This window comes from Haliotis rufescens, unplaced genomic scaffold (assembly GCF_023055435.1).
Source record: "Haliotis rufescens isolate VD_foot unplaced genomic scaffold, xgHalRufe1.0.p SCAF_7, whole genome shotgun sequence".
Classification (NCBI taxonomy): domain Eukaryota; kingdom Metazoa; phylum Mollusca; class Gastropoda; order Lepetellida; family Haliotidae; genus Haliotis; species Haliotis rufescens.
In genome coordinates, this window is record NW_025964361.1 from 48,666,794 (window position 1) to 48,810,972 (window position 144,179).

At 40.4% G+C, this 144,179-nt stretch overlaps 9 protein-coding genes across 19 annotated transcripts in view; 4 read left to right on the forward strand and 5 right to left on the reverse strand.

The window, feature by feature from the left end:
• LOC124110455 (gastrula zinc finger protein XlCGF57.1-like) overlaps positions 1-79 on the reverse strand; it is a 5,148-nt gene extending 5,069 nt beyond the window's left edge. Inside the window, exon 1 of the mRNA XM_046469832.2 lies at positions 1-79. This exon is cut by the window's left edge and continues 61 nt beyond it. The gene's annotated coding sequence lies outside the window, so the exon portion shown is untranslated.
• Positions 80-6,723: 6,644 nt separating this feature from the next.
• Positions 6,724-8,624, reverse strand: LOC125376224 (putative zinc finger protein 286B). The gene is made up of 3 exons (XM_048388186.1): positions 8,018-8,624; positions 7,006-7,252; positions 6,724-6,760 (listed from the first exon to the last, which is right to left on the reverse strand). The coding sequence occupies exons 1-3, from the start codon at positions 8,622-8,624 to the stop codon at positions 6,724-6,726; spliced, it is 891 nt and encodes a 296-aa protein (XP_048244143.1).
• A 10,117-nt stretch (positions 8,625-18,741) lies between these two features.
• LOC124110488 (zinc finger protein 883-like) lies at positions 18,742-24,729 on the reverse strand. Its single transcript, XM_048387832.1, has 2 exons — positions 24,597-24,729; positions 18,742-21,281 (listed from the first exon to the last, which is right to left on the reverse strand). Exon 2 carries the CDS (start codon positions 21,244-21,246, stop codon positions 19,042-19,044), a length of 2,205 nt encoding a protein of 734 aa, XP_048243789.1. The 5' UTR covers positions 21,247-21,281; positions 24,597-24,729; the 3' UTR covers positions 18,742-19,041.
• Positions 24,730-24,928: 199 nt separating this feature from the next.
• Positions 24,929-44,216, forward strand: LOC124110454 (zinc finger protein 721-like). Its single transcript, XM_048388187.1, has 4 exons — positions 24,929-25,048; positions 26,079-28,130; positions 42,220-44,051; positions 44,206-44,216. The coding sequence occupies exons 1-4, from the start codon at positions 24,936-24,938 to the stop codon at positions 44,214-44,216; spliced, it is 4,008 nt and encodes a 1,335-aa protein (XP_048244144.1). The 5' UTR covers positions 24,929-24,935.
• A 5,523-nt stretch (positions 44,217-49,739) lies between these two features.
• On the forward strand, positions 49,740-55,753 carry LOC124110489 (zinc finger protein 436-like). 8 transcript variants are annotated; one of them, XM_048387827.1, is made up of 4 exons: positions 49,740-49,952; positions 51,513-51,682; positions 53,009-54,009; positions 54,082-55,753. In XM_048387827.1, exons 2-4 carry the CDS (start codon positions 51,675-51,677, stop codon positions 55,209-55,211), a joined length of 2,139 nt encoding a protein of 712 aa, XP_048243784.1. In that variant the 5' UTR covers positions 49,740-49,952; positions 51,513-51,674; the 3' UTR covers positions 55,212-55,753. The 8 variants fall into 8 exon arrangements, with proteins under 8 accessions (XP_048243784.1, XP_048243787.1, XP_048243781.1 ...); XM_048387830.1 differs by having other exon boundaries at positions 53,009-53,865; XM_048387828.1 differs by having other exon boundaries at positions 49,741-49,952; positions 53,009-53,361; positions 53,506-55,753.
• Positions 55,754-56,964: 1,211 nt separating this feature from the next.
• LOC124110458 (tumor suppressor candidate 3-like) lies at positions 56,965-70,473 on the reverse strand. The gene is made up of 11 exons (XM_046469836.2): positions 70,362-70,473; positions 69,621-69,790; positions 67,586-67,703; positions 67,246-67,328; positions 64,057-64,114; positions 63,469-63,609; positions 62,984-63,073; positions 60,192-60,255; positions 59,546-59,620; positions 58,641-58,731; positions 56,965-57,803 (listed from the first exon to the last, which is right to left on the reverse strand). Exons 1-11 carry the CDS (start codon positions 70,443-70,445, stop codon positions 57,788-57,790), a joined length of 990 nt encoding a protein of 329 aa, XP_046325792.1. The 5' UTR covers positions 70,446-70,473; the 3' UTR covers positions 56,965-57,787.
• A 2,612-nt stretch (positions 70,474-73,085) lies between these two features.
• Positions 73,086-93,785, forward strand: LOC124110460 (zeta-sarcoglycan-like). The gene is made up of 7 exons (XM_046469838.2): positions 73,086-73,243; positions 80,757-80,933; positions 83,236-83,425; positions 85,067-85,186; positions 87,041-87,107; positions 88,544-88,667; positions 91,027-93,785. Exons 2-7 carry the CDS (start codon positions 80,763-80,765, stop codon positions 91,204-91,206), a joined length of 852 nt encoding a protein of 283 aa, XP_046325794.1. The 5' UTR covers positions 73,086-73,243; positions 80,757-80,762; the 3' UTR covers positions 91,207-93,785.
• Positions 93,786-101,048: 7,263 nt separating this feature from the next.
• LOC124110453 (kelch-like protein 8) lies at positions 101,049-129,407 on the reverse strand. 4 transcript variants are annotated; one of them, XM_046469827.2, is made up of 9 exons: positions 129,258-129,407; positions 110,261-111,423; positions 109,949-110,092; positions 108,682-108,793; positions 107,952-108,120; positions 107,254-107,413; positions 105,040-105,241; positions 104,167-104,282; positions 101,049-102,206 (listed from the first exon to the last, which is right to left on the reverse strand). In XM_046469827.2, the coding sequence occupies exons 1-9, from the start codon at positions 129,281-129,283 to the stop codon at positions 102,193-102,195; spliced, it is 2,106 nt and encodes a 701-aa protein (XP_046325783.1). In that variant the 5' UTR covers positions 129,284-129,407; the 3' UTR covers positions 101,049-102,192. The 4 variants fall into 4 exon arrangements, with proteins under 4 accessions (XP_046325783.1, XP_046325781.1, XP_046325784.1 ...); XM_046469825.2 differs by lacking the exon at positions 129,258-129,407 and adding an exon at positions 122,690-123,006; XM_046469828.2 differs by lacking the exon at positions 129,258-129,407 and adding an exon at positions 114,540-114,608.
• Positions 129,408-129,455: 48 nt separating this feature from the next.
• Positions 129,456-144,179, forward strand: part of LOC124110461 (F-box/LRR-repeat protein 7-like) — a 21,373-nt gene continuing 6,649 nt past the window's right edge. The window contains exons 1-5 of the mRNA XM_046469839.2: positions 129,456-129,588; positions 133,258-134,787; positions 136,584-136,755; positions 137,937-138,100; positions 143,282-143,368. Coding sequence (XP_046325795.1) covers positions 129,587-129,588; positions 133,258-134,787; positions 136,584-136,755; positions 137,937-138,100; positions 143,282-143,368 — 1,955 coding nt within the window. The 5' untranslated portion in view covers positions 129,456-129,586. The remainder of the gene's footprint in view (positions 129,589-133,257; positions 134,788-136,583; positions 136,756-137,936; positions 138,101-143,281; positions 143,369-144,179) is intronic.

Below are 144,179 nucleotides of genomic sequence, written 5' to 3' on the forward strand. Positions count from 1 at the left end.
AGATTTCATTCGCGGGCAGAATTGAACGAGTCACCTGATTGGCTGAAAATTAGCAGTGAAACAAAGCGCGAAATTTGATTTAAAGAAATAAACGACGAGTGGGAGTTGTTTATCGTACATTAAAACATTGGAGGGAGAATAAACCAAGATGGACGCAGCCTTGAGTGTTTTATCCTCCCTGCAGTGTTTCACTGTACGATAAACAACGATCACGAGTCGTTTATTTCTTATGAGATATCAACATTATTTGGGATGATGATGATGATGATGATGATGAAACCTATGATTGTGGGTTCGAATCCCGGTTCGCCCCGATTATGTTTCTAGGTTTGTAAGCACCATACCCGTGCTCGTGGGTTTCACCGAAGTTGTAAACGTCTGAGACCTGCATCACTTCGGGCTTTCCTCCCACATTAAGCTGACACGCCGCGATATAACAGGAATACTGTTAAAAGCGGCGTAAACCAAACCCACTCACTCACTTAAATATTGATGACTCCCTCAATCCGACCTCGGCAATGTAGAACAAGTCCATTTTATGCACAGGTGGACATTTCCCGCATAGAGAGGCAACAGATAATTTCGTCACAGTTTAATATTTAAAGTAAATATATTTTCCATTTTGCAATATACTTGTAATCTAATAGCACAGAAATCCGTTACGGGATAGTAAATAATACAGTAAATCATATTATAGACAATATATACCCCAATGTTTATACCAGAGGTAATCTAATTGCACAGAAACTCGTTACGGACTAGTAAATTATAGAGTAAATTATATTGTTAGCATATATACCCCTATATCTGTATGAGAGGTATTCTTATTGCACAGAAAGTCGTTACGGAATAGTAAATTATAGAGTAAATTATATTGTTAACATATATACCCCTATATCTGTATGAGAGGTAATCTTATTGCACAGAAACTCGTTACGGACTAGTAAATTATAGAGTAAATTATATTGTTAACATATATACCCCTATATCTGTATGAGAGGTAATCTTATTGCACAGAAACTCGTTATGGGCTACTAAATTATAGAGTAAATTATATTATCAACAATATACCATTATATTTATATGAGAGGCATTTTGAAAAAAAGGGGCCTGGTTTTAAAAGTAACATTTAAATTAAGCCTCACATTTTCATTACGTAAAATACACCATTACAGGGCCATATACTCATCAAAAAAAGAAACGCAAGAGTGATTTTAGTTGTATAATTTATATACAATTAAATCATCAACAGATGGTAATCGATTGTTCAAAATTGTCACACATCATTGTCATTGACCCAGGTTCCGTATAGCACGCATGCACGGAACAGTTAATTTTCAAGATGAAAGTCACCCGTTCTCAATATCTTGTATGACAACCATTAGAGTCCAAAACTGACTGGCATCGTCGTTCCATAGATGCAACCAGCTCCCGAATTGCGGCCTGGGGAATGTTCCCGTTAGTGTTCGATTAGGTTTAAATCTGGAGACCTGAAGGGCCATAGCAGGACCTGGATTTTGTAATTCCTGAAAGAGGCTGTTGTCAGAGGCCAGGCGTTGTCTTGTTGGAAAATCACGTTCGCTTCTTGCTTAATGGGCCATACTCAGTTACCTTGACACCAATAACGTTGCAGCCGACGACGCGGGTCCGTCAGAATGACCCCTCGAACTGGTCGTCTAGCGCTAATACCTTCTGCGCGTAAACGGTTCCTCACTGTCTGGGCTGATATCCTGCCCAATCCCGGTATTGCTGTAGTTGTAGGGGAGGGAGAGGTGGCTATTTCGAACGGATCGTGGAAGGACACGTGTTGTCCTGTGTGTCTGATAACGGTTCCACTGTCTTGTAACGGTGCATAGTTCTACGTTGAAAAACCTGTCAACAGCTGAAGATGATTCTCTTGTTTGCAGTCTGCCCATGACGTTGTTGGGTTGGGCTACTGTCAGTCGTGGCATGTTTTCGTGGTTTACTTGCTGTAAGTTTGTGATCCTTTGCAAATGAAAACCCAACAAGGGATGTTGCACGTGCATGTCATGTTGGTGTGTTTCGGCGCCAGGCTCTCATGTACTTGTGTTTTCCATCTTTTCACCAAATTTCTGCAGTAGCTCATTCTTTCCACACAAATCAGTCCCAATCCATGCAGAAATTACCAATATCATTTTTGGTATTAATTTTGTTTGGATGTCGGCAACGCTGTCAGATATTTACAATTTTACTACTATGGCGTTTCTTTTGCGTATATGAACATCATAGGCCATCCCCAATCCCAACATCTGCTGTTGTAATAATAGCAATGTAAACATATCTATATTTCTACCAATGGCCGTTATTGTGATTTTACAATAAATCAATGTTCAGTTTCAAACTGAAATCTACTTACGCTCGCCTTTCGTGACATTTTTCCATTTGGCGAAATAAAATTTTGGTACGTAAGGTACATTAATCGAATAGTAGGCGACTTGTACATGTGCAGAAATAGGTTGTCTATCCATGTACGGTCAGATGTGTTTGACAACAAGCTTTTCATAAACAAAGTGGGGGCACGGGTGGCCCAGTCGTCTAAGGCGCCGCGATTCGCTGTGCAGAGTTGCGTCCCTTGGGCACGCCAGTAACCTATGATTGTGGGTTCGAATCCTGGATCGCCCTGATTATGTTTCTAGGTTTGTCAGCACCATACCAGTGCTCGTGGATTTCACCGAAGTGGTAAACGCCTGATACCTGCATCGCTTCGGGCTTTCCTCCCACATTAAGCTGGCACTCCGTGATATAACTTGAATAATGTTAAAACAGGCGTAAAAACAAACCCACTCACTCACTCACAAGCAAATTAACCTGGATGTAAATAAAACCGCTTAGAGTGACTATACTTACATACAAAGGCCCTGATGGCCTAGTGGTTAAAGTGTTCACTCAAGTGTTCAAATACGCGGGTCGATTTCCCATATGGTACAATGCATGAAGCCCATTTCTGGTGTCCCCTGCCGTGATATAGCTATGAGCAGGGCAAAACAATACTCTCTCGCTCACCTACATACATAGAGTGTATATATTTATTTGATGACCAATAAGGTGTACTCCTTGAGGCAGGCGCAGCCTACCCTGGTTCCCGGATCATCCGTGTGTTGGCTAGGAGAGTATCAGCCAAGGGTCACTGAAGTCACAGAGTAATTGGTCTCTCTGTCAGACTCCGAACTGTCTCCATCAGCATCCACGTTGTTTGTTTGTTTGTTGTTTAACGCCACACTCAGCAATATTTCAGCTATATGACAGGGGCCTGTAAATAATCGAGTCTGGACCAGATAAGCCAGTGATTGACATCATGAGCATCGATCTACCGCAATTGGGATCGATGACATGAATCAACCAAGTCAGCGAGCCTGACCACCAAATCCTGTTAGTCGCCCGAGAATGATCAAAGTGTGAGTGTGGTTTTACACCTGTCGTAAGCACCATTCTGGCAATCTGATCACAACAGGCGACACTTGAAATGGGTCTCACACATTGTACAAATGCGGGAGTCGAAGGCGACCTACAGCGTGACTTGTGAAGCCTTGAACCATAAGGCTCAAATTCTCTTCTCTCATGTGTCAAGGCTAGCACCCAATATCCACTTATCACTATAAAAGGCCTGTAGGTATGGAAGAGTTCAAAGGAGTTTCAGCAGAACGCGTGGTAAACACAGCAGGTCACTCTTTGTTTGTTTGATGTTTTAGGAGAGGATCAGCCAAGGGTCATTGAAGTCCACAGCAATTGGTCTATCTGTCTATCAGGGGCACGGGTGTCCCAGTCGTCTAAGGCGCCGCGATTCGCTGTGCAGAGTTGCGTCCCTTGGGCACGCCAGAAACCTATGATTGTGGGTTCGAATCCCGGTTCGCCCCGATTATGTTTCTAGGTTTGTCGGCACCATACCCGTGTTCGTGGGTTTCACCGAAGTGGTAAACGTCTGAGACCTGCATCACTTCGGGCTTTCCTCCCACATTAAGCTGACACGCCGTGACGAACTGGAATACTGTTAAAAGCGGCGTTAAACCAAACTCACTCACTCACTCACTCACTATCTGTCTATCAGACTCTGAACTGTCTTCTTCAGCATCCATGTTGTTTGTTTCTTTCTTTGCTTGTTGTTTAATGCCGCACTCAGCAACATTCCAGCTATATGACAGTGGTCTGTAAATAATCAAGTCTGGAACAGACAGTCCAGTGAATGACATCATGAGCATCGATCAAAGCAACTAGGATTGATGACATGCACAACCAAGTCAGCGCGCCTGACAACTACACCTACTAATCCAAAAGTTCATGGTCATCCCAGGTGGTGATGAAATCAGGGGTCATTATATGATGTGACACACCTTCATAGACTAACGCTTAGTCTCTAATATATGATTTTCATAGAAACAAACAAGCACATTTAACTGAAAAGGAGCCCCAATGAGATGGAGCCTGTGGCAAATCTAGACTTGCTTAATGTATAGCTATATCACTACAGCAAGCTGGTAAGGGATGGGCAGAGAGGAAAAAATATGGTTCGGGGACTGTGAGACAGACTAATGCCTCCAGTACAACAGTACGTTGGGTAAAACTCTGTGTATATACATATATAACTCGTCTGTCATCAGTTGATAGAGTTTGTTTATTAGGGTCTCATCCATCACATCCATGACATAAAGTACAGTGGAATTGGGATTATGAGGGACCTTTATTGTAACACATCCTTATACAATACGTAGTCAGTCATCCATACACTCATCCAAAAAGAAACATTAATATCCACACATCTATGCATGCCCACATGCCTTACACAACATATATATATCCCATACACTACAAACATGCACACACTACACATACATATACAAACTCCCATACACTTCATAAAATACACACACACTACACATACACATACCACCCTTACTACATACACACACACCCTAGATGTACATCTACCCACTATACTACACACCTATACCTGCATGCATACAACACAGCCATACCTGCATGCATACAACACGCCCATACCTGAATGCATACAACACACCCATACCTGCATGCATACAACACACCCATACCTGCATGCATACAACACACCCATACCTGCATGCATACAACACAACCATACCTGCATGCATACAACACACCCATACCTGCATGCATACAACACAACCATACCTGCATGCATACAACACACCCATACCTGCATGCATACAACACACCCATACCTGCATGCATACAACACAACCATACCTGCATGCATACAACACAACCATACCTGCATGCATACTACATACCCATACCTGCATGCATACAACACAACCATACCTGCATGCATACAACACACCCATACCTGCATGCATACAACACACCCATACCTGCATGCATACAACACAACCATACCTGCATACATACAACACACCCATACCTGCATGCATACAACACAACCATACCTGCATGCATACAACACACCCATACCTGCATGCATACAACACACCCATACCTGCATGCATACAACACACCCATACCTGCATGCATACAACACACCCATACCTGCATGCATACTACACAACCATACCTGCATGCATACAACACAACCATACCTGCATGCATACTACACACCCATACCTGCATGCATACAACACACCCATACCTGCATGCATACAACACACCCATACCTGCATACATACAACACACCCATACCTGCATGCATACAACACAACCATACCTGCATACAACACACCCATACCTGCATACAACACACCCATACCTGCATGCATACAACACACCCATACCTGCATGCATACAACACACCCATACCTGCATGCATACAACACACCCATACCTGCATGCATACAACACACCCATACCTGCATGCATACAACACAGCCATACCTGCATGCATACAAACCACCCATACCTGCATGCATACAACACACCCATACCTGCATGCATACAACACACCCATACCTGCATGCATACAACACACCCATACCTGCATGCATACAACACACCCATTCCTGCATACTACACACCCATACCTGCATACTACACACCCATACCTGCATGCATACAACACAACCATACCTGCATGCATACAACACACCCATTCCTGCATGCATACAACACACCCATACCTGCATGCATACAACACACCCATTCCTGCATACTACACACCCATACCTGCATACTACACACCCATACCTGCATGCATACTACACACCCATACCTGCATGCATACAACACACCCATTCCTGCATGCATACAACACACCCATACCTGCATGCATACAACACAACCATACCTGCATGCATACAACACAACCATACCTGCATGCATACAACACAACCATACCTGCATGCATACAACACGCCCATACCTGCATGCATACAACACAGCCATACCTGCAGGCATACAACACAACCATACCTGCATGCATACAACACACCCATACCTGCATGCATACAACACACCCATTCCTGCATGCATACAACACACCCATACCTGCATGCATACAACACACCCATACCTGCATGCATACAACACAACCATACCTGCATGCATACAACACAACCATACCTGCATGCATACAACACGCCCATACCTGCATGCATACAACACACCCATACCTGCATTGTCTCTCGGACCCAAAGGCCCATGCATGGCTCAAAGGATTAACTGATAATATGTTGATTGATTTATCATTTATCAGTTCTAACATGTCTAATGAATACATTAGAAAATGTTCTCACACTCATCATGCTCATCACACCTGTGACATTTTAAGCCACTGAATTCAATCAATTCATTCCACTATGAATCCTCATATGTGACTTCAGGCCACCAGACTGTGCAAATCCTTTCCCACATTCAACACACTGATAAGGTTTCACTCCACTGTGAATCATCATGTGTTTCTGAAGGCTACCCGACTGTGCAAATCCTTTCCCACATGCATCACACTGATAAGGCTTGATTCCACTGTGAATCCTCATGTGTGACAGCAGGCGATCTGACCGAGTAAATCCTTTCCCACATTCAACACAGTGATAAGGTTTGATTCCACTGTGAATTGTCATGTGTTCCTGCAGGTTACTTGAGTGTGCAAATCCTTTCCCACATGCATCACACTGATAAGGCTTGATTCCATTGTGAATCCTCATGTGTGACTTCAGGCCATCTGACTGTTTAAATCCTTTCCCACATTCATTACACTGATAAGGTTTGACTCCGCTGTGAATCTTCATGTGTCTCTGCAGGCGATCTGACCGTGTAAATCCTTTCCCACATTCAACACACTGATAAGGCTTGACTCCACTGTGAATCCTCATGTGTTTCTGCCGAGTACCTGATAGAGCAAATCCTTTACCACATTCAACACACTGATAAGGTTTGACTCCAATGTGAATCCTCATGTGTGTCTGAAGGTCACCTGACCGTCTAAATCCTTTCCCACATTCACCACATTGATAAGGCTTCACTTCACAGTGAATCCTCATGTGTTTCTGCAGGTTACTTGAGTGTGTAAATACTTTCCTACATTCAAAACACTGATAAGGCTTGACTCCACTGTGACTTATCGTGTGTGACTTCAGGTCATGTGACCGTGTAAATTCTTTCCCACATTCAACACACTGATAAGGCTTGACTCCACTGTGAATCCTCATGTGTTTCTGCAGGTTACTTGACTGAGTAAACATTTTCCCACATGCATCACACTGATAAGGCTTGACTCCACTGTGAATCCTCATGTGTTTCTGCAGAGTACCCGATAGTGCAAATCCTTTCCCACATTCAACACACTGATGAGGTTTGACTCCACTGTGAATTCGCATGTGTTCCTGCAGGTTACTTGAGTGTGTAAATTCTTTCCCACATTCACCGCACTGATAAGGCTTGACTCCACTGTGAATCCTCATGTGTGTCTGTAGAGTATGTGATAGTGTAAATGTTTTCTCACACACACTACACTTATCATGCTTATATGACTGCTTTGCTGAACCACTATCTTTGTGTTTCTTGAAATAACCTGTCTCCACCAATTCTCTCTCACAGTCGTTGAATACACCTGTGTCAGTGACAGATTCTTTCTTGAGATCACCTGTTTCCAGCAATTCCCTCTCACAGTCAGTGAAAACACATGTTTCAGTGACAGGTTCTCTCTTGAGATCACCTGTTTCCAGCAATTCTCTCTCGCAGTTCATGATTACATCTGTGTCAGTGACAGGTGCTTTCTGGAGATCACCTGTTTCCAGCAATTCTCTCTCGCAGTTCATGATTACATCTGTGTCAGTGACAGGTGCTTTGTGGAGATCACCTGTTTCCAGCAGTTCTCTCTCGCAGTTCATGATTACATCTGTGTCAGTGACAGGTGCTTTGTGGAGATCACCTGTTTCCAGCAATTCTCTCTCGCAGTTCATGATTACACCTGTGTCAGTGACAGGTTCTTTCTGGAGATCACCTGTTTCCAGCAATTCTCTCTCGCAGTTCATGATTACACCTGTGTCAGTGACAGGTTCTTTCTGGAGATAACCTGTTTCCAGCAATTCTCTCTCGCAGTTCATGATTACACCTGTGTCAGTGACAGGTTCTTTCTGGAGATCACCTGTTTCCAGCAATTCTCTCTCGCAGTTCATGATTACACCTGTGTCAGTAACAGAGGAAGGATTCTGTGGTTGGTTTCATGTTTCCATTAATTACCTTGTGAATGTTAAGGTGTTCACTGAAAACATAACAGAGTTGTCACTTCCTTCATCATGTTAATGCATTTCCTTAAGATGTTTCTACCAGAAAATCAATAACCAGGGCTGGGACCACACACTATCTGATAATATGATTTGTATCATGATAAAATACCTGAAACTGTAAAAGTTCTCCCAACAGTCAACACACAGATGATATCATAGCACAGTGATTTTTCATATCCAGTAGGTATCATGCTAGTTTTTAAGGGCAATGGTTTTTGCATGATCCTTCGGAATGGAAAAAAATTGCTGAAACAAAGATGATGATAATGACATTTCATTAATTTGGTTGTTCAGTTCTGTGTATACGATTTCATGATAACAATGTGCCACCACGACCACTTGAGTTAACTCATTTTTTTAAAGTCCTAATGTTACTTGTATATTGAAGAAGGCTGTTTCTTCAATTGTAATATCTTAATTCAGTTATAAAGGATTTTAAGTAAATTTCTTATCCATTTCAATCTTAGATAAAGGATACCAGCTCACAGACTACTGAAGCTTTTGCTCACAAGCACAACAAGTCACTAATGTTCCCATTTCTTTCTGACTATGCACCCATTCCTTCTGACTTGTATATGTTTAAACAAAGATAAAACTTCAAGCAGTAAACTTTAGTGTATGCATGACCACGTGTATCTAAATAGAAAATACATTTTGAGAGGGCAAACTTTTCCCAATCGGACAGTTTGTACCTATCTTTCGAGACCTACAGCGGGTACCCGGTAGGGTCGGTACCCGGGTAGTTAATTTGAACTCGTCCCAGCCCTACCTATAGCGCTACTGGTGTTATCAATGGGGAAAAGGCCAAGGGAGTTTTGTAACCACCCATTCTAACGTCTTTCTACATTAATACATCAACTGTTGATAAAGTGTCCGTCATGTTTCTTGACATGGTGGCGCAACAGGAACTCGTTATTGGTCATTAATAAAAATATATACGATTATGTAAGAAGAGAACGTCACTGGCCATCTTGTCGGTTTTGTTTGACTTCCAGGTCGGTTTGTTAATGAAAAGCTTATTGTCAAACACACGTCTGACAGTAGATCGATAGACATCATATTTGTACACATGTACAAGTCATCTTAATTCGATTATTGTCACTTACTCACCAAATTATCGAAATCACATTTCCCAAATATGGAAAAACCTTACCAAAGGCGAGCGGAAGTAGATTTCATTCGCGTGCAGAATTGAATGAGTCGCCTAAATGGCTGAAAATACGCAGTTGGCTCACCAAACATAATAGCGCGAAATTTGAAGACTGATGTTGTGGGTACTTCTGAAAAAGATATTTTGACAGCAGAAACTACATAATTATAACAGATAATTTCTACACAGTTCTAATATGCTATGTAAACATAGTTTTCATTTGGCAATATACTTGTAATCTAACAGAAACTCGTTATGGGCAAGGTAAAGTAACAACAATTAATATATGCCCCAAACAATTCGATAATAGGCCCATATTAATACATTTGTATATACTGAACCGTAAAAGAAACGTCACCCCAAGTAACATTGTATGAAAAGTTGTCATTTAAATATCTGGGTAATTTTTGTCAAAGTTTCTAAAATTTAACATTACCTTGTCTGGAAAAATGAAATTTGATGATAAAAAAACAAAGCAGATGACAATAAAACCGGTCCACATGAGGACCATATACAGGCTCCAGCAACGGTACCAGACCAGACCACCAACACTATAGATGACCGACCACGTAGTGGAAGAACTGGGGTCACCCTTCGACGTCAGGATCGTCAGATTGTGCGACAGCATCTTCAAGATCGCTTTGTTACTGCTGCGGAAACTGCTCGACAGACCAAGGGGACACACCAGCGACACATTAGTGCGGACACCGTGCGTCGACGATTGACGAGCAAACACCTCCACCGTCACAGGCTACACCGAGGACCCATTCTGACACCGCGTCATCGCCGGGACCGTCTTCAGTGGGCAACACAGCACCAGCATTGGCACCACCAGCAGTGGAGAAGAGTCCTCTTCTCAGACGAGAGCCGTTACTGTATCTCAACGACAGATGGCAGAAAGAGAGAGTCTGACAACGCCGTGGGGAACGTTATTCGGATGCTTGTGTTGTTGAGAGAGACTCGTGGGGTGGTCCCAGCATCATGGTGTGGGGTGGAATTGGTTTTGCACAGAGGGTCGGCCCTGTGGTCTTCCAGAACATCGGTCAAGGGAGTGGCAATAGTGTCACAGCAGCTCGGTACATTGATCAAGTCTTGAGACCACACGCCATACCTCATTTGGCACGTCGCCGCAACCACAAGTATCAGCATGATAACGCACGAGCCCACACTGCTAGAGCAACAAGAGACTTCCTCCAGCAGAATGGCATCAGAACCATGCAGTGGCCTACCGTCAGTCCTGATTTAAATTGAGCTCCTGTGGGACGAGATTCAAAGACGGCTGATTGACGTCCGACCAAGGCCGACAACTGCAGCTGAACTGCGCCAGGCGTTCCTCAGAGGGTGGGCTCAAGTCGCCTCATCCATTTCATGTATCGACGTTGCACGGCAGTCATCAATGCACATTGCGGACACACGTGATACTCACTTGTATTGCCATTTTCTCAGAGACAAGTGTTGTGTTTCACTTTAAGGATATTTGACACTTTTATTTTAACCTTGATGATCAGTTTTTTCACGTTTCATCTTTTTAATGTCTCAGTATGTTTACAGTGTTTGGACAACTAAGGTTTCTCATATATCTACCCATGGTGACGTTTCTTTTGCGGTTCAGCAATATATTGTCTGAGCTTGGCCACATAAGTTTTCTGATTAAAAATGAATAAAGAATTGGTTTAAGTCACGCATTATATTCATTATTAAGGCCACAGTAATCAATTTGTGAAGAGGTGAAGGTGAGGTGAAATGGGGTTTAACGTCGCGTCCAAGATTATTGCACTTATATAGCGACGTGCATGCACGTGTGTGTATGTGTATGGCTGCTTGTACTAGTCCGGACTGATGCCGATTTATAGTGTTTGCTCACTGAGATACCATGCCGCAGTTTAACATGAATACCCAACTCAGACACAGTATACTGACTCCGAGCCGACCAGTCCTTGTTTTAGCCCCTTAATGCCGAGCGCCAGACAGGGTAACAACAAGTACCATCTTTTAACGTCTTTTGGATCGAACCCCGGACCTCCCGCTCTCCGATCGGACGCTCTACCATTAGACCACGGAGGCGGTCACAATTTGTGAAGAATAAGGACATGAACGATAACTATAGTAAAGGCGATTCGATACAGCGTGTCATTCAAAGTTATGTATTCAACTTAATTATTTGGACAATTCAAGTATACAACAAAAGTTCCTGTGACACCAATATGTAAGTGTATTTTTCAAACAAGTAAAGTTTGGTTTTCAAAATTGTAGTACATGTATGGAATCACAAAAACGCCACTGCTACAGAAAAGCATGCATTCCATGCAAAAGTTGACTTTTATGTAAGCCCCATGCATTTTACTACCCAAGAATGGGTATAAAACATGTACGTTAACGGGATTCCATATGCATTGTTTAGCATCGTGCTGACAACAACTACTCAGAAAAACAACAAAATTACGCAATTATTCAACATTACGAAATGCCACGCCTGTCCGAAAATGGGCGTCTGCGAGCCATTGGTATGCTTGAAGCAGGATCGAGTCAACGTGATGTTGCAAGACAATTTAACGTCCACAGAAATACCATTTGGTGTTTATGGCAACGTTGGCAACAGACGAATGCAGTCAGAGACAATCCTCGGAGTGGCAGGCCACGCGTAACCAATAATCGACAAGACAACTGGATTCGAACAACACACCCACGAAATCGATTCCAGCCAGCAACAGTTACTGCAAAAAGCATCCCTGGCCTTCGACGAATATCTTCACAAACCGTACGTCGTCGCCTAAGATGTGCGGGGATTGTCGCCAAAAGACCCACCAGACGTCCCATTTTGACAGGAAACCACCACCAAGCACGTCTACAGTGGGGCAGACAGCGTCAGTATGGCAAATGAAACCATTTGAACACTTACAGGAGTCTTTTATCTGTTGCAAACCGAAATAGTTTCAGATTTGGTAAAAAACATAACTTTGCATTAAATCTTATTCAATGTCACAGGAACTTTTGTTGTTTAGTATATTTTGGAAAACAGTGGTACGGTTTTAAATTTAACATTAAATTATCCTCACCTTTACATAACGTAAAGTACACCATTATAGCATAATACGAACATACTACGCACACCACAATCCCAGCATCTGCCGTTATAACAGAAATATGAACTGATCTATATTTCTACCGATGACGGTTGTTGTGGTTTTGCAATAAATCATTGTTCATATTTAGCCTAACTTAAGCCAATTGACGATTATTTTAGATATTGGTAAGAATTAGTTAATTTGTAATTGATAAGACATTTAACTATACCTTTCTCAAAAGCAAAAGATAAGAAAACAAGCGTGAAATACGCACATCCCCCGCCAATATGACATGTCGGGTGTGTGCAATGCATTAGCTTCTGTGAACTATGTTCACTGGGCCTTTTTGTAAATAAATATAGTACGTTTTTCAAAATCTGCTCCGGAAACGAGGACTACCTCCATTTTCAGTCTAAATCAAAGTCGTTGCCATGGAAACTCGAAAAATAACTTTTTAAAAAAATCCCAAACTATCCAAAGGAACCAGTTCACCACTAGACCTATCAATGTGCAAAATATGGTGAAGAAAAATGGTACGGTTTTCAAGATCTGCTCCGGAAACGAGGACTACCGCCATTTTCAGTCTAAATTAAAGTCGTTGCCATGGAAACTAAAAAAATATTGTTTTTAAAAATGCCAAACTATCAAAAGGCACCAGTTTACCACTAGATCTATCTATGTGCCAAGTTTGGTGAAGAAATATGGTACGGTTTTGAAGATCTGCTCCGGAAACGAGGACTACCGCCATTTTCAGTCTAAATTAAAGTCGTTGCCATGGAAACTAAAAAAATATTGTTTTTAAAAATGCCAAACTATCAAAAGGCACCAGTTCACCACTAGACCTATCTATGTGCCAAGTATGACGAAGAAATATGGTACGGTTTTCAAGATCTGCTCCGGAAACGAGGACTACTGCCATTTTCAGTCTAAATCAAAGTTGTTCCCATGGAAACTCGAAAAATAACTTTTTTAAAAATGCCAAACTATCAAAAGGCACCAGTTTACCACTAGATCTATCTATGTGCCAAGTTTGGTGAAGAAATATGGTACGGTTTTTAAGATCTGCTCCGGAAACGAGGACTACCGCCATTTTCAGTCTAAATCAAAGTCGTTGCCATAGAAACTCAAAAAATAACTTTTTTTAAAAATCCCAAACTATCAAAAGGCACCAGTTCACCACTAGACCTATCTATGTGCCAAGTATGGTGAAGAAATATGGTACGGTTTTCAAGATCTGCTCCGGAAACGAAATGTGACGGACGGACGGACGGAAGGATGGCCGGACGGAAGGACGGCACCCATTCCTATATCCCCCTTCCACTTCGTGGCTGGGGATAATAAGTCACTAGCATGTTTGTTGGTTTTTTAACTTCTAAATAAAACAAAACTGCAGGATAATAGAAGTTAATATACAATGTTGGCCAAATATCTGGAATCTGGATTCTATGTAACGGCCAAACTGTCTATGTGGTTACGCCCGGATTATTGTTTGGTTTGCCATGTTCCGCTAATTACCTCCGGGGAGGCGACTCTTCAGGAGACTGGATATGGGCCATGTGTGTTACCATCTTCCCGAGGCAAGGGAGTTAACTGACCATAAACGTCCAGTTTCAACCCATGCCGAAAAGGTTGGAATTTCGTGGCTCGATCGTAGTGCCACCAATGGCTATTATGAGCTATGCCCTTTCCATGTCCTTTCAACTGACCAGTCCGATTCCAAAGTGCACCAAGAATTTTAGCAACTTGATTAAAAACATGAAAAGATTTGGAAAATATCAGTCGACACACGTCCTGTAAATCCTGCAATCGATCGAAATCTGAAGTTTACAAACAGGATGGCGATTTCGTTTCGCGTTTTTGATTGGGCTATGCATAGACTCGTTAGTCCAATCAAAAAGTAACTTCATAATTCCAGCCCAGTTCGGCAAGGGTGGAAACTGAACTTTTATAGTCAGTTAATTCCCTTGCCTTGGGAAGATGGGTCTCTACCGAAATAATATTAAGTTCAAAAGAAACTTTCAAGGTAACAAACAATGAGAACTTCTACGGCTCAAATTAACTTCTTTTGCTAGATTATTTATCTGTGTTGGATTGTATTGGACCGCTTTTGTATGTGTTTTCTTTTCAGTCACTCGTCCTAACTGTTCTGTTGGAGTCTTGTCAATGATAGTGTCAAAAAAAAAGAAAAAAAGAAATTAAAACAAAAAAAACAGGACGTATTGATTTTCTTTATCTGAGAAGAATGTGAAGCGTATACTCAGAAACAACCACCATCGGTGGTACATGAGCTTATAAAACCTATTGTTCTCTTGTGGGTTAAAATCGAATAAACAGAGATGTCATAATATCCCCGGGATTTTATTACAACTTCCGTTTATATTGATTGTAACATATGAATGCTTCCCGCTGGACATTTATTTTGCATTTGAACACGATGTAAATCACTGGGCTAAGGATGCGGTGATGAATCACAATACTTTAAGAATGTACCCGTACGCCAGCAACATATATTTTCACGGAAAGTTTGAAAAAATATAATGTTGATAAATATGGTTTTAAGTTACCCTTTTTCGGTTTATTAGCTAGATAGAACACTTACCCCCCGGTTTTTAATGAGATTTAAAACCCTCATCCTCGGAATAAAACATAGGGGCTTACGCCCCTCGGTTTTATAAAAAAAAAAGATCCGTGTTTTAAATCTTATAAAACCTTCTGACGTGTTTTAACCTACACATATATTAGAACACATTTCATATACATAACATACAAGACTGCTTATACATCAGTTATGTCATATTATATACCGATGGAAATGAATAAATGAACGCTTAGTTAAAGTGACTGAGTGAGTATGGTTTTACGCCGCTTTTAGCAATATTCCAGCAATATCACGGCGGGGGACACCAGAAATGGGCTTCACACATTGTACCCATGTCGGGATTCGAACCCTGGTCTTCGGCGTGACGAGCGAACGCTTTAACCACTAGGCTACCCGACCGCCCGCTTAGTTAAAGACACAGTAATAGGATATGCTGTTATGGGTTCCCAGCCTTGTCTTCCACATCGAATTGGAAACAATGCGGACAAACACATCTCAACATTTATTCTGACGTGTTGTATACGCGCTATTTCAAAGGTACCGACAGTAAAGCACCCCAACACACATATATATACTACATGTCTGTTTACAGAGGAAATTTCATTAAGTGCTTTGACGAAATATATTTTGAAATTAGGTAAAAATCTGCCCTCCATTTTTGTAGAAATTGACCTGAGATGATCTTCAGCAACCCAGGCTTACCGTAAAAGATGACTGTGCTTGTCGTAAGGGGCGACTAACGGGGTCGGGGCTCCTCCACTGACTTGATGCATATCATCGTATCCAAATTACTCGGATCGATGCTCATCACTGGATTGTCTGGTCCAGACTCGGTCAGTTAGACCACGGTAATAATTATAGCTGGACTATTGCTGAGTGCGGCGTTCAACGAACAGAACAGAACTTAAGTAGGTATTTGTTCGACATTTGAGGATGTCCAGATTGTTGAGCATGAAATATGTTTGCTGGGATGTGAGCAGGATGTGTCCAGAGTACATGTCAGAGGTTAGTAATACAATGTAGATCAAATCTCTTCCAGTAGAGCTCCCTCATTGTTTCATCTCAACAAATTACTATGATCCTGACGAGTGTACCAATCTCTTGTGAAAACATGAATAAACTTTTATCCTAATGAGGAAACCTTTCAATGTTTTTATTGTGACAAAATACTTGAGTTTGTAATCTTAAATTCCTGTGAGGCTCTTTTGACTTTTATTTGTGGCCGATTTTATGATGAGTTGTGGCCGTTTTTACTCTTTTTATTCCTGTGGCCCTTTTGACTTAACCTTTTGAGGCAGTTCTAACATGAGGCCGTTTTGACCTGCTCTCATACATGTGGGGTTAACCCTAACACAACCAGCCGAACCCTAAAGCTACAAATGTAAGAGGCAGGAGAGATCTGGAAAGCGAAAACCACAACCAGCAGCCTGGGTCAGTACTGGAGACATACTCTGGAACATCCAACGGGAGGCTAATGACTTATCTGTACAGGTAGTCCTGGTCCTGGTGACATACCCTGGAGTGAGTAAGTGAGTATGGTTTTACGCCGCTTTTAGCAATATTCCAGGAATATCACGGCGGGGGACACCAGAAATGGGCTTCACACATTGTACCAATGTCGGGAATCGAACCCGGGTCTTTGGCGTGACAGGCGAACGCTTTAACCACTAGGCTACCCAACCGCCCCAACATACCCTGGAACATCCATGGGGAGGCTAATGACTTACCTGTAAGGATAGTCCTGGTACTGGTGACATACCCTGGAACATCCATGGGGAGGCTAATGACTTACCTGTACAGGTAGCCCTGGTACTGGTGACATACCCTGGAACATCCATGGCGAGGGACCACCTCCGTGGTCTACTGGTAGAGCGCTCCGCCCGGAGAGCGGAAGGTCCGGGGTTAGATCCCCGGACGCGTCATACCAAAAGACGTTAAAAGATGGTACTTGTTGTTACCCTGTCTGGCGCTCGGCATTAAGGGGCTAAAACAAGGACTGGTCACTCGGGGACAGTATACTGTGTCTGAGTGGGGTATTCATGTTATACTGCGGCATGGTATCTCAGTGAGCTAGCACTATAAATCGGCATCAGTCCAGACTAGTACAAGCAGCCACACACACACACACACACACACACACACACACACGTGCATGCACGTCGCTATATAAGTGCAATAATCTTGGACGCGACGTTAAACCCAATTTCACCTCACCTCCATGGCGAGGCTAATGACTTACCTATACAGGTAGCCCTGGTACTGGTGACATACCCTGGAACATGCATGGGGAGGCTATTGACCTACCTGTGCAGGTAGTCCTGGTACTGGTGACATACCCTGGAACATCCATGCGGAGGCTAATGACTTACCTGTACAGGTAGTCCTGGTACTAGGGACAAACCCTGGAACATCCATGCGGAGGCTATTGACCTACCTGTGCAGGTAGTCCTGGTACTGGTGACATACCCTGGAACATCCATCGGGAGGCAAATGACTTACCTGTACAGGTATCCCAGGTACTGATGACAAACCCTGGAACACCCCACTCACAACACAGTATAATGACTTCCACAGACCAGTCCTTGTTTTAGCCACTTGATTCATAGTGCCAGGCAGGGTAACAACAAGTACCATCTTTTAACGTCTGTTGGTATGAGGCGTCTGGGATCGAACCCTGAAATTCAGCTCTCTCTCTATCACTAAACCACTAATGACTTGCCTGTACGGGTAAGCCCTGGTACTTGGATCAGAAGAGGCTGAAGAATATTGCAACACATCCTAGACCAACCAGGGCCAAGACTACAACAAGAGAAGAGTCATCAGGAGATGACATCAGCCCCCAGTCTGGTGCAATTCGGAAATAGAGTTTGGCTACTTACACCCCACTTCAATATCCCAAAACATCAAAAGGCACCAGTTCACCACTTGACTGGTCAGTATAGCATGTTTCAACATGAATATTCAATGGTTTAGGAGTTCTGCTCCGGAAACAGAAAATGGACAAACCTGGAGGATAAAAATCAACAAAACTCATCAACACAAAGAGTCATAAACATGATAAACAGGAGACAAGTAATTGGTGGCAATAATCAAGTCTGCCGGTGAATAATATATTTTGTTATTTATCACTTGAATCAGCACTATTCCAGCTGTATGATGGCTGCCTGTAAATAATCAAGTCTGGACCAGACAATCAAGTTATTGATTTTATTAGCAACCATCCACACAGAAGGTGGATGATGACAGGTTTTCAACCAAGTCAGCGAGTCTGACAATCCGTCACTTGTTACGACTAGCATATCTAGGATCCTGTGGGTGCGACCAGCAAAGTTTACTGGGGGCCTATTACAACCAGAATCCCCTGGGTGCGACCAGCATAGTCGTCAAAAGTCCATGCATGGATTAAAGGAATAACTTGTAATATGTCATTTATCAGTTCTAATGAACACATTAGAGAGTTACACCTATGACATTTCAATACATTAAGTTAAATCAATTCATTCCACAGTGAATCCTTGTGTGTTTGTGAAGGTTACTTGACTGTGAAAATTCTTTCCCACATGCACCACACTGATAAGGCTTCACTCCACTGTGAATCCTCATGTGTTTCTGAAGATCACCTAATAGTGTAAATGTTTTCTCACACACATCACACTTATAAGGCTTGACTCCAGTGTGAGTCCTCATGTGTCTCTGCACATCACATGACCGTGTAAATGCTTTCCCACATTCAAGACACTTATAAGGCTTGACGCCTGTGTGAGTCCTCATGTGTTTCTGCAGGCCTCCTGACTGTGTAAATGCTTTCCCACATTCACCACACTGAAAAGGCTTGACTCCAGTGTGAATCCTCATGTGTGTCTGTAGGTTGGCTGACATAGTAAATGCTTTCTCACATTCACCACACTGATAAGGCTTCAATCCACTGTGAATCCTCATGTGTGTCTGCAGGTTAGCTGATAGTGTAAATGCTTTCCCACATTCAACACACTTATAAGGCTTGACTCCACTGTGAGTCTTCATGTGTGACTGCAGATCACTTGACTGTCTAAATGCTTTCTCACATTCACCACACTGATAAGGTTTGATTCCACTGTGAATCCTCATGTGTTTCTGCAGGTTAGCTGATAGTGTAAATCCTTTCCCACATTCAACACATTGATAAGGATCGACTCCAGTGTGAATCCTGACATGTGTCTCCAAGTCACCTGACTGTTTAAATCCTTTCCCACATTCACCACACTGATAAGGCTTGACTCCACTGTGAGTCATCATGTGTGACTGCAGGTCACCTGACCGTCTAAATGCTTTCCCACATTCACCACACTGATAAGGCTTGACTCCAGTGTGTATCATCTTGTGTGTCTTAAGTTCACTTGAACGTGTAAATCCTTTCCCACATTCAACACACTTATAAGGCTTGACTCCAGTGTGTGTCCTCGTGTGTGACCTCAGATCACTTGACCGTCTGAATGCTTTCCCACATTCAACACACTTATAAGCTTTGACTTCACTGTGAATGCTCATGTGTGACTGCAGGTCACCTGACCGTCTAAATCCGTTCCCACATTCAACACACTGATAAGGTTTGATTCCACTGTGAATCCTCATGTGCAAGTTCAGGTGATGTGACCGTGAAAATTCTTTCCCACATTGAACACAGCGATAAGGCCTGATTCCACTGTGAATCATCATGTGTGACTTCAGGTGATGTGACCGTGTAAATTCTTTCCCACATTGAACACACGGATAAGGCTTGACTCCACTGTGAATCCTCATGTGTTTCTGCAGGTTATGTGAGTGTTTAAATACTTTCCCACATTCACCACACTGAAAAGGCTTGGCTGCACTGTGAATCCTCATGTGTGTCTGCAGACTACCTGACTGTGTAAATGTTTTCTCGCACACACTACACTTATGAGACCGCTTTGTTGGACCACCACAATCTTTGTGTTTCCTGAAATCACCTGTTTTCAGCAATTCCCTTTCAGAGTTAGTGATTACACATGTTTTAGTAACAGGTTCTTTCTGGAGATCTGATTCCACCAATTCTCTCTCGTTGTCCATGACTACACCTGTGTCAGTGACAGGTTCATTCTGGAGATCTTTTTCCACCAATGCCCCCTCACAGTCGGTGATTCCACCTGTGTCAGTGACAGGTTCTTTCTCGAGATCACCTGTTTCCACCAATGCTCCCTCACAGTCAGTGTTTCCACCTGTGTCAGTGACAGGTTCTTTCTCGAGATCACCTGTTTCCACCAATGCTCCCTCACAGTCAGTGTTTACACATGTTTCAGTAACAGGTTCTTTCTTGAGATCACCTGTTTCCAACAATTCTTTTTCAAAGTCAGTGTTTACACCTGTGTCAGTGACAGGTTCTTTTTTGAGATCACCTGTTTCCACCAATTCTCTCTCACAGTCGATGATTACACCTGTGTCAGTGACAGGTTCTTTCTTGAGATGACCTGTTTCCATCAATTCTCTCTCATAGCCAGTGGTTTCACCTGTGTCAGTGACAAGTTCTTCTTTGAGATCACCTGTTTCCACCAATTCTCTCTCATAGTCAGTAGTTTCACCTGTGTCAGCAACAGGTTCTTTCTTGAGATCGCCCCTTTCCAGCAATTCTCTCTCACAGTCCGTGATTACACATGTGTCAGTGACAGAACCAGGATTCTGTGGTTGGCTTTGTACTTCCATTATTACCCGGTAACTGGAGGATGTTATGGTGTTCACTGAAAACAAAAAGGAGTGGTCACTTTCTTCATCATGTTATGCATTTCCTAAAGATGTTTCCACAAGAACAATACCAACAAGAGAGAAGTAAACAGGAGTCACTAATATCCCAGACTTATTTAAACTCCAACATATTTTTAAGTTCAAAACATGAAAAAATCATATTTTTGTCAATAAATACACATATCAAAAGTAAACTTTGCACTGCACCTCTTCTATTGGTATTCAAACTGTTCCCTAAATTTGAAAATAATCCATGAAGTAGTTTTCAAGTTATCAATTATAGGCAACACAATGTTTTAATGGAGAAAACCTATAAAAAAATTTAAAACAAAAACAAATAATGAAATCAGACTTCACCCTGCACCTCTCCTATTGTATTTGTATTAGTGTATAGAACAGTTTTCACCAAATTTGAAAAGATTTTATGTGGTAGTTATCAAGTTATAGGTTACACCAAACAATTTCCTCGGAAGGATGGGCTGAAGGAAGGACAGAATTCCTTGGTTTAACCATATACCCTGTCCTTCATCATAAAGTACCCGGTACCTATTACAGTAAATGTTTTCCCAACGTTCAACACACAGATAATATCATAGCACTGTTATTTTCTAAATCCAGTAGGTAACATGCCAGAGGTGTGATGTGTAATAATCTTTTCAATAACCTCACACTGAAGTGTCTTTAGCATTTTCAGTTGATTAAAAGCTGTACCATGACTAATCAGTCTACTGCTCATATTATAAGGACAATGGCTATTTCATTTTGCTATGGGGTTTAACATAACGTCCAAGATTATTGCACTTATATAGCGATGTGTGGTGTGTGTATGTATGTGCTATTCGAGTTCATAGCACTACCCACTGAAGTACCATGCTGCAGTACATGAAAACCACACTCCGATGCAATATACTGACACTGAGCCAACCAGTGCTTGTTTACGCCAATTAAAGCCGAGCACCCAGCAGGGTAACATTTACAATCTTTTAACATCTTTAGATATGACGCTGTCGGGGATTTGCTCTACCACTAGACCACAGAGGTCTGATGAAGTAGTTCATGTCAAATTGGGTACATTTAGGCAAATTTACACTAATTTTAACAGTGTAGACGAAGCTCAGTCGGTAAGTTCACTTCAGACAGATTCTCACAAAAACTGGTCGCTTGTCTTGGAGACGTGTCACCTTCGGCAGAGATCCTCCTCACAAGAAGTGGTGGTACTCTAAAGGTTCTCCCTTGACAGTGCAAGTGCAGAACAAATAGCTCTCTCTTTCGCAGAATCCTCACAATCAGCTGACCAGTGGACATAAGTCTTGCAAACTTCTTTTTTTAAGGGGCACTGATCTGAAGCAATTCCCCGGAACTGATTGTTGCCTTTGTATTGTTTTTCACCTTGAGTACCCGGATGATATAGCAGAAATCTAGACTAGTTCGCGACCTGTGCTGCGCAATTCGTAAGCGCATTTGTCACTTTTATTGATATTATAAGGGGGTATGGTCACATTGATCAACAAAATGAAATACAGTTTTGGAAATAATAAGGAAATGTAGATATCTTTGTGGGTAGCATCGGTAAGTTTGGATAAGTCACTTGCTTGGTAATTGTGCGATTTTCGTTTACACTATTTTGACTTGCAACACAAAGTAAATATTTCACCTGAGCATTGCTTATTTTATTGTGTTTATATTCTTACATTCAAAATGAGCAAACTTTTCACTCAGGAAATTTATTATATGCCAATATAGTCAGTTATTTCACAAATTGACTGAAAAATATGTCCATCTGTATTATTATGGTAACCAATACCAAGCATGTTTATGTTTAATATCATCACTCAGAGACTGAAAATATTAGGATTAAAGTATATTTCTATATTATTTGGCTTCTAATCCCAGCATCATTAATCTATTGTGATGTTTTTAAGCCCTTTGACCGTCTTAATCATTTTAGTCAATCTGTTAAATAAATGGACAGATTTTTCAGACAAAATGACTGAACTATTCAGACATTTTATAAATTGCCTGAGAGAATCATACTTATAGAAGCTTACAAAGGAAAAGACTTGTGAAAACAACATCTATAGCACATCGAAGAACTTCCCAAGCAAGGCGTAGAGGAACAAGAATAAATCTGTTCAATGCTACAGCAAATGAAGGAAAACAAAATGCAGACATAATAATTACAACCTACCAAATTTATATGTATAATTTTAGGCAGCTTCCTTGTTTGAGGAATGTATCTTAAATATCCAAATAAAGGAACAATATCCCACACATATACAGCTGTACAAGAAACTTATTCCATGTAACGTGTCTCTGTACCAATCAAATATTTTAAAATAATATATATCGTTTGGGGATATTATAATCCGTGTTCATTTCTCAACTGATCATTTAGTTTGTTTCAGGTGTTTCACTTAGGTGTCAAATCTTAAAGGTCAGCTGAGAAAGCCCATGTGACAACTATTTTCATAATGTCATAACGGTTCTTAAATAAAATCCCTTGAGTTAGATAACAATGACCAAACCATCAACGTATTATTGGTCAACCCTTTGAACAAAGTATGTTGTTTTTACATGGGCACTTCACACCCTGATATGAGTGTATTCCCTTTGATTTAGTAAACCTGAAGAAATTAATTAACATGTGTCCTTTGTCAAAATCTTTATAGCTCATGGGTAACCAATCAGTGTTCAAAAATGTGTAAAACATTTTGCCTCCAAGTTTATTTACGCAGTCTTTACAGATGGTAGCACATTCTCTTGTCACGCTCAGTTGCAGTAGCGAGCACATCGACTCACGGCAGCTAGTGAGCATCAGACAGCCGAGAAGAAGCAAGAGATTAGTACCCCTTTAAACAGTCCATCTGATTCTTCTTAATGTCTTGTGCATGAATACAATCCTTTTGATGTCATTGTTATTTTCCGTTTTTCTGTCAGGTATCCATGAACACTCAAATGCCATATTAAGTCTGTTGATCTATGAAGTCCATACAATAACACAACCTGAACCTTCAGACGTACACTGTCTACTGCTGTCGAGGTCGACCTGAAGACGTCTAGCGTCTAGCTGTCCACGTCTAGCGAACGCTAAGGTAAAACGTCAAAGGATGTGGTTTTCCTTATCATTACTTATATTGTTGAATACCGTAGTTCATAGTCACATATTACACATGTTCAAAGTTGAAGCCGCGCTGGTGGCTTGATTGACTACTGAACAATTCAGAAAATACTCATAAACAAACTAGCCTAATATTTTTCAGGCAAATATGCTTTCAGATTTTATATCATTACTTTTATTGTTGAATAGTTACCGTTTTATAACCTCCACGGTCCTCTGGCTCTGCTCACAACAGCAGTCACAAAGTCTTGCACATGGTCTTACAAACATGAACTCAGACTGACAACTCTTTTCAGCTAACGCCAAGCTCCATTCCAGCGCGTGACACCTTCTAAACTGGGTCCACTGTCGTTTAGCGCGATTTTCACCAGTTTAGATAGACAGGTACCCAGTCTAGGCCCCGTCTCACAAGCTTGGCGCAAGTGGACGACACGCGAGGGAGCCGGGAACCAGCTTTGTATATATTAAAGACGGGGCCCAGCTTATCAATGTGAGGAGCTTAGGAAGGGACAGCAGCGCCATCAAGCGATAAATGTGGTTGTCACGCGCTGTGAAGGAGCTTGGAAATGACTCCATCAACAATGGCGACATCCATATGTATCAGCTGTTTATGTTATTTACTTTAGAAAGGCACAAGAACGGATGGTTAGAAAAATGTCTTGGCATTTGCTGTATGTCTACTTGACGAGATTAACGCCCACAGTTAGTTTTAGTGAAGGAAAACATTATTTAAACTGTCGAGACGCGGAAATCGTCGCATTGGCGAAATGTAAACATTTGACACATACCCCATTTTCAACAGCGATATGTTCGTTAATATTTTGTGAAACTCGCTACTTTCTCGAAATAGTATGCATTATGCATAGAATTGAACGACCACATTAATGACATACCCTTAGCGTCTTTAATGTAGCATCTTTGATGACGCAAACATCGCCGATTATGCCTCATTTTCTCCTTATTTAGCCCGGGTGCAGGCTAAAACGGCACCTCAGCAAAACGTCACCGATTTATAAGGAATATAGTTGGAGTAGAGGCTAATTTCTAATGTAAACTTGTTTTAACTTCTCTCACTTATTGGTTTTTGCAAGTTACCGCGTAAGTTTAATATCATTTATTTGACCAAGGTAAAAAAAAAAAGTGGGGCCGTTATCGCCAGGCAATATGAACCGTTTTTGCTTGAGTCGAGGTGACGTTTTCGCCATTTAGCCCCAACATGTTTACAGTGTTGTAATAAGCGTTTCAATTTCACTACTAAAATAGCCATTACGAACATGCGTCTACAGAGACCTTTTCCTTTCTAACCTGCTCTGACATATGGTCAAGAAGTATCTATGTGATTTGACTTTGTAATGCTCGCGAGATACGTATCGTATCGTAACCTATATTTGTGATATGCATCATGACCTTGGTGTATCGTTTCACCCCAACTTCAGTGGGAGGTTATTGTAAAGATAATTACACATCACACATCTGGCATGATAAATCCTGGATATGGAAAATCATTGTGCTATGATATAATCAGTGTGTTGAATGTGGGGAAAACATTTACAGTATTAGGTATTTTATCATGATACATATCATGTTATCAAACTGTGGATGGTCCCAGCCCTACTTGATCTTGTGAAAACATCTATAAAGAAATGCATTAATATGATGAAGTTTATGTTTTCAGTGAACACCATAACATCAACAAGGTAATAATGGAAGTACAGAGCCAACCACAGAATCCTGGCTCTGTCACAGTAACATGTGTTATCATGGACTGCAAGAGAGAATTGCTGGAAACAGGTGATCTCAAGACAGAACCTGTCACTGACACAGGTGTAATCGTGGACTGCAAGAGAGAGTTGCTGGAAACAGGTGATCTCAAAGAAGAACCTGTTACTGAAACATGTGGATTCACTGACTGTGAGAGGGCATTGATGGAAACAGGTGATCTCAAGACAGAACCTGTCACTGACACAGGTGTAATCGTGAACTGCGAGAGGGAATTGCTGGAAACAGGTGATATCAAGAAAGAACCTGTCACTGACACAGGTGGAATCACTGACTGCGAAAGAGCATTGATTGAAACAGGTGATTTCAAGAAAGAACCCGTCACTGACACAGGTGGAATCACTGACGGTGAGAGAGCATTGATGGAAACAGGTGATATCAAGAAAGAACCCGTCACTGACACAGGTGAAAACCTGGACTGTGAGAGAGAATTGCTGGAAACAGGTGATCCCAAGAAAGAACGTGTTACTGATATAGGTGGAATCACTAACTGTGAGAGAGAATTGCTGGAAACAGGTGATCTCAAGAAAGAACGTGTTACTGATACAGGTGGAATTACTGACTGTGAGAGGGAATTGTTGGAAACAGGTGATCCCAAGAACCATTCTATTACTGATATAGGGGGAGACACTCACTGTGAGAGAGAGTTGATGGAATCAGGTAATCTCAAGAAAGAACCTGTTACTGATACAGGTGGAATCACTGACTGTGAGAGGGAATTGTTGGAAACAGGAGATCCCAAGAACCATTCAATTTCTGATATAGGGGGAGAAACTCACTGTGAGAGAGAATTGCCGGAAAGAGGTGATCTCAAGACAGATCGCAGTTGTCCAGCAAAGCAGTCTCACAAGTGTAGTGTGTGTGAGAAAACATTTAATAAAGCAGGTACTCTGCAGACACACATGAGGATTCACGGTGGAGTCAAGCCTTATAAGTGTGGTGAATGTGGGAAAGCATTTACGCTTTCAACTAACCTGCATAAACACATGAAGATTCACAGTGGAATCAGGCCGTATCAGTGTGTTGAATGTGGGAAAGGATTTAAACGTTCAGGAGACCTGCAGAAACATACTAGGATTCACAGTGGAATCAAGCCTTATCAGTGTGTTGAATGTGGGAAAGGATTTGCACAGTCTGGTGTCTTGCAGACACACATGAGGATTCACAGTGAAGTGAAGCCTTATCAGTGTGCTGAATGTGGGAAAGGATTTAAACAGTCAAGTGGCTTGCAAGCACACATGAGGATTCACAGTGGATTGAAGCCTTATCAGTGTGCTGAATGTGGGAAAGCATTTATACACTCAAATAGCCTTAAGTCACACATGAGGATTCACAGTGGAGTCAAGCCTTATCAGTGTGTTGAATGTGGGAAAGGATTTAAGCGGTCAGGTGATCTGCAGAAACACACAAGGATTCACAGTGGACTCAAGCCTTATCAGTGTGTTGAATGTGGGAAAGGATTCACACAATCAGGTGATCTTCAGACACACATGCGGATTCACAGTGGAGTCAAGCCTTATCAGTGTGTTGAATGTGGAAAAGGATTTAAACAGTCAAGTGGCCTGCACTCACACATAAGGATTCACAGTGGAGTCAAGCCTTATCAGTGTGTTGAATGTGGGAAAGCATTTATACATTCAAATAGCCTTAAGTCTCACATGAGAATTCACAGTGGAGCCAAGCCTTATCAGTGTGGTGAATGTGGGAAAGGATTTAAACGGACGAGTGATCTGCAGAAACACACTAGGATTCACAGTGGACTCAAGCCTTATCAGTGTGTTGAATGTGAGAAAGGATTTACGCAGTCAAATAGCCTAAAGTCACACATGCGTATTCACAGTGGAGTCAAGCGTTATCAATGTGGTGAATGTGGAAAAGGGTTTACACAATCTGTTCACCTGCAGTCACATATGAGGATTCACAGTACAGAGCTCAATCTAGCTACATAAAAGATGCACCAGTGCAACCTATTATTGAAAATCAATTTGTGTCTAACTAACCCTTACTTTTCCACACAACAACGATCTTTGAACACAGTGAATACTTCTAAGCCTTATGGACCATACTCCATCATTAATCCCTGGGTTATGTGTAATTTGTCATCCCTTCTTGGGCTTGACATCATCAAACTGTGGGTACTTATGTGCACATCTTATTATGTTTTACAGCAATATTTATGTAAAATCAGGAAAATCATCAGAGACATGAGATGTACTTACTCAGTTTATGCATCTGTTTCATCTTTGATAAATATATTGGGCAAGAGTGCAATACCAAATGTGGTGCAACTAGGTTTTCATGTCAGCATGCACCTGGTGCAAATAAAAATTAAATTTGTAACTTATCCTGCATTATTCCTTAAAGCTCTGCACGCTAACGTCGAACCCATTCGACAGAGGTGTCCATCCCCGTGCATCTGATGTCGAACCCATTCGACAGGCGAATAGCATAACAACACCCCAAAATAAAACTCGCCATATCTATTTACCGAGAAGGCTTTGCGTAACATTTAAATTACGTATGACATGCATAAATGCTCAGCTTGCTCAATATCAAATGTTCAGTCATTTATTTACCTCAAAAAGAAAATATCGCGAGTTTAAAATGTTTCGGCCAAACTTCTCGGCACACAACTACCAGAAACGGCCATTGTTGACTTTTGGCACTTCACGTTGAGCGGCATGCAGTCCGATATTTTCTTTATAATTTCATCATTTTTCCTATTCGATCATAATTTTTTGTTTGCTGACGAAAGGAAAACACCCATGTTCCTTTATTTCTAAAAATTAGCAACTTTCGGTGTAACTAATTGTAAACAAAAACAATCTGAATCGTAACATCATCGATTGGATGGAACTTGTACGATCATGGCAACGGCGGTAAACAAACAACTCCACATGCATAGTTATCCCGTTAGACTATTACAATCATTTTGTTACATCTAACTTAATTTTCTAGAATTATTGACACGTATGTATAAATCTTTGTAAAAAGAATTTCATTTTTAAAGAGTTTGCAAATGATTTCGTTTGATAAACTTTCCGACACATTGACAAGCCGACAAACGTCAGTGATACGTTTGGGCGTGGCCTAACTCGAGATTTGTTGAGTTGAACAAAGTCAACACACACTGCGAAAAATGACAAATATTGAATGAAACGCAAAATCTGAACTGATATACATTCTAGGTAAACCATTCAATAGCAAAATAATGCATTTTACGAGAAATAATCAAAATACTTGCAATTTTAGCTATCATTTCTGAAACCGGAAGCACGTACCGCATGTGACACATGGAAGCAAAATACTCAAAAGTTGGTAAGCTATCATAAAGAAATTCCGAAATAGATTCAAATTCAAAAGAAAATACATAATTTACTATTTATTGATATGGAGAGCAATCTTCACTCCTATTTGTTTCATATTTCTTCGTGATTGTCGCCATCAAATGTGTAAGTCTAAATCCGAAACCGTAATGGATTTCACGCTCGATGATTTTAATTTTAAAATATTTTCTAAAAACGAACGCAACGGAGAGCGATACAACGTATTGATATGCCATAATAATAACATAATATTGTTATTGGTCTAACATTACAAAAAGAACAATTTAAATATTAAAGATGTTGTTGAAAACTTTCTGAGAACCTCCCGTCCTCTGAACCGATAACATTTTGGTACACAACGAGGTGTAAATATATATAGATTCTAGGCTCCTATTTATATATATATATATGTGATTTTGTACCCAAAACAAATTAAATTGTACCCAAAATACTTTGTGCATTTGTACCTAAGAAAATAAGACAATAATCTATAATTATATTTATGTTTTCATGTAGATGAACAGAACACATAATAAAATATTTCATCAAGTTCCAAATATGATTATGACTGTGATCCTTGAAATTGATTGTTTAGTTTTGAGAGAAAATTGACGTCTTGTCACAGAAGGAGAGGCCAGTTATTTTGGTTAAAGTAAGAATGAATTGTTTTGATAGGAAAGTGATATTATGTTAAGTTTAAGACACCAAATTAATGTATATCTTTGAAATAATTCTAGGTAGATCTACAAAATCACATACCCATTTGGGTAACAAATTACTAGAAATTTTGGGTACAAAAGTCACCACTGTACATTTCAACTGATTTTCGTGAATCAATGGGATAAAATTTTTTCGTATGAATGATTCCTTTTCTCATTTTTTTAAGACAAGAATTTGTTTTACATAACAAAACAGGCAGATCTACACGGATCACATTTAGTCCTAAAAAGGTGAAAAATATGGACACCTCAGAAATGAGGGCTTATAAGGTTATAATTCTACCTAACTAGTCACATGGTTTGACTTAGATCTAGGTCTATCTAAGAAAAGTCCTTATGAAAATCTTTTTTAATTTTTTTTATGACACTGACATTTCTGGCACTTAGACAAAGAGTATTCAAGGAAAGACAGATATGTTTTGAATGAAAATATGACTTTCCTTTATAATTCTTTTTTCATGATGACAGGGGAACTTTTATACACACCAGCTGAGGAAGTTGTGATACTGTGATTGCATACAAAGAAAAAACAGGTTGGAAGCAGTACCTGTATGTATAAAATAGACCACATAAGGTGAACAAAAGTAATGGATTGGCTGACTGGAAAAAATACATCTGGCAAGGGTAAACATGTACACAGGCATGTTTCTTTTCATTCCAACCAGAAGACTGAGATAGCATTTTCTAAGAAACCTATGGCAAACTTACCAGCTCATGTGCCACCATGGTTCTTGTGATTAAACAAACAAAAATGTCATGTACTGTTACAAGTACTGTTACTGTAATTAAATTAAATTAATTCCTATTAAATTATATTTCAGAATTGTTTTATTTGGAAACAAACCACATAATGCACAAGATTAATGTCCATATGAGTTTAGTATGTATATGTTAAGGATCTGATTTATTCATTATTCATGGAATACTAAAATTAAAATGATGACATCAGAGAGTTACTTATTCACATAGTTGATTTTCAGAGTGCAAGATAATAATTGTTGTATAAATATGTTTAAACTAAAGATAATAATTGAAGTTTGATCAGTTACACTGTGCTGATGCACTGTCCCCACACACCATCATTGTGGGAAAAATAACTATTAAATATAACTTAAAATTTTAAAACCTGTAAACAGCTGTAAATAATTAAACAATTACAAATCTATCATCAATGCGCAATCATGGTGGTCTTCATATTTTTGGAATAAATTTAGAAATCCTTCGTGAAACTGTTCTAAAATCATGCTAGAATCTATGAATGTATTCCCGAAAGGAAAACTATCCTAAATGTAATGTGGAACTAACACCGAAAATATGTACGTAGCATTTTATTGCTTATATATACCCTATCATATTCGGCAACGCGGGGATGTAATTTTGAAACAAGTTTTGTCAAGCCCATTTTCGCGCACCTGTTGTTGAGGGTGATCTTGCTGATCGACGATATCCATAGACGTATTGCGTGGGATACACTTGTTGTAGTGAAACTTATCAGCATGTACATCGCAGAAATATGAATCATGTCCCATTTATATTCACAACATTGAATGGTGATTTTTTAAATATCAACAGAAGTTCAAATAAAAGATACCGAGAAACTTGCATGTGGCATGTTGATTTATCGTCTACCGTTTCCGGGTCACGGGAGCATGCAAGGTCAAACGGATTAACTAATACGCGAATTATATCGTCAAAGTCACATTTTTATTTCATGTTAGTGGTGATTACTGATACTGTGTATCGACTTATATTTTTGCTGTATGTGATAGGCGAACTATTTCAAAATTTACTGTAATTGTTTTGTTTCGAAAGCTTATCAGCAGACTACCCCTGTCTGTGACATCACATCCGGTGACCTTTGCACTTATTGAAATAGTGCTGTCAGAATTCACGATCTTTATTTTCATTTTTCTCTCGTCATATTTATTGGAATATGACGAATAAAACATTCTTCGATTGAGAAGATCGTCAACTTTCGTTAAGTTATATTTATAAAGGCAATGTAAACTTTGTTGATATTAAAATAGCAATAAGTTATGCGGAGGTCGGGCGAAGCGCGCCATGTTTGATTTTAGGACGTCTGCTAGCATCATGACACGGGTTGTTTATTTTTGTATATCGTAAATATTCAACCAAAACGCTTGAAATTAGGATTAGTGAATATTTATAAGTCATTAATTGTTTCCTGCAAATTTTATAACATGACACGTCAGATTTACCCGAATATTCGTATTTCTGCAACCGACATGATGACCTCGAAAATTAAGTTATTTTTCTGTTTAACGTTTAGATAATAAATTCACTGAAATGGTTCATAATTTACCATCGCGCTGATATGTGCCGATTATAAAACCCGAATTTTTACTCAATTAAAATTAAGATATCGGAGATATGATTATTGAAATCAATTTGCAAAAATGTTACGATATTAAAAGGTTCCTAGCATGAAATGCAAACCACCTTCAATAACGCAATTCAGGTAAGTTCAAGAAAATTTACAAATTTTGTGTTCGTTTTGGTTTAAACTTTGGTATAATTGAAAACACCAGGATATTTTTATATAGAATTGTGTAGTTTTCTATCAGGAATAAATGTGCAAAATATTTCTTCAATTGGCCATTGTTTAATGAGGCACCGACTGTTTGAAATCACCCACCCTCTTTAGAGCGCCTTATGCTAAAATTAATCCAGCAGGCAGGGGTAAGAAGTGTGAAAATAATTCAGCAGGCTAAAGGTTAATGCATATACTGCTCTCTTTTGACAGAAGACCCTTGAAGATCCAGGGTATAATAGGTCTTCACTAACAGCTCCAGTTTTCCAGAGCCGGTTTTACTCGCGGTAATAGTAGGGCTGGGACGGGTAACTCGGGTACCCGGGTCCGGCGGGTACTGAGTAGGTCCCGGGTACCCACAGGACTACCCGGACCCGTAGTTAGTCACGTGATATATTGTCTAATAACTAAAATTATCTGGAACTCTATGGTTACACTACAAGTCATTGATGTTCGCTTTTCCTTCTGACCATGAACCCATTCCACCCGATATGGTAGTGTATGCATGACCAGATTGTTAATTCATGTATCTAAATACGTTTTGCAAGGGCTATGCTAAAAAAGTTACCAAACGGACATTTTGAGAGATCTAATAGGGGGCGGGTACCCGGGTAGTAAATTTGGACTCGTCCCAGCCCTAGGTAATAGTATAGAAAGCTCCGCAAATAAGCTATCAAGGTGAGCTGCCTGCTTAAATACAGCCAGCTAAATAGGAAATTCATGTGAACAATTATTCAAAAGCCAACAATGCCTATCTGAGGATTCTAAACATTGTTAAAGTACCCTTGTGTCTACCAACTTAATGTACATTAAGTGTGTTGTGTTGAAACTAAAGACTCCATTCTCAAGGCGTTCCAATGTGTCATATCATGGAAAAGTGTGTAGCTTTGCTTGGAGTGAGTGAGTTTGATTTTATGACACTGTTAGCAATATTCCAGCAATATCATGGCAGGGGACACCAGAAATGGGCTTCACACATTGTACCCATGTCGGGAATCGAACCCTGGTCTTCGGCGTGACGAGCAAACGCTTTAACCACTAGGCTACCCGACTGCCCCAGCTTTGCTTGGAACTGAGCATCAAATATGCCATGCAAAGCACCTTCAGGATACAGCCAATGGCTGTACTATATGACAAACACACCTTCAGGGTTACTGGAACATCATGTGCATTGAACAGTCTGATACAACTCAAAAAGTTTTTAGATTGGATTGGATACAAGGACAAATTAAGTGGCCAGGTGCCAAGAGAGTGGGGTTGACACAAAACCTCTCAACAAATAGAATCAAGAAAATGAGTTGCTGAATGAAATGTTTGTGTAAACTACATTCCTGAATAATTGTCAAGTTTTCTTTTGGGGACGTAAGAAAGTAACATTGTTTTGTTGATGTGTCAAGGTACACAATCTTAATACATTTAATAGGCTATTCTCAAATGGCTGTGAAGTTCTGGTGCTGAGGGTAGGCCAAAATGTCGTGGCTAGAACTCAAGCTGCCATATTGTTTTCACTATGATACTTCCAACTTTTGATTGGGATATTCAAATTATTCAGTGAGAAATTAATTTCTAATGATTTGAATACATGTAAATAGAATTAAATATATCTGTAAAATTGAGTAGTAAGAGTCCTAATTCCCTCTCAACAGCAAGCTTGATCACAGTCATGGTTGGCAGTTTCAATAACACATTGATCAATGCATCCAGTGCAGTTTAACCTGTGATTTGGTCTAAAGATCATTAAAACAAGGTTGTGCATCTCCATAAATTTATTCCACATATGCACAAATAGGTTAATAATGACATAACACAAGAAAATGTACGAAATAATTTTATAATTGAAAAGCCACATTATATGACTATAAATACCAAAAAGATACATGCACATTTGCCTTGGTTGGTTGGTTTGTTGTGTTAGGCCGCACTCAGCAATATTCCAGTTATTTGACGGCGGTCTGTTAATAATCGAATCTGGACCAGACAATCTAGTGATTGATATGAGCATCGATCCACGCAATTGGAATCGATGACATGCAATCTCACATCACCTCTCAGGCTGACACTGTTGATGTATTCCCACATCTCCAGCTTGAAGGCAACATCAGACGGCCTTGACGTCACTTGAACAGGAAGCTGAAATCAAAGAAATTATGGTGAGAAATATGCCAATTTACTCATTCACATGACCAGTAAAACAAACAGTAGGAAACAAAGGTTATACATACAGCTTCCCAACGTCATCAGAACCACTGTCAGTTGATTTTATTAGGCCAAGTTTGTTGGTCATCAACAAACAGAATTGTAGACGTTTGAAAATCAGACACTCGGATGACAGCTTGCATAATTAGTTTGTTGTTTAACGCCACACTCATCAAAATACCAGCTATATGATGGCAGCCTGTAAATAATCAAGTCTGGACCAGACATTCCAGTGATTAATATTGTGAGGAACGATCCAGGTCGTCGGGGTACGATGACACACCACCAACCATGTCACCGAGTCTGACTAGCCGATCCTTTTGCTAGCCTCTAAGACCAGCTAGGTTGACGAGGGACTATTCTAAGCCGATATCCACACGGGTGCCTAAATGGCTTGCATGTATATTCAAACAGACCTGTCAACAGATCAAAAGTAACATACACAGGTGTCCCACAAGTTGTATCCAGTTTAATTCCAAATTACGAGGTTTGGCAATCTGGAATGCAGGACTGATCTACTGATCTGTAGTGAAGGTCCTGAACACTGACGGAATATGCAACCTACTAACGAGCTTGTCAAGGTAAGTTTATGCAGCGATAGAAACTAACATTTTAGTCCACTAGCCTTTATTTTGATAACATATAGCGAAACCCTTAAAAATGGCAAAAATCTACTAGTCCTTATGATACCTTAAGTAATGGGCAGTTTGACAAGGACTACAGGACAAGTGCCAATTGCTGACCCTGGTTTATGCCTAGTCAACAATATTCAGTGATAGGCCATAACACAAATAAATCTGGGGCAGGAAATTCAGGGGTGAGCTGCGTGATCAACGCCATCGGGCAGGTGACACATTGTAGCCACCAGGTTACTCAGTTACTGTAACATACATAAAGAAGGGGGACAATGACAAGTATTCAACCAAGTCAGCTGACAACCCAATCCTTAAGTAGCTCGTTACGACCAGCATATCTCGGATCCCCTGGGTGCGACCTGCATAGTTTACTGGGGACCTATTGTAACCAGAGTCCCCTGGGTGCGACCAGCATAGTTTACTGCCATTCCAACCGTAATTCCCTGGGTGCGACCAGCATAGTTTACTGCTATTCCAACCGTAATTCCCAGGGTGCGACCAGCATAGTTTACTGCTATTCCAACCGTAATTCCCAGGGTGCAACCAGCATAGTTTACTGCCATTCCAACCGTAATTCCCTGGGTGCGACCAGCATAGTTTACTGCTATTCCAACCGTAATTCCCAGGGTGCGACCAGCATAGTTTACTGCTATTCCAACAGTAATTCCCAGGGTGCGACCAGCATAGTTTACTGCTATTCCAACCGTAATTCCAGGGTGCGACCAGCATAGTTTACTGCTATTCCAACAGTAATTCCCAGGGTGCGACCAGCATAGTTTACTGCACAGGGCCACGGATAGCCATACTATACTGACTGTACTGATTACATTAAAAAAAAAGAGCTCTTTTTAATGTAATCAGTACAGTCAGTATAGTATGGCTATCCGTGGCCCTGTGGTTTACTGCTATTCCAACCGTAATTCCCAGGGTGCAACCAGCATAGTTTACTGCTATTCCAACCGTAATTCCCTGGGTACGACCAGCATAGTTTACTGCTATTCCAACCGTAATTCCCTGGGTGCGACCAGCATAGTTTACTGCCATTCCAACCGTAATTCCCTGGGTGCGACCAGCATAGTTTACTGCTATTCCAACAGTAATTCCGAGGGTGCGACCAGCATAGTTTACTGCTATTCCAACCGTAATTCCCTGGGTGCGACCAGCATAGTTTACTGCTATTCCAACCGTAATTCCCAGGGTGCGACCAGCATAGTTTACTGCTATTCCAACAGTAATTCCCAGGGTGCGACCAGCATAGTTTACTGCTATTCCAACCGTAATTCCAGGGTGCGACCAGCATAGTTTACTGCTATTCCAACAGTAATTCCCAGGGTGTGACCAGCATAGTTTACTGCCATTCCAACCGTAATTCCCAGGGTGTGACCCGCATAGTTTACTGCTATTCCAACCGCAATTCCCTGGGTGCGACCAGCATAGTTTACTGCTATTCCAACCGTAATTCCCTGGGTGCGACCAGCATAGTTTACTGCTATTCCAAACGTAATTCCCGTAAAACCGTAGTTCATGTGTGACTGCAGGTCACCTGAACATCTAAATGCTTTCCTACATTCACCATACTGACAAGGCTTGACTCCACTGTGTATCACTTTGTGTGTCTGAACTTCACTTGACCGTCTAAATGTTTTCCCACATTTAACACACTTATAAGGCTTGACTCCACTGTGACTATTCATTTCGGCCCATTCTTCATCACTCGGTATCTTGTAGATTACGGAATGGGGCAAGTGTGCCAAATGGCATCGGGATCACTCGTAAGTGTCCGTAGACTAAACGCACGAGACGCTCATTCGTCACCACTCGCCCCTTTCCATAACCTGCAAGAAGACTCGTCCCTCTATCGATGAATGTTATGTGCGAAAATACAAACCACTCAGCATGCGCGTATGATTTCAAGTACTTCGGTCGAATCCCTCAAAAATAATTTTTGATTAAACAAATGTCTTGCATTTAAAAATATACCCAAGATACAGTTAAATATGTTCAATCATACTGTATAATACTGAAAGTTCAGATGTGTTTTCAATAACATCTGGAATAACATACGATAAATGGGGGAACTATCCCCCTGGATGCCAGAGGGACATGTCCATCCTCTTCAAACCTCACTTTGAAGTCGAATAAAATTCAACATACGCACACAAATACACTTCATAGTTTTGAATTCTGTGGGACATTTTCTGTTCTGTGATATCCTCCATTGCCATTTTAGGCAAAGCAAAATTACTGAAAAGTAGGTACACCGTAAATGTCACCATTGTTTACATATTACAAAATCACCATTCACACAGTTATTTACAGCATGTTTCGAAATCTAAAATGTCGGATATTTACTCACAGAAATGAATTTAGCACATTCGTGATCACGGGTATCTGTCTTTAATCAAATGACCAATGATCATTCCAAAACGTCGCCGATAACCCCAGAATCGTTTAGAATGTTTTGGAAAATACGCAAACGCGAACGCCGAAGTGAACTTTCCGCGATATTGGATAGTGTTTACATTTTCACGTTTCACGTATTCCGGTGAGCGTGAGTGAGTTTGATTTTACGCCGCTTTAAGCAATAGTCCAGCAATATCACGGCGGGGGACACCAGAAATGGGCTTTACACATTATACCCATGTCGGGAATCGAACACGGGTCTTCGGTGTGACGAGCGAACGCTTTAACCACTAGGCTACACGACCTCCCCCACGTATGCCGGTAATGTGATGCCTATAACGTATATGTCAAACTCAGCTGTGATACAAACAACCTTGAATTCCTCATACATTTTACAAATGATTTGTGTCACCAATACAAAGTGTCAAGATGAAACCATGCAATATAAATTAGGTGTGAAAACGAACGGTATGGTCGGAAAACTGCACTTGTTTGAAATGTAAACAAAGCAAAATTCATATTTTACACTGTGTGGTATATTCTCCTATTTTGAGCTATACATTCGTTGCATACATTGGCTCAACATTTCAGAATATTCATATTTTCAGAAAATCGTAGCAAGAATTAGGGAATTAAAAAGAGATACATTGCAATGATTTGGTAATATCAACAAAATATTGTCAAAGTTTCCGTGACGCCATGACGTCATGACTGACGCAAAATCACGCTCACAAAATCACAACGGTATTTATCAGGCGGATGCTCTGACTATTTCTCTTGGTTTCAATGAAAAAAATAAAACTAAATAACAGCCAGTACACATGCAGGTTGTCAGAATGTTTCTGATTACTTACATGTCACATTTATGTATCTACGGTCCCAGTATCAACGAAAGTCCCATACAAAATCCCACCTAATGTTGTCAGTGCCATAAAAGGTGACTATGCTTGTCGTAAAAGGCGACTAACGGGATCGGGTGGTCAGGCTCGCTGACTTGGTTGATACATGTCATCGATCCCAATTGCGTGGATCGATGCTCATGATATCAATCACTAGATTGGCTGGTCCAGACTCGATTATTTACAGACCACCGTCATATAGCTGGAATATTGCTGAGTGCGGCGTTGAACAACAAACCAAACCAAAACCAAAGCTAAACTACGTAAAGTCTCGACTCGTCCCGTAACCTACTCACGATCACTGCCGCGCGAGATAAAGATATAAATATCGCGTGGCTGTGCGAGATCTGCGAAATTCGACGGCTCGCGTCGAGTGTTTACGGACTTTATTTCATTCATCTATTTCATCCACGGTAAGTTATGTTACTTTTCTTGATTTGGCTGTAAAGGACGACAATCTTAAATCATAGATATGTCAAACTTTATGTAGCTTATAATATATTTAAAGGGAAACTAAATCACGCACTGTCCCGAAGCACTAACACATAGAAAATGGCGGCCCCCTCGAAATCTGGAAAATAGTCATTTTCCTAGTGCATATTAGTCAAGTGAAATGTAATTAAAGTCCTTAGTTACTTGGGTGTATTAAACGATCTGTGATTCTTCCGAGTAACTGTGTAATTTGCTTCGTAGTTTGTTTTGGTACTGTGTCAAAAACGGCAATCAAAATATATCATCGTGGTGATAACGCTTCATTATGCGACATCTTATGATACACTTATTTAAGTACTTAATTCCTACAACAATATTTCACTTGCATTTTTGCAAAAAGCACTATTTGGTGCATGTAGCATGATGAATTAAAATATTTTTTAATCTAACATTTTATGAAGTTTCGTCATAGACTGGACTGTCACTAGTGTCAGTGTAGGTGTCACCTCCATCGAAGCTTTCGTCAGACAGTCGCTCTATGTCATAATCTGTATAGTCGCCAAGGAATAGGTCTAAATCCAAATCAGAATCATCCCAGTGTATAAAGTCGCGAAGATGATATCGAAGGAAAATGATATGTAGGCTGATCGAGTTTGCCTTATAAAAGGACATACGTCCGACAGCTGAAGCATTGTTTACAATACAGCCTGAAGTATTTTTATTCAACATCTGTGTCTGCACAAAAACAAAGGGAACCCTTTTGTTCTCCTTCCCCGGGTTCTTTAAAGATCAGGCCAAACGGCACCTGACACTGATTTTGGTCGCGCCTTGGTGGTCGGCCAGAAGTTGGCTTGTCAACCTCCGAAACATCACTAGAGACAACCCCCTTGAACTTCTAGCGTGGCCCAACCTTCTGCTCCACCCACACAGTTGGTTGCAACACCCAAACCCTGCATGGTCTCGTGTGCGCCTGGCACATGTGCAGAAAGCCCTAGGAGCCAAGGGCTATTCAGCTGGAGCGTCCAAGGCAATTGCATCAGCCCACCATCCATCGGGACTGTATGATGATAAATGGTGTTCGTTCCAGGCATTCTGCTCAGACAAACACAGCAGTGTCACCACAGTTCCTGGTTGAGTTCCTTCTGTACTTGCGCAGCACACGTTGGTTGAAAAGCTCTGCCATCTACACATACCTGGTCGCCATCAACTCTGTTCTTGCCATATCAGAGGATCGGAGAATGATGAAAATTAGATCAGTTCTAGTTTTTAGCTACCTGTCTCATTCTATTTCTGTCACCTATTCAGGTTTTACTTTTTGCATCGACTCTTGTTTCCTGACGTCAGGAATGGTAGAAGATGTTTACGCCACCGCTGTATGTCCAATACCCCGAGCGGGGCCCGTCGATCTCTCTGGTGTTTATCAACCCAGATTAGAGGGCTCTACTGCGTTCCGCATTCTCTCTTAGGTAAGTTCTAGTTTAGGCTACCCGCCTCATTCTATTTCTGTCACCTATACTCTTGAGTCCTGAAGATAGGAATGGTCGTAGATGTTCCGGTTATCACTTGTTTGAGGTGCTGATTCATAATAAACCCTCGTCAAGGTCCGATAAATCAGCACCTCAAACAAGTGATAACCGGAACATCTACGACCATTCCTACCTGATTCATCGGACCTTGACGAGGGTTTATTATGAATCACATATTAAGGTATGCCCACCGGCTATGCTGTTTGATAAAGATGCAATACGGAGTAATGCAGGATAAGTTAAAAAAAAAATTAAAATCTAAATATTTTTTTAGCATGTTTAGATTTGTATAGCTATCCTGAATTACATAGTCTAAGTGCTCTTCCTTCGGTACACTGCCTCCCCACAAAGTTTCAGATGTTATGTTTAAAGCAGTTAATATGAGTTATGTGTTTTGGTGTGACATCATGACTTCCAGGTCATGTGCCGACTGAGCGAGGGTGCTGCCTCTCCTGGTTGGAACAACTTTTCTTCAACAGCTGGATCTCACACAGTTCGTCTCTCTGTCAAAAGACAGCAGTAAATGCAATACCGTATACAGAGTAATGCAGGATAAATATACAAATGTAAAAAAATATTTAGATTTTACTAAAATTAATGAATCGAAAAAATAATAAATGTATATTAGCTTATGCACTCTTGATGACCCCTGATGTCACGGGGCATTGTTTCGCTGGTGTGACTTGCAACAAAATACTACAAATTATGTCATAGGGTATTGTCATGTGTTTGAAAAGTTTGTGGTACTGTATTCTAAAGGTAGGCCATCTTATTTGTTGTAATTAATGTTTCAAGTTCACTACTAAAATAGCTGTTAAGAACATGTATCTACAGAGAGCTTTCCCTTTCTAACCTGCTCTGAAATATTTATTGTCAAGAAGTATCTATGTGATTTGACTTTAATATGCGTATCATGATACGTACCTATGTTTTGTGATACGCATCATATGACCTCAGTGGATCGTTTCACCCCAACTTCAATGGGAGGTTATTGAACATGTTGAAAAGATTATTACACATCTGGCATGTCAAGTCCTGGATATGGAAAATGACTGTGCTATGATATACTACTCAAAAGAAGTTAAGGATCACCCAATTCTTTTCTATTACTATAGTTAATCTCTCATACCATCACAGATTAACAATAGTATTTTGAAAAATCTGCTGATCCTTAACTTCTTTTGAGTAGTATATTATCGGTGTGTTGAATGTGGGGAAAACATTGACAGTATCAGGTATTTTATCATGACACATATCATGTTATCAAACTGTGGATGGTCCAAGCCCTACTTGTTCTCGTGAAAACATCTATAAAGAAATGCATTAATATGATGAAGTTTATGTTTTCAGTGAACACCATAACATCCACAAGGTAATAATGGAAGTACAAAGCAAACCAGAATTGCTGGAAACATGTGATATCAAGAAAGAACCTGTCACTGACACAGGTGGAAACACTGACTGTGAGAGAGAATTGCTGGAAACAGGTGATCCCAAGAACCATTCTATTACTGATATAGGGGGAGACATTCACTGTGAGAGAGAGTTGATGGAAAGAGGTGATCTCAAGAACCATTCTATTACTGATATAGGGGGAGACATTCACTGTGAGAGAAAATTGCCGGAAACGGGTGATATAAAGAAATGCCGTCCAGCAAAGCAGTCTCATAAGTGTAGTGTGTGTGAGAAAACTTTTACAAAAGCAAGTAATCTACAGACACACATGAGGATTCACACTGGAATCAGGCCGTATCAGTGTGTTGAATGTGGGAAAGGATTTAAACGTTCAGGCGACTTGCAGAAACATACGAGGATTCACAGTGGAGTAAAGCCTTATAAGTGTGTTGAATGTGGGAAAGGATTTAAACAGTCAAATGGACTGCAAGCACACATGAGGATTCACAGTGGAGTAAAGCCTTATAAGTGTGTTGAATGTGGGAAAGGATTTGCACAGTCAGGTGTCTTGCAGACACACATGAGGATTCACAGTGAAGTGAAGTCTTATGAGTGTGTTGAATGTGGGAAAGGATTTAAACAGTCAAGTGGACTGCAAGCACACATGAGGATTCACAGTGGAGTCAGGCCTTATGAGTGTGTTGAATGTGGGAAAGGATTTAAACATTCAGGCGACCTGCAGACACACATGAGGATTCACAGAGGAATCAAGCCTTATCAGTGTGTTGAATGTGGGAAAGTATTTACACACTCAAGTAGCCTGCAGAAACACATGAGGATTCACAGTGAAGTGACGCCTTATCAATGTGGTGAATGTGGGAAAGGATTTAAACGTTCAGGAGGCCTGCAGAAACACATGAGTATTCACATTGGAGTCAAACCTTATCAGTGTGTTGAATGTGGGAAAGGATTTGCTCTATCAGGTGATCTGCAGAAACACACTAGGACTCACAATGAAGTCAAGCCTTATCAGTGTGATACATGTGGGAAAATGTTCACTCAGTTAGGTAACCTGCAGACACACATGAAGACTCACAGTGGAGTCAAGCCTTATAAGTGTGATGCATGTGGGAAAATGTTTACTCAACCAAGTTACCTGCAGTCACACATGAAGACTCACAGTGGAGTCAAGCCTTATCAGTGTGTTGAATGTGGGAAAGGATTTAAGCGGTCAGGTGATCTGCAGTCACACATGAAGACTCACAGTGGACTCAAGCCTTATCAGTGCGGTGAATGTGGGAAAGGATTTGCCCACTCAAGTACCCTGCAGACACACATGCAGATTCACAATGGAGTCAAGCCTTATAAGTGTGTTGAATGTGGGAAAGGATTTACACTATCAGCTAACCTGCGGACACACATGAGGATTCACAGTGGAATCAAACTATATCAGTGTGGTGAATGTGAGAAAGCTTTTAGACGGTCACATGATCTGCAGTCACACATGAAGACTCACAGTAGAGTCAAGCCTTTTCAGTGCGGTGAATGTGGGAAAGCATTTACACTATCAGCTAACATGCAGACACACATGAGGATTCACAGTGGAGTCAAGCCTTATCAGTGTGTTGTATGTGGGAAAGGATTTGCCCACTCAAGTAACCTGCAGACACACATGAAGACTCACAGTGGAGTCAAGCCTTATAAGTGTGTTGAATGTGGGAAAGGATTTGCCCACTCAAGTAACCTGCAGACACACATGAAGACTCACAGTGGAGTCAAGCCTTATAAGTGTGTTGAATGTGGGAAAGGATTTGCCCACTCAAGTAACCTGCAGACACACATGAATATCAGTGTGTAAACATGTAAAAGATGCAAATAAAAAGAAATTTTGTAACTTATCCAGTATTATTCCTTAATGCATATATTGCTTTCTTTTGACAGATGACTTGTGAAGATCCAGGATAGAATAGGTCTTCAGCAACCCAAGCTCGCCATGAAAGGTGACGATGCTTGTCATAAGAGGCGACTTACCGGCCCTGGTAGTTAGGCTTGCAGACTTGGTTGATACATGTCATTGTATCCCAACTGCGTGGATCGATGCTCATGATGTCAATCACTGGATTGTCTGGTCCGGACACATTATTTACAGACCACTGTCACCATGTTTATGGAGATCAGTCTTTGCAAGCCACTACCATGCAAAACATTGCTTTTGAGGACATAGAAAGTGTCTACAGTTTTGGCCTTCTGGTCGTCGCCAAGCAGGTCACCAATCTTGGACGCTACTAACGGCTCCAGTTTTCCAGAGCCGGTTTTACTCGCGATAATAATATAGAGAGCTCTTGCGAATAAGCTATTGCTGTGAGCAGCTTGGTTAAATGCAGCCTGCTAAATCGGAAATTCATGTGAACAATTATTCAAAAGCCAACAAGGCCTATCTGAGGATTCTAAACATTGTTAAAGTACCCTTTTGTCTACCAACTTAATGTACATTAAGTGTAATGTGTTGAAACTAAGACTCCATTCTCAAAGCGTTCCAATGTGTCATATGGAAAAGTGTGTAGCTTTGCTTGGAGTGAGTGAGTTTGATTTTATGCCGCTGTTAGCAATATTCAAGCAATATCACGGCGGGGTGACACCAGAAATGGGCTTCACACATTGTACCCATGTCGGGAATCAAACCCAGGTCTTCGGCATGATGAGCGAACGCTCTAACCACTAAGCTACCTGACCATGCTGACTGCCCCTGCTTCATGAACAAAAAAGACATTTCTTTCTGATATATGCATTTCACAATGTAATGGGTTGAAACTAAGACTCCCATGCCAAGATGTCCAAATGTGTAATATCATGAACTTGGCATGGAACTGAGCATCAATTATGCCATGGAAAGCACCTTCAGGATTACAGGAACATCATGTGCATTGAACCGTCTGAAATGACTCGAAAAGTTTTTAGATTGGATTGGATACAAAGACAAATTAAGTGGTAGGCCATTTGCCAAGAGAGTGGGGTTGGCACAAAACCTCTCAACAGATGGAATCAAGAAAATGAGTTGCTGAATGAAATGTTTGTGTAAACTACATTCCTGAATATATGTCTAGTTTTCGTTTGGAGACTTAAGAAAGTAACAGTGTTTTGTTGATGTGTCAAGGTACAACGTCTTAATAAATTTAATAGGCTATTCTCAAATGGCTGTGAATTTCTACTGATGAGGGTAAGCCAAAATGTCATGGCCAAAGAACTCAAGCTTCCATATTGGTTTCAGTTTACCACCAATGTTCTCCATAGAAATAAACTGACTGCGATCCACGAGAAATGACTATGATACTTCCAACTTTTGATGGGGATATTGAAATTATTCAGTGAGAAATTGATTTCTAATGAATTGTATACATGTAAATAGAATTAAATATCTCTGTAAAATTGAGTAGTAAGAGTCCTGTGATTTGGTCTAAAAATCATAAGAACAAGGTTGTGCATCTCCATAAATTTATTCCACATATGCACAAATAGTTTGATAATGACATAACACAACAAAATGTACCAAATAAAGTTATAATTAAAAAGCCACATTATATGACCATAATTAACAAAAAGATCCATGCAAATTTCCCTTGACCTTGTTGACAGGAAATGCAACATGATACCTACATTATTCCATAGTAACCAGAAACTAATAACACACCACTCACACACATCACATTCTGAAGTCTCTCAATCAGTCACATGATTATTAAATCAGAGACGTGTTATGTCAAGATGAAATATTTTATGTGGCAAGACTAAATGATCAGCAACACTGACTCCCTGTCAAACACCCCGCCACAAATATTCACCTCAGAACAAGCATATGAAGACATAATATGAAAAGTGTTCTCTGTTACACAAAGGGGAAATAATACAAAACAATTATCTCTTGGCCACAAAATCTTTTATATTCATAATATATTTACATCCTCATCTTTATTCTAAAACTGTAATGGTAAATTTCATACATACATGACATCATTCTGGGAAAGACATCTTTGAAGCCATGATGTGAAGACAAATGACCATTATATTCTTTGACCTCATGTAAAGCAATAGATTCGGAAACGAAGTAGCAATAATTGATTGATTTATGATCACCGAAACATAATGAATGGACAGTGACAGGCGATCAGTATCCCATGTTTCCATGTTGTCAATCTCCCATCAAGTATAACCCACATACACACACACGCTCTCGCACACACACTCACATCACCTCTCGGACTGACACACTCTGTTGATGTATTCCCACATACAACATCTCCAGCTTCATCAGACGACCTTGACCTCACTTGAACAGGAAGCTGAAATCAAAGAAATTATGGTGAGAAACATGCCAATTCATTACTCATTCACATGACCAGTAAAACAAACAGTAGGAAACACAGAGGTTATACATACAGCTTCCAAACGTCATCAGAACCTCTGTCAGTGGATTTTATTAGGCCAAGTTTGATACAATTTGGTCATCAACAAAATTAATTACAGACGTTTGAAAATCAGACACTCGTTTACAGCTTGCATAATTAGTTTGTTGTTTAACGCCACACTCGACATAATTCCAGTTATATGATGGCAGCCGGTAAATATCAAGTCTGGACCAGACATTCCAGTGATTAATATTGTGAGGAATTATCCAGGTCGTTGGGGTACGATGACACACCACCAACCATGTCACCGAGTCTGACTAGCCGATCCTTTTGGTAGCCTCTTATGACCAGCTTGGTTGACGAGGGCCTATTCTAACCCGAAATCCAAACAGGTGCCTAAATAATTTGCATGAATGTTCAAACAGACCTGTAACATACACAGGTGTCCCACAAGTTGTATCCAGTTTAATTCCAAATTACAAGCTTTGTGGCAATCTGGAATGCAGGACCATTCCATCTACTGATCTGTAGTGAAGGTCCTTATACAAAGCCCTGGATCTGAACACTGATGGAATATGCAACCTACTAACGAGCTTGTCAATGTAAGTTTATGCAGCGATAGAAACTAACATTTTTAGTCCACTAGCCTTTATAATGATAGTGAGTGAGTGAGTATGGTTTTACGCCGCTTTTAGCAATATTCCAGCAATATCACGGCGGGGGACACCAGAAATGGGCTTCACACATTGTACCCATGTCGGGAATCGAACCCGGGTCTTCGGCGTGACGAGCGAACGCTTTAACCACTGGGCTACCCGACCGCCCCTTATAATGATAACATATAGCAAAATATAATGATAACATATAGTTAAATATGTTCAATCATACTGTATAATACTGAAAGTCCAGATGTGTTTTCAATAGCATCTGGAATAACATACGATAAATGGGGGAACTATCCCCCTGGATGCCAGAGGGACATGTCCATCCTCTTCAAACCTCACTTTGAAGTCGAATAAAATTCAACATACATCACGCACACAAATAAACTTCACAGTTTTGAATTCTGAGGGACTGTTCTGTGATATCATCTTGCCATTTTTAGGCAAAGCAAAATTACTGAAAAGTAGGTACGCCGTAAATGTCACCATTGTTTACATATTACAAAATCACCATTCATACTGTTATTTACAGCATGTTTCGAAATCTAAATTTCGGATATATACTCAGAGAAATGAAATTAGCACATTCGTGATCACGGGTATCCGTCTTTTATCAAATCACCAATGATCATTCCAAAACGTCGCCGATAACCCCAGAATCGTTTAGAATGTTTTGGAAAATACGCAAACGCGAACGCCGAAGTGAACTTTCCGCAATATTGGATAGTGTTTACATTCTCACGTTTCACATATGCCGGTGAGTGTGAGTGATTTTGATTTTACGCCGCTTTAAGCAATAGTCCAGCAATATCACGGCAGGGGACACCAGAAATGGGCTTTACACATTATACCCATGTCGGGAATCGAACACGGGTCTTCGGTGTGACGAGCGAACGCTTGAACCACTAGACTACACGACCTCCCCTACGTATGCCGGTAATGAGATGCCTATATGTCAAACTCAGCTGTGATACATACTTCCCTGAATTCCTCATACATTTTACAAATGATTTGTGTCACCAATACAAAGTGTCAAGATGAAACCATGCAATATAAATTAGGTGTGAAAACGAACGGTGCGGTCGGAAAACTGCACTTGTTTGAAATGTAAACAAGGCAAAATTCATATTTTACACTGTGTAGTATTTTTTTCCGATTTTGCGCTATCCATTCGTCTATTCGTTGCATACATTAGCTCAACATTGCAGAATATTCATATTTTCAGAAAATCGTAGCAAGAATTAGGGAATTAAAAAAAAGATACATTGCAATGATTTGGCAATATCAACAGAAATATTGTCAAAGTTTCCGTGACGCCATGACTGACGTAAAATCACGCTCACAAAATCACAACGGTATTTATCGGATTCTCTGACTATTTCTCTTGGTTTCAATGAAAAACATAAAACCAAATAACAATACACAGATTGTCAGAATGGTTTTGATTACTTACATGTCACATTTATGTATCTACGGTCCCAGTATCAACGAAAGTCCCATAAAAAAAAATCCCACCCACTGTTCTCAGTGTTGGTTTGTTGTTTAACGCCGCACTCAGCAATATCCCAGCTACATGACGGCGGTCTGTAAATAATCCAGTCTGGACCAGACAATCCAGTGATTGACAGCATGAGCATCGATCCTCGCAATCGGGATCGATGACATGCATTAATTAACCAAGTCAGCGAGCCTTACCACCTGATCCCGTTTGTCGCCTTTTACGGCAAGAATGGATTGCTGAAGACCTATTCTACCCACGATCTTCACGGGTCCTGTTGTCAGTGAACAGGCCATTTTGAAAAAGTCGGTCACCGTTAGTGATGTCTATACTAAAAGAGCTTTCTTCGCATCCTTTTATTCTATCATTCTTAGGTGAGATAAAGTGAAATAATTACCGTATTCGACGTAATAAGGGCCCCGCTCTAATAAGCGCCCACGGCGAGATTTGCTGATATATTGGCTAGTGAACAATCCCACATTAGCACCCCTATTCGCATATAATACGCGCCGCTTCCTTCCCCTATTCGCGTATAATACGCACTCGTGTGTTATATGCACCCTTTATTATTGGCAATTAAATTCTGGAAACATATATCTGTCGTACATAACCATTTCAGGCTGTCAGCATAAACCACGAAATTTATCTTTCAACTGTTTTTTTCCCCACCAAAATAATATTCTAAGAAGAGCCCCCTATTTCTAATTTTGAGAGCGCCATGGGCGCTTATTACGTCTAATACGGTACATATTTTAATGAACAAAGACATGTCTAATATTGAAGATATTTTTGTTTGATAAGCCAACACTTGCTATTCATGCTACCTAACTCGAGTGTTTTAATGCCTGTGATAATGTCATGTTCTTCTAAGTCACACCAGCGTGTTCCTAATATGATTCTCCGGACCCTGTCCGACGTAAAAGTGCTCTCGCCATTGCCGCAAGACGTGGTTTCTCACCCAAAGTACTAAACTACGTAAAGTCTCGACTCGTCGCGTAACCTACTTACGATCACTGCCGCGCGAGATAAAGATATAAATATCGCGTGGCTGTGCGAGATCTGCGAAATTCGAAGGCTCGCGTCGAGTGTTTACGGACTTTATTTCATTCATCTATTTCATCCACGGTAAGTTATGTTACTTTTCTTGATTTGGCTGTAAAAGACGACAATATTAAATCATAGATATGTCAAACTTTATGTAGCTTATAAAATCTTTAAAGGGAAACTAAATCACGCACTGTCCCGAAGCACTAACACATAGAAAATGGCGGCCCCCTCGAAATCTGGAAAATAGTCATTTTCCTAGTGCATATTAGTCAAGTGAAATGTAATTAAAGTCCTTAGTTACTTGGGTGTATTAAACGATCTGTGATTCTTCCCAGTAGCTGTGAAATTTGCTTCGTAGTTTATTTTGGTACTGTGTCAAAAACGGCAATCAAAATATATCAGTAATTCACTACAAATTGCAATTCTGTTATTTCATCATGGTGATAACGCTTCATTATGCGACATCTTATGATACACTAATTTAAGTACTTAATTCCTACAAAAAGATTTCACTTGCATTTTTGCAAATAGCACTATTTTGTGCATGTAGCATGATGAATTATAATATTTTTTAATCTAACATTTTATGAAGTTTTGTCATAGACTGGACTGTCAGTGTAGGTGTCACCTCCATCGAAGCTTTCGTCAGACATTCGCTCTATGTCATAATCTGTATAGTCGCCAAGGAATAGGTCTAAATCCAAATCAGAATCGTCCCAGTGTATAAAGTCGCGAATATGATATCAAAGGAAAATGAATATGTAGGCTGATCGAGTTTGCCTTATACAAGGACATACGTCCGACAGCTAAAAGCATTGTTTACAATACAGCTGGAAGTATTTTTATTCAACATCTGTGTCTGCACGAAAACAAAGGGAACCCTTTTGTTCTCCTTCCCAGGGTTCTTTAATGATCAGGCCAAACAGCACCTGACACTGATTTTGGTCACGCCTTGGTGGTCAGCCAGAAGTTGGCTTGTCAACATGGTCAACCTCCGAAACATCACTAGAGACAACCCCCTTGAACTTCCGGCGTGGCCCAACCTTCTGCTCCACCCACACAGTTGGTTGCAACACCCAAACCCTGCATGGTTTCGTGTGCGCCTGGCACATCTGCAGAAAGCCCTAGGAGCCAAGGGCTATTCAGCTGGAGCGGTCGAGGCAATTGCATCAGTCCACCATCCATCGGGATTGTATGATGATAAATGGTGTTCATTCCAGGCATTCTGCTCAGACAAACACCGCAGTGTCACCGCAGTTCCTGGTTGAGTTCCTTCTGTACTTGCGCAGCACACGTTGGTTGAAAAGCTCTACCATCTACACATACCTGGTCGTAGACTAACATCTAGTCTCTGAAATGAACATATCGTACAGAAAAAACAGTTGTTCAGTTATCTTAATAAAAATATAATAAAAGGGAGCCCAGTGACTCTCTTCATTTTCATTAATCTAGACTTGCCAAACATTATAGACTTGCATGGGCTGTATTTGATATATATTTGTATCAGGGTCTGTAAGACAGACTAACCTGGTCGCCATTAACTCTGGCTTGCCATATCAGATGATCGGAGAATGATGAAAATTAGATCAGTTCTAGTTTTTGGCTAACTGTCTCATTCTATTTCTGTCACCTATTCAGGTTTTACTTTTTGCATCGACTCTTGTTTCCTGACATCAGGAATGGTAGAAGATGTTGACGCCAACGCTGTATGTCCAATACCCCGAGCGGGGACCGTCGATCTCTCTGATGTTTATCAACCCAGATTAGAGGGCTCTACTGCGTTCTGCATTCTCTCTTAGCATGCTTAGGTAAGTTCTAGTTTAGGCTACCCGCCTCATTCTATTTCTGTCACCTATACTCTTGTTTCCTGAAGATACACTTCTTTGAGGTGCTGATTCATCGGACCTTGACGAGGGTTTATTATGAATCACATATTAAGGTATGCCCACCGGCTATGCTGTTTGATAAAGATGCAATACAGAGTGATGCAGGATAAGTTAAATTTTTTTAGTAACATCTAAATATTTTTTTAGCATGTTTAGATTTGTATAGCTATCCTGAATTACATAGTCTAAGTGCTCTCCCTTCGGTACACTGCCTCCCCACAAAGTTTCAGATGTTATGTTTAATGCAGTTGATATGAGTTAAGTGTTTTGGTGTGACATCATGACTTCCAGGTCATGTGCCGACTGAGCGAGAGTGCTGCCTCTCCTGGTTGGAACAACTTTTCTTCAACAGCTGGATCTCACACAGTTCGTCTGTCAAAAGACAGCAGTAAATGCAATACGGAGTAATGCAGGATAAATATACAAATGTAAAAAATATTTAGATTTTACTAAAATTAACATGATTAATGAATCGAAAAAATAATAAATGTATATTAGCTTATGCACTCTCGATGACCCCTGATGTCACGGGGCATTGTTTCGCTGGTGTGACTTGCAACAAAGTACTACAAATTACGTCATAGGGTATTGTCACGTGTTTGAAAAGTCTGTGGTACTGTATTCTAAAGGTAGGCCATCTTATTTTCTCTGTATTCAGCCCGACATTTTTACAGTGTTGTAATTAATGTTTCAAGTTCACTACTAAAATAGCTGTTAAGAACATGTATCTACAGAGAGCTTTCCCTTTCTAACCTGCTCTGAAATATTTATTGTCAAGAAGTATCTATGTGATTTGACTTTAATATGCGTATCACGATACGTACTTATGTTTTGTGATACGCATCATATGACCTCAGTGGATCGTTTCACCCCAACTTCAATGGGAGGTTATTGAAAAGATAATTACACATCACACATCTTGCATGTCAACTCCTGGATATGGAAAATAACTGTGCTATGATATACTACTCAAAAGAAGTTAAGGATCACCCAATTCTTTTCTATTACTATAGTTAATCTCTCATACCATCACAGATTAACAATAGTATTTTGAAAAATCTGCTGATCCTTAACTTCTTTTGAGTAGTATATTATCGGTGTGTTGAATGTGGGGAAAACATTGACAGTATCAGGTATTTTATCATGACACATATCATGTTATCAAACTGTGGATGGTCCCAGCCCTACTTGTTCTCGTGAAAACATCTATAAAGAAATGCATTAATATGATGAAGTTTATGTTTTCAGTGAACACCATAACATCCACAAGGTAATAATGGAAGTACATAGCAAACCAGAATTGCTGGAAACATGTGATATCAAGAAAGAACCTGTTACTGACACAGGTGGAAACACTGACTGTGAGAGAGAATTGGTGGAAACAGGTGATCTCAAGAAAGAACCTGTTACTGACACGGTTGGAATCACTGACTGCGAGAGAGAATTGCTGGAAACAGGTGATCTCAAGAAAGAACCTGTTACTGACACAGGTGAAAACATGGACTGCGAGAGAGAATTGATGGAAACAGGTGATCTCAAGAAAGAACCTGTTACTGACACAGGTGAAAACACGGACTGTGAGAGAGAGTTGCTGGAAACAGGTGATATCAAGAAAGAACCTGTTACTGACACAGGTGAAAACACGGACTGCGAGAGAGAATTGATGGAAACAGGTGATCCCAAGAACCATTCTATTACTGATATAGGGGGAGACACTCACTGTGAGAGAGAATTGCTGGAAACAGGTGATATCAAGAAAGAACCTGTTACTGACACAGGTGAAAACACGGACTGCGAGAGAGAATTGATGGAAACAGGTGATATCAAGAAAGAACCTGTTACTGACACAGCTGAAAACACGGACTGCGAGAGAGAATTGATGGAAACAGGTGATATCAAGAAAGAACCTGTCACTGACACAAGTGGAAACACTGACTGTGAGAGAGAACTGGTGGAAACAGGTGATCTCAAGAAAGAACCTGTTTCTGACACAAGTGGAATCACTGACTGTAAGAGAGAATTTATGGAAACAGGTGATCTCAAGAACCATTCTATTACTGATATAGGGGGAGACACTCACTGTGAGAGAGAGTTGATGGAAACAGGTGATCTCAAGAAAGAACCTGTCACTGACACAAGTGGAATCACTGACTGTGAGAGAGAATTTATGGAAACAGGTGATCCCAAGAACCATTCTATTACTGATATAGGGGGAAATACTCTCTGTGAGAGAGAATTGCTGGAAACAGGTGATATCAAGAACCATTCTATTACTGATATAGGGGGAGACATTCACTGTGAGAGAGAGTTGATGGAAACAGGTGATATAAAGAAATGCCGTCCAGCAAAGCAGTCTCATAAGTGTAGTGTGTGTGAGAAAACATTCACAAAAGCAAGTAATCTACAGACACACATGAGGATTCACACTGGAATCAGGCCGTATCAGTGTGTTGAATGTGGGAAAGGATTTAAACGTTCAGGAGACCTGCAGAAACATACAAGGATTCACAGTGGAGTCAGGCCTTATAAGTGTGTTGAATGTGGGAAAGGATTTGCACAGTCAGGTGTCTTGCAGACACACATGAGGATTCACAGTGAAGTAAAGTCTTATCAGTGTGTTGAATGTGGGAAAGGATTTAAACAGTCAAGTGGACTGCAAGCACACATGAGAATTCACAGTGGAGTCAGGCCTTATCAGTGTGTTGAATGTGGGAAAGGATTTAAACGTTCAGGTGACCTGCAGACACACATGAGGATTCACAGTGGAATCAAGCCTTATCAGTGTGTTGAATGTGGGAAAGTATTTACACACTCAAGTAGCCTGCAGAAACACATGAGGATTCACAGTGAAGTGACGCCTTATCAATGTGGTGAATGTGGGAAAGGATTTAAGCGTTCAGGTGACCTGCAGAAACACATGAGTATTCACACTGGAGTCAAACCTTATCAGTGTGTTGAATGTGGGAAAGGATTTGCTCTATCAGGTGATCTGCAGAAACACACTAGGACTCACAATGAAGTCAAGCCTTATCAGTGTGATACATGTGGGAAAATGTTCACTCAGTTAGGTAACCTGCAAACACACATGAAGACTCACAGTGGAGTCAAGCCTCATCAGTGTGATGCATGTGGGAAAATGTTTACTCAACCAAGTTACCTGCAGTCACACATGAAGACTCACAGTGGAGTCAAGCCTTATCAGTGTGTTGAATGTGGGAAAGGATTTAAGCGGTCAGGTGATCTGCAGTCACATATGAAGACTCACAGTGGAGTCAAGCCTTATCAGTGTGTTGAATGTGGGAAAGGATTTACACTATCAGCTAACCTGCAGACACACATGAGAATTCACAGTGGAATCAAACCATATCAGTGTGGTGAATGTGAGAAAGCTTTTAGACGGTCACGTGATCTGCAGTCACACATGAAGACTCACAGTGGAGTCAAGCCTTAATATCAGTGTGTTTTATGTGGGAAAGGATTTACACAATCAGTTCACCTGCAGTCACATATGAGGATTCACAGTGTAGAGCTAGATTTAGCAACATTAAACATGTAAAAGATGCACCAGTGCAACCTATTATTGAAAGTGCAACCTAATATTTATTTCTAAGTCCATGTAAAAAAAAATCAATTTGTGTCTAACTAACCCTTACTTTTCCACACAACAACGATCTTTGAACACAGTGAATACTTCTAAGCTTTATGGACCATACTACATCATTAATCCCTGGGTCATGTGTAATTTGTCATCCCTTCTTGGGCTTGACATCATCAAACTGTGGGTACTTATGTGCACATCTTATTATGTTTTACAGCAATATTTATGTAAAATCAGGAAAATCATCAGAGATATGAGATGTACTTACTCAGTTTATGCATCTATGTTTTATCTTTGATAAATATATTGGGCAAGAGTGCAATACCAAATGTGGTGCAACTAGGTTTTCATGTCAGCATGCACCTGGTGCAAATAAAAAGAACTTTTGTAACTTATCCTGTATTATTCCTTAATGCATATACTGCTTTCTTTTGACAGATGACTTGTGAAGATCCAGGGTAGAATAGGTCTTCAGCAACCCATGCTCGCCATGAAAGGTGAAGATGTTTGTCATAAGAGGCGACTAACGGGCTCTGGTGGTTAGGCTTGCAGACTTGGTTGATACATGTCATTGTATTCCAACTGCGTGGGTCGATGCTCATGATGTCAATCACTGGATTATCTGGTCCAGACACATTATTTACAGACCACCGTCACCGTGATTTTGGAGATCATTCTTTGCAAGCCACTACCTGCAAAACATGGCTTTTGAGGACATAGAAGGTGTCTACAGTTTTGGCCTTTTGGTCGTCGCTAAGCAGGTCACCACTAACGGCTCCAGTTTTCCAGAGCCATTTTTACTCGCGGTAAAAGTAAAAAGAGCTCTTGCAAATAAGCTATTGCTTTGAGCAGCTTGCTTAAATGCAGCCAGCTAAATAGGAAATTTGTGTGAACAATTACTCAAAAGCCAACAAAGCTTATCTGAGGATTCTAAACATTGTTAAAGTACCTTTGTGTCTTACCAACTTAATGTACATTAAGTGTAATGTGTTGAAACTAAGACTCCATTCTCAAAGCGTTCCAATGTGTCATATCATGGAAAAGTGTGTAGCTTCGCTTGGAGTGAGTGAGTTTGATTTTATGACGCTGTTAGCAATATTACGGCGGGGGAATGAAAATGTTTGTGTAAACTACATTGCTGAATAAATGTCAAGGGTTTTTTTTGAGACGTAAGATAGTAACATTGTTTTGGTGATGTGTCAAGGTACAACATCTTAATAAATTTAATAGGCTATTCTCAAATGGCTGTGAAGTTCTGGTGCTGAGGGTAGGCCAAAATGTCGTGGCCAAAGAACTCAAGCTGCCATATTGTTTTCAGTACACCACCAATGTTCTTCATAGAAATAAACAGACGGCAATCCACGAGAAATGGCTATGATACTTCCAGCTTTTGATGGTGATATTCAAATTATTCAGTGAGAAATTAATTTCTAATGATTTGAATACATGTAAATAGAATTAAATCTGTAAAATTGAGTAGTAAGAGTCCTAATTCCCTCTCAACAGCGAGCTTGATCAGTCATGGTTGGCAGTTTCAATAACACATTGATCAATGCATCCAGTGCAGTATAACCTGTGATTTGGTCTAAAAATCATAAGAAAAAGGTTGTGCATCTCAATAAATTTATTCCACATATGCACAAATAGTTTGATAATGACATAACACAACAAAATGTACCAAATAAAGTTATAATTAAAAAGCCACATTATATGACTATAATTAACAAAAAAGATCCATGCAAATTTCCCTTGACCATGTTGACAGGAAATGCAACATGATACCTACATTATTCCATAGTAACCAGAAACTAATAACACACCACTCACACCCATCACATTCTGAAGTCTCTCACTCAGTCACATGATTATTAAATCTGAGACGTGTTATGTCAACATGAAATATTTTATGTGGCAAGACTAAATGATCAGCAACACTGACTCCCTGTCAAACACCCTGCCACAAATATTCACCTCAGAACAAGCATATGAAGACAAAATATGAAAAGTGTTCTCTGTTACACAAAGGGGAAATAATACAAAACAATTATCTGGTCACAAAATCTTTTATATTCATAATACATTTACATCCTCATCTTTATTCCAAAACTGTGGATATAGTTGTAAATTTCATACATACATGGCATTCTGGGAATGGCATCTTTGAAGCCATGATGTGAAGACAAATGACCATTATGTTCTTTGACATCATGTAAAGCAATAGATTCAGAAAAAAAGTAGCAATAATTGATTGATTTATGATCACCGAAACATAATGCATGGACAGTGACAGGCGATCAGTATCCCATGTTTCCATGTAGTCAATCTCCCCTCAAGTATAACCCAAATACACACACACAAACGCTCTCACACACACTCTGTTGATGTATTCCCACATACAACATCTCCTGCTACATCAGACGGCCTTGACCTCACTTGAACAGGAAGCTGAAATCAAAGAAATTATGGTGAGAAATATGCCAATTCATTACTCATTCACATGACCAGTAAAACAAACAGTAGTAAACAAAGGTTATACATACAGCTTCCCAACGTCATCAGAACCAATGTCAGTTGATTTTATTAGGCCAAGTTTGTTGGTCATCAACAAAATGAATTGCAGACGTTTGAGAATCAGACACTCTTGCATAATAAGTTTGTTTAACGCCACACCCAAATAATTCCAGCTACCGGTATATGATGGCAGCCTGTAAATAATCAAGTCTGGACCAGACATTCCAGTGATTAATATTGTGAGGAACGATCCAGGTCGCCGGGGTACGATGACACACCACCAACCAAGTCACAAAGTCTGACTAGCCGATCCTTTTGGTAGCCCTTAAGACCAGCTTGGTTGACGAGGGCCTATTCTAACCCGAAATCCAAACAGGTGCCTAAATAATTTGCATGAATGTTCAAATAGACCTGTAGCTGTAACATACACAGGTGTCCCACAAGTTGTATGCAGTTTAATTCCAAATTACAAGCTTTGTGGCAATCTGGAATGCAGGACTGATCTACTGATCTGTAGTGAAGGTCCTTATACAAAGCCCTTGATCTGAACACTGATGGAATATGCAACCTACTAAGGAGCTTGTCAAGGAAAGACAGATAGAGAGATAGGCCATAACACAAATAAATCTGGTAGGAAATCCAGTGGTGAGCTGCATGATCAACATCATCGGGCAGGTGACACACTGTAGCCACCGGGTTACTCAGTTACTGTAACATACGCAGAGTACTCGAATCTACCCTGGAACATCCATGGGGAGGCAAATGACTTACCTGTACGGGTAGCCCTGGTACTTGGATCGGAACACAGAGAGGAGGAGGCTGAAGAATATTGCCACACATCCTAGACCGACCAGAGCCAAGACTACAACAAGAAAATGAACAAAACTCATCAACAAGAAGAGTCATAAACATGAGACAAGTAATTGGTGGCAATAATCAAGTCTGTCGGTGTATAATATATCTTGTTATTTATCATTCCACTCAGCACTGTTCCAGCTGTATGATGGCTGCCTGTACATAATCAAGTCTGGACCAGACAATCAAGTTATTGATTTTATTGGCAACAATGACAGGTATTCAACCAAGTCAGTGAGTCTGACAACCCAATCCTTATGTCACTTGTTACGACCAGCATTGATTATTGGAGACCTATTCTAAGCCAGAGTCCCCTGGTTGAGACAAGCACAGTTGGTCACACACATTCAAGTGTACACAGATCCATCAACAGGGGTAATAATGAGCTATCAGCATATTGCAGTGTGATTACACTATTTCCCCAACTTTTAGTCAGTTGAGCTAAAAAGGCATCACCAAAGAGAACAAGTCATTTTTGTTTTATCAGTCCTAACTTGTAGTGAGTGAGTGAGTTGGGTTTAACGCCACTTTTAACAGTATTCCAGTTATATTGCGGCATGTCAGCTTAATGTGGGAGGAAAGCCCGACGTGATGCAGGTCTCAGATGTTTACTACTTCGGTGAAACCCACGAGCACGGGTATGGTGCTGACAAACCTAGAAACATAATCGGGGTGAACCGGGATTCGAACCCACAATCATAGGTTTCTGGTGGGCCCAAGGGACGCAACTCTACACAGCGAATCGCTGGGCCACCCGTGCCCCCTCCTAACTTGTAATGTTCTTACAATTCCTCCCTACGACAGGTAAAAACACAACTTACTCCGCTTCTTCCCGGGGTCCCCCTTGAGAGAGTGAGCTTCGTTCATCAGGATGAAGCCGAACACGACAGCAGTGTCTGGGCAAGGTCAAGGTCATCTCACAATCACTTTGATGTGTCACCTCACAAAAGATGCAACATATACACAACAGCCTCAAAATATGTTTATTGAATTATTATGTACCCATTTTTCTTACGCAAGGATTCCTTCAAATCTCATTAAATCAGATGTTGATTCTTTCTGCAGCTGAACAAAGATCTGAGGACATTGCATTACAGGTCACGTCAGACTGACCTTTTACAAACTTTGACAGAACAATGAATTGATCAACAAGAAGTTGACATTAGCCAATCAGAAAGCAGTTTTCTCTAGTTTTCCTTCACTGCTTGATTGATCAGTATTTCAGCTATATCACAGTGTCTTAGCTTGAAGTGATGCAGGTCTCAGCCATCGCTCACTTTGATGAAAGTGTTTCAATAAACTACCTAGAATAAATGCATGTGGGAGTATAGGTTATAAAAAATGGCCCATCTGGCAACTGATTTTAAATAATCAAAGGCCCTCTGGCCTTGCGTTGGCCATGGACCTTAGGGCCATCAGTTAAGTGGCAGCCCATACAGGTACGTGAGTAGCTTGGCGGAAGGATACTGAGAAGCATGACGATGTAGGTCTCCATGATGAACTGGCCTTGACTGCTGCCGTGGATGTAGTGCTTAAACATACAGTAACCATGGTAACAAAACACTGATTACTGGAGACACAAAAGCGTGAGTGAGTTTGTCTTAATGCCACTTTGAAAACTATTTTAGTGATATCACAGCATGTCAGCTTGATGCAAAATGAAAGATAAAAGTGATAAATTAAAGTAGATAAATATCTCTAATAGAGAGTCTGTTTGAACAAGAATCCTATTTGTGCCAACACAAACATAGATCTACACATGAATATGTTATAATCAATAGCGTTTAGACATGTACATGGTACACATTCTTACAGTTGTACGAGTGAGTGAGTTGGGTTTAATGCTGCCATCAACAGTATTTCTGTTATATGACTGCATGTCAGCTTAATGTGGAAGGAAAGCCCGAAATGATGAATGGCATTTACAACCCACAAGCACAGGTATGGTGCTTACAATCCAAGAAACATAACCAAGACAAACCAGGATTTGAACCAGGATTATAGGTTTCTGGCATGCCCAAGGGACACAACTCTCTGCAGAGCGAATTGTGTCATCTTGGACATGTCAGATGACTGGGCCACCTGTACTCCCATTTTTCAGATGTGATTCGTGTAGCAAATGTATTGATAAATTTAATTATTAGTTTCTTGCACTAATGGGTAAACATACTAAATGCTAGTTCATCCATATAAGCAAAAACAAGCTTAAGTGTTATGATGACCATACTCTACAGGCATGTGATTGAAAAATGACAAAATCAGACTGAAAAGCATTAAAGAAAATCCAAAGATACATATTCAACATTAAACATCATAATCAAGAAGATGAAATTTTGACTTTAGACGGAAATATTACATGCCTATATTTAGCCAAATTGTCATAAAAATGTAGAGGAAGTACTTCGACCACAGTCATGATGAATACCAACTGAGTTGACTAAATTTGCACAACATATATTAGTCAACCCTGACACACAACACACAAAGCCAAGAGGAATTTACATGCATGGTGTATCTACTTGCAAAGATACTATACTATAAGCTGTAAGACAGCTATAAAACTCACTGTAGGAATGTGCCGCATCTAATTCTTACAAGAATATCAGGCCTAAAGGTTCAAAAACAGAAACTATTCAACAATAATGCTTATCATCTTCCTGAGGCAAAAGAGTTAACTGACTATAAAAGTTCAGTTTCCACCCTTGCCGAACTAGGCTGGTATTATGGAGTTACATTTTGGCTGAACTAACGAGTCTATGCATAGTCCAATCAAAATTGCGCACCGAATTCGAAATCCCGTTCGTAAACGGTCGAGCAGATTTCAATCGATTGCAGTATTTGCAAGCATGTGCACCGCCAACTCGTTGTCAGCAGATATTTTCCAAATCTTTTGATGTTTTTAATCAAAGTGCTCATGTGATTTGATGCATTTCGCGATGTAAGACCCGTTTTATCACAATATAGATCTTGATTATCGATCAGATCATCCTGACTTGGGTGCCACCATTTTGTGTGAAGCAAACGCAAGTGATACGAGAGGTGGAATCTGATTGGTCCATAGGAGAGGCTTAGAAGGGACATAACTGGTAATAGCCACTGGTGGCGCTACGATCGAGCCCAGTAATTCCAGCCTAGTTCGGCAAGGGTGGAAACTGGACTTTTAAAGTCAGTTAACTCTCTTGCCTCGGGAAGATGAATGCTTATCAGTAGTAAACTAAGATGTTCAGACACCTACTACTTTTCAGATTTCATTGTTAATTTTGCCTAAAATGTTTAACATAACTCCACTTACCTTTTCCATTTATAATATTTAATCAATTTTATTTTCAACCAAAATGTATGCTGGGTATAGTTCTGTTTTTATTTTATTTTATTACTAAAAGGAGATTGAATTCATTGTCAACAAAAAACAGTTACAAGTGAGTCAAAATTTAACAAAGTATCAGCAATATCTCAGTTGCCATGGCTACAAGTAGATACACAAGCAGTAAGCCAGTATCCTCCCTCCTATTCTGACAAGCAAACACAGCTATTATCTTAAGCCCAGAAACAGGGAGGTCCGGACAAGAGGAGAGACTTGAACATGATACAAACCTCCCAGGAAAACTGGTGTCAAATTTAAAACAATGTTTTCATCAAACATGCAAAGAAATGCAGATGGTAAGCAATAAATAAGAATTATTACATGTCCACAATGTAAGATATGAGTGCAAAAAAGTACAATTAGTCTTTAAAAAAATATAAAAATTGGTTCTCCGGCAATGACTTCTGAAAATATAGTGCGGGCGGGCGGGCGGTGTTCCTTGTTCAAACCAGTATGTAAATAAATTCGGGAAAGGGCCTCCCTACATTAACAAGCCTACAATCTGCTATTGCCGCCATGACCATAACACGAGAAGTGCAGTAAAGCAGTGCGCATGTAAAGGGAAGTAACTGCGTGCTACATATCTTTTTTCAGTATTAGGATTTTTCAACAGAATTTTTAAAATTGAAATAAAAACGAAAAGTGAGGCAGACTTTATGATGATGTGGGTGGTGCCTGAGAACCAAGACTAATATTTTTTTTAGCCTTACACATTAATGTCTCTAAACGGACATGATGTTGTTTTGAGTGCAGCACATGCAACATATAGAAATAAACCAGACAAATTATCTATCACACGTACAAACAGAAAACGGCTGTCAGGATAATAATTTTATAGACAAGACTAAAGCATGTGTGAAATTTATGAGAAAAAAAAACATTATTAACTACTCACCATAGCCCCAGTGTGGGGGTTGCGGTGCATGAGAGGGGGGCCACGGATGTGGTTCCACATCTGTCCTGATGTCATGGCAAATATCACAGCCTGGAGATAGAGATAAACACCTTTGTAATCATATCAAGAGTGAGTGAGTAGGTAGAACGCCGCTTCAAACAGTATTTCAGTTATATCATGGCATGTCAGCATGATGTGGCAGAAACCCAAAGTGATGCAGGTCACGCTGGTGAAACTGACGAGTATGGGTATGGTGCTGACAAAATCCTAATCAGGAAAGCATAACATAATATGACTGTAAAGATGGAAACAAACCACCAACTGTTAAATCTGCCATCTTCAAATCTTCAACACATGCTTAATGGGGGGGGGGGGGGCTTGATTCAAACAATAATACAGTAACCTGATGGCCCCCCCTCCCCCCAAACACCCATCCCCCTGACACACCCGTTCCCTACAAACAAACGATGCCTCCAGCAACATACCAAAGCTCCAATTCCCCAGGACGTCTTGTTGTACAGGAACTCGAGGTTGTTGCGCTTCAGATACAGCAGTCCTCCAATCAGGGAGAAGAGGAGGGCCAAGGCCAGTGTACCGGAGTAATTCGGAGGACGGAATACACGGATCTGAAACAAAGCAGTTAATGTAAACTTGCCTACTTGTCAATGCACTCCTTAGATGAGAGGATCATCCATTGTACTTTCTTTCATATTGTAATAACACAATTATGCATTCTATAGATCTTGCGATTTCTTCTGCTTATAACACGACATTTATAACTGCTACCTGTATATCTGTTCTCTCACCAACCCATCTTGCGATCTGTTCTGTTTATAACACAACATTTATAACTGGTAACTGTATATCCGTTCTTTCACCAACCCATCTTGCGATCCGTTCTGTTTATAACACAACATTTATAAATGGTACCTGTATATCCGTTCTTTCACCAACCTATCTTGCGATCTGTTCTGTTTATAACACGACATTATAACTGGCAACTGTTTATAAGTTCTTTCACCAACCCATCTTGCGATCTGTTCTGTTAATAACACGACATATATAACTGGTACCTGTATATCCGTTCTTTCACCAACCCATCTTGCGATCTGTTCTGCAGCAAACCCAACCCTGGAACAAACAAGTTACACATGATACAAAACTACAAATTACCATGAAAATGAACATTTCGGGATAAATGCAACATCTTTATGCTTACCTAACCTTACATAGTGCTTTAGCTTCCCTATCTTTCACAGACAGACAGTACTGGAACAGACAGACAGTTGAAACAGACGCTAGCCCATGCCTGATATCCCGGAGTTATCCACCTTGACCCGTATCCCCATATTCTTCACTGTATGGCTGCAAGTGGAGCATAGACAGTAGTGCCAGATTTGTAAGGCGGAGGAGTTGGATGAAGTATGGGTTGGCCTAAAGGTGGTACGTCAGGTATAAAAACACTGTATTTATCCAAAAATGCTCATTTTTTACCTTACTTGTTACGCTACAAAGTGCTTTATTCGACGGACATGGAAGGCAGGCTTACTGTGATAAGCGCCAGTCACACTGAGGAAGCACAGTGTCAGACAAGGACCCTTCCAGGAGGCAGCGAGGCTCCATCCTCGTCAGGCTACGGGATATCACGCAGGTCAAGCCCTCTTGGAACAGAACAGTGGTCCGAAGGTAGAGGGAACAATGGGCCAAAGCTCTGGAGAGAGGGGGAATACAGTACCAATATTTAGCCAGGTACCAATTACCAGTACCCAGCACGCCAGAAAGTTTATAGAGGATAATCCGGATTGAAATGTTGGTGTTGAGGGCCATCATGGATGACAGCACACGGATCTCATGTGGGTTGTTTGCCGACGGGGGTGCCCCATGATATGCACAAGTATAGCCGATTGAAGCCAATTGGAAACTTGTTACGGATCACCTCCATGGAGACACAGCTAGAACTAGGAAGGAACAACCACTGGTGCTGTCATCGATGCTGCTGGAACACCTAAAGTTATCGATGGAAGGCCCTAACAGGACATAATGTGAGTTCCATGTCATCATCTGAGCGACAATCTCCAAACATTTTGGGATTTGAAATTGACGATCAGATTTTCCCTGATGTTGATTCATAGCGACAAAGTCCCAAAAAATACCAATGTGGATCAGGCTGTGAGGTCGCTGATCGAAGCAGACTCGGGTGACATCCACAGGTCTTGAAGTTCACTATACCTGGCCACCGTGGCAAGCACCATGAGAAAATAAGTCTTAATGGCGAGTTCTACAAAGAGGGAAAAGTCAGAGGATCATAAAGGCACCTGAAGTAAGTCTCGCAAAACAACATTGAGGTCCTAAGCTGATCTTCCAGCCTAACACCCGGTCAGTGACGATGAGTTCAGGCACTGAGGCCAGACAGGAACCACAAGCGATCTTCAATACAGAGTTGAGAGCCACAAGGTACGTTGCAATAGTGGAGCTAGGAAGGTGAGGGGAATGGCTTGAAATAACAAGAACGTGAGCCAGTTGTCATCATAGAGGGAATGAGTTGAGGAATGATGAGTCTTGGAGACAGCTTCCGCAGCTCGGGCTGAGAACACCTTCGCCCTCAGTGACTTTTGGAGTCATGCCATGGCCCAGATCTGAACAGGGAGTTCATTGGTCAGAAGAAGCAGACGAAAGGTCTTCTCTAGCAGAGAAGCAGACTTCAAGCCATTCTTGTTGATGTAGCACACCACAGTGGAGTTGTCTGAGGCAAACAGGAGACAGCTGATGTGGAGGATTGCCTCAAAGCTAGTGATAGAGGTACCACTTAACATGCTTAAGACATTCGATGAGGCTAGCCATCACTGGATGCTGTATTAAAAAAGGTGAACCATGCACAAACCAGAGCTGGTAGAGTGGCTGGTAGACAACAAAGACATATTACACCTAAATGATAGAAATATATCAACAGAAGGTCATTTACAATAAGAGAGACTTACCAACAGTTAATCAAACGGTAACAAATTGACATCAGCACGTACAACTTGTAAACACAAGACACATGAAGAGTAAGATGGTGACCAAGGTGCGAAACGTGCTGAGGTACGTGGTCACCAGAAAAAATGAACACAATTATAGACCTCAAATGGATATAAATATATATATCAGGGAAAAGATATATGCCAGTAATGCCACCAGAAAATGTCAAAAACGGATGAAAATCGGTAAGATGACTGTTCCAAAATATATGTCTGTGGTAAGGCTGACAGTGAAGACTATGAGGTGATACGGGCCAAGGTGGATAACTCCAGGGTATCAGGCACGTGCTATAGTCTGTTTCAATGTCTCTCTGTTCCAGTACTGTCTGTTTGTAAAAGGTGGGGAAGCTAAAGCACTATGTAGCATCAGCTAAGGTAAAACATGAAACATCTGTAATTGGTCTTAGTCCCTAATAAGAATAATCACAACTGTAATTGAAATGATCCCATTTGGGCCTGACATGGAATCCCAAACACAGGAATGAGATACCTATAGCTTCTAGGTTTATCACAGATAAAGTAAACATACAGGGAACAGGATACCCTCCAACATGAGGGTTTGACCCTGGTCCATGACTTTGTTTGTTTGTTGTTTCAGGACACACTCGGCAGCATTCCAGCTATGTGACAGCAGCCTGCTTAATCAAGACTGGACCATACAATCCAGTGAATTAAATAATGGGGTACAACCCATGCCATCGGGGTACAATGACAAGTGATGAAGTCACTGAGTCTGACCACCAGATCCAATAAGTCGCTGCCCCGCACGAAATGCTTAGGTTGCTGGAGACCAATTCGAACCCAGAAACACTATGGTGTCCAGAACACAGAAATTGTTTTGGCGCTATTAGTTATACTGCTTAATGTTGTAAATAATTAACTTCCAGGTACAACTGGTGCTAAGAGAATTGTGAACATCTGAGTTCTAGCCTCATGGTGTCGACTTACTGTTCACCCAGCAGTGAATGGGTACCTGGTACGATGAGATGGCAATACGGTTGTTAACTTTCCAGCACCTGACAGGTAGCTTGGATTGTATACTCCCTAGGGAGTTGAGAATGATAGTTGAGTGCACACTGATCGATTGACCTGGGTAATGTTATAATAGTATAGCACTTTGAGCCTGCCCTTGTGGTATGGATATAGCGCAACATAAACAGTCCTATTATTATTAATTATTATTATTATTATTATTTTTAATATTATTATTATTATCCTTGAACATGATGTTGACCCTATGCGTACCTGTTGATGTCTAGAGAGTCTCCCTTCTTGGGCTTGCCCTTGGGAGGGAAGTGCATAAACACCGGAGCAGTGTTCAGCTTCAACTGAAAGGTTGACAGATATAAGAGTAAGAGAGTATGATATAAATGAGCAAATTAAAAATTACTTTTTTTTAAACTTTGAAGAGTCATTTAATTTAGTGCAGATCCAATGGACTTCAGAGTTGTTAGTAAATGCAGAGGCATAAATTGTATTTGTGGTTTTATATCTATATCAACATAATTATGACTATATCACCTATATAATGTGCACCAATGATATGTTATAAATGAAATGGTAGCAGAAGCTATGCAACACTCACATTCTGGAACACATCTGGTCCCTCGTCGTAGTCAACAAGAGCAAAGAAGAGTTTGTTGGAGAACTGCTGGGAATAGCGCCACGAGTTGGCCAGGATGGTGTATTCCTCGTTGGCCTGTCTGGAACACAACAAACATTTTCACAATACAGTGTTTGCGTTACGCATTAAAATCATATAAACGCGCAAAAAATATTGTTTTGCATGCACAGATTGTGATATACTTAATTTTGTATTAATACCATAAAATAAAAAACTATTCAAAGCTGATAGCCTGCTTACGATGTTCAGACGAAAATAATTCAAAACCTGGAAATTCCTATTGCTAAAAATAGAATATGGCCAGATGGCGCTTTGAATCGTGCCCTTTATATTTCCATATATAGTCTTTGGTTACTATCGATGGAATTCCCCAGAAGTCGTTCGTTTCATCCAATCAGAGCCCAGCTTACAAGTAATAGTCGGTAATACGAACGATCATAAACAGAGCGATGGAAGAAAACTTCCACACATGGGCATGTGCTAACAACAGTCATATTCATTTTATTGATGATTGAACGTTCATTATATCAAAACTGCACCGTAAGTTAAAGCTTGGTCATAATTATTAGCTGTACTAGTACTGATTTTATTGAAATAAAAACTTCACACGCGAAATATTTGAATTGAAAATTTATTATTTCATTTCTGAAGCACTGTACAAAAATCTACCGCGAACACTGCAATAGTCACTAGATCTAAACAGATCTTGATTTCTGTTCTGCATGAGTGAGTATACCACAACATTGGATACCAGACATGGACGTGTCCCCTATCCTGATATTGCTGGAACATTGCTGGAACATTGCTGGAATATTGCAGGAATATTGCTCAAAGTGGCATAAAACCAATCCATGCTCACAATCACCTCAGAAAAGTCAATTTTTAGTATGCAATATTTTGCTGTACACACTAATTTGCAATACAAATACTAGAATACATTGCAACAGAACAAGGCATGAAACTACTGTAATCAGACATTATTACTAGGGCTGGGACGGGTAACTCAGGTACTCGGGTCGGGTGGGTACTGAATGGGCACTAATTTTCGCAGTTCTTTCTTATTACCACACCCATTCCTTCTGACTTTATGTTTGAATATAAATAAAACTTCAGTCAACTTCAGTGTATGCATGACCAGATGGTTTCATACATGTATCTAAACACGTTTTGCCAGGGATACGGTCAAACTTTTCCCAATGGGACAGTTTTTGCCTACCTCTTGAGAACTACAGCGATACCCGGGTAGGGTAGGTAATAGGTGGGTGGGTACCCGGGTAGTAAATTTGGACTCGTCCCAGCCCTAATTATCACTCAAAATATCATACTCATCAAATTCATTTCATGAGAGATACAGAAACCAATCGATCATTGTCAATGAAATTGATTATTGTTTGTTTGTTGTTTGACATCACATTCAACAATATGACGGTGGTCTGTAAATAAGTCTGGACCAGACAATCCAGTGATTGACATCAAGAACATCGATCGATGCAACTGAGATACGATGAGATGCATCAAGTCAGATGTGTATGTGAAACATGTGCATTCATACTAGTAATATAGCCACACGGTGTCACTATTTACAAAATAGGGAGATAAAACTCAATATAAGCAGAAGCAATTACTTTGCTTGCGTTTGAATAGTTTCAAATGAAAAAAACTCGTAAGATGTTAAACTATGTCCAGTCAAAGCTCCACACATTCATAAATTTCATCATGTTACCATACATCATTAACTTGCAGAAAGATAATGTGGCGTTTCAAGTTCTGAAGAAGTATCAGTGTACATGCAATTAGTTTCTTGTTGGATGCATCACGTGACTAGCGGCGTAATGGTTGGCATCTCTGCCTTATCTCGATAGTCGCCTCTTATTACATTGCTTAAGACCAATTCTAACCCGGATCTTCACAAGAAATGAAATCGATATAATACCAGTCCTCCAGTGCTCAAACTGCCTTTTGAAAGAGTTTCTGCATCACTCTCAGGTAGACTCACCTGCACACGGAGCACTGCCTCTGTGCCTGCAGGGCTGTCAGCATCACAATCATGGAATAGTTCCTGGGTGCTGTCTTCACATACTGACGAAACTTGTCACCAGTCAAGCGTATAACAGATTTTTTCAGATTCCATTCAGTCAGCTGTTGAACTTTATCACCAACTGATTCCTAAAAAAAATACATTCCTTCTAAGTTTCATGAACACAACGATAATAAACAAGGGTGAAAACACTTAACAACTTAAAAGTCCAGTTTCCACCCTTGCCAAACTAGGCTAGAATTTCTGATCTGAAAGGGGCACCTTACCCTAATGATCGTAAAGGAGTGATCAGTAAGAGGATCCAAGGGCTAAGGATTAGTTTTGGGTAATCTACCCTGACCCTAATAAAACTAGCCCTCAGCCTAAGCCTTATGATCGAAGAGACACGCGAGGTCTCCGTGAAGCGAGAGCCAGTCGGCAGCCTGAGCCAATTAGCGCTACAGTAAGCTGCGCCCAGTAAACTGCATTGTTACCAATGCATTATATGGGCCGTTTAGATGCATATATCCATATATATGATACAGTTCGGTCTAAATTATTTTATCTAAATTATTTCCTTCATGGTGCGGTCGAGTGTGCGCGAAATCTGAAGGTATAGTCAGTCAATTTGTTTGCACCACCAACTGGTAGCAGGTGCTTTATGACGATAACTCTGCATTTTCTTTATGCGTTCTACATCTGCATGTGCAATGCACGTACCTCTTTCTTCTTGTAGTTTTGTCCTACAGTTGTCAAACAAATAGAAAATAACACCAAAATGCCAAAGCTTGCCCTGGCCTCCATGTTGCCGGCGGATGTTGACGTGGATAAGACAATGGATGCCATTGGATAAAACTTCGACCCAATCGGTGCTTGCGTTATATTTCTAGGTTGTGCCCAAGTCGAAACTTCACTTACTTTTCATTTTATACCTTCTAAAAGTTACTTGAAATATTTGTTGTATTGGTCTTCAATAAGTAAGACAGTTTCTTGATATATGCTGTTTCTTTAATTTCCCTAGGGATAATATATTGTTATTTTCGAAAAGAAGTTTCTTAAACAGAAAAGGTTACTTATTTTTTGGGCATATTTTGAGAATACGAGCTTTGGGAAATACGAATGATAGGTCTCGGCTCTCAAATGAATTCATTTTGTAAGTTCCGAGTCTTGGTGATGAACTGGAATGCAGGAAGCTCAGATGATCCGTAATTCCGAGTTATGAGTAGGGTATTCTCTCTATTAATTACTCATTGCCTCAGAAATATTGATTTCTTGATCTCTTTCCTGTCAAATCAGCTCAGTTGTCCTATTGTTTGAAAGCCGTCACATAAGTCGTTTGTGACGTCATGTACAATACATGACATCTTAAATTATTTGCGACAAGGCATCACGTTGCTAGGGACCTCTTCGCAAACAATGAAAACGATGAAACAATTGTAACGAACTAGCCAATCAGCAACAAGCAAACATAATACCGCTCAGGGAGAATTACAGAAAATAAGTTTACTTCTCGATGTGTAACCTGGGCCTATGACCCATATTACTTCTGAATAAACTATTACAAACCTACCCATGGATTTTGGTTCGTTATCATGGATCACACTAATAGTTTCAAAACATCTTGATGTATGACTATAACGGCTTTGAGAAGATATTTGAAGACGTTCAGAAACTATACTTTCAAACGGGTAGGGTTTTCGTTGACCTTAATAAATTAATACCGTTCATGCTTTCGTGACATTTCATATATTAGAATGGGGGAAGTGGAGTAGCCTGGTGGTTAAAGCGTTCGCTCATCACACCGAAAGCCCGGATTCGATTCCCCACACCGGTACCATGGTGTACCCCGGCATGGTATAGCGGGAATATTGCTAAACGCGGCGTAAAACCGTACTCACCCATGTTTGTGTGAAGGAGTGAATATTGTGACATGCCACGACTTCACTAACAAATTCACTCATCAGGGGTCAACATTCACTGGGATTTGTGTGTTGATTTACGCCGCAGTCAGCAATATTCCAGCTCTATCACACCGGCTGGTATATAGTCGAGTTAGACAAACCAGTCATTGAATAACGTACGGCCATGCCGTCAGGGTACGATGACACACAGTTAACAAAGTCACTTGCAAGAAGACAGCAGTTTTTAACGTAATCAATTCTGAGTGAGTGAGTGAATGTTGTTTTATGCCACAGTCATTCATAATCAAGCGATATTACAGCTAGTAGCATATCCACGTTAGTCTAGACCAAGGAAACCCATGAAGATCTGGGTTAGAATAGGTCTTCAGCAACCCATGCTTGTCGTATTTAAGCGAATATGCTTTGCTTGTCGTAAGAGGCGACTAACGGGACCGGATGGCCAGGCTCGATCGCTGACTCGGTTGATGCATGTCATCGTATCCCAATTGCGTGGATCTATGCTCATGATATCAATCACTGAATTGTGTGGACCAGACTCGATTATTCAGTAACCGCCGACATAATTGTGTTTTTTGTATGTTTGTAGTTTAACGCCGCACTCAGAAATATTCCAGTGTGTGTGTGTGTGTGTGTGTGTGTGTGTGTGTGTGTCGAGTGCGGCGGTAGACAACAAACAAACATATACAAATACAAGGGCGGGTCCAACATTTAAAAAAAGGGTGGGGTTAGGCGTTGGGTGGGGGTGGGGGGTCCAAAACAACAAAATCCTCTCTCAGATAAGTATACTGCCTACAATATGCTACATTTGGTTTCAAAAGAGGGAAGGGGAAGGGGGAGCGAACCCCTGGACAACGCCTCTGGTGTCCGCCTATGAATTATCACGTCTTGGGACAATAGAATTGGATTTCACACATTGTACCCATGTGAGCATTCGAACCCAGGTCTTTGGCGTGTCGAGCGAACACTTTAACCACAAGGCTACCCCACCGCCGTGGCCCGATGTAGAAACAAAGTGATACACACCTTACCACGAAATACAAGAAATTTATTTCTTTTTAATTGTCTGTATGATGTTATAACGTTGATTTCAGGTTTGTTTCCCCTATTTTCATTAGTCGCGTGATGTAAATGGAAGAAAGTGAATGTATAATGCAGACAACTTTTATGTTGCCTCCGCCCTCGGCTTGGGTACATGTGCAACCCGACTTTTTTTTAAAATCCTTGGCCCCGTTCCACAAAGCGATCTTAGCACTAAGGTGATCGTAAGTCCCATACTTTAACATAGGTTTACGATCATCGTAGCGCTAAGATCGCTTTGAGGAACGGGGCCCTGGATCCGCGTCTGTGACAAGAGTATTATCGTGTCTCGCATATGAAACACCTAATTCATATAACAATAATTGGAGTCAGGACCAGATAAAAGTGTGATCGGGTGTTTATTATAAAACTGTGGTCATTGTTAATTATGCGTTAGTCGTAACCTGCATCCCTCTTCTATCAAACCCCGGCGTCGTCATGATCGTGTTACGAACGCCTCCCGCTGACCGCTCGCACCATTCTTCTGCAAGCAGCATCTGAGACGGGAGGGGGAGCACGGAGAGGAGAGAGAGTGTTTACAGATACCAGCTTGGGAATATGGATGCTGGGATACCAACTTGCCGGGGTAGCTAGAAAACACAGGTTAGTGCTGTGGGAATACCTCCCTATTGTGTGTGTGTTGTTGAAATATTGAGATACCGCACCTTTGCGGATGTTCCAGCCCGTTCTGAGGTGTATTTGGAACTAAAGACTTCAGTGCTAAACTTTTATGGTTTCAAGATTTCGTGACCTTTTCGCTTCTTGGCAGATATTCCCGCTATGTTGTATATTGCTGTGGTGAGCGTGTGAAGGGAATGGAGGTAGCACGGGAGTCGTGGATATATTGATGGTAGGCCTTATCACACGGAACGTAATTTGTTGCTTGACGAAATATAGGGTTTGATGTAATGCAACGCTATCTTCAACTCACGACGCAATTAGAACGAAGGGAGGGGATCTTGGTTAGATTGAACGTTAGAGTTATTAGAAGTTGCAGCTCTGTTCTTGGCGTGGAGCAAGCAGAAACACATGTCGGCACTGTTCATTCTCACACGATCTCACGCCTAACCAGACACTGTGCTGAGATGAAAGGTGCCCTAGGGCCATGGTGGATTGTGGGCGTCTTGACCATCACCCCCTTCAACTTTCAGCCCCCCACCCCCACAAAGACTCCCGACCCCCACAAAGACTCCCAACCCCCACAAAGACTCCCCATCCCCACAAAGACTTCCCACCCCCTCAAACACTCCCCACCCCCACAAAGACTTCCCACCTCCTCAAACACTCCCCACCCCCACAAAGACTCCCCACCACCCCAGACTGTCCCTCCCTTCGGGTGTTGGTGTTCATTGGTAAAGACTGCACAAACATAGACTACACTTACCTCTGAAAATATATAATTTTGAAAGAAACATTGAAAAAACTTAATTTATTTGAAAAGGAGCCCCAGTGAGGTGAGAGTTTCAGAGATAAAAAGATTTGGGTACCATGAGACATACCATCACAGACCGTGTTGTGTCAGAACACCATTAGCTTCTTAAATGACATTATGACAAACCTTTAGTTCTCAGTCTGGTTTTTAGATTTACAACAAGAAATAGTTAGTAAACATTTACAAGCAGAGTGATGATTAATTGTAGTGACTGAATAGACCATGATTTGGCATTCAAGGTAAACATGTTGAAGACATTAAACATTCTCATGGTAGTACTTGGTAAGCAACACATAACACATCCTTATATTGGCTGTGCAAATGTTACATTTTATGGGAAAGTTCTTTTCTACAATGGCCTATGTAATCCTCAGAAAATTGACGTTTTAATTGCTCAAGTTGTGAGGCAACAAAAACATGCTATCACTTGTAATTGTGAAATTATGAACTACCCCCACTGAGCTGAAGAACGTAGTGGAGCAGTGCTGTGTGGCAACATGGGGAGAGATTTCCGGGGCACTGTCTCGGGTTTACAGAAGTTTACAGACTCGTGTTTAGAATGGTATTTATAGATTGAAACAAGTTGTGTGGCAGGTAGCATACGTTATGTAATTAGTTGAGACAGTAATAGTATTTACAGACAGGAGTGTGTGTGTTTGTGAGTGTGTGTGTGTGTGTGGGTGTGAGAGAGAGGGGGTCGGGGTGTCTGAGGGTCTGCATTCATGGCTAAATAATTATTGAATGCTGGCTGAAAGCTATTTTTGTATTTTGAAAGTAAGTTCATTACTGAAATGCTTGATCCTGTTTATCCAGTGTATTTAATGTCACCCGCACAACTCTCCTGTTGTGATTGAAGTTTATTTTCAACTCAATGAAGTAGATAGAACAAAATATGTGGACTTCGCTAAACCAAAACAACATATGGCTGGAATAATGCCGATACAGCGTTAAATTTTAACTGATTCACTCAACACTTCAAACATCAAACAAAATATTATGTTATTGAAAATGGAAAAAAGGAAGATGAAGGAACTTAGACAATTTTTTCAGAATTTATGCATAAAACAAGGCACAAGCAGAATGTGTGTGCCTTGTATGACAGATTTTGATTCTGACAACCAATCAAGTTTGTCTGGAGGTCAATGACAAAGAAAAGGTTAAATGGGAAGGTTAATAAGCTAAGAATTCAGGGAAGTATTATGATAATTATCCTGTTGATCATAGGTCTACATGTAATTTTCTGTCCCTGTAGGTCCATTGTTTATGCTAGAAGTTTAACTAAAGTTCTGCAATTGGAAGTTGGTTGAACATGTGTATAGCATGACAAGCTCTTTACTGTTATAGTAATACTTTCATCATTCTCTATAACAGTAAAGAGCACATCACTGAAGGGCACACTTTTGTTGGTTTTATGGTTTACAGATAGCTTTACATTGACCTACAAATCTAGGGGTCCAGAGGACCACCAAGTACAAATTTCAAGGGTCATCACAGGGAATATGAGGTCTGTTAAGTAATGAAAAGGTGTAGTGTACAGCACTGTAAGATTTAATACTTTAATTACAGGAACTTTATATTACTTGGTTCACTGAATATTATTATGTGTTTCAACTTTGTTTGATTTTGTAGTCATAACTGTTTATGTTTCTGATCCTTCAAGGAAGGGACAATCTAGCAAATATAAATAAATGTGTACTATTTTCAATTTATTTGATCACTGTGGCTTTTGGCTTCACTCCTTCAAATCCCTGAACTGAGAGATAAAGTTGCCTTACCAACTTCTGAATACAGTAATGTACCGGGTAATTACGCTGATAAAACATAAAACAGGGAAGGAAAGACTTGGTGCAAAACAGTTTTAATAAATTAGATTTATTTCACTAATTGATGTTAGTTATGTGTCAATAAAAGAAAAATGACCTGTGATTTAAGGATGGAATTAAACAAAACCATAAATATCAACAATAAAACAGAAGGGTAACACTTCAAAGAATTCCACATTTGAACAAGAATTATGTTTACAGCATATATAAGAGGTGATGTGGTATGGACCATGTGTTGTGGAGTTCAATGAATGAGTTTGGGATTTTGGTTTATTTTACCGGCGGTTTGAAGATTTGAATCAGAGTTCATAAGAATTCAGAGCTCCAGATAAGCTGCGTATCTGCGTGAAATACGCATCAGAAATGCAGAAATACGCAGTAAAATAAAATCCAAGCGTATCAAATACGCAACGAACATTACAGATATGCTACAAAAGTAAAACTTGTGCGTATCATCAAAATATTGTGAAGTAACCCTGCGTATTCGATTAGCAAATCAGCAACTTATTTTGAAATTATAAACGGGCATTCCGTCAACCTTGCCAAACTCCACGATGACAGTTACATCATGATCATTTGCCATCACACTTTCTTGTGGAAGTATCGTGGTATTTTTTAGTCCTATAAAGCTCTCGAACCCACTCGACACCAGTTTGTAGGGACTACATGAATAGTGTTTTTAAATATTTAACTTGATACCCACATGTGTAAAAACTAGTGGGTAACAGAAATTTGAATACCCAGATAGAGTTGCTGATACCTAATGATTTTAAAATGCATGGGTATAATACCCACAACACCAAAAGCTTATCTGGAGCTCTAGAATTACAGCAACAATTGATTTAGGTTGAAGTATATCGATAAAACAAAAATGACAAATGTTCTTTTGCCGAGACATTCATAACTCTACATCATTGAAACATTCTAATACTTTTTCTAAGGATAACCAAATGAGGACATCAAAACGTTTATACACTAACATGATCAAAGCTAGCTTGTGGTATGTATACCATGTATACACAGACCCCTGATCTTGCCCCAGCTGCCGTGGCGACATTCCACCTGTCATGACGCCCCTTGCCACGTGGCCCAAGTTTACACAGAGCTGTGCGATCCTGCTGTAGATAGAACACACCACCATTTTTTGAGCCTCTAGTTAGAACCTTGATGACAGATGGCCCTATGCCTTTCTGCCCAGGCGGCCATTATGCCGTTTTAATGATTGTGGAATTGCTGGCACTTGTGCTGGTGCTACCAAGTTGACTTGTGATGGAACCTCGCGTCAACCTTACTTGGCGCTTCCAGTTGTGTATGAGCATGGTTTGAGTAGGCTAGGTAATTGAATAGTGGCTTCAAAATTATTTCCGAAAGTTGTCATTTTGATTCTGTTGACAAGAATGTGGGATACATTTCTTAGCTTTGAAATGTAATACTTTGTTGAGAGAGAAAAAGCATAAAGGTTTATTTCCATGAGAAATATTTGCTGTTGACTTAGTGCATTGCTGACAAGAAATAAACAGCTATTAAAGTAATGGATGGGGTTTGACAGCCTTCTATGTCGGGAAGTTATATGTTGAAAACACAGATCACTCAACTAAGGCCTAACAAACATTGTGCTCACAGAAGTATGTGGACATGCCTGGCACATACAATCTCCCCCCACCCATCCCCACCCCTCCCCCCTACCCTACCCTCCCCCCCCCCCCCCCCCCCCCACACACACACACACACTCCCCAATGCAGAGCAATGTGTCACAGGGCTAGGGCACTTCCCCTCTGAAGTCATCTGTGTAGAGACTTGGTGTCATCTGTGTATAATAGAGTCTGGACCAGACAATCCAGTGATTGATATCATGAGCATCGATCCACGCAATTGGGATTCGATGACATGCATCAACCAAATCAGCAAGCCTGACCACCCGATCCCGTTTGTCGCCTCTTACGACATGCATAGTCGCCTATTAGGGCAAGCATGGGTTGCTGAAGACCTATTCTACCCCGGACTTAGTATACGGAAAAGCATAAAGCATATCATAGTTATTTCAAAGTATCATGATAGGAATTCGAGTTACCAGGGGGGCGAGGGCTCCTTTTCTATGGAAGATTTCAATCATAAGACCAAGGTAACATGCTTGTCTTTTAAGCCTGCATGGAGAGAGCTACATGTCAAAGAGCACAGGAGATACATTGAGAGGATTACAAGAAGCATCACAACTCTTAATTAGTTGTAGATTTCAGGTAATCAGAAAGAGCAATAACCACATTTGAGTTGTTTATATCATCGTAACATGTGGGAGACAAGCTAATTGTATGGTCATAAATGTCGGTATGGGTTTGGAAAAAGTCAGTATAGCTTGTAACTGTGGACTTGGAGCGCTGTATGCAATCTAGCATACCTTCTTCTAGTCTGTTTCACAGTCTCTCAGCCATATTATTTTCCATTCCGCCCAGCCTTTACTGTAATGTTAGAGATCTAAATGAAGCAAGTCTAGATTTTCCACAGGTTTGGGTACCTGTCTCACTGGGGCTCCTTTTCAAAATTAATGTTGTTTTCTATATTGTCAGAGACCTAGCATTAGTGTAACATCGTACAGACTTCAGTGCTACTGGCTGCACAACTACACACGTTCTACTGCAGTTACAACTAGGCTGTGTGTTATGTGAGCCTGATTTCTGCATCCTGTTTTTCCCAACTGTGAAAAACACATGTGCATGAATGATGTTGTTTGGAAAACAGTATTTGTCAGGATACACTTGCATGGATGCTGTGTTAAGGACCATGGAGATCAAATGAGATGGGACAACTTCCATTAGTATTTTGTGCCATGGGCCATTGGCTAGAGATATAGACAGGTGGTATTTACCTTACGCTGCTGAGAACTTTCAGACAGTCATGGCCTACAGGATAGTTGACAAAAGTCAATATATATATAAAATATAAAATATATAAAAAGAAAACCATCCCAGAGGTTACACATTGAGATTATTCATGTTTTTCCAAGGATCCTAACGTCCATTATGTGCCTAATCTTTTCTTTTATTATTTAAAAAAAATTAAATTACCATATATTTTAACCTGTTGTAATTTGACATGTTAGATATGACATATTTTACCTCGGCAAAATTGATTTGTTCATTGAAGAGCAAGAATAAAACATGAATGGTCTGGATACAACTGCCATTGCTGTGTTGTGATAAGCCAAGATGGCTGCCGGCAGGGTCATGCAGTACGAATCAGAAGAGCTATTGCCATGGCACAGGAAATTGCCTGTGGTAAACTCATGACTGTGCCTCTTTATTTAATGTAATTACAGCGGTTATGGATATGGCATACATGTAGAGAATGGCTCCCAGCTTGTATGGGAGCCAGGTGGTATTTGGAATTCCAGATGAATTTCTATAAAAGATTTCTTAACACGAATTCTGAGCAGTACATACATGAGAGCCGGAGATGGAATGTGGGGTATGGGGAGTAGTATTCACAAGCCTATAATTATGATAAGTATTAAGTGTTTCGGATTAGGGTTTATGTTCAGCCATCATTAACATTATCAATAGGTGATTACGATATTTGTCTTGCCATCCAAATGGATCTAAAGTACGGTAATCAAATATGTATTGAAACAAGAGAAAGTAAGTTTTGGAAATTGAATTATTCAGTTCAAATATCCTGTTCATTTGAGTTATTCAAATAAGGAAAAGGAACCTATATTTCAAGATTATTTAGTAGATGTGAAATACAAAACTATTATAAACATGGTGGTGAGGAGAGTTTGGAGACCAAATACAATTAACTAGAAATGTGTATCGTGCAGAATGTATTGCTCATAAAAAAATGTCTGCCGTATTGAACTAAACAGAATAGTTCTTTCAGCTTTGCAAGTGAATTATAATAAATCAAATAAGGTGGATGTACAGTGCTCCAGATAACTTTTTGAACAATTAAGATTTTACTCAGGGTTTTAATTAGGTTATTACATTTTTCATTGGGTAACCAATATTATTTCATCCATCTTTTCATAATGCTATTGGGTTTTTCCCCAAAAGAGTAAACATTTTAAGATTTAAAAAAAAATGAAATTATGTTTTAGATGTATGTAACAATGATACCTGTTCTAAATATATAGGCTTGACTCGGAAAGTAAATTAGCTTGTGATTGTGTTTCGGAAATTAGCTCCGTTGTACCATGCTGATAAAGCTTCATTGGGTATTTACGCGTGCTGTTTTTATACATTTGAGTTTTTCATTGAATGCATGCGTTTCTGTACGCAAGTTAATTGAAAGTAATTGGGTTTTGAATATTTTGTGGGGGTATTTTACGCAAATACGCTGCATATCTGTAGCTCTGGATGCATGGGTTAGAATGTACTTTTCTCAGTCATTATGTTTATGATACTACATGAAATGGGGACAACTTTTCTCAGAAACTGCTGATGTTAAACGAACGGCAGGTTGCATGCTTGTCTAAGACTGAGTTTGAAAATTGGTGCCGTAATTATTTTTTTACAGAGTGATTGCCCTTACTCCATGCTTTTCAACTGTAAGTAAGTGCATAGTGTCTGCAATGGGGACAAGATTTCTCAGAAACTACTGACGTTACATGAATGAAACTTTGCAAGCTCATCTTAGAGATACTTGTGTGTTTGGTTCCGTAAATTATGTTTCTTGAGAGTTACTTCCCTTGCTACATGTTTTTAGATTTTGAGCATACACAGTTATGGCCCTTGATCCATTATATTTTTAAAAGTGCATAGTGTCTCACGTTTTCTCAGATACTACTGATACTATTTTAGAGATACAAGAGAAATTACTATAATTTATCCATTTGTCTATCCCTCCATGCTGTCTTCATTGTTTCAGAGCGAGATGGGGTGTGGAAGGTCGACTACTGCGGAGTATGCACCGGTGTCACAGCCCGTGGGCATCTACGGGTGGCGGAAGCGGTGTCTGTACGCTTTCATCCTCTTCCTCATGGTGGTGATGATCATGAACCTCGCCCTCACCATCTGGATCCTCAGAGTCATGAACTTCTCCATCGTAAGTAATAAAACCCAACACAGGACGCACAAGAACGTGTACATTAAGTGATACCGCTACAAAAAATTAAAACAAATTCAAAATTGAAAACAGCCATTTGATTGAGCTGTGCAATGTCACATGCCTTTCAAGGACTCGGGGGGGGGGGGGGGGGGGGTGTGCGGCTTTTGCTTCGAAGCTGGGTATAAGGAATTTATTCTCCCGCTCAGAAATCCACATACAGCCTGTCTTCTTTGTGGTGAGGTAAAAGGGATTTATTCTCCTGCTCAGAAATACAAGTTCAGCCTGTCTTCTTTGTGGAGGGGTATAAGGGATTTATTCTCCTGCTCAGAAATGTATATCCCTCCCAGGTGGCATTCACAGTATTTCATCAAGATCACTTGAACCGATCAGATCTCATAATTCTGACGTGTAGGTACGATAATAGTGTTTAGTAAAACATTTTCTGAAAGTATGGGAACAAAGATATGATTGATTTTGATTTGTTTGTGAACTATTATATATCAATTAGTATTAGTAAATCAATTTTATGGATAATTGTATTTCTGGTAAAAATCAAATATTTTTTATATAATATCGACTGACACTTATAGCATATAGTATTGTAGGTATCTTGTCATTGTAGCCTTGTAAGAGGTACTACTTTGAAGTGAGACCTGCTTGAAGGGTTTACATTTTAATTGTAAGACCAAGGTTTTACAGTTGAGTTGTATAAACAGCCTTTTGATATGCATCTTATATTGAATTTTGACTGGTTAAAAGTCACATTTTTTTGTCACATGAAAATGCCATGACATGAATGATCCTGCGACCTCACATATCAGGTTAAATATTGTAACCAACTGTTTTCCCACTGAGCTACCTGTGCAGGTGATGAAAGGGTGTTCAATCTTACTTGTCACTGACTTCAGTTGTCTGCATTCTGCACATGGGTCTTTTCCTTGCTGTCGTCAAATTTGTTCTATACCATGACTACTGTATTGTTTCACTATAAGGTATTGTTATGTTTTCTTATTGTTTCTGGTATTTCCTGCAATTAGATGGTACATGTTATAGTGAAAGAGCCAGTACGTCAACATTCTGAAGCCATGTTTGCAAACAATAGCCATTAACTCCGGAGTTTACTCAGCCCTGCTTGCCTAATTTCACAAGAGAAGATTCTGCTACAGTCTTTCCGGGGAATCTGCAAGTTGATTGGCTTCATACTACCATGGCATTTATATTGCAATCTAGACTTGATAAACTCTGGCTTCTAGTCCAATGTAGCTGGCTAGTATTTTTGAACTCATCTGTTAGAAAAACACACAAGCTTTTTCTTCTATTTGGCGCTAATAATAACATGCCCGAAGTCAGTTAATTCTGCGCAGTGCTTGGCTTGTCGGATTTGCTGTGCGGAAATCTATTGTTTTGGTTTTGAATCATGCAAGGTGTGACGTCACACTTTAAACTTATTTTATACATGAATAAAAAAAACCAGAACCGTCAACGTACTGGCCCTTATAAACAGAACTTGGTGGTTATGGCCTTTGGCTTTTCCCTCGCTTGCGGTTTTACATTTTCAGACAAAACCAAACCTTGGAGTCATGCTTTAACATCTTCCTGAGGCAAGAGCGTTAACTGACTTTACAAGTCCAGTTTCCACTCTTGCCCAACTAGGCTGGAATTCCTGGGCTCGATCGTAGTGCCACCAGTGGCTATTACGAGTTATGTCCCTTCTGTGCCTTTCCTATGGACCAATCAGATTTCACCTCTTGTATCACTTGCATTTGCTTCAAACAAAATGGCGGTGCCAAGTCAAGACGATCTGATTGATAATCAAGATCTATATTGTGATAAAACGGTGTATCAAATCATGTGAGCACTTTGATTAAAAACATGAAAAGATTTGGAATATATATGTTGACACCGAGTTGGCAGTGCACATGCTTTGCAAATACTGCAATCGACCGAAATCTGCATGACACTTTACGAACCGGAGTTCGATTCATTGTGCAATTTTGATTGGACTATGCATAGACTCGTTAGTCCAGCCAAATTCTAACTCCATAATACCAGCCTAGTTCGGCAAGGGTGGAGACTGGACTTTTATAGTCAGTTAAATCTCTTGCCTCGGGAAGATGTGCTTTAACTGTTAGATAATCCTGACTGGTTTGTGAAAAAAAAAATCCTGTTAATTCCATACTTCTATCAGTTGTGTATCTTTATCACCATGGGGCATGCTAAAAAGTTAACTTGATACTTCAATATGATATGGAGGTTCTTGGTGTTCCTTGTTGAGAGTGGTCACTCTGTGTGTGGGCAGGATGGCATGGGCCAGTTGAAGATCACCCCGTCGGGAGTGAAGGTGGAAGGGGAGGCAGAGTTTGTCAAGTCCGTGTATGTCGAGGACATCAAGTCCAAGGACAACCAGCCTCTGTTTGTTGAGGCGGCCCGGGACGTGCACTTACAGGCGAGGGACCAGAACAACAAGCAGACCGCCAGCTTCAGTCTGGGTGAGAATTCAGGACAGAACATTATACAGCGTGTCAGGTCATAGATGACAGAACATTATACAGCATGTCAGGTCACAGATAGATGACAGAACATTAAACAGCATATCAGGTCACAGATAGATGACAGAACATTACCGTATATGACCGCGGATAAGCCGACCCCGTAGATAAGCCGAGGTGTTAACTTGACCATTGAAATACGAGAGAAAATGATATGACCCGCAGATAAGCCGAACCAGGAATTGAAAGGCAAAAAACACTGCGAAGTCGGACTGCAAGACATGTGCCGGTACTCGCAGATATTCAAAAATATAAGATGAAAAACGTTGTAATTATATTGAAAAAGTCATTATTATTTCTAATAAAGATTTAACAAACCAGTCATCCACTTTCATAATGTGGGAAGCTGTTTCTCGTGGGTTTTTTTAATCTCATAATGATCGTTAAATGTTGCCATCAACAACAAGCGCCATTTTGTGAATCGGTGTATATAGAATTATGAACCCGTGACAAAATATATCAGCTAGAGCGAAGACTCGCAGTTTGAATTCAGCATCGTAAGCATGGCGTATTCGTTTCAAACTCATGATGAGAATGTCAGTCAAAATACCGCTATGTCAAAATATACCAACTTTTATAACCCCCTTTACACCACTATTGTATGTTAATCCAATTGAATTAAATAAACCATCATACTATGAACACATTGAATGACCATCACTTACTCACAGGCTTCTCCAGTTTATTAAACTAATCTCTCGAAAACAAAGGAATTAAGCCCCTACTCCCAACACGATCGCTAAGCACCCACAACTTGAAAATATTTGTGTAAACAACATGACAATACCAATCGGCCCGTTATTATCAATGCTCATTTCCTTGTGTACCGTGTTGCTTTTTAAACAACAGGAAGCAATCACAGTTGTCACCGTTTGTGACGTCACAGGAAACAGCTGATCACATATTTTTGCAAATGGCGAACGGAATAACTTGCCGATACAGTTTTGCCTCTTTCAATAAAGGTAGACACTTGTTCACTATCAATTTATGAACTTTGCAAAACGTACGTAATCGCTATTGGCGATTTCATCTGGGAATTATATATTATAGCTGTGAATTACATATATTGTTCCATGTAAAGATTGTGGAGTTTACGAAGAACGATAAACTTTGAACATTCAATTGAAAACTTATTATCGGAAGTAGTAACATGCATAACATTTTTTTAATAATGACAACATTGGTGTATAATAATAACTTTATTAATAATCTATAACAATCATGGCTCTAGTCCTGGCAACTTCCAAACTTTCGGGAAGTTGTGATCTATCGGACCGTCATTCAGGCGATGTTTCTGACAGATCACGATCTGAAAAATACTATCATGAAAGTGTATCCCGTGGATAAGCCGACCCCTTTCTACAGAATCTTTATTTCTGGTCCTCAAAATTCGGCTTATACGCGGTCATATACGGTATACAGTATGTCAGGTCATAGATGACAGAACATTAAACAGCATATCAGGTCACAGATAGATGACAGAACATTATACAGCATATCAGGTCACAGATAGATGACAGAACATTATACAGCATGTTAGGTCATAGATAGATAGATGACTTGCATCTGGTGATGTTTCAGAAAAGAACAAGGCGACGGTAATGTGTGACACTTTCGAAGTCAAGGACAACAACGGCATCTCACGCTTCCTGGTCAACAAAGATGAAATCATCTTCGGTGCAGATGAGGTTGTATACTCCGGTGAGTTTGGTTCAGCAGCATCTTGAACAGTCGTCAGTAATATCATAACCTGTCATATAGATGTAGGAGGAAAGCCCTAAGTGATGAAGGGGGGCACGGGTGGCCCAGTCGTCTAAGGCACCGCGATTCGCTGTGCAGAGTTGCGTCCCTTGGGAACAGCAGAAACCTATGATTGTGGGGTCGAATCCCGGTTCGCCCCCATTATGATTCTAGGTTTGTCAGCTCCATACCCGTGCTCGTGGGTTTCACCGAAGTGGTAAACGTCTGAGACCTGCATCACTTCGGGCTTTCCTCCCACATTAAGCTGACACGCCACGATATAACTGTAATACTGTTAAAAGCGGCGTTAAACCCAACTCACTCACTAACCTAAGTGATGCACCCTCAGATGTTGAACACTTTGGTGGAAAGAACTAGAAACATAATTCGGGTCCGCAATCATAGGTTTCTAGGGGCACTAGTCACTGGCTTCTTCCTGGTTGTCGACCACTGGCCGTGAGTCGATTTGCTCGCAAACGCATCTGAGCATGACAAGAGACTGGGCTACCATCTGTAAGAACAGAGTAAATAAACTTTGTGACAATATCAATACGCATGTCTAAGCAGTGATTGGTTACCTGTGATCTATGAATATTTTGATACTTCAAAACGTGCATGTTAATTCATTTTTTCAGCCTGAACAAACCGACAAAAAGAATGGTGGAAACTCATCATATATCAGTATTTGGAAATCCCCCCGATGGTTATAGTTTATAAGAAAAAGAATCCCCGCTGTGAAAGCATTTTTCAGATTTCAGATTGCCTGGATAATGCGATGACTGAGATTGATGTGAATCCTTTGCCTGTATTTCATAGCTTTGTATTTAATCATCCCACGTTAATAGGCTATCATATTTATAATAAACATTTTATTTATTTGAGATAGTAAATGAAACCCATTTTGTCATTGTTGTATACTCAAAACAGCAACGGTCCTTATTTTTCAGGCAACTAGATAGCATATAATACAACAATTGCTTATACTTACAATTACTTACAATTTATAACTCTAGTTTATCGTTGGGAAGTTTTTTGATAGAAGACAGACAACACTAAGTGGTTATTCACAAGCCTTTTTGTTTGTAGACGTGTATTTGTTACAGTCAATGTGTAAAAAATATGACTTATATAGGCAATACATAAAATAAGGAAGAGTTGGGTTTTGGTTGGTTGGTTTGTTGTTTTACGCCGCACTCAGCAATATTTCAGCTATATGCAGCCTTCTGTAAATAATCAAGTCTGGACCAAACAGTCCAGTGATTAATATCATGAGCATCGATCCACGCAATTGGGATCGATGACATGCATCAACCAAGTCAGCGAGCCTGACCACCCGATCCCGTCACCTTTTACAACAAGCATAATCACTATTTACGGCAAGCATGGGTTGCTGAAGACCTATTCTATCATGGATGGATGTCAACTTCTTTATTATGAGGAACTCATCATTTCGGGTGATATGTGCTTACTCCTTCATCAGGTGAATGAATGCCATGAGACAGAGAGCATATATATATATACATGTAAGGACAACAAAATTAATAAGATAACAAAAGGTGGAAAATAACAAAGAGTAGAAACTAACAAGGGAAGCCAACAGATGATTGGCGCTGATAGGTGATTAGCAATAGACAATGGAAGCCAACATTGTTGTTATCTTATTACAACAAAAATAACAAAGACTGTTAAACACAAATTGTTCTGCAAATATCTTGCTGTTGTATGATCACTTTTGACCTCTCCTTTTCCAAAGATCTTCATATATCCATCCATTGTTACTGTTAGTAATACTGATATACCGTTTTCCCGTTCCAGGGAAAGCTACTTTTGACGGATCCGTGGAGACGCCATCATTGCGGGGACCACAATCAGAATCTCTCGTGTGAGTTCCTATTCAGTTCTTGTAGAAAAGTAAGTGAGTGAGTTGGGTTTAACACTGCTTTGAACAGTACTCCGGTTATATCACAGCGTGTCATCTTGATGTGGGAGGAAAGCCTGATGTGATGCAGGTCTCAGACATTTACCACTTTGGTGAAACCCACAAGCATGAGTGCTAACACTATTGCCTATTGCCTAGAAACATAAACGGTGTGAACTGGGATTAGAACCCACAATCATCAGTTTCTTGTGTGCCCAAGGGACACAACTTTGCACAGCGGTGCCTTAGACGACTGGGCAACCAATGCCCCCATAGAAAGAGTGGATATTATGATTTGATTTAACGCTATCCTCAACATATCCCGCTGCTTGGGTTGGTGGGGTAGTCTAGTGGTTAAAGCGATCACTCATCATGCCAAAGGCTGGGTTTGATTCCTCACATCGGTACAGTATATGAAGATATGAAGCCCATTTCTGGTGTTCTTCCTCCCCCCTCCTCCCCCCCCCACAATACTGGTGGAATATTGCTCAAAGTGTCATAAAACCTCACTCACTCATTCATTCATTCAGCTGCTAGACTGGGACAGTACCATGGTTATGTAAATGAATCAATCTTAAACCGTATCGGCAACAAAACAAGGTTTGTCTCATTGCTGCCTGGATCATGTCCTAGTTTGTCAACACCCATCTATTTTGTCATGGACATAGCACATACAGGGTGAGTGAGTGAGTGAATGTACCAGGCCACTAGATTCCCATCTTCCCGAGGCAAGAGAGTTAACTGACTTTAAAAGTCCAGCTTCCACCCTTGCCGAACTAGGCTGGAATTCCTATTACCAGTTATGTCCCTTCTAAGCCTCTCCCATGGACCAATCAGATTCCACCTCTCGTATCGCTTGCGTTTGCTTCACGCAAAATGATGGCGCCCAGTCAATAATCAAGATCTATATTGTGATAAAACGGGTCATACATCGCGAAATGCATCAAATCACGTGAGCACCTTGATTAAAGATATGAAAAGATTTGAAAAATATCTGCTGACAACGAGTGGGCGGTGCACATGCTTTGCAAATCCTGCAATCGACAAAAAAGATGCTAGATTCCCCATATCATACATTCCTAATATTGGCTTCTGAAATGGGGTTTAACGTCGTGTTTAAGGTTAGCGCACTTATATAGCAATGTGGATGTGTGTGTTTTAACATCTAGTGGCATCAACCCCCCGCCTTCCACTCTCAGGGCAGACGCTCTACCCAGTCGCTTTATCCACTAGATCACGGAGGTGGTCACACCTAACTGACCCTACATAGATAAACATAAATGTTTGGTAAGATTGGGGCAGTTGTCGATGTTCTTGAATAAAGACACCAGACACTTCCTGTTTTGAAGTTTTACTTGTGTCTGGTGATGTATGTGACATGGATTATCTCCCCTTGTCAGGGTGGAGTCGGAGAGCAGTGCGGTTAAGCTGTCGGCACCAGGGGGCGTGTTCCTGCAGGCACCGGCCGGCAACATCGATATCAACACAGCCGATGACATCAGGCTGCACAGTAAATACGGCTCTGTAAGTGTATGGCTCCTTTCACAAGGAATTGGCAACCGATAAAGATGATTCTTTTGAACCCTTAACCTGCTGAAGGTTGCCAGCTAAGGCGAAAAAAATAGTATCATGTTCCTGGTCCCCGCACATGTCATTTCACCCCACCCGATCCCTGCCTCGAGTTTTCATATTTTCTGGATTTATTTTTCAAAAAGAAATGTCCAAACTGCACATGACGCACACTGCCTCTGATGTCTGTGCATGTTGGTGTGAAGTTGGGGGTATGGGGGTGTGGGGGGATGAGGGGATTAAAAGGCAGGTCAGACATCACTCCACTGAACCTTCAAGAACTTTGATACCAGAGATAACCACACTTTTTCTCCAGAATTCAATGATTTGAGTGTCATGCATATGAGGTTGTCTCCCCACCATCCCCGCCCCCACCTCCCCCAAAAATAGAGAAGACCAGAAAGAAAGAACCAGACCAAAAGACCAGAAACATAATACTTTTTGTTTTTGCCTGAAAGTTCTATTTGATGTCACTTGTTTAATGGAGAAGAGGTCTCTGAATCAACAAAATTTGAATTAACTACTTCTAATCCTTGAATATCTAGCATATATCTCCCTTCCATTATAATAGATATCATTGAGGAATGGAGCTATGATGACAGCAGACTAGTCATTTTATGTATCTTTTTATATATATTTTATTTAACTTTTTATTTAAAGGTACTATTTTAAGAAACTGACATCAAATGAACCTGATACTTATTCGTTATTTCTAGTTACCATTGTTATCATACCAAAGAAAACTGCCTCTATTACATCATTGCCTAAATCCTGTATTTTGCCTTTCATCTCATTATAAAAAATTTGCAACAGAAGTCCTCTTCACTGTCAAGTAGTTGAGACACATATATTATCTCCCTTCCTCCCAAGCCTCTTGCACTTGCCAAAGATGGGAAAACGCCATTTCTTGCCAACATCTTCATTTAGATGGAGACATTTGGGGAGGTGGGTGGGATTTCCCATGATGTAATAGAGGTAGTATTTTTTTATCCCCCTCAACACATATTAAAATGGACACAGTACATCCGTGTGTCCGTCCTTGCTAGATGTCATTTCTGGAGCAGGTCTTGAAAACCGTAAATAGTACATAGACAGGTCTAGTGGTGAACAGGTGCCTTTTGATAGTGGGGGAATTTTGTAAAAAAAAGATTTTTGGGCGTTCCATAGCAACAACTTTGACTTGGTGGTATTGCTCGTTTCCGAAGCAGATCTTGAAAAACATACAATATTCCTTCAGCAAACTTTGTACATTGATAGGTCTAGTATTGAACTGGTGCCTTTTGATAGTTTGGGATATTAAAAAAAAAGGTTTTTCTGTTTCCACAGCGGGGCGGTAGGGTAGCCTAGTGGTTAAAGCGTTCGCTCGTCACGCCGAAGACCCGGGTTCGATTCCCGACATGGGTACAATGTGTGAAGCCCATTTCTGGTGTCCCCCGCCGTGATATTGCTGGAATATTGCTAAAAACGGCGTAAAACCATACTCACTCACTCACTCACTGTTTCCACAGCAACAACAACTTGGCCTTAGGCTGAAAATGGCGGTAGTGCTCGTATCTTGAATAATTAATAATTACTATATACCTTTGAATACAAAACCTCGAGTCAACTTGGTACACCGGTACTTCTTTTGATTTCTTTGTTTAGTTGAACCTTAAGTTATCCTCGGTTTCGTTTCTTTAACCATTCACCATTTCTGTGTGTACCAAATGACAGCCTCCAGCCAGGAGTGTTGACCATGTGTGCGAGCGACAACACAAACTACAATTTATTACATTTAAAACTAGCCTTGGCGTCCTATGTCCACAGACGAACTGCCTTTCCTCACTCATGCATCCAAGCATCAAGTGTTCAATGTCCATATGGTTCAGGATATTTATTTTGGGTGGGAAAGTTTATATTCACTCAGGAAATGATGGGGATGGGGCTGCCTCTGTTTTGGGATAATTTCTTCTATTATCCCCCGCCACAAAGTGGAAAGGGGGATATAGGAATGGCTGCTGCCCATCCGAGCAGAACTAAAAAAACCATGATATCTCTATCAAACTTGGCACATAGATAGGTCTAGTTGTGAACTGATGCCTTTTGATAGTTTGGTATTTTTTTAAAATGTATTTTTCCATGGCAACAACTTAGACTGAAAATGGCATATTGGTAGGGGATAAGAGTTTTACATGCTTATACATTTTTTTTACCTCTGTGTTTAAAATTCTTAAAAAAAGAACAAAAAGACAAGAACATATAAATACAACTTCCGCAACTTCCGCAACTTCCGCACTATCTTGATGTGCTACATCACCCCACCTCCTTCTTGCAGATCCTGCTGGACTCCGCCAACATCTTTCTGAAGAGGCTGAAGTTGAGTAGCCCCACAGGATCTGGGCGCGAGTACCCTGGGGTGCACCAGCTGTGCATGTGTCCCAGCGGGCGCATCTTCCTCGCAGCGCCCAGCGGGGACTGCCGGGCTACCGGGGATATATGTAAATCCAAGAGATAGCAGAAATGATTCCCACCTGACAAGACATGGTAACCATGGTAACACTCTGAGACTTTGAACAGTGTGAAGAGTGCTGACAGAAATTCTGGATCAAGACATTGAAGTGGATTCAAAGACTATTGGGAGATGGGTGCATATGAGTGTGAAGACTCTCGTAGTGTTGAAATATTTCCTTGATTAATGGTGCTTATTAAAAGTGCCTTGTGAGCAAGACAAAGAAAGCTTATGAGCAATCTGTTCATCTATGCTGCAGCTCATACACTCAGATTTGTAGGAATGATTGACAGAATTGATGACGTTTCCTCATCTACTTCCTGTCATGAGCAGTGCTAATATTATGATCCTTGGGTGTCTGTGTGCTCCAGTCCTGTCGTCATGGACACAGGAGCAAGTTCAGTTGGACCGTGAGTCTGTGACACCCTCATGCCTTCCAACCCAAAGGATCCAAGGCTTCATGTCTCAAACTCTAGATGACAGTTTTCTCCATATGGTTTTACATACAAAGTAATAAAAAGATGACACTATTCTATATTCCTCAAGAAAGTACCTGAAACTTAAATACTTTAAATTGGATATTTTCTTATATTTGTAATTTTTGTTCTTTTATTTAGGGCAGGATAAACCATAAAATCTAAAATAGCTATTTTGAAATAAAGATTTAGTAGATCAGTTTGGAACGCATTTTTAAGGTGAGTACAACTGTTTGTATAAGGGAAATTTTCAATACCATTTCTTATGTAGGGAAGATCTTGTATTTGGTGTTAAAGATGGATTGGTATTTCATTTCCACCTGTGCTGATTTAAAAATTCTGACATTGTCCTGGGAACATACCAGTTTAACACTGTTTGATCTGTCTGCCAGTGCTTGTGCCACATCACTTTAGTCATTGACGTCAAAATACAAGTGTGTGACAAGTCAAAACATGGCCGTGTTAAATTTGACGTTGACATTCAAAAACATCATCTTGATATTTGAAGTGCTCCTATATCATATCACAAACATGACAGAACAAGCCATCTGAAGCAGCATCAAGGCACCATCTGATGTGGGTCAACTGGTGACAGGGTGATGCATGGCAAGACTTGACTCTCTCTACGATACGTAGTATATACGTGATGTCTTACCTATTGAGGGGTGGTCGGGTAGCCTAGTGGTTAAAGCGTTAGCTCGTCACGCCGAAGACCCGGGTTCGATTCCCGACATGGGTACAATGTGTGAAGCCCATTTCTGGTGTCCCCCGCCGTGATATTGCTGGAATATTGCTAAAAGCGGTGTAAAACCATACTCACTCACTCACTTACCTATTGATGGCTGTCAACCTTTTTAAAGGTCATTAGATTTAGGCTTGTTGGGTTCAGTAATGTCTGGATGGGGGCTTTGGTCATCCTCATAAAGCAATGTTAGCACTCCGATTGTCTTAGTCGATGCTTAATTATGTGAGTTACCTTCATAATGCTACTGTCTCTTTGTGAAGCTGAGCCAAGTGCCCACTCCATGAAGCAATCCTGGTGCTACAACTGAAGTAAGGGTCACAGAATAGGACTTGTGTAAAACTATGATTACTGTAGGAGACGGAGGTCCCTGTTCAAAAGAGCTATCTTAGCGCTAAGGCGATTGTAACTCCCATACCTAAACATAGACTTACGATAGTGATCTTTGCTATCATGAACTTCTCACAAGTATGGAGAGTCATACCACGAAGATTGCTTTGTGGGCGGAAGCGCCTGATGTAAACATCCTCCATTGTCTAATGCAGGATACCCACTGGGTCATCACACTCCGACAGTTCGCATTGCAGTGAAACATCTAAGACTTGGCCGTGTTCATCCGGAAATGTCACTTTGTAGATGATTAATTTTAGGGGCTTTAGGGACATGTTGTTATATGCAAAGGATATTACTCCAAACTTATTATTATCAATCAAAAATGAGCTAATCTGGATGATTTTAATCAGATTTGGTTAAATCAGGTTTCACATCGTGGTTCTGATGTCATATGGTACCCAAGCTGGTATCCGTGTTTTCGTATACTGGTATCTGTGTACTGTTGTATGGTTGTATATAGTAAATAGTATCACACAGTCATCTACAAGGGTAGAACTCAGCGCTAGTTCACAAGTCTATACATTGTACTGCTTGTTGGTTTGACATTTTGGCTTATAGAATTTCTGGCAAAAAATTCATGATTTTAAAAACTTCTAGGCTTTATATGTTTCCTTCTATACTTAACAGTAGATGTTGTGAACTATTAATTTATTCTGATTTCTCACGTATATTTTCAGCAACTTTTCTAGTATTCACCAGACACATTAACAGTATGTACTTACTTGTATGTCAGGCAGATAAATCTGCACAAATATATTTTTGTAGTGTACATTGTATTAGGCCATTATCAGTTAAAAGATTAAAGACTTTCAAGATTTGATAATTATTGAGATGTTAAAGTATTTATGAGCTACCATTCACTAACGTTTATTATTTAACTTGTGGAACTATGTAAATACTCGTCATTGTTGTCATTGTCATCAAATATTTAGTTTGAATTTGTTTAGTTGAAATAAAGGTTTATCTCAATCCCATGTTGCCTTGTTGAGTGACATACACATCACTCTCATATAATACACTGTCTGAACCACAGGAATCTTACATACACATCACTCTCATATAATACACTGTCTGAACCACAGGAATCTTACATACACATCACTCTCATATAATACACTGTCTGAACCACAGGAATCTTACATACACATCACTCTCATATAATACACTGTCTGAACCACAGGAATCTTACATACACATCACTCTCATATAATACACTGTCTGAACCACAGGAATCTTACATACACATCACTCATATAATACACTGTCTGAACCACAGGAATCTTACATACACATCACTCTCATATAATACACTGTCTGAACCACAGGAATCTTACATACACATCACTCTCATATAATACGCTGTTTAACCACAGGAATCTTACATACACATCACTCTCATATAATACACTGTCTGAACCACAGGAATCTTACATACACATCACTCTCATATAATACACTGTCTGAACCACAGGAATCTTACATACACATCACTCATATAATACACTGTCTGAACCACAGGAATCTTACATACACATCACTCTCATATAATACACTGTCTGAACCACAGAAATCTTACATACACATCACTCTCATATAATACGCTGTCTGAACCACAGGAATCTTACATACACATCACTCTCATATAATACGCTGTCTGAATCACAGGAATCTTACATACACATCACTCTCATATAATACGCTGTCTGAACCACAGGAATCTTACATACACATCACTCTCATATAATACGCTGTCTGAACCACAGGAATCTTACATACACATCACTCTCATAATACACTGTCTGAACCACAGGAATCTTACATACACATCACTCTCATATAATACGCTGTCTGAACCACAGGAATCTTACATACACATCACTCTCATATAATATGCTGTCTGAACCACAGGAATCTTACTCATCACTCTCATATAATACGCTGTTTAACCACAGGAATCTTACATACACATCACTCTCATATAATACGCTGTCTGAACCACAGGAATCTTACGTACACATCACTCTCATATAATACGCTGTCTGAACCACAGGAATCTTACATACACATCACTCTCATATAATACGCTGTCTGAACCACAGGAATCTTACATACACATCACTCTCATATAATACACATCACTCTCATATAATACGCTGTCTGAACCACAGGAATCTTACATACACATCACTCTCATATAATACGCTGTTTAACCACAGGAATCTTACATACACACCACTCATATAATACGCTGTCTGAACCACAGGAATCTTACATACACATCACTCTCATATAATACGCTGTTTAACCACAGGAATCTTACATACACATCACTCTCATATAATACGCTGTCTGAACCAAAGGAATCTTACATACACATCACTCCCACGCTTGCTGTAAAAGGCGACTACGCTTGTCGTGAGAGGGATCGGGTGGTCAGGCTCGCTGATTTGGTTGATGCATGTTATTGTATCCCAATTGCCTAGATCAATGCTCGTAGTGTCAATCACTGGACTGTCTGGCCCAGACTTGATTATTTACAGACTGTCGTCATATAGCTGGAATAGTGCTAAGTGTGGCGTTAAACAACAAACAAACAAACACTCCCTGTGAAAGTATTCTGGCCTTCAAATCTTCACTTTAGTAGCAAGTCCTAATAGGCTACGTTCATTCAGTATAATTTTAGTTTCTATTGACTACCCCAGACAGTATTTATACGGTATTGCACTTAAAATGCATCTTGTCAGTTTGTAGGGAAGACCACTATAACAAGACTTTTAGAGACTAACATTTTACAACTTACATGGATACGGTTCCAAAGGTGAGGATCATAATCAAGCTAGATTTCGAACTCACATCTGGATCCTGACACAGCTAAGGGAAACAACTCTATCGGGTAAAATGTTATCATTCTTGGCCTTCTGTAGGACAACAACAGGGTTCAGAGATAACAGGACAATATATCATAGTTGGCACAGTTTTATTTGCTGCTAGCAACCAGGCTAGTACGTATGGCTGATATCAAAGTTGCACATTGTATACTATATACACACTTTGCTGACACTGTCAATACTAATATCATACTGCCTCACGTCTTGTACAAGTGTGGACTTGGCCACTAGGGGTAATAACATAGAAATCAAAGCATTATACACATTCCTTAATCGGTTAATATTTTATTTTAAATGCTCCATCAATTCCGAACCAACTGCCTGAAGTTTCAATCAAAAAATGATTTTTTCCTCAGTATCACTTAGAGTTTGTTTACCTTTCATATTTTCTCATTGATACAATTCACAACTGAAGTCTAACATTGAGCTGAAAACTTGCAAACATTTCTTCTGAAAAAAACCCCTGATATAATTCTAATGAATGATAACCACCTGCACAATCACCGTAAACTCATGTACTTGAGATTTGATTAAAGCTGTTTGAAAGACGACAACGACACCGAGAGATCCAGTCACACGTCAGGGGAGATACCAATTGTACACCAGCAAGCATGCCAAGCACATGTACAAGATGGCTCATGGATTTCTATCCATCCGGAGATCACTTCAGAAAATACTTCTACAAAGAGCACATGATCCAGTTGGGGACTTTAGGGTGTAACTTCAGTAACACAGGGTGACCATCTGTATCTAACTGAAGTTAAGTCTACACACTATGACAGGAAGATGAAGGGACATACGTCATGTTGTCATTGAGGGGATAGTACTTAACACATTTTCATAAACAATCATTTTTATGAAGCCATTTATCATACTGATCACCTATCCTTATGGAATTCCTTTTTGTATTCTTTACTCTTTGCATATATATCCTTAAATGTTAAGGCATTGACATTTAAAATATAAAGGGAAAAGAAATAAAATACCTATTAAATCTTTGGTAATAAGTGAGGTTTTCCATCAAAAACTTTACATAAATATAACTTAATTCAGCCCTGATATTCTGACCTGTCAGTATCAACATTTCAAACGCCTGTATAGCAAATAAAACAAATATTATGACTAGTGCTTGATATTTACAACAAATAAATATCCACATAATAAATACATAGCTCAACTGACTCAATATTCTGTTCATGGAATATTTACATCACAACAACATATGCACCACAGCCAGTATTCATAAACAGCATACAGTCAAGTCTCGTTTAATCCAACACTCGTTAATCCGACAATCAGCTTTATCAAACACTACTGATGGGAACCGATTAAATCAGTCCTATCTAGACCTATTAATCCGACAGTCTCGAACTCCGACTCCGACACACCTAATTACCAACGAATTACCGAAATCACTCATTAATCAGTCTCGTTAATCCGACATAGTGATCAGCGTACTCCGTGGTCATCTGCCCGCGAGTACACAGCCCATGTTTTGATGCAAGATGAGTCGGCTGGTAGCTGCATATAACAAAGCTGCAGAGATAAACTTTGCTTAACAATAAACAATTAATGCTTTAAATAAAGAAAACAGGATTAATCGCATGCTTAGATTTCTCGATCTCATTAAAATCAGATACAATTTCTCGTAATCGCCGAGGACATCCCATAACAGGTAATGTCAGATGAACCTTTCACGAACTATGACCGATGAACGTTGGTACTACTTAAATTCGTTTATCCGACATACTCGTTAATCTGACATAATCATGTGCAACCAGCCATGTCGGATTAAAGGGACTTGACTGTATACACTTCAAGTAACCAACTCAATACTTGGCCATTAGTCACCTCCCAAACTGTCAACCCCATCAAGGTCTATGTTATTGTATACTTCAATTCTAACACATGTAACCACAGGAAAAGAACTAGCACGACTTCATGTTCCCTTGTTCTTTGCCAACAATGCAATAACATGTTTACCATAAGCAAACTGGGGCGTGTTGCAAAGGGCCAATCGCTTGCAAGCAATGTACAGCGATTCGCCTCACAACAGTGCGCTAACTTTGAGCCGCTTGCAAGCGAAACAATCGCTAGCTGAGGTCGCTTCATTCTCAAACCAAAATGGCAGCTGACTTTGACAGCGGAACAAGAAATTCTTGACTGGATCAACAGGGACATTGGTAAAGGCAACTAACATTGCAACATCCTCAGTCTGCTCCACATTTTCAGAGTAGTCATACATTTATCAGCTCGTCATTGAGCCTCTTCTATTACGTTCTTCATTATAACAAGGCAACCAAGCGGAAGTTGCGCCGCCATTTTGGAAGAGTGCACAAGCGGTTCAAACTGTTGCAGACACCGGGATGAGTGATTAATTTGCTTTCTCTAAGCAATTCGTGCCTTGCAACGCGCCCCTGGTTTCACAAATTGTACAGAGCAATACTGAATGTCAGATGTATGTTCGCTGCACTTGTTTAGAATTAACCCAGAAATCAACTATGACATAATGACACAATGAAATGCATAATCATATTTTCAACTATCAGTCAAGATGAGTTTTTTAGCTGAAGTCCAACTTGAAAAACACATCGAATGAGATTCCAAATTCAAACTATGACATTGTTGTCTTTCATTATCTCATGCCAAAATAAACAGAACTTAATTTGTCTTTAGTGGCCATTTTGACAAATATTACCCTTAAAATGAAATATTTGTTTTTAAAGTGTGTCAGTACATTTGAATCCATAAAATTTCCCTTTGCAAGATATGATATTAATCAGGAATTTACAGTAAATAAAGATGTCTTGAAGGTACAAATAGTTTATCCACTCACATGCCAAAACAAGTGAAAATGTTAAGGAAATAAAGCTTTAGAACATTTTCGCTATCTTGAATCAACATAGATTTCAATGGAGACTACACTTTAGAAACTGATCATGGCCAAAAATTGTAGTGTAAAATAACCGGTCACTTAACCAAGTTTTTTAGAACATAAAACTGACTTCTAATCACCTTATACAATTTAAACAACAAAACAGTAACAAGTTTAAAATTGTATCTTGTACAGCATCTATTTCATAATTTAATATAATAGTTCATCTTTAGCTACAACAAGCTATCTGACATCAAACATCAAATATTCGTTGCACAAAAAGACAAATTATCCAAAGATGTCGATATACACTTAGTTCTTAATCATGCAGACAGCTCCTTGCTCCCTACGCTAGCACACCCTGAGTCCTTTCAACAGTTGCTGACTCAGCAAACACACGACAGGAGACACACCTCCACAGCACAGACCTCACCTAACACACCGTAACTGTAACAGCAAAGCTGTAATGTGCCACACAAAATTAAATACAAATTAAAATTCTATGTCCTGTAACTCTAAAATTTCTACAGGTTGAAGGGACTCTTGACCCTCTTCTTAAAATGGTCCTGCCTTACGTTAGAAAATACGAAATGAATTGTAAAGTTCTAATTCGGTATCAACATTACTCCCTACAAAACTTATATAAAGGTGAGAGTTTCAGAAAGCTGTTCTCAATGGTCAGAGCAGGACAACCGTTCAGTGAAAGAACGACATCCCTCCATGTGCAGAGCTTGATTGAAAAAACTATGAAAAAAAAATCTTGGAGCTAATGAGGGAGAACGTGACAACAATGTGTCATGTGATATAAACCTAGACTGTCATTCCCCGCACACTTTCCACATACATTATTGCACAACAGCTACTCAACCTCAGTAACATTTACCATGTTGAGCATTTGGTTGTTGATTTGGACAAGCTTTTCCTTCTATGCACATCCCACACAAGCATCAATAATGATGGTAGATATTTCATAGTAACCATGGCAACAGGGGTACAACTATTACAGAATTGACCACATTGTAAAATATGTATACAAGAATAGTTGGTAATTATGTGTTTTCACAGCTAGAAGAATATTAAGAGCATCTTGAGTGCAGCAAAGTTGACATTTATCTGCAAGGATACTTTATTCGCCAAGCTTTAGAAAGTCTTGATACAATGCTGTCAAATGATCAAAGAATGATCAAAGAATTAAACAATGAACTCTAAAAGCATTCATTCAGTCTTCAGCTTCTTTCACATCAAGAACACTGAAACTGTACAGTGTATGTAGCTACAATATGACCACGAGCACGTCACACGCTATTGACAAGTGACTGAATGCCAGGTAAACAGTTTCGTTGAGCTGAGCTAGCTTGCACCATTTATTGAGAATTACATGCTGATATGTCAACTTTTGGAGTCCTCTCACCTAACACACAGGCGTAATGCTGCTGATCCCATCTTATAAAGCAAACATAAGAGTGATTCCTGTTGGAACTCCCGAACTTTAGACTAGAATTACCGTATTCGACGTAATAAGCTCCCTGCTCTAATAAGCGCCCCACGGCCATATTTGCTAATATATTGGCTAGTGAACAATCCCAATTAGCACCCCTTCCGATTGGTCGATGTACAAAAGACTTATTTATTCGCGTATAATGCGCACTCATGTGTTATATGCATCCTTAATTATGGGCATTTAAATTCTGGAAAAATATATCTGTCGTATATAAACATTTCAGGCTGTCAGCATAAATCATGAAATTTATCTTTCAACTCTTATTACGTCGAATATGGTACCTAGTTTGTTTTGTGGATCCAGGACAGTTCTCTTCACAATATTATGCCATGTAAATATCCAGGGGTATTATACAATATCACCGCCTTGTAACACAATCGTCTAGGTTCTAAATATATAAATTTGTACTACATGAAAATAGAAATAAGAACATATCTATCATGTTTATTGCTGGTAGTAAATCTTGAATTCAATCCAAGTGTGACTGTGAAAGAATAGTTTCATAATTGGTGATTATGGCATTGGGAGGGTGGAGGTTCAATATCACATGCACCGGTATTGTCTGGTAACCTTGGTTCCAGGTATCACATACAATTTTTTCCAAGTTCTTGTCACGACCTCCTGTGATAATGCTGCGGTGTTCCTAGCATGCCTCTGGAAATGTATAGCAGGAAAATTGTACCTATTTGAACTCAAGCATTATTTTACTTTTACCAAAGCAATATTTTACTTTTACCATAGCACTAGTTTACTTTTACCATAGCATTATTTTACTTTTACCATCTTGTTTGTTTGTTTGTTGTTTAACGCCGCACTCAGCAATATACCAGCTATATGACGGCGGTCTGTAAATTATCGAGTCTGGACCAGACAATCCAGTGATTGACATCATGAGCATTGATCCACGTGATTGGGATACAACGACATGCATCAACTAAGCCAGCCAGACTGACCACCCGATCCCGTTAGTCACCTTTAACGGCAAGCGTGGGTTGCTGAAGACCTATTCTACCTTGGATCTTCACAGGTTTTACCATAGCATCATTTTACTTTTACCAAACTACACAGAAAATCTACCACCAGTCCGTGAAACTTGCACCCTTTTTTATCCCATGTAATATTTCTCATATTATCACAGTCTGGATTTGAACATTTTAAATGAAATTATTACCCATCTTGAACATTCTTGATATTTTGCCCCATCTCTTTCACAATGATGATTATGAACTCAACTACATAAAATTTGATGTGACCAAGAATGTTTGTCATTTTAAAAGAAAACATCAACAATCAACTAACAAGATACATCACTGAAAAAAAGTGACATATATAAACATGATAATTCTTTCACAACAACGTGTAACCTAACATGCAAACACTGAACATTAATGGATGGAAAATCTGCATTCCTCGAAGCAGAATTTGATATTCAAGTGTACACAGGCCAAAGCTTGAAGCACACTAAGCTGTGACGGGTGTGAAAGAGGAAAAATAATAAATACAGGTGGAGCTATGACTAAAAGCCCATAGCTAATGAAATTTGGTCCTTTCTGTGCTTCAGGCAACAGTAAACAGCCAATACAAGTACACCACACTAGGCTAGCGTGGAGGCTTGGAGGTGTCGAGTATCTGCTGCCGGGATGAGATCTGGCAGTATGGCGATGGATATCCTACAGGACAGTGAGATGAACCTGAGTCATCAAGTAGTCCACAGCTTTCTGAGGTTTAGGAAAGGCCATTATGGGTGAGTATATCTGCTTCAACTATACCCGTGTTCACCTTATTCCAAGAATGACTGGCCTTGTATTGAATGAGCAGAAGGGGTGCCTTTGGTCTTCTCAATGACCTCTCCTGGATGTCCGTTGCCAAGATGATGCATGACTGTCATGATAAATCCAGTTGTCTACCGCCATCTTGTCCCATGTATCAAGACAGGTGAACAGTTCTTCCATGTCTGTCCTCAGTGGGATGACACACAGTATGTCGTGTGTTTGTTTGTACACATCAGACACACTGTAGGCGCTCCAGCATCATGCCTCTCATAAATTTGCGGACATTTTTAAGTGGGCACTCACAGAAGGCCACGCCTGCCCCCGCCCGATACTGCTGGATCCCTCTCACAGACGACCAGCTGCAACAAAGGGAGCAAACTCTGTCACAACAAGCAACAATAATGCCAAATGATAAAAAGCTAATGCACAACAAAATAAAAGTAAAATCAAAATTCTGTGATTTACATTAATGACAGATGAACAGCTGCTTCTGTTGAGGACCTCGATTATGGCTGTGGGACTACAACTAGGGTATATTCAAGCCAATGCATTTGATCATGTTTCGTGGATTGTCACATAGCTCCATACTCAACAACCCTAACCTTAATAAATATTCATCACTGCAACCTGTCAGCCTATTGCTGGGACTAGATAGACAGAATTTGATATTGTGAACAACTGTAATAATGATAATAATAGGCTATTTATATTGCAAATCTTTCCGCACCACACAGGGACATGCTCAAACCGCTATTATTACCCAGGTCACTGGATCAGTTTGCACTCAACAATCATTCTCAGCTCCCTGGGGAGTATATAACCCAAATTTGCATGTTAGGCGCTAGAAGGTTAACAACCTGGCCATCTCATCAGTGCTTCAGTGTAGGGCAGGACGACGCCCTAGAAACTATCAGGAGCCAAGCTGCCGAAACACGGTTACCCACCCAAGGACTCTGCGACCGACCTTGCTTAAATTCACCTGATTTGTGTGCTGTGCACTGTGCATAGGACCATGTGCCACCATTGCAGGGCATAGTGACCCACCAGCAGCTGGGTCAGGCAGAACATTCCCCCTGGTGGTTACCATAACATGTTAATCGTGCAGCCATGATGACCATCAAATCCCCAGTTCACTGGCTCCTATAACATGCAGTAGCACTGGGACCTATCCATCTAGTCTATATAATGTGATTTCTTACCACATATGAATCATACGTGTATACAGAGAGTAATTGGTGATCACTGCCATATTCACTATGTCTCAGTGCTTACAGCAAGATATTTATGAGACTAAACATTCACTGCTACTTGATATATAGCATAGGCGGATCCAGAAGGGGGGGATCCAGGGGGGCTGTACCAAAACCAAATGTAGTATGTTGTAGACAATCTCCCCCCCAAACCGAGGATTTTGACATTTTGGACACCTCCCTTCTTTAATACCAAATGTAGTATGTTGTAGAGAATCCCCACAACTCAGAAAGAATTTTGGATATATTGGACCCCTCCCTTTTAAAAATGCTGGATCCGCCCTTGTATAGACGATGCCTTAACTGTGTAAGTGTTTCAACTTGAGGAGATAATATGGTGGTATTGATGACACAAGTGACAGTTAGTGCTGATAGGGGCGTCACAGTGAGTTGGGGGACACAAGGAAGGTGTGACGTGTACTTCTTCTGCAAACTATACTAGTATAACTCTATCCAACTTTCAATGAATCTATTGTTGATTTTGCTTGTTGTTTAATGCCCTACTCAGCAATATTCCAGCTATATGATGGCTGTAAATAACCGAGTCTGGACCAGACAATCCAGTGATTGACAACATGAACATTGATCCACGCAATTGGGATACGATGACATGCATCAACCAAGTCAGCGAGCCTGACAACCTGATTCGCTTAGTCGCCTCTTACGACCAGCATAATCACCTTTTACGGCAAGCATGGGTTGCTGAAGACCTATTCTACCCCGCATCTTCACAGGTTGAAACTATTGCTGCCCCAAAAAATAATCTATCACTATTGCTAGTCACTGGAAGATATTGCAATGTGGGGTTAAAAAGGGTCTGCAGTGAGCATACAACACCATACATATTAACCTTACATGGTTCAGCATATGACTGAGCAAATATTTTGAACAATGATGTAGCATAAACAAATGTGCTGAAAATGAACAAAAACAAAAAATGTGATGGTGAGACTTTGATCACAAGCAGGATACGTGAACAACAGTCAAACAAAAAGATAGTGAGTTCATCTACAAATAGACATGCGCAGGTCACAAACATCAAGGTCATGACGAAGTCAAGGTCAGATACCTGCGCCAGCCGTGGAGCTCAGACGACCTAGCTCCCGGAGGTCAAGGATCTGACATGTTACCACGGAGACGCCTGCCCCAGCACGACAGACATCAATTCCAGCAACCGTTTCCCAACTTCATCGCAGCAAAAACAAATCAAGTAAGAATCACACGTGATAGTTTATGGAAATGGACCTTGATTTATCCCATCTACTATAAGACAAGTCCCCACTCAAGCATGACCAAAATCACACTGCTGCTCAAGTGGTAGCCTTTGTGATGGCTGCACTGCTAGAGGGTGGGATTATAGGGACATGGGGTGAGGTTGATCTAAGGTTTGAGGTATTTGGAGTTCCAATGTAGGATGACTAGGGTTTGCAACAGATCATTCATCATGTACGGCCAACCCAGTAAAATGTAGTAAATCATGTCTAGGAGGATACCAGTCTACAAAATTTGCAACGTTTGCTAGCCATAGTCAGAGACTAATAAATATAACAAGTAAAAATCCAATGATGGTAGTCCTCATTGACGAGCAGCATTTGAGGACAATAATTCTGACCCAGTTCTCAAGGCATTAATTTTGCTACAAACTGGAAATAAATAAATGTGATAGAAACTGTAATAAACATTCTTGTCTCGTTCAAGCAGGACTAGCTACAAACTCTGAGGATGAGTGAAATCATTGTTACAGATGTTTCAAATGACCAAATGGAGACCCACAAAAGAGTGACCTACAAGCTAGTTAACAAAGGCTGAAAGTCCAGTTGACTGATAATCAAAACAAAGATATATAATTCAATGAAAATCCATCACCATTTTTGAAAAAAGTTTTTCTACACTAATAAAGAAGTCAACAAAAGGAATCATGGAAAGGGATGAAAATACTCACGTGTCTGTCAGTGAATCGTATGACTCGACAGAGTTGAGATAGTTGCAGCCATCATGGCCTCCCACAGCGTACAGCTTGCCCCCCAGCATGCCGACGCCCACCCCGCCCCTGCAGCAGGACATGCTAGTTGTGAGGCTCCATGAGTCGGTTGATGGGTCGTACTTCTCCACTGAGTCCAGAGGAGCGTTGTCATCGAAACCACCTGAAAATACAGATCCAATTTTACATTAATATTACATTCAGTGACTATCATGATCTCAAACAATAATTGTAAACCTTATCTTAATCATATCATTGTTAGCATGGTTCAATATTTAACATTGCTCTTGTATTATTGAAAACTTGATTCCAACATCTATGTGTGGTCATTTGTATCTTAAAGAAAATGGGAGACAAACAAAGGTAGCTGATGATTGATGAGAAGACCCAGTGCTAATCCCATGGGCTACAAATATAGCCCCTGCCTGGCACCTGATACAAATACAGCCCCTGACACACACCTGCTACAAATATAGACCCTGACACACACCTGCTATAAACATAGCCCCTGACACACACCTGCTACAAATATAGCCCCTGACACACACCTGCTACAAATACAGCCCCTGACACACACCTGCTTCAAACATAGCCCCTGATACACACCTGCTACAAATATAGCCCCTGATACACACCTGCTATAAACATAGCCCCTGACACACACCTGCTACAAATATAGCCCCTGACACACACCTGCTACAAATATAGACCCTGACACACACCTGCTATAAACATAGCCCCTGACACACACCTGCTACAAATATAGCCCCTGACACACACCTGCTACAAATACAGCCCCTGACACACACCTGCTTCAAACATAGCCCCTGACACACACCTGCTACAAATATAGCCCCTGACACACACCTGCTTCAAACATAGCCCCTGATACACACCTGCTTCAAATATAGCCCCTGACACACACCTGCTTCAAACATAGCCCCTGATACACACCTGCTTCAAATATAGCCCCTGACACACACCTGCTTCAAACATAGCCCCTGACACACACCTGCTTCAAATATAGCCCGACACACACCTGCTACAAATATAGCCCCTGACACACACCTGCTTCAAATATAGCCCCTGACACACACCTGCTACAAATACAGCCCCTGACACACACCTGCTACAAATACAGCCCCTGACACACACCTGCTACAAATACAGCCCCTGACACACACCTGCTTCAAATACAGCCCCTGACACACAACTGCTACAAATATAGCCCCTGACACACACCTGCTACAAATATAGCCCCTGACACACACCTGCTACAAATACAGCCCCTGACACACACCTGCTACAAATACAGCCCCTGACACACACCTGCTACAAACATAACCAACCCCTGACACACACCTGCTACAAACATAACCCCTGACACACACCTGCTACAAACATAGCCCCTGACACACACCTGCTACAAACATAGCCCCTGACACACACCTGCTACAAATATAGCCCCTGACACACACCTGCTACAAATACAGCCCCTGACACACACCTGCTACAAATATAGCCCCTGACACACACCTGCTACAAATATAGCCCCTGACACACACCTGCTACAAATACAGCCCCTGACACACACCTGCTACAAATACAGCCCCTGACACACACCTGCTTCAAATATAGCCCGACACACACCTGCTACAAATATAGCCCCTGACACACACCTGCTTCAAACATAGCCCCTGACACACACCTGCTACAAATACAGCCCCGGACACACACCTGCTACAAATACAGCCCCTGACACACACCTGCTTCAAATACAGCCCCTGACACACAACTGCTACAAATATAGCCCCTGACACACACCTGCTACAAATATAGCCCCTGACACACACCTGCTACAAATACAGCCCCGACACACACCTGCTACAAATACAGCCCCTGACACACACCTGCTACAAACATAACCAACCCCTGACACACACCTGCTACAAACATAACCCCTGACACACACCTGCTACAAACATAGCCCCTGACACACACCTGCTACAAACATAGCCCCTGACACACACCTGCTACAAATATAGCCCCTGACACACACCTGCTACAAATACAGCCCCTGACACACACCTGCTACAAATATAGACCCTGACACACACCTGCTACAAACATAGCCCCTGACACACACCTGCTACAAATATAGCCCCTGAAACACACCTGCTACAAAAATTGATCCGTCCAAGACCGCTACTCCAGCCCCTGCCCTCCTCTTGTTCATGCTGGCAATTGGGGACCACTTGTTTGTGAAAGGGTCATAACGTTCGCACTTGTCCAGGGAGCTGGTGCCGTCATTGCCGCCGAGTGCATACAGTTGACCCTGAACAGATGAGGAGTAAGTACAGGTAAGTAAACCATATAAAAGCTACATCAAACATATTACTACCTGGCTCATTCGAATGGACAAATGATTGAGTATCATGGAAACAACAAAATTTTCTAAAAGCAACGTGCATTCATCTTTGGCCACACATTTTTATTTTTTTCGTTTCAGCCACCCCTGCTGAAAAGCAGCCAAAAAAATAAAAAATAAATTAAACATAAAAATAATTATTTTTATCGTCTCCTGCTAGTAATATAGACCCTCAATAAAAAAATGTTAATATAAATTCAAGGCAAAGGCAAGTATCCTTCCACTTATCTTCCAACTTTCACTGATAACTGAATTCCACAAGCACAAGTCAGCTTTTAAACTGTGTTACCATGGTTACAAAGATTTGGGTTTTTTCATGACATGAACCAAATATCAGCCTGAACTGTGTAACCTCTTACGATAATAATACAATATATGAATAACATGATATAGCAGGAGACTTTCCCTGACAAAGAGAATGCCCTGTGTGTCCAAGGCGCCTCACCTTTAGGGGTGCCACGCCCACCCCTCCCCGGGGGATGTTCATGGAAGCCACCTGGGTCCAGCTGTTGGTGGTGGGGTCGTAGCGCTCCACCGTGTTGAAGCAGGTGGAGTCGTCCAGGCCACCGAGGGCGTACACAGGCCCTCCCAAACACGACAGAGCTATACCTCTTCTGAAAAAAAGCACTCTTCATTATTCCCACCGCACAACATCAATAACTAAGAACTATTCATAAAAAATATTGTTCGTTTTAATATCCTTTAGCTTTTAAGCATCTGAGCATCTATTATGTAAAACATTACTCTAAAATATCACATTCAACTGCAGTAAAGATTGAGTGAGTGAGTTGGGTTTAATGCCGCTTTTAACATTATTTCAGTTATATCACGGCGTGTCAGCTTAATGTGGGAGGAAAGCTCAAAGTGATGCAGGTCTCAGACGCTTACCACTTCTGTGAAACCCATGAGCACGGGTATGGTGCTGACACACCTAGAAACATAATCGGGGCGATGCAGTAAAGATGTAAATATCCTGAATATATTTCTTAGTGATTGAGCATGGTTTAATGCCACATTATGTTGTTTTGGGCCCAAAGTGAGCACTGGAATAGTTTTGAGGCTGTGAGTGGAACCCAACTTCCGTGACAAGCGACTGGGAGGCCTCATTTATTGTTCAGTATATCCACTCAGTGGTTGAAGAGCTGTCTCGTTTACTCTGTTATGCGACAGTTTACCTGAGCGTGCTCATGGGTGCTATCTTCTTCCACTTGTTAGTCTTGGGGTCGAATACCTCTCCACTGTTGAGATGCTCATTGCCATCATGTCCACCAACAGCATACAACACACCTGAAACATGCAGATTCTTTGTATGTTGTCCAACACCTCACTCAGCAATATTCCTGCTATATGAGAGTGACCTGCAAATGATCCAGTGACTGATATTATGAGCACATTCCACGCAGTTAGGGTATGATGACACTCAATCAACCAAGTCGCCGAACCGGACCACCCGAACCTATTTCGCCTAGCATAGGTTGCTGGAGCCCAGTATAACCCTCACTCACCTTGGGTGGATACATGCACATCACAAGTAACATATCTTCAGGCAATAACCATAGTAACCACTGACAGGCCATGGCCAACTTGCCGTATCAGCTATTCAAAGTCTCCATCAGACAAGGTAACAGGATTGAGATGAGATAATATAATGCAGTAAACTACGATATATAACGAACTCAAAGGGACCACTAATTTTAATTCGCTATAACCGTACTTCGTTATAACTATGTGTACAACATATACACAATAAATCGACGGGACCAAGAAATAGTTTGTTATAACAGTCGGTTCGTTATAAGCGTGTTCGTTATAACTATGTGTACAACATATACACAATAAATCGACGGGACCAAGAAATAGTTTGTTATAACAGTCAGTTCGTTATAAGCGTGTTCGTTATAACTATGTGTACAACATATACACAATAAATCGACGGGACCAAGATATAGTTTGTTATAACAGTCAGTACGTTATAAGCGTGTTCGTTATAACAATGTGTACAACATATACACAATAAATCAACGGGACCAAGAAATAGTTTGTTATAACCGTCAGTTTGTTATAAGCGTGTTCGTTATAAACATAGTTTCCTGTAATATAAAATCCCTCAGGTAATCTACAAAGCATCTTCACCACCATTTAAAATCTTTTAGTTCAGGTTATTATCCTTTTAATTGTAGGAGGACATTTTGTGAGAATTTATACTTCACTACCGTATGAGTTTCATAATCAATGATGACTCACCGAACACAATCCTACTTTGAATACACAATGCCATTTAGAAAGTGGTCAAATGTAACAAATGTTATATTTGGGATAACACTTTCTTAGTAAAGTACAGATTCTAGTGGGATTCGAAACCTAACATCAGGTATGTGGCCGACACAACCCTACTTGTTTCAAAAACGCTGACTCACAAGATACAGCCCTACTTTCACTCACCATTGGCAGCACATACACCAACATGGCGTCTGCGTGTGTGCATCTCGGCGACGTGGAACCACTTGTTGCGGCAGACATCATAGACCTCGATACTTTTGAAGGGATCCCCGGTGGCTCCACGACCTCCCACACAGAACAACACACCTGCACAGATACACACAATGATTGTCACCATGGTAACAATGTAAAACCAAACACATTGCATTCATCAAACTACCATCATAGGTTCAACAAACATTTACTGTTGTATCTAAATTAGGAATTAATAATATGCAAAAATGTATTGAGTGAGTCTGTAATAGTAATACTAACCCGAATAGCTCTTCCTTTCCCTGGTTCGTGGTGTTACCTTGACCCCTGGTACTAAGCTGACTTGTGACATGCGAAAATACTTGGCCTCATCCAGGAAGTCCCGACATGCCAGACTGTTCCTCATGAGTTCTTCCTTCTCCACGGTCTCCATCAGGTACGTGGCCGACACCAGCGGCAGCTTAACATGCTCCAGCAAACTCGGCAGAAACTCACTTCGAGTTTCAAGGTCATTTTTCACCCAGTTAATTACAGCCTCATAAACTTGCACTTCATTTTCAACATTGAGGTCAAATGAAGATATCAACTTCTCGAGCAACTTCTTGTTCATGACCTTGAACTCTCCACCTTCAACAACCTCTAAGAAATGACTTAACAAGTAGTCCGTGGCTGTCTTCATCAGTTCTACACGATTGTGCTGTTCAGCAAAGTTGTGCACATCGATACAGTTAGATGGAGTCAGTTGTGTTTTCATGAAGTCACAGCACGCTTGAGCGACCGCCTCCATCTGCAGTATGGAGGACGCATACAGAAGCTGCTGGACTGTGTCTATTGTCAAGGTTATCTTCGAGGTGTACGCAAACTGGATGAGTTTCTCCATTGCATGAGCATCAATGTCATGGATAGTGACGGTTTCCTGTTTACTTTCCGCCATCTCGGACATGAACATCGCCCTGAAATACAAACTTGCACATGCCAGAACTGTTCGATGACACTTAAATGACCTCTCCCCAACAATAATTTCAACATCACACAATTGGCCATTCTCATAAAATTCTAGCAGTGTCTTGAAACTGTCCTTCCATAGATTCCTCTCTTCATGGGTATGTGTTGACGTCATGTCAAGGTTCAAACGCTCTGTCACCGAGTCATGTGACATCTTTCTACTTGTTGGCGATGCGGCAGATGCGCCACGTAATGTATGATACTCAGAACTAGGTCGTGGGGACTTGTGGGAGTGGTTCCTCTTGGAGGGGGCTGGCGGGATTGGGGGTGCCTTTCTCGCGTGGTTGGGCAGGCTGTCCTTGCGCAGAGGAACAGGAGGATTCTGAGGCATGCTAGAGCTGTGTGACCCCCGGGTCGGTGACCCACCCCCGGCCTTCACCTCCTCCCAACGCTGAGAGCTGAAGAAGCCATGCCAAAACAAACTGCGAGTCTTCTTTGCTCTGAAAAATTCAAGAAAAGCTGTTACAAGAGAGCACATTCCAAACAACATTTTCACTCATGCTCATGTGCTCAAAGTGAGGGAGAACTATCTAATTTTTTTTAATTGCTTCATTAGGCTACAAATTTATAAAAGTGATCTTGGTTCTAGTGTACCACGTAACCATTTTTGACCATGTGACCACCGCTAGCTTCCTCCATGAATCTGCACTCTAAGAACATGTGAGTGAGTGAGTGAGTGAGTGAGTGAGTGAGTGAGTGAGTGAGTGAGTGAGTGAGTGAGTGAGTGAGTTTTAACCACTAGGCTATCCCACCACCCATAAGAACATGTGTGAACGGCATGATGGTGGAATCTGATGCAAGAGCATAATTTGATCTTAAAAAGTTGTTTCTTAACCATGTTTACTCTTTTCATTTCACAAGCAGACGGTCCTGTGAAACAAGAAACTTAAATTGTAACAAATCAATTAAAAAGCCCATGAAGGCTGTCATCACAAGTGATGGTGGGAGGTCTACCTGGTGACATTTACACCTCTCTAATTCCCAGGTAGGTTTTTGTTTCAAAAGCCAACCTGTACTTCTGGCTACAATAATTCCTTCATTAAACAGCTGTATTGAATACAATTTGAAGATGCTGTCTGTTCCCTGGAATATTTTAAAGTTGACGTATTTACTTTTGTTGCAGATTAAAAAAGCTTATTTTTTATTTCAGGCCTTAAATAAATGAAGGATGTACTCTAACACTGTCAACACAAATCATTTTAGGGGACACAGGTTCATGTAACATGTAGTAAAGAAAGGTGGCAAGTCTTCAAACTAAAATATCATGTTTGAAAGTGACATGCTAACATCGCCCCATCATCTGTTTCCAATGCCTGAGAACTTGGGAACAAGCTAAATGTACCAGATCTATTACTTCAATGTACACTTCAATGTGTTTTGGTTTCATATTTCTCTTTACTGTTACAATACAATACAAAAATCTGTAACCTGTAACCATGGGAACGGTCACACAAGTCAATTGGAGCCTTGTTGTATTCAGTCAGAGTGTTGTTTTATCCTTCAATCAGCAATAGTCCAGCTTTATAAACAATCCAAACCACAGGGACACAATGATACAGAAACAAACACTAACACATGATAGTTTCATTTCCTTGTTAGTCCCATGTTAACGAGCATAGGGGTACTTAGGACTTCATTCTGCCCCAGAATCAACATTGGCTGGCATTGTGCATTCATTTGTTACAACACTTTTCTTTGATATAAATGAATGATGCCAAACTTCAACAGGACACAAGTCCCGAGGCTCGCACATAAAAGGGGATTGTTCCTTGTAGTTTAAAAGCATTTGTATCCTGGTATAAGGCAGTCAAAGCTTAGTTAAATACTTTCGTTTTTCAGCACTGTAAACAATGGCAAACAGTTTCAGTTTTTATACTATTTGTCATAAACAATGCATCAATCATGTGTGCAGTTCATCAGTCATGTTTGATCAAACATCAAACACATCATAGTATAAATTCAGTAACCATGGTTACCATAATATATTCAATATATAAAGTGATATTTTGAGGGTTGTTACATAATTTATTAACAAACCAACATTGTACGTCATCACTGATACAATTACTCCATGGAAATAGATATTAGGCAGCAATGTAGAAAAATACATTAACACTGACTCCAGGAATGTTCACAGATGGGGAGTTGGTATTCACATCCCTCGTTAAGCAGCACATGGGAACAATCAGCAGCTTCAACTGGCTTATTTTTGTTTTCTAAATCTAAGCAATCACCTTTTTTCCCCTAGTAAGAAGAGAGAAAGGTTCAGCAAGAGAGCTTAGCATCCCTGCCTCCAGCTACCTGTTGCATGCCGACACTCTCGCCTCTCGTCATCTGCAGCTTACAGAAATAGAGGCTCAGCTTCATCTAAGCTGACAGCATCAGGTGCGAAGGTCTAGCAGTGGCTGCCACCTTCATCACGGCCCGCTTGCATTAACAACTTCAAGGAAAGACTATACCTAGACACTCGTACAAATATCACCCACTGTTCTTCTCATTATAAATGAAAACACTTATGATGCTGTTAGCATCATGAGCCTGCAGCCTTGTTTTTGATACAATGGTTTACAGATTCCACTTCATCCCTTAAACTATAGGGTAGACATGGTAGATGGCGAATTGAAAACATAATAAATATTTTTTTTTAAAGTCCTCATAATGTTATTTGATCCCGGACACTATTCCCAGTCATATCAATTGGGAGGGAATGGTTCCATAACACTGAGAAATAATATGAAATTGCCCACTGGCATGGAAATAACTGCAATAATGACTCTCACTCAGTCTACCTGTCCTGGTTCACATAGATCAAACACTTCACGCCAAATAGACATGATATATATTTTATGACAATATTTATGGTGGTATGATTGACAAAATATGCCAAAAGTTTTAGCCCAAAGATATAGGGTAAAAACAACCTAATCTCATCAATCATAAGTTTACTTTCAGGATTGATCCCGTTTTTCTGAAACACAGCATTTATCATAAATTCACATTTTTCTCACGTGAACAGTCTCAGGCCACCTGATGGCCTTGAGTCAAGTATGTTCATTCTACTGCCTGACAGCCAGCCAGCCAGCCAGCCAGCCATGTGTGTGTGTGTGTGTGTGTGTGTGTGTGTGTGTGTGTGTGTGTGTGTGTGTGTGTGTGTGTGTGTGTGTGTGTGTGTGTGTGTGTGTGTGTGTGTGTGAGTGAGTGAGTGAGTGAGTGAGTGAGTGAGTGAGTGAGTGAGTGACATCATGAGCATCCATCTACACAATTGAGATACAATGACATGCATCAGCCAATTAAGTCAGTGATCCTGACCACCCGATCCTGTTAGTCGCCTCTTAAGACAAGCATAGTCACCTTTTACGGCAAGCATGGGTTGCTGAAGACCTATTCTCTACCCAGATCTTCCCGGGTTACTGGAGTGAGTGAGTGAGGTATTTCATTTTCAATCATATAGTTTTTTCCTTCCCACACTTGTACCCCTCACTGATAAAAAAATGAAAACAATGCAGACTACCACAACCACAGAAAACCTTGAGTATCTTATTTCAAGGACACTTACCATACAACCAAGAACTTACTCATGCAACTCCTATCACGAGGACAAGGAGGAAGTAAGAGGTCGCTGTGAAAGGTGTTAATTATATCTCCGACTTTCTGAGGCGTTGACCTACATATTGCATAACATGCTTCTCAGCATGAGAATGCCTTTCTGACAAACACATTAACCGACAAATGGTGCATACTTGCAATTCAAGTACACAGCATACTTCATATACCAGACATGCCTGGATAAATATCTTGTCACATCTTAAATGAACTGATAAACAAACAAGACAAAATCCATTTTAACATGCATTGTATTTTATGTGCTAATTTGCTGTTACGATACAGAAATCAGGAAGCTACATCTAACATGATCTAAGTTTCCTCAAATTCTACAAATTCGCTCGACATGTTTTGATTATGAAAGTGACAAGTCACATTGACTCACAACCATCTTCAGAGACACGACACAGGCAGTTCAAATGAGGTTTACGGCCTCTTGTCCCCATTAAATGGATGAATAACAAGCTGCAAAACATGGAATTTATTTCCTTCACGTCACTCTTCGTTCTTTTTTAATATTTTAAACTATAGGGTATATAATCTGTATCAGTGTCTTATTTCCCTAATCTTGTTGCAGATGTCAGCATCATCAAGTTGGAACACATGAATGATATCTGAAACTTTACGTTAATTCAAAGTGTACAATCAAATAGTGAGTGAGTGAGTGAGTACGGTTTTATGCCGCTTTTAGAAATGTTCCAGCAATATCACAGCGGGGGACACCAGAAATGGGTTTCACACATTGTACCCATGTCGGGAATTGAACCCAGGTCTACGGCTTGACGAGCGAACGCTTTAACCACTAGGCTACCCGACCGCCCGTACAATCAAATACCATGGACAGGCAATGTGTTCTAATGCTGGTCTTGCCCTTTACAACATAGGAAATGTGTGTGACGACCCTAGATGAAGACAAACTTACCAGCTATGTCACATTTTCTACAAAATATCAGTAGTTTCAGCAAGACAAAGAGTTATTCTATTACATTACAGGTGGAGATGTCAACTAAACAAACACACACATATTTACAGTAACTATTTTTATCAGGGAAATGAAAGATTATTTTCTGTATTTCAAGAGTTCACTGGCGCTAGTTGTTGATTATGTAATAACTAACAATGTCTACCTTCCTAGGAGAGAACGTCCTTCATTGCCAGCAAACGCCTAAAACATTGTAAAAGAGAAACTGGGAGCTATAAAAAGACACAGATTTGAAACAGATTTTATTCCCTAGCCCCATGTTTTATGTGAGGATGGCCTGCTATCCCAGCTCTATATTACACAACTATGTTGGTGCAGGCTCCGAGATGGTGCACCATCCAGGTGCTGTTATCATCTGGGTCTCTTACACTGGGTATAAAAACCAAAGCTTTATCAACAGTGTGGCACAGGCGTTATATATCAATATACTACAGTTCGGTATGCATGGTATAGGCAGCATAACACATGTACACTTAAGGTTATATACAATACAGACCAGTCTGGTAAAGGTGTTATAGATATGTATCTACCAGTATACAGCAGTTTAAAATAGATCTTATACAAACTAATGATTAGGAAGGTGATGTGCCGTGCATGATTCACGCATTTTTTAAAACATAATGGTGCATAAAATACACAGTAAGGGGCCTGCATGCATAGTACTTTTTATATGCCAGCCACCAGGTTTACGTTGACTGACAAATCAGAATTTAATTTCATCATCACGACCATTGAATCGCCAATTTGCTGCCATCTTTTGTTTTCACTACTGCAGTACTCATACAAAATCTTTAATATATTTTAAATTCCACCCATAATTTTCTGATTGCGTATGATTAGAACAGGTTGCTATGGCTTTGACATGTTATTGTTTGAAGTTCAAGATAAAGATTTAAAAGAATAAAGGGTTTTATTCAGCTGCAATCAGTTTTAGGCTAGGTTGACTTTACGACCCATTGCAATTATCAGTGGCCCACTGATTAAATTTTATGTCCAATAAATGTTGTAACCATGGTAACCATGGACCAAAGGCCTTGAAGAAAATTTATTTCACAATCACTGCACACTATGAAATGTATGTACAATGCAAGGACCTTGTGTATCTGTTACTTCAATGTATTGGACATGTTGGTCATGTCATGGAAATCACTCACAGTCATTGTGACCGCCTAATAATTATTTTACAAACATTGTAACGGAGGCCTTAGACCAACATTTAGTGTCTGAAATGAACATATCGTACAGAAAAAACAGTTGTTCAGTTATCTTAATAAAAATATAATTATAGGGAGCCCAGTGGCTCTCTTCATATTCCTGATACTGCAGTAATCTAGCCTCGCCAAACATTATAGACTTGCATGGGCTGTATTTGATATATATTTGTATCAGGGTCAGGGGTCTGTAAGACAGACTATGGAGGCCTCATCATTCCTACCCACCTCTGACAGAGTCCCTTGAGAAACAGTTTAGGTGTATGTACACCATCTACTCCGACATCTGAAGTGTGCTGTGCTATGGTTGAGCCAGGCAAACACCAAACATCAGTGTCAGGAAGTGGAGCATGTGTCCATACACTGCTACACAACAGGGGTATGCATCACACTCTACTAGTAGGTGCTGTCAGCTCATCAACTGATAGACAGTATGTACCACAACACTGACACACAACCCTGGCTTTTCTGCAAAGCTGAGTATCACTATAGCCATGACAGCAGCTTATCAATATTTCAGTGAGCCAGTAGTCCTTTGTGTTATACTGTACATCCTCCAAGAGAGGCAGGAGCTACTTAACCTGAAACATTTACAAGTGCAAATAGTGAAGAAATATAGGGACAGAAGCCCCCAGATGCCTTTACAGTCAACCATTAGTGATTAGACCAACTGACTGATGCAGAGTTGCATTGTTCAGTAGACTACAAAAATCTGGCCTTCATTGATGCTGTTACTTTTCGCTTTTAAGTTACTACAGCTGGAAAATAAATAAAAAACAAAAGAGATATTTTTGCTCTGTTTGACATGTTTGAGGACAGCCTTTATATTTTCATTATTTCAAAGCTTGCTTCTCCCATGTTTACTTACGGTCCAGTCCAGAATCAAGGCTATATGGCATAAACATCACTACAGTATCATCCAAAACATACGACTCATATCTGTCATCACATGCTATGCTGTGCTCTGTGAACCTGGTTAATATGAATATGATATTTGGAGAAATATGATGACTAAGTATGGTTTTACACCGCTTTTAGACTTTTCGAGGAATATGACGGTGGGGACACCAGAAATGGGCTTCAAACATTGTAGCCATGTAGGGAATTGAACGCGGGTCTTTCAGCATGACAAGATGTTTTAACCACATGGCTAATCTGCTTCTCTGGAAAAAAATGATGCTAACCACTGATATGTTGATATGTTGTGGTGACAAAGCCAACAGAAGCATGAACAACAACATTTAACATCCTAGAATCAGCCTAATGCTTTTGTTTGTTTGTTGTTCAACGCTACACTCAGCAATATTCCAGCTATATGACAGCGGTCTGAAAATAATCAAGTCTCAGGGACACACAATCCAGTGATTGACAACACGAGCATTGACCCACGCAAATGGGATATGATGACATGCATCAACCAAGTCAGTGAGCCTGACCACCCAATCCAGTTAGTTGCCCTTCCTACAAGAACGACCGTCGCCGTGGTCTAGTGGTAGAGTGTCCGCCCGGAGAGCGGAAGGTCAAGGGGTTCGATCCCTGACCGCGTCATACCAAAAGACGTTAAAAGATGGTACTTGTTGTTACCCTGTCTGGCGCTCGGCATTAAGGGGCTAAAACATGGACTGGTCGGCTCGGAGTCAGTATACTGTGTCTGAATGGGGTATTCATGTTAAACTGCGGCATGGTAGCTCAGTGAGCTAGCACTATAAATCGGCATCAGTCCAGACTAGTACAAGCAGCCACACACACACACGTGCATGCACGTCGCTATATAAGTGCAATAATCTTGGATGCGACGTTAAACCCCATTTCACCTCACCTCCTACAAGCACAGTCGCCTTTTACAGCAAGCATGGGTTGCTGAAGACCTATTCCACCCCAGATCTTCTTTTGGGAATGCATATGCAGCTACGGCAATATTGTTGCAAAACAGTATTCTGGTTCAAGGTGTTTTTCAGAGTATTTCAAACAGAACACTATTGAGAAGTCTATTATCTGTATAAACAATGAAAACCGGGCCAGGATTAAGCATTTGAACAAAAATACCTGTGGAAAGACATTTCACCATGTGATGTAGACATGAGCATGTCTTAACATGAGACACATGTACACCAAGAGCACATTAACGAAAATACCACATCACAAACATACATTGTAATACCCCACATACTGATTCAATACCATCCTCCCCATACCTTTACCTCCTTCACACAGCAATACTAATGTGTACAGCTCCCTAACACCAACCATCACCAGCCCTGTGTTCTGTGTGTCTCACCAGGGACTGCCAGACAGACAGACTGATCATGTCCTAGCCAGACCTGACATAGGAGGGAGGACAGGGCACCTTGTCAGCCAATGCATGACTGATGGCTGTGTGACAACAACTTGTACAGGTGGCAAAGTCCTTGTCATAACAGACTTCACTGATCTCATTGTTCTTGTACTATGTCTATACCACATGCATCCTGTTTGGCTGAAACTCTTCATGCTCCTTGTGTTTCTTTCAAAACATGTAAAGTACGGGTAAGCTTGTCATGCAGTTCATACCAATGCATACAGATGCTGCACACAACCAAACAATCAACCTTTACAACTTTACTTTGTACAAGTCTTCTGTCACGGCAGTTCTGAGTTTGAAATTATTTAAATAGTTTCATCAGTCCACAGATATATTTTGTTTCTGTATGTGTCTACAGGAATGTAAATTATGTATGTCTGTATATATGTATATATAAATCATAATGTCTTGTCTTTTAAAATTGCATCTGTCCCGTAATGGAACGTTTCTGCAATAAATATTATCTTATCTTATCTTATCATTTGCTACAGGGTTGCCATTTACTTAATGGTCATAGTGGTAGTCCACAAGGAAATGTCACTTCATGAACTGGACTAGCCTCGGACTGGTGGACCTATGTTCATTTCGAAACCCTGCAATTTAATGCTCTTTCAATTGCAAGTCTGTGGGAATCTTGTGATACCGTTAACTTGTTATTTGTATTTTGAAGATATATATTTCTAAATATGACTTTTTCTGGGACTAAATGTTAGTCTAATGGGGACAGAACAATGACTTGCATCTGTGGGAGAAACACAAGATCACCATCCTCCTCCCGATGCAAGAAGCTTAACTACCTCATCCCTCCACAACATAAAAGCACACCTGTGAGAAATAAATTCCGCACTAAAAACATTTACTTTCTCCATGTTCTAAATATATCTAAAAAAATTCACAGATACCGCTTCACACAGAAGTGAGTCACTTGATAGGTTGATACCAGCTTTTTAACCTTTTTCATTTTCATAATGATAAAGACATGCTTTAACAGCATGTACAATGCCATGGCTACCATGAAACCCGATCTTCTCCCGGACCAATGACTTTCCCCTGTTCTCAGCGGCATCAAGTTACATCATTCTACCTGAGGACTTGGAATGTGGAAATAGTGAAATTCTTATATATACATGACATGAGACAAAATTAATACAGTTAAGCAGCTAATATCAATAAATACGCTTTAAACATTATCCAAGCACTTTTCAGATGTGTTCAGACCGTCACACGCAATAATACAGCGATTGTTGAAAATACCACTGCAATACTATGGTCTCTGTGCTTTGAGCATAATATTTGAGTATAGAAGAATGTGCATATTGAATGAACTACTAACTACAATGAACTATTAATTGCAATGGTGGTGTAATTATTCCACTGGTATTGCTATGTACAATAAAAACCTTTTTCTTACCATAAAATCTAGACTTCCTTGTATTACTTCAGTCTCATCTATCTCTGATGTTGTCTGATATTAATTGAACACGTTATTAATGGAATTTTCTCACTCTTAAAACAAGGTGTATTTTGACCTCTTCTGATAGCAATGGACGGAAAGTTAATGATGAACAGATTTCTTTTTACATTTATCATTTTTGTAAAAACTGGATTTGAAAATTAACAGCATTTCAAAGTCTGTGAATAGAGCTGGGAATCTTTGCCAATAGCCTTTCACTGGCAAGCAATCTTATACACTTTTGATAAACTATTTCATGCTCATAAAGTGGTGAGGTAACCAATTAAATTTTTATCATGATTGATGATAAGAAAGTCAAGGGATATCTGTCACATTATAACCCTAAAAGCTAAATATCAAAGGGTGCTTAAATTCAAGTACCTTTAGAAGAAGACCTCAATGACCAAGGGCCCAGCGTACTTCAAACACCACTGTAAGATGTCAAGGAAGTAGTAGTGTAAGTCCACATATCTGGGCTATCTGATAAGAGGAATTGATCCTATTACATGCTACAGTTCAACATACTAGATAATTCATGTAGTATGCACTGTCGAATGAGGTGTGTAAGATCTATGGAGGTCTAATACCCATAGAGTCAGATAGTTGTCTAGGCAAAACCAATATACATAAGGTGAAAATAGGAATTGATTACTCTGATGAAACTGATATCCTTGTATGATATTTTCATGTTAATCTTGCAGAAAACAATCAATGAATATGTCAGTTGACCAACAAATTGGTCAAATCCAACTCATTCTGTGTTCATTTCCGACCAGTGGTTTATGTAACCTTACCAGGCTTTGGGAGAAAACAATTCGTTCATCTAGATTTTCACAAATCTCGGACCAGACAAGTTTCAGCATGGCAGCATCAAACCATGCAAATTCTGATTTGTTTCTTCAATGCGAAGAATATATTTAGATTGTGACCTTTATTCTCACAAAAAACACCCACCGTGTTACAAGAACATATTCAACATTTCAGTTATGTATTGCATAAAACACATGACAAGTTGGTATGACGGTAACCATGGAGAACTATTTCCTGTTTACAGTATTAAATATCAATTCAATAAAATTAGACATTTTTAAGTACCTTTAATATTAACATAAAAGTTTGTCATAATTAATAATATTCATCTAAATATATTGATCTTTCTATCTAGAGGGTGTTACATTTAAACAGAGGATGAAACTCATCTCCAATAGCTGGTCAATTGCAGAGGTGGCACGTTCGATCCTCCCGGAATAGACCATGCCATAAGCCAGACTCTACACTGTAACAGGTCGATTACGATTTGATGTTCTAAATTTAAGTAGGGGGTATGAAATAATTATTAGGTAAAGATAATATTCTTCAAAAGGAGGCAAAGTTTTAAAGGAAGAATAGAAGTTTCCCTTAGAGCTTGACCATAAACTTAATATAATATCAGATGCAAAACTCAATACTTTTTCACAAACTGACAATGATAATAACTGTCAACCCCATGTCACTAACAATGGAAGTGAACTATGTGTTGAACAATGTTGCACTCACCACACACCAAGGATACATATTGTTTTTGATAACAGAGCCATGTGTGTGTGTGTGTTGTATATAAACACAACATACACTGGAGAAGTAACTACAGTTCAACACACTGCAAGGTTTGTTGACCTTACCAGCAACTCACTACTGACCCCTGACTTCTCCTCCACCCCTCAATCATATCACGTCAAGCACTAAACTCTGATATTTGATGAAACCATCAAAGAGATATCTTGGCTGTGGTTCAAGACTGACAATGATTGCAGGTGCAGAAGAATGAGATTCTTGCAGTTTCTAAATACCAAAACATTCCTGTTATCAGTGATGGAATTTTAGGGGGCCCTGGTGTCCTTGAGATATTCTGCTATAATATTTTAATATTGTAATCCAGAGAGTCTCTAAACATTATAAGTACTGAACTCGTCACATTACAGCCATGACAAGGATCTCTTGGCGGTCATGCTTCATTTTGAACACTGTCAATCATAAAAACCTGTCTCAACATGCTTTTGAGACACCTTGGTCAAGCATTTGACATAGAAGGTATGACACAATATCACATCGAAATCTTTAACAAAAACAATCTCACCTTTCTGCTCTGCTCATGTTGCTATAATGTCTGTGAATGACAAGGAAGGTGTAGGTATCGATGTGACACTGGTTGTCAGTGAGCATGTGACATCAGGGTATCCACGGAGGTCAGAAACTCAACTGCCATGTGTCCCCATGTACCACCTTCATATGTAGTTTCACTCCCACCTCCAGGGCAAGGCCTAACGGGCTTGCGGTGACTGCTGCCTCACAGCCAAGCAGGCAGTCTAGCAATCAGCCTCAGACAGCCTACACAAACATCTCACAGCTTGTGGCGTAATGGAGATAACTTGTACTCCACACAAGCAATCAGAGAGGGGGTAATCTTACAGCTGATTGAGACCTCGGAAAGCCTCGGGGTGGGGGAAGCGTGCCTGGGGTGGGGATAAGCCTAGGTGAGGGTCTTCATCATCAAAGTAGAGACCCAGGGTAAGCAACAGACTGGGTCACTTTGTTCTTATTGTGCTGTTAAGATTATAGAAGTAGATCCAGAGCATAGACCATACACTGTGACTTATTTGTCTGGGCCGGAGTTATTTTTATTCCCTTTCATTCATTTCAGTGTAGTGTTGATATTACCAGTGGGGAAACTTTATTGATTTTTGTCATGGAAAGTTTTTTTAAGACTTTGGAGAAATGAGAAAGTTACTCCTTTATGTGTCTGGACTAAATCAAATTTCTTGAAAATAGCCAAGTTGTCTCCAAGGTCTCTTTCTTATTTGTCAAATGATTTTCCTAATAATTGGATTTTAGAAATTTGAAAGAAATAAAAACTGTTTCCAATTAAAAACTTGAGGAATCTGTAGCAGTGGAAGTTTAAACTTTAGGCTTAATTCGATATTGTCTAAGATGAAACAAATCAGCAAGTACTTTTAAAATTGCAACTATGACTTCAAAAGATCTTAACACAAACAGTGGTGGACAGATGGACAGAACATGAAAGGGGAGGAAGAGTCAGCACATTTCTGAGAGCTTGTCAACGGCAATTAACAAATTACTTCCACAAACAGACCTCAAAAAGACTTGAGGGGAGACACACATGTACCCCACTGGGCAGTCATTGAACCCGAATCTAAATTTGCATCCACATAGACACCATGATGAAGGGGATGAAGGAAGAAATAGGGGAGGGGGCACAGTGAAGCGAGACGGATAATCTGTTGTCTAAATATACATCACAGAAGTGTGATAAGAGGTCTTAACGGGCTGGGGGATTACACTGGACAAGCAGTTGCTGATGTTTTACTGTAACACCAATCACAGCCATGGGATAAAGAGGCATGGAACCAAGGAGATTCAGTGTCCTAGAGAATAACAGGTACATGATCACAACATGCTTTCCACAGGATCAAAATAATCAACTACAGGGAATTTTTCAAGAAAAGTGAGATATGTTCATAATAAATATTCTTTCTGAATATGCTTTTAAAGGAATCCTATTCTTCAAAAATATCATCATACTTTTCTAGCATGCAAATTACGGAGCTTTAGATGATTGGGTGACCTGTATGCCCCTAGTTCTCTTGAAACACATACACTTGAACATCACAGATGTTTGCAACATACAGAAATTACAAAATGCACTAAATAGTCTTTCATCTATTCATCATGTTCATCCATCATGTCAAGTCATATATAACAAAAGAATATATTGTTGAATTTAAATAATTTGGGTATCTAATTAAGGTGACAAGTACAGAAAAATGGTATCTAATTTCATATTTTCATTGCCATTGTGTCTATGAAGATATATTCAACATATTTATAATATCCTGACAATACAAAGATTGACTGCTTTTCAACAGAGAGCCATGGTTGATCATTTCATTTTGTATGAGTAACCAACTGGTAGAGACTGTTCATAACAAAATGTAGGAGCTTGTCCTGTGCTACAATTAATAAGAACTAAACACATTTTCTTTGAAAGTGAGAAGGAATGTTTTGAGGAAAAACTCCGTTAGAACATACAAGATCTTTGAGGAAAAACTACCGTTAACTACAATCATGATGTTTGAGGAACAGCTACTGTTACAAACTACATGGAAATTGTAATTAGCAGGTTATGGCTAAGGCCATGAAGACAATCTTACAAAGCTATCTGCTACAATAACATTTTTCAGAGACATATGACAAGGCTATGGATTAACACTAGGATAAAGACAAAGACAGCAAGTATCCAGAGGTGTGATCGCTAATCTCATTATGTCCCAATACCCAGGTGGTGTGATAACGCAAGTTATATCCCTGCAGTACTGTATTGACTGTATGGTAAATACTTTGTAGTACAAACAGTGAGACAATCACACAAGGTGAAGCTGTATAATGACCTAAGGAAACACTGAAGATATGATTGAGCTACAGGGAACACTCACTGTACACACAAACTTGCAGCAATCCAATTTCAATCTGATGAGGATCCGCTGTCTAGACAGATGATTAAGCAGAGGCAGCATCACAATGTTGCACTTCCACTAGACAGATAGCCTCTATACAACTGGTCTAACCACAACATATTAAAACAAAGCCGTTTCCAACAACGCTAGATTGAAATCCATCTACAAAACACAAATGGTGCATAAACCCTCTTATACTGTACTTATTTGGTCCTAATTGCAGAAATGGATGTAAAAGTAAGAGATGTTTGACATATATTATATAGTGATTGAATGGGGTTTTATTCTAGTTGTAGCTTTCCCCTAATATCCCAGTTATATCACATCCATATCTCATCAAATCTCATCTTCATCTGATCCATATCCCAGCTATATCAGATCCATATCCTACCTTTATCTGATCCATATCCCAGCTATATCAGGTCCATACCACAGCTATATCCCCCCCAAGATTCCAGCTATATATATCAGATCCATATCCCAGCTATATCCACTCCATATCCCAGCTATATCCCCTCCATATTCCAGTTATATCAGGTCCATACCACAGCTATATCCCCCCAAGATCCCAGCTATATATATCTCCTCCATATCCTAGCTATATCCCCTCCATATCCCAGCTATATCCCCTCCATATTCCAGTTATATCAGATCCATATCACAGTTATATCAGATATATATCATTAGTGCATGAGTGTGGTTGTTACTCCATTGTTGGCATTTCAAGGTGTCAGGGACGACAATCAGTTCAAGAGTGGACTTCCCACCATGTGACATACACTTCAACCACGAGGCCATCCCACTTTCCTCATGTTCTTTAGACTGCCTCACTGAACTGTAAGCATGTTGCCTTCCAACTGTCATGTTAATAACTGTAACATATCAGCCTCTATCGGTTTTCAGTTTTAGCCACTACAACATAAATAGTACATGGTTTGTTTTTTGCCACACTCAGCAATATTACAGCTATAGTATGATGGGTGAGTGAGTGAGTTTGGTTTTAGGCTGCTTTTAGCAATACTCCCGCAATATCACAAAAGAAATAAGATTTCACACATTGTACCCATGTAGGGAATCGAACCAGGGTCCTTGGTGTGACGAGCGAACGCTTTAACCACTAGGCTACCCCACCAACCCTATTGTATGACGTGGCAATCTGGACCAAGTACACCAGTGGTTGATATTATGAGCAACAATCCACATAATCAAACAAGTCATCGAGTAACCTGATCCAATTCGTCATCTCTTATTGCAAGCATTGGTTGCTGGGCACACAGTCTAACCTGGAATCACTCATGGGAAGCTATTCCATTTAGTAGACTTAGCAGATGAGTGAGTGAGTTGGGTTTAATGCCGCTTTTAACATTACTCCAGTTATATCACGGAGTGTCAGCATAATGTGGGAGGAAAGCCTGAAGTGATGCGAGTCTCAGACGTTTACCACTTCGGTGAAACCCATGAGCACGGGTATGGTGCTGACAAACCTAGAAACATAATCGAGGCGAACCGGGATTCGAACCCACAATCATAGGTTTCTGGTGTGCCCAAGGGATGCAACTCTGCACAGCGAATCGCGGCGCCTTAGACGACTGGGCCACCCGTGCCCCCCCTTAGCAGACGACAATCCATGTGTTACAATGGGCATCTACTGAAACTGATGCCCAAAGGCATGTTAGGGGAATAGTCAATGCTTTCTTTATGTTTATATATGTTAGTGTTAGCCTTTACGATAGGAAAAGCTATTGACTTGATATATATATAAGTACTGACATCTCTAACCTATTATGAGTGCTTCGCTCAATAACTAACAAATTACCCATTTCCTTGAGTTGCAAGACTGGTGAAAGTAGTAACTGCTTTAAACAGAATTACAGTTCGTTACAGCTCCATATGGGAGGTCATTTAGTCAATGAATGACACTGTTCATAGTGCAGCCAACATTAGAATAGGAACACAATTGTGTGGACACACTTTATACTAGAGACACCATGGCTTTATTTGGATCATGCAAAATTTCATCCTTGTGATTTTTGAGTCACTGAAAATGTAGAAGTGTGCGGTGGATAATGAGATATTAGATACGACTACAGACACCTCCAGGTCAGATGACCCTAAACAGGGAAAAACAACATGAATTAGTTGTCTACTGAACACTGATGTTCTGATTCTAAAGTACATACTCTGAAATTGTACATATTGTTTTCTGGTATCTATATATTTCACAGCAGGGCCAGCAAGATATTTGGCCCCAAGTCTTCAGCAAATCAACATAGTTAAAAATTCCCAAACCAAAATTAACATTTTCCCTAATCAGTTAATGTAATAACTAATTTTATGGCTTTGTAGAGATAAATTGTATTTCCACAATAACAGGCCTAATAACAAATAAGGAAAAGGTTTTACTGCTCAGTTTTATATTATTACAATGAATACAATTTCACATTACAATGTTAAACTACCTCTGAAAATCCCAATTTTGAACAAAATAATTTTTTTCCCTAATTGCCTGCTAGGGACACTTCACCTAAAAATTGGGGATAAAACCCTGTGTTACTAATAATATAATACAATGCAAATACCGTGTTGACCTCATTTACGAAACAGCCTGAGCCAACAAAAGGACACCGAACTGAGATACATGTACATTCATGGACTGATCTGAACACAAATATTTTTGCTCTAATTGAAACTGAAAAATTTAATCAATGTTGAAATTAATTGTTGTAAACCAGTATGCGCGAGCACGAAGCCATGTCATATAAACAATGCATTACCATGCGCCATTGCAAATTCTTTTCAGCTGTCAGCAGAGGGCACATACCCCTCTAATCACTGCTCATATCACCTTGGTCTAGCCATGTCAACCCATGTAGGGATTCTGTGTCAGACTGGTCCCAGTACGTCATGCTTGTTGCAAAAGCTCACAAAAAATGAGAATATAGTGTATCACGATCTCACAAACTGACGACTCAAGTATCGTATCTACCTAAGTATCGATGGTATCGTAGGTATTGTGAATGGTTACAGCCCTTCTGGTTTGCCTGGTCCCAACTCAACTGTTTACATGCTGCTATGATACCAGCCTAGGCCTAATTCTTTTGACCCTACTTGCTCGAACAATTCTCACAACATCATTTTCAGTAGATTTAATGTTATTATATGTGTTGAGCTTACAAGGCTGAACAGAATTTTCGGGCTTCAGACTAGTGGTCTGGTTTGGTTATTGTTGTTTAATGCCGCCTTCAACAATATTCCAGCTATTTGATGGCGGTCTGTAAATAATCGAGTCTGCACCAGACAATCCAGTGATTGATATCATGAGCATTGATCCACGTAATGGGGTTGTTGTTGTGGTTTGTTGTTTAACATCACACTCAGCAAAGGTCCAGCTATATGACGGCGGTCTGTAAATAATCAAGTCTGGACCAGACAATCCAGTGACTGATATCATGAGCATCGATCCTCGCATTTGGGATCGATCCACCCAATGGGGATACGGTGACATGCATCAACCAAGTCAGCGAGCCTGACCACCGGATCCCACTAGTCGCCTCTTACGACAAGCATGGGTTGCTGAAGACAATACAATGCACAATACATATGGACCTGTATCGTGATGATGATCAGGATGATGTGTGGCCTTTGATACAATACACAATACACATGGACCTGTATTTTGATGATGATCATGATGATGCATGGCCTTTGATACAATGCACAATACACATGGACCTGTATTTTGATGATGATCATGATGATGCATGGCCTTTGATACAATGCACAATACACATGGACCTGTATTTTGATGATGATCATGATGATGCATGGCCTTTGATACAATGCACAATACACATGGACCTGTATTTTGATGATGATCAGGATGATACAATTATGAAATACTTATTTCTAAATTAACCATTAGGCTATATCTAAAGAGACATAAATCTGAGCTTGAAAGGCCATGTGCTTCCTACAAACCTACAAACAATAATCAGTGGTTTCCGGCACCCAGTGTGAAGGTTTATAGTCAATAAAAAGGTGTACCGATGAAAAGAATGAGACACCTTTATTCGGAAGACTCTACTCGAGTGTAAGTACCGGTGCGTGCATTTGTCTAAACTCCAGGCATGCAATAAAAAATCTACAATTCTTGTTTTACTAGCTTGAACTTACTTTTTACCAGTTCTCCGAGTTGTCATACAGTTGATATATCATGAAATGTTCAAAATCAGTCACATTTTAGACAAATATGTTTTCTTTTGCACAGAAACATCGTTTTCGTTGGACTTTTTGAAATTATCGTTTGACAGGTGCACATTTACTTCCTGAGCATGCGCAGCCCACCGGATGTTGACAAAATTCGCCGGAAGTGTACGTTCTACCAAGGCAATAGCAGCCGAGAATTCCATTCCAGCAAATTATGATTGTCTTCTAACCTTCATGGCATTTTCTTACACTTGCGTGATGAAACAATTTATCATGATGAATCTGATTTCGGAAGGATGTGAGTTAAATATATGAGGTTATGTCTGTAGTTATTTAAGAATGTCAACGCAAGAATATAGTCAAGTTCACATGGTTGACAATTTTGCAATTTTTGTTGTTCAGCAGCAATGTTTCAGTGGAAGTCTGTTCTGACAGTGCTTAGACTTTGGCGTAAATAACACTGTACAGTCAGGCAGGTTGAACGCAGAACTGAATGTAGCCTGCTAAGTTATTTATTTTATTAAAATTATGATCATTTATTTCAAAGGAAATGGCCATTTCCAGGATACTTGTCACTAGCCTAACTGGCAAGCCTTGGCATTTATATCAAATTCTGGTTGAAAGATATTAGTCCAAAATAACACATATTTTTCGTGTTTTTATTGAGATCTGTATATTTAGGGATTTACATGGTCTATCTTTTTTTATGTCCAGGGGACTCTCAGAAATAAATTTGTTGGCCCCAATGCATGAATATCCAAGGCTGGCATTGTTCACAACGTTCCAAATATTTCAAGAATTTTATTTTGACATATCACTAATTGGGGAATTAATGAGTTAAAGTAAAGAAGTCCAATTCTTGGTCAATCTCATTAAAATCAGATCTTGGTTCTCGCTACCGCTAAACAAAGATCTGAGGACATTCCATTACGGGTCACGTCAGACTGACCTTGCGCGAACTTTGACCGACCAATGGAATGACCAATCAGAAGGCAGCTTTCTCGTGCTTTACGGCACTATTTTCAATTGGCGACAACGCTTCAAAACATATTTTGACAAATTCTCGATTAAGAATTTGAAGCCTAAACAAAAGAACATTCTGGAATCGCTAATAGATGGTCTAGATGTAGGGATTCAGTCGTTAAACCCATAACTATCGTTGGGAACACCCCGTGTTAAAGTTTTAGAGGATGCATGATTAGAAATCACATTCCAACTGTCACTTTCATGATCTGGTAAGCGACGCTCTGATTGGTCGGATGAAAGGTCGTTCTGACGTGACCTCTACTGGGATGTCCTCAGATCTTTGTTTAGTGGTAGCGACAACTAAGGTCTGATTTTAATGAGATTGATTCTTGGTATTCAATCTCAACAATCATGACAATAAGCTGGTTCTAAAGTATCTATTTTTATGCTTGAGCCACTGGTCAGTAATTAGTCTATAGTCATTGTGATCACTTATTGATAGCATATTAACCCTAATTGTTTGTTGCTTTTGTATATGAATCATGTTTATATGGTAACAGCCAACAGTACTTGAAGTTGTTGTAGGCCAGTTGGATTATGACGACGGGCACCCTCATGATGATCTGAGATAATGATGATGTTTAGTAGATGTTATTCGTTGACTGAAGTATCGCGATCATGACAAAATGTATTGGCTGCCTTAGTAATATCATCAACTTAGGCACCATGCCTACCATGGTCAACATGATCAAGGGAAGCGAGATCCAAAATGTTCCTATGTTCTGTTTTCCAGTTATGATTTGTCTCAGCGAAAAATAAATTGCCTTTTCAAAGAATGCACATGACAATATTGTTTACACCACATGCTAATCACTTGCTAAAGTCGTAAAGTGAAGTCACATACTACTCAAAAGAAGCTAAAGAACACTCGATTTGTTCATATGATGATAGTTGATCTATCATGGCTGGTGGTTTTCTTTTACTAAGAAAGTGTTATCCCAGATATAGCATTTGTTACAGCCATTGTGTTAAGTCCCACAACAAGTCCTGAACTACTGTAGCATTCATTAGTTTTCATACTACCATGCATGGACTTCAATGTAATAAAATTGGAGCCACGTCTACATTTGCAGCACAGGCCTTTGCCACAAATCTATCATTATTATACATCCATGCTTTTACTTATAATTGAAGAAGAAATAACATTCAGAATAAAACAACTGATTTTCAAATTATTTTTTTTATATCAACATTTCCTCTTACCTCTGATTTCATTTTTTAAATTCTGACATATTTTTAGAAATATACCAAGTGAAAATCTACAATGTGTCTATCAAACAATCAGTTACTCAGCTGAAATATACTTACCAGTCATCATAGTTTGAAATAAGAGATTTACCCATATTATTCTGCCCCTTATAAAATGTGTTCCCATCATTGATACTTATGCTCTTAAAATAGTAGTAAATTACAGAAATTTGTCCCAACAAACAACAAATCATACAGACTATCCCACAAGATGTATATGATGCATAAATAGATATAAATGATAGTTGTATCTTCTTGTTTTGGTAGCATGTGTTTACAAGTTGTTTCTCTTACCACCCTTTCACTAACTATCCTGAAATAGATATTCTGATTTTCATTCAACAGTACTTCAAGACACCTGGCTTTAGTTTGTGTTCCTTGTGACCAGGACCCGTGAAGATCCAGGGTAGAAAAGATCTTCAGCAACCCATGCTTGCCGTAAAAGGCGACTATGCTTGTCGTAAATGGCGACTAACGGGATTGGGTGGTCAGGCTTGCTGACTTGGTTGATGCATGTCATCGATCCCAATTGCGTGGATCGATGCTCATGATATTAATCGCTAGATTGTCTGGTCCAGACTTGATTATTCACAGACCACCGTCATATAGCTGGAATATTGCTGAGTGCGGCGTTAAACAACAAACCAACCAACCTTGTGACCAGCCGAGTACTTCTGTCACATGGTCACAACTTACACAGTTTGTTCATGTGTTTTCACTATGGTCCCTTTCATGTGTAATGCTTTATTGTCATGCATCTCAAAACAATATGTAAAGCCAAAGGCTTGTATTTGGTCCGTCTGTTTTTATTTTAGAATAATGACAACAGATAGAACATTGTTAAGGCGAAAAGATATACTGTCCATAACCCAGTGTGAACGTTGCCGATAGAGTGAGCGAGTTTGGTTTTACACACTTTTAGCAATATTCCAGCAATAGGGCGGCGGGGGACACCAGAAATGGGCTTCACACATTGTACCCATGTGAGGAAATTGAACCCGGGTCTTTGGCGTGGCGTGCGAACACTTTAACCGCTAGGCTATCCCACCGCCCCCTGATAGTGGTGAAGCCTATTCTGGTTAACTGTCTCTGGGTGTGATAGTAACATGTACTGCTTGTATCACAGGTTCCACATGCACTGTCAGTTTAAGGTTTGACTGGCCGGGTCAGCGAAGGGAAGATTAATTGACAACGATCACCCATTATAGCCCTCAAATTCTACAAGTCAATGAGGGGTACGATCATTGAATTTTTACTTGTCTTCAGCACAATTTTATAGTCTTGGGCTAGTGGACTAGCATGAATTTCAAAGGCTGGTTACTTTGAAATAATTGAAAATGTAATGTGAATATTACAATGTTGCAAATAAAGAATCCATTATAGGTGAGCTACAGAACCTTTTGGTTGTAGTTTGACCTCATGTACACATTACAATCCATTAACAAGTATGTTTCCCTCATTTAGAAAATAGGAGTAATTTATTCAGTGATAGAAAATAACAGTTTTTGTCCACTATTCCTTATTATGATAACATGTAGCAAAACCTTTAAAAATGGCAAATTTCTACTAGGCCTTATGATACCTTAACTATTGGGCAGTGTGACAAGGACTACAGGAGTAGTGCCAATTTCTAATGCTGGTTTTGTTTGTCTTGTAAAAATGATGATTATTACAAAATGCCTATTTTCTTCAGGAAACGAGGAGCCATGGACAGAGAAGAAACTGTGTTAGTAGTTGGAAGTGACATTTCACTTGCTGACCTGCAGGCAGAGATGGAGGTCGGTGGGGGTGGGGGTGGGGGAGAGGAGGAGCAAGATGCATCATCAACACCTGGGGAGGAGGAGGGCAGTGGTGCACAGAAAGAAGACATGAGCTCTTTTGAATTGTTTGAAACTCGTAATGTGTTTTGCTTCTTTGATGAGAATCTGTTGGATTCCAACCCTCATGTGTTACCAGACAATGGACAAGGCAACAAGCAGGATCTTGTATTGGAGAGCCTATCTCCTGATCATAGTGATTGTGTTTCAACTGCTGGAGATGTGTGTGGGACATCTGCTGATTGTGCTGAAGGTGCTGACCACCAGAGTTCATCACACACATTGCACACAAATAATCAGGACATCAAGGTCTGTGATGTGAAATCTCAGGAATCTTTTCTAGACGATAAGTCTAATAATACATCGTCACCTTCTGTTGGTGGTTTAAATCAGAGAGGTGAGTCAGAGAGAAACAATACAGGCATAAATTGTGATATGAATCCCCCCAGGCTGGAAAAAAATGATGAACTCCCCCTTTATGGAAGATGTAAAGATTCACCATCATTTCCAAATGGTGTCCTTCAGGGAGAGCGATGGGCACAACCGTCAGACAACTTGAAGCACAATAGGCATTTAGATTTGACAAGTCCATCACAACATAGTAACGGTGGTGCACTGTGGGAGACTCCTGGAGAACTGCCTGTCCTGGAACTAAGCGTTATTGAACTGACTTTGAAGGGAGCATCAGCTACCCATCCAGCAGCCTCATCAACGGCCCCATCAGCAGCTCCATGTGCTTGCCCTCCACAGAAAGCTGTGATACACACGACTGTGATCGATGTTCACCCAGGGCATATTGTACATAAACATGATAAGAAAGTACTGGAGAGTGATTTATCGGAACATTATAGTGTTATTCAAAGTCTTCCAGAAGAAATATTGCTCAATATATTTTCTTACTTCTCACCTAAAGAACTGTGTCAGTATGTTGCACCAGTATGCAGGCGTTGGCGTGTCCTTGCTTACGAACCTACATTGTGGGTATGTTTAAAAATAGACCCTTTATGGGAGGTGAGTATTGATGACCTTTCTACACTCCTTGAACGTGTGTCAGGGGTGAAGGACCTCTCACTCCATGCCAGGAATGGCATCACATATTTTGAAGTCTTCACTTACCTGAAACACTGTAATCACTTGACAGAGCTTGACCTTGGTTTATGTGATAGTATCAATATTCATGTTATTGAGTGTATTGTGAAGTTTTGCCCCTTGTTGAGGAACATCAATTTAGAAGGATGTAGCAATATAGACTTTGAGTGTGTGAAGCAGCTGGCTACCCTACGTCACCTGTCCCACCTCAACCTCTCACACTGTCGCCTGGAGAACGACAGCATCCTCCTCCTGGCGTACTCCATTGACAGCATCATGAGCTTCAATGTCGATGGTGTGGCATGGATCACAGATGAGTAAGAAGTGTTTTATTCTAACCTTGATGATAAGAAAACAATTGAATAATAAAGTAGTGAGTGAGTGAGTTTGGTTTAACGCTTGTTTGAACAGAATTTTATCTTATCTGTATTATGGTGTCAGCTTCATGTGGGACGAAAGCCCGGTGTGACACAGGGCGTAAACATGTATCACTTCAGTGAAACACATGGTCATGGGTGAGTGTCATGGGGCATATTTGCAGTTTGAACCAATATTCAGGAACTGTTTGATTGGCATTCTAGAAGTAGGCAAGATAAGTAAGAAAAATGTACAACTAGACGTTGTTATCCATAAAGTTGTACATTTTTCTTACAATATTGGGAGATCCTGGCATAGCTAAGGGTCGCAACTCTGCACAGGGTCCTGTGCCTTACAGCACTGGACCCCTTATGCTTATGCGCCTAAGTATTAATGGTGTTGAATTCAGTCATTCAGTCATTACTCATATTCACCTTGTTTTTTAGGTCCATTTGTACTTTTACTGTCACAGTCTGTGTTTGTAATTTTGAGCTATGTTAACAACTGGTAATCTAGGATAAGCTGAGTCATGACCTGATATTGACCAGATATGACTATTTCTGAGGTCCGCCCACTTGTGAAGAAAGGGGTAGCGGGTGGTCTGCGACAAGTAATACAATGGATATGTGCGTGTCTTGTCTCGGCTTACAAGTTCTAGTAGTGAGTTCACTAGCACATAATAGTATGTGCTTATATGAGGCAACTGACTGTGAAAACAGTGACAGTGAATTTGCATAGGCAACAATTGAGAAGTATTGGGCCAATGAAGGGAATTCATTTGCTGTAAGAATAGAATACTTTTTTACCCAAGAGAGCAATAATGAATAGTGTCATGTCACTCATCAAGTCATTGTAAAGGTTGTGACCTTAACATAGTGATAGCTGACTCAATGACATATTCCCATGTAATTGTTTATGGGGTTTCAGCATACTGTAAACGTAATATGACTCGACTTGTCACCCCAACCTCTTAATAGTCTTTTGAGCAACACGTGTGTCTACGAAAGCATACTCAACTTCGTTGTCATGACCTGCACGTGCATACACCCTCTCTACCTGTAACAAACCAAATATGTTTGCCCAAATTCTGTGCGCCACCTACTTGTCTCAAACACATTTTGTGAATTGGTTCAACTACTTATCATGGACTTCCAGTAGCTTTTATCACTTAAAATTTCTCTTTGACCAGCCGAAGCTGAAACTTAAAAAAAAAAAAATCAAATTATAAAGTAATGCAAAGTTTTCCTCATGTTTATTGGCCTAGAAGCAGTCACGTGTCATTCGACAGAAATGCCAAATAACTCCAAATCTGGTCTGATAATTTACGGTATTCACTTGACATGCTTGAGTTACCAAATATCAAACCTCTGGCTCATTGTGGCATATTTAATGCGCACCCCCTTCTACACAGCTGTGTTTTTTTGGAAAAAAATGCGCACTATACTCAAGAAAATATGGTACTAAAAACTAAAAGTAGAATGGGAAATATCTGGAAGTGATTTCACCAAACCCTAGCTAATCAGATGTCTCCTTGTGTTGGGAACTCCTAATGTTATTTTAGCTAACATTGTTTGAGATGTTGAATCTACTTTTGTTCAGTTATATAATAAACCAGTTATAGCCTTATATGAAGTCAATACCTGATTTTATGGAACTGAAAAAAGCAATATCAACCTTGGACTTGGATCAGTAATTGGCAGTAATTGTATTATGTAAGTAGCCAGCACATTGGTTTGTTGTGTCTCCTGTCCTGCAGTGCCATCATGCCGCTGTGTGAGGTGCACAAGTCCAGTCTGAGGCATCTGGAACTGGATGGGGAGGAGCTGACCGATAGGAGCATCTCCGCCGTGGCCAAGTGTCAGTCTCTTGTCACACTCAACGTGTCCTTCTGTGACCTGCTGTCTGACGCCAGTCTGGAGTACCTCAAGGTATTGGATACACCATCCAACAGTTGCAGTGTTTTATTTCTTAATTGTATTGTAAATATCCTGGACCCATTCGTCAGCACAGTTTCATTCAGAGCCCAGTTCAGATAACTCAGTGCTGAAAAGTATTCAATTTACATATTTGTTCATGATTGAGACAAGTGCCAATGTTGCTTAGTATTTAATTTGAATGCATAATAACCTCTCTCCCGCTGTCACAACATGCTTAGTACTAAGGAATACCATCATAAAGGGCTAAAGTTAAATTTTTACAGTCTTCTTATTTGTTGTAAACTCCTTTACTTTAAACATGTCGAAGGTTCTTTCTACAGGGCCACAATTTTGAATGTAGATCTCTTCAGTTGTGTCATTTCCATGCGTTATTAATTTCATTGTGTGGAGAATCTGGGTTGGAAAAGGTCCTGGGGCTGGTCATAAGCGATGTCCAAATGGATCAGGTGGTCAGGTCCAGTGACTTGGTTGTATGTGTGTCATTCTACCTCAGTGGCTTGGATCATTGCTCACAATATCAAACCCCCTATTGTTTGGTCCTGACTCAGTGATTTACAGGCCACGTCTTATAGCTGTAATACTGCTGAGTGAGGCGTTAAACAAAAAAAAAACCAAGTCATAAAGAATAGCAATGTTGTGAAAATTCAGTGACAAGGGAGGTAAAGTGAGTGAGTATGGTTTTACGCCCCTTCTCGCATTATTCCAGCAACGTCACAGCGGGGGACACCAGAAATAGGCTTCACACATTGTACCCATTTGGGGAATTGAACCAGGGTCTTTGGCCTCAGGAGCGAACACTTAACCACTAGGCTACCCCACCACCCCCAGAGAGGTAAAGAGGAGATTGTCCTAGCAGTTACTTCCAAAACAAAGCTGTGGTCAAAAATGAGTCCAGGATACATATACAAAGAAAAAGGAGATATTATGCACAGGATAAGCAAGATCAGAGACTGCATTGTGACTGCCGTCATATAGCTGGAATATTGCTGAGTGCGGCGTTAAACAAGAAACAAACAAAATTGTTGCCCTGATGACATGAACTAAGCCTTGTTGACTGGGGTTGTGTAAGTGAAGTTAACCCATAAATCCTCAAAGTCAATCATGGGAACATCATGGTGAAATACATATAGTGAAACAAATTCTGTCTTTGCTTACATTTCTTCTTTATTTAGGAGCTGAAAAAGCTACGAAAATTACGACTACGGAAGGGTTTGGAGTTTTCTGAAGAAGCAGTAGAGAAGTTCTTTAAGCATGGCCACCTACACAATGTGACAGACCTTGACATGTCAGAGTGTGCTGGCATGAAGGACGCCAGCCTCCTGTCTCTCACTGAGTGGTATGTTCTCACAATCTCAACAGGATCTGATCTTTTACTTCAATACAGTATCTCTCTGCTCAAAGCCCTGATAAACTCCCTGTTGGAGGTCTCATCACATGAACTTAGCCAGCCAGCATCAGTACTTCTATTTTGTCAGCACAAGCGAGTGAAGCTTTCTGTACTCAAAAGTCTGTCTCCATTTCACACAGTGGTACATATCTAGAACCTGTCAGTCTCACACAGTGGTACATGTCTAGAACGTGTCAGTCTCTCTGTCACACAGTGGTACATATCTAGAACGTGTCAGTCTCTCTGTCACACAGTGGTACATATCTAGAACGTGTCAGTCTCTCTGTCACACAGTGGTACATATCTAGAACCTGTCAGTCTCACACAGTGGTACATATCTAGAACCTGTCAGTCTCACACAGTGGTACATATCTAGAACGTGTCAGTCTCACACAGTGGTACATGTCTAGAACGTGTCAGTCTCTCTGTCACACAGTGGTACATATCTAGAACGTGTCAGTCTCTCTGTCACACAGTGGTACATATCTAGAACCTGTCAGTCTCACACAGTGGTACATGTCTAGAACGTGTCAGTCTCACACAGTGGTACATGTCTAGAACGTGTCAGTCTCTCTGTCACACAGTGGTACATATCTAGAACGTGTCAGTCTCTCTGTCACACAGTGGTACATATCTAGAACCTGTCAGTCTCACACAGTGGTACATATCTAGAACCTGTCAGTCTCACACAGTGGTACATATCTAGAACGTGTCAGTCTCACACAGTGGTACATATCTAGAACGTGTCAGTCTCTCTGTCACACAGTGGTACATATCTAGAACCTGTCAGTCTCTCACAGTGGTACATGTCTAGAACGTGTCAGTCTCTCTGTCACACAGTGGTACATATCTAGAACCAGTCAGTCTCACTCAGTGGTACATGTCTAGAACGTGTCAGTCTCTCTGTCACACAATGATACATACTAGGACGTGTCAGTCTCACACAGTGGTACATGTCTAGAATGTGTCAGTCTCTCTGTCACACAGTGGTACATATCTAGAACCTGTCAGTCTCACACAGTGGTACATATCTAGAACCTGTCAGTCTCACACAGTGGTACATGTCTAGAACGTGTCAGTCTCACACAGTGGTACATGTCTAGAACGTGTCAGTCTCTCTGTCACACAGTGGTACATATCTAGAACCAGTCAGTCTCTCACAGTGGTACATGTCTAGAACGTGTCAGTCTCTCTGTCACACAGTGGTACATATCTAGAACCAGTCAGTCTCACTCAGTGGTACATGTCTAGAACGTGTCAGTCTCTCTGTCACACAATGATACATACTAGGACGTGTCAGTCTCACACAGTGGTACATGTCTAGAACGTGTCAGTCTCTCTGTCACACAGTGGTACATATCTAGAACCAGTCAGTCTCACTCAGTGGTACATGTCTAGAACGTGTCAGTCTCTCTGTCACTCAGTGGTACATATCTAGAACTTGTCAGTCTCTCTGTCACACAGTGGTACATATCTAGAACCTGTCAGTCTCACTCAGTGGTACATATCTAGAACGTGTCAGTCTCTCTGTCACACAGTGGTACATATCTAGAACCAGTCAGTCTCACTCAGTGGTACATATCTAGAACTTGTCAGTCTCTCTGTCACACAGTGGTACATATCTAGAACCTGTCAGTCTCACACAATGGTACATATCTAGAACCAGTCAGTCTCACTCAGTGGTACATGTCTAGAACGTGTCAGTCTCTCTGTCACACAGTGGTACATATCTAGAACCAGTCAGTCTCACTCAGTGGTACATATCTAGAACCTGTCAGTCTCTCTGTCACACAGTGGTACACATCTAGAACCTGTCAGTCTCTCTGTCACACAGTGGTACATATCTAGAACCTGTCAGTCTCTCTGTCACACAGTGGTACATGTCTAGAACCTGTCAGTCTCACTCAGTGGTACATATCTAGAACGTGTCAGTCTCACTCAGTGGTACATATCTAGAACCTGTCAGTCTCTCTGTCACACAGTGGTACATATCTAGAACGTGTCAGTCTCTCTGTCACACAGTGGTACATGTCTAGAACCTGTCAGTCTCTCACAGTGGTACATATCTAGAACCTGTCAGTCTCACTCAGTGGTACATATGTAGAACCTGTCAGTCTCTCTGTCACACAGTGGTACATATCTAGAACCTGTCAGTCTCTCTGTCACACAGTGGTACATGTCTAGAACCAGTCAGTCTCACACAGTGGTACATATCTAGAACCTGTCAGTCTCACTCAGTGGTACATGTCTAGAACTTGTCAGTCTCTCTGTCACACAGTGGTACATATCTAGAACCTGTCAGTCTCTCTGTCACACAGTGGTGCATATCTAGAACGTGTCAGTCTCTCTGTCACACAGTGGTACATGTCTAGAACCAGTCAGTCTCACACAGTGGTACATATCTAGAACCTGTCAGTCTCACTCAGTGGTACATGTCTAGAACGTGTCAGTCTCTCTGTCACACAGTGGTACATATCTAGAACCTGTCAGTCTCACACAGTGGTACATGTCTAGAACCTGTCAGTCTCTCTGTCACACAGTGGTACATATCTAGAACCAGTCAGTCTCACACAGTGGTACATATCTAGAACCAGTCAGTCTCTCTGTCACACAGTGGTACATATCTAGAACGTGTCAGTCTCACTCAGTGGTACATATCTAGAACCTGTCAGTCTCTCTGTCACACAGTGGTACATGTCTAGAACCAGTCAGTCTCACACAGTGGTACATATCTAGAACCTGTCAGTCTCACTCAGTGGTACATGTCTAGAACTTGTCAGTCTCTCTGTCACACAGTGGTACATATCTAGAACCTGTCAGTCTCTCTGTCACACAGTGGTACATATCTAGAACGTGTCAGTCTCACTCAGTGGTACATATCTAGAACGTGTCAGTCTCTCTGTCACACAGTGGTACATGTCTAGAACCAGTCAGTCTCACACAGTGGTACATATCTAGAACCTGTCAGTCTCACTCAGTGGTACATGTCTAGAACTTGTCAGTCTCTCTGTCACACAGTGGTACATATCTAGAACCTGTCAGTCTCTCTGTCACACAGTGGTACATATCTAAAAGGTGTCAGTCTCACTCAGTGGTACATGTCTAGAACGTGTCAGTCTCTCTGTCACACAGTGGTACATATCTAGAACCTGTCAGTCTCACTCAGTGGTACATATCTAGAACCTGTCAGTCTCACTCAGTGGTACATATCTAGAACGTGTCAGTCTCTCTGTCACACAGTGGTACATATCTAGAACCTGTCAGTCTCACTCAGTGGTACATATCTAGAACGTGTCAGTCTCTCTGTCACACAGTGGTACATATCTAGAACCTGTCAGTCTCTCTGTCTCACAGTGGTACATATCTAGAACCAGTCAGTCTCTCTGTCACACAGTGGTACATATCTAGAACCTGTCAGTCTCTCTGTCTCACAGTGGTACATATCTAGAACTTGTCAGTCTCTCTGTCACACAGTGGTACATATCTAGAACGTGTCAGTCTCTCTGTCACACAGTGGTACATGTCTAGAACCTGTCAGTCTCACTCAGTGGTACATATCTAGAACCTGTCAGTCTCACTCAGTGGTACATATCTAGAACCAGTCAGTCTCACACAGTGGTACATATCTAGAACCTGTCAGTCTCTCTGTCTCACAGTGGTACATATCTAGAACCAGTCAGTCTCACACAGTGGTACATGTCTAGAACCTGTCAGTCTCACTCAGTGGTACATATCTAGAACCAGTCAGTCTCACTCAGTGGTACATATCTAGAACCTGTCAGTCTCTCTGTCTCACAGTGGTACATATCTAGAACCAGTCAGTCTCACACAGTGGTACATATCTAGAACCTGTCAGTCTCTCTGTCTCACAGTGGTACATATCTAGAACCAGTCAGTCTCACTCAGTGGTACATGTCTAGAACCTGTCAGTCTCACTCAGTGGTACATATCTAGAACGTGTCAGTCTCACTCAGTGGTACATATCTAGAACCAGTCAGTCTCACTCAGTGGTACATGTCTAGAACTTGTCAGTCTCCCTGTCACACAGTGGTACATATCTAGAACCAGTCAGTCTCACTCAGTGGTACATATCTAGAACCTGTCAGTCTCACTCAGTGGTACATATCTAGAACGTGTCAGTCTCACTCAGTGGTACATATCTAGAACCTGTCAGTCTCACTCAGTGGTACATATCTAGAACGTGTCAGTCTCTCTGTCACACAGTGGTACATATCTAGAACCAGTCAGTCTCACACAGTGGTACATATCTAGAACCTGTCAGTCTCACTCAGTGGTACATGTCTAGAACTTGTCAGTCTCTCTGTCACACAGTGGTACATATCTAGAACTTGTCAGTCTCTCTGTCACACAGTGGTACATATCTAGAACGTGTCAGTCTCACACAGTGGTACATGTCTAGAACCAGTCAGTCTCACACAGTGGTACATGTCTAGAACGTGTCAGTCTCTCTGTCACACAGTGGTACATATCTAGAACCTGTCAGTCTCACACAGTGGTACATATCTAGAACGTGTCAGTCTCTCTGTCACACAGTGGTACATATCTAGAACCTGTCAGTCTCACACAATGGTACATATCTAGAACCAGTCAGTCTCACACAGTGGTACATGTCTAGAACGTGTCAGTCTCTCTGTCACACAGTGGTACATATCTAGAACCAGTCAGTCTCACTCAGTGGTACATGTCTAGAACGTGTCAGTCTCTCTGTCACACAGTGGTACATATCTAGAACCAGTCAGTCTCACACAGTGGTACATATCTAGAACGTGTCAGTCTCATGTATGTTTCTTTAAGTTGAGGTGTGTTTTTATATGAAAATATGAAACAGAAGATTCTTTCGCTATGTAATAGACATGTAATATATTGTGAATTCATATACTGCGAGCAAAGTGTCAGTTGGTAAGTATCACTGGGAATTCATGAAGGAAACTGTGCCTTCAGTCACATTCAGATTTTGGGATTTTCAGTTATTCTGACCAAAAATATAAAATGACTCTTGACGTAACACCATTTTGAAGAAGTCAAGTTCTAGTGAAGTCAACTGTTACCCGGTCCCCAGCTTAGTAACTGGATTTCCTCTGAAGTTTGAGACTTACTCTTTGTTGACAGTTGTGGCAGCAGCCTGATAGTGTTGGCGCTACAGTGGTGCTGGTACATCACCGACATCGGCCTGGCATCTATTGTGGAGTGTTGCAGGTAATACATGCACCAGTGTCTTCTTCACAGAAACATTCCAGTCTAGTTTTAAGATATAATAAAAATGTGCATATATATAATGTGCTAAATACACACCCTAAGGCATTCTCAAAATGTAACATTATTACTCATGTCAATGAATAAGTATGCATTTCATTCTCAGCTCCCTGGGGAATATGCAATCAAAGTTTGTTTGTTGCTTTACTTGTTGAACTGTTAATGATATGAATGAAATACTGTTAATGTGGCATTTACAACAACAAAAGTTTGAGTCTTGCCAGCTCAGTTCAGAGCAGGTTATTATGATGTAAAGATCAATAAAGGCAAATTTCAAAAGTCTTAACAATATCTGTAACTCTTGTAACCTTCATGTTGTTGAAAATGAATTTCATTGTATGTTTTTTTGTTAACTCTATCTTCCTTAAGAAACAAATAACAGGAAGAAGTTTACCCATGTCATCCTCAAATGTTACACCATTACAAAATATTGCATTGTACATACTTCATGCATTATTAGTTAAAGGAAACATGCATACCTTGTAATGTATGCTTGTCTGATCAGGCTCGCTGACTTGGTTCATGCTACCCGTGAAGATCCGGTTTAGAATAGGTCCTTAGCAATCCATGCTTGCTGTAAAAGTGACCATGCTTGTTGCTAGAGGCGACTAACGGGATCGGGTGGTCAGGCTTGCTGACTTGGTTGATGCATGTCATCGTATCCCCATTGCGTTGATTGATGCTCATGATGTCAGTCACTGAATTGTCTTGTCTAGATTTGTTAATTTACAGACCGCAGTCATATTGGTAGAAT

Coding starts and splice junctions, on each gene's coding strand:
- LOC124110460 (XM_046469838.2), top strand. CDS start 80,763: ATGGGGTGTGGAAGGTCGACTACTGCGGAGTATGCACCGGTGTCACAG. Junction 80,934..83,235: donor GAGTCATGAACTTCTCCATC/GTAAGTAATAAA, acceptor GTGTGTGGGCAG/GATGGCATGGGCCAGTTGAA. Junction 85,187..87,040: donor AGATGAGGTTGTATACTCCG/GTGAGTTTGGTT, acceptor TTCCCGTTCCAG/GGAAAGCTACTTTTGACGGA.
- LOC124110488 (XM_048387832.1), bottom strand. CDS start 21,246: ATGGAAGTACAAAGCCAACCACAGAATCCTGGTTCTGTCACTGACACA.
- LOC124110454 (XM_048388187.1), top strand. CDS start 24,936: ATGTGGTTGTCACGCGCTGTGAAGGAGCTTGGAAATGACTCCATCAAC. Junction 25,049..26,078: donor GAAAGGCACAAGAACGGATG/GTTAGAAAAATG, acceptor TTATGTTTTCAG/TGAACACCATAACATCAACA. Junction 28,131..42,219: donor GAGCTCAATCTAGCTACATA/AAAGATGCACCA, acceptor TTATGTTTTCAG/TGAACACCATAACATCCACA.
- LOC124110453 (XM_046469825.2), bottom strand. CDS start 122,775: ATGCTCACTGACAACCAGTGTCACATCGATACCTACACCTTCCTTGTC. Junction 105,242..107,253: donor CGGATCAATTTTTGTAGCAG/GTGTGTTTCAGG, acceptor CTGTATTTTCAG/GTGGTTTCGATGACAACGCT. Junction 104,283..105,039: donor TACGATTCACTGACAGACAC/GTGAGTATTTTC, acceptor GCTGCGATGAAG/TTGGGAAACGGTTGCTGGAA.
- LOC124110458 (XM_046469836.2), bottom strand. CDS start 70,445: ATGGAGGCCAGGGCAAGCTTTGGCATTTTGGTGTTATTTTCTATTTGT. Junction 67,329..67,585: donor GACCAGATGTGTTCCAGAAT/GTGAGTGTTGCA, acceptor TCAACCTTTCAG/TTGAAGCTGAACACTGCTCC. Junction 63,074..63,468: donor CCTGGGGAATTGGAGCTTTG/GTATGTTGCTGG, acceptor CTCTATCTCCAG/GCTGTGATATTTGCCATGAC.
- LOC125376224 (XM_048388186.1), bottom strand. CDS start 8,624: ATGAACTGCGAGAGAGAATTGCTGGAAACAGGTGATCTCCAGAAAGAA. Junction 7,253..8,017: donor GAGAGAATTGGTGGAGACAG/GTTATTTCAAGA, acceptor TTACACGGTCAG/ATCGCCTGCAGAGACACATG. Junction 6,761..7,005: donor TGTGGGAAAGGATTTACTCG/GTCAGATCGCCT, acceptor AAAATGTCACAG/GTGTGATGAGCATGATGAGT.